The sequence below is a fragment of the Euprymna scolopes genome, chromosome 29 (genome assembly GCF_053919585.1).
Source record: "Euprymna scolopes isolate OS-2025 chromosome 29, ASM5391958v1, whole genome shotgun sequence".
NCBI classification, from domain to species: Eukaryota; Metazoa; Mollusca; class Cephalopoda; order Sepiida; family Sepiolidae; genus Euprymna; species Euprymna scolopes.
The window spans coordinates 18,607,515-18,737,194 of record NC_136510.1 but is presented as its reverse complement, the minus strand read 5'-3'; the positions used below and the strand labels follow the sequence as shown (position 1 = coordinate 18,737,194).

Below are 129,680 nucleotides of genomic sequence, written 5' to 3'. Positions count from 1 at the left end.
TTTCAATCAACAGTTATCTACCCTTAACTGGTTTTTACACAATTTAAGGTCGCATAGACAAACAATTGAAAACGATAGATACACCATAAAATTACTAAGTCATAATGAAATCAATATGAAAAAATTTCTCCCATAATAATAAAAAAAAAACATTTGAAATATATTTTGAGTAATAACCAAATACCAAGAAACTATAATTATCAGATAAATACTGATGTAACACCGTAAGTTAATGTAATTAAATTATAATTAAATATGAATATGTAGACACCGGAGAGTTTTTCAAAATCAATCGAAATATAAAAGCTTTTGAGCTAATTAATTAACTTGAGACTAATTTTAATGCATTAAATATAATTCTATGATTTTAAAATAATTAATAGGATGACTTATATTTGAATAAATTAATTTAGTAATTCAGAGTTAGTCCCCCACCCTCCCGAAATGGTTTTGATTCATTATTCCATCGAAGGGAAATATTATTGTTACAATAATAATTATTACTCGTTAACATTTGTAGAGGACTAAGATATATAAATCCTAATCCTGTTACAAAAGAAAATAATGAAACGAATGGAATGAAGGAAACAAAAACTCAATTGATGGATAAGATAAACGTGTCGTTTATTTACTGTTGAAAGAATGAATGTTTTAGATATAACACGTGTTCATGTCCGCGTTCGGGTGTAACCATCATTTGCTGCGGGACTTGTAGTATAGAAGGAAAAAGGAAATGTATGTTCATCTCACGTTCGGATCACTATCGTTTGTTCGCGCGTGGGAAGAGTGAGTAATGTAGTGGAAATTGGAATGATTGAGCTAATTAATTAACTAGGGACTAATTTTAATGCATTAAGTATAATTCTATGATTTTAAAATAATTAATACGACGACTTATATTTGAATAAATTAAGTTAGTAATTCAGAGTTAGCACCCCCCCCTCCCGAAATGGTTTTAGTTTATTATTTCATCGAAGGGAAATATTATTGTTACAATAATGATTATTACTCGTTAACATCCTAGGATATCAATAAGGATTATATAGTTACCTTATTTTATTTTATATTATATTGTCGTATTTCATTTATTTTAATATACAGAAAAAACAGCATTGCAGTATTAACTAGTTTAACCCTAACCCTAACCGAGTAATACACAAAATACGAAACTTGAATTTTGTGTACTTGTACAGTTTAATCAAGACATTAAAAAATGAAAATATCAAAAAAATGTTATATTGTACATATCCGTTTTGGACTGAAGATCTTCGAAAAAAATTTCACTTATTTTGATCGAGTAGTTTTTTTTTTTTTTTTTTACAGCGGAAAAACACGTTTTTATGACAACACGATTTTGTTTGAATTTTAAAAACACCACGGGAGATAATTCCAGTTAAAGCGTCGACACTCCCTCCCCATCTTTATAACTAGCTTTTCTTCCTAAAAATCGAATCTTTTGCTTGATATCATAACAAATTGTTTTTTTGCCGTAAAACAAAAACTACTCAATCAAATTAAGTGAAAAAAATTTTTTCGGAGAACTTCATTCCATAACGGATACGTACAATTTAAACTTCTTTTTTCGATATTTTCATTTTTTAATGTCTTCATTAAACTGTACAAGTATCGAATTTTGAGTAAACGTTAAATTATAACCAAATTACTTGAGATTAATTAATAAATAAAACACTAAAAATAATAAATTAAAAATAAGAAACCATAAATCTCATTAATTCAGATATTTTGTCCGGTTTCAAAATAGTCCAAATTTAACTATTCTTGCTGTAGAGCAAATATACAAAAATAGGGCCTATATAAATTTCTTCAACACAAATGGTGGACATGTTAAAAACACAATGGAATGAAAATGTGTCAAGATACGTACACACTTTGTATTTTTTTCAAACATATCTGATGAGATGTAACTACGAAAGTTTTTACATAATATAAAATTTAAAATTGTCTGGTTTATGTCGAAACCATATATCATGAAATCACTTTTTTCTTCACCCTATTCCCTCTGCTTCACTTTTTGTTATCAAGTAAGATCTTTGACTTACTTGTAGTTTCATCAAATACTTTTGTATGCAAAATCCGATCCCGCATTTTGCTAAATCCTACCCTCTGATGAAAAGGAAAGTATTTCTTCGAAACTCCACGGATTAAGGGCTATCCACTTATTTAGTGTTTCCTTTTCAAATTAAATATGTTTTTAACTCATTTCAAAGTGTTTTTTTTTAACATGTTTTATTAACTACTTGCTCTTATATATATATATATATATATATATATATATATATATATATATATATATATATATATATATATACACTTGTGCCCGATATTATTCATACCCCTCGGATCTTTGAGATTTCTATAAGAATATTGCTCAAACCAGAAGATAGACAATATTAAAGGGATTTCAAACAATAAATCAAGCATAAGCATTTAATTTAAACTCAACAAATAAATAAATTATGCAAGTTTGAAGCATTATACTAAGAAAAACAATAATGGCACGAGTTCAAAATTATTCATACCTCTCTTACTAATAGTCAATAGCATGCCCTTTATTCTTAATAACTGCCTGTAACCGTTTTGGATATTTATCAACAAGGTTTTTACAAGCATCAACACTGATTTTTGACCATTCTTCAATGCAGTAGTTCTCTTAATCCCTCAAATTTCTAGGTTTCCGCTTTTTAACCTCAGTTTTCAATATGTGCCAGAGGTTTTCGATAGGGTTCAGGTCAGGACTCTGGCTAGGCCATTCCAAAACATTAATGTGATTATCCTCAAACCATTTCTTGACTATTTTGGCAGTATGTTTTGGATCATTATCCTGTTGAAGGACCCAGTTTGGTCCTAAATGGAGCTTCTCCGCATCCTGTCTAATGTTTTTCTGGAGTATCTCCAAATATTGCTCCTTCTTCATGGTTCCATCTATCTTGACCAAACTACCTGGACCACTAGCCGAAAAGGAGCCCCAAAACATTAGGCTACCACCACCATGTTTCACCGTGGGTATGGTGTTCTTTGGGTTGTAAGCTTCTCCTTTCTTCCTCCAAACGTAAGAAGCATCCATATGGCCAAACAATTCAATTTTTGTTTCGTCAGTCCACAAAATACTTGAGAAAACGGACTCTGGAGAATTCATATGGGTCCTAGCAAACTTTAGACGTGCTGCAAGGCGTTTTCCGGTGTGCAATGGAGTCCTTCTTGGTCTTCTTCCTTTCAGACCATTTTCATGCAGAGTCCTTTGCAATGTTTGCCTTGATATTTTTATGCCAGAAGACTCCAGATTTTCTAAAATGTCCTTAGTAGTGGTGGTTGGATTTGCATTAACACTTCTTACAATATTCCTGGTGGCTCTAGCAGACAGTTTCCTTTTCCTTCCTCTACCAATCAAGTTGTTTGTTGTGTGGTGGCTCTGGAATTTTTTGATGATGCTCTGTACTGTTGCTGTAGGGACCTCAAATTTCTTGGAAATTGACTTGTAACCTAAACCATCCTTATGTGAATTCACAATTTTAGTCCTAAGATCATTACTAAGCTCTTTTTTCTTCCCCATTCTAATAATTTTTATTCTTTTTTTGGTTTTCAGTTGATATCATTTTAATTTCTGAAAAATGCAAAAAACGAAATGAAATTAATCAAAGGTTGTATAAAAGCATTCAAAATAAGAATCAAACAGGAAACAAACAGTCAGAAACTCGATTAATACTGGAAAAATAAGGGGGTATGATTATTTTTGAACATTGCAGATTTTATAAATAGCTGTATATTTCTTTTATTACATGTATCCCGAGATTTTAAAATGACGAAAATGATCAGAAGAGGTTTATTAAGAATATGTATCAATATGGACGTAAACAATAAATTCTTACAAAGTTACACCTAATAAACTCAATTTTCAAGAGGGGGTATGAATAATATCGGGCACAAGTGTATATATATATATATATATATATATATATATATATATATATATATAGAGAGAGAGAGAGAGAGAGAGAGAGAGAGAGAGAGAGAAAGAGAGAGAAATAAAAAGAAACAAACCGTATTATGTGTTCATCAACATTTTGTCTTTATTTCGAGATAAAGACGAAACGTTGATGAACACATAATACGGTTTGTTCCTTTTTATTTCTCTATTTTGTCGGAATACTATTTCCATTATTTTCATCATATATATATATATATATATATATATATATATAGGGTGTCCTAAAAGAAGCTGATGGTTAAAAAAATTAATAAATTTCTTAATTTTTTATATTTTTCTTCTATTTTTCCAGATCTAGAGTAACCCTTTCAAGGTCATCATGAGTCGTTACACTACCCAGGAGCGGATATTTATCGTAGAGTCGTATTTTCGGTTAAATGAGTAAATATCAGAAACTCAAAGAGAATTCTAACGAAACTTCAACACAAGAAATTCCCCTACTCCCAATGCATTAAAAGCTATGGTGGCTCGATTTCATGAGCAAGGGTCTGTATGTGACCTCTCTAAATCTTGTAGACCCTGTATGGCAAGAAGTGATGAGAATCGTAAGAGATTAGCAGAGAGTGTGGCTGAGGATCCACCCACATCAGTAAGAAGGAGATCAAATCAAATTGGGGTCTCTCGATCAATGTGGTTCCAATCATCTCTTCACAGAATGCTTCATGAAGAGGGCAAATTTCCATATAAAATTCAATTGGTGCAAGAGCTTCAGCCAATGACAATGGACAATGCCCTGCAGAGAGCACAAGAGTGTGAAAATGAAAATGGTGGACATTTGAGTAACATCATTTTTCATAACTAAAATTAGACCTTGTGAAAAACATACCCTAGATTAAGTTGTGTAAATAAAATTAGAATAAGTATAAGGTTTTCTGTAAAAGTCTGAGGAAGCTACAGACGGCCAAAAAAAACCGCCGAGTAGCTGAAACAATAATGTAACTTAACAGAAAGATATGGTAATAAAAAATCAAACGCATATTTGCTCTACAACAGTATTGAGCACTTTCTTCAGTTTTTATTAATATGATATCTTACTATATCTCAAAAAATCACGCAGAGGCTCATCTACCTACATATGAAAATTGGGAAGCATAACTTAAATATTGAGGAAGTGAATCAAAGTTTAAATCCGTCAGCTTCTTTTGGGACACCCTGTATATGTGTGTGTGTGTGTGTATATATATATATATATACGTTTTATTTTTTATTACCGTATCTTTCTGTTAAGTTACATTATTGTTTCAGCTACCCGGCCGTTTTTTTTGGGGGCCGTTTGTAGCTTCCTCAGACTTTTACAGAAGGTTTTCTGTAAAAGTCTGAGGAAGCTACAGACGGCCAAAAAAAACCGCCGAGTAGCTGAAACAATAATGTAACTTAACAGAAAGATATGGTAATAAAAAATCAAACGCATATTTGCTCTACAACAGTATTGAGCACTTTCTTCAGTTTTTATTAATTACCATTTCTACTAAATTTTTATTAATTACCATTTCTACTAAATATATACATATATATATATATATATATATATATATATATATATATATATATATATATATATATATATATATATATATATATACAGAAGATTAACGCAAGCAAGGACGCCCAGACTGTCTACAGAGTCTTATAATTAAATAGATTTTACAAAAGATACCGAAAAAAAATAAAAGCCAACAAATGCAGCACAAACCGAAAGTGCAACATTTGATCACATGAAAATTCGCACATGATAGATTTTGTCAACGCGTTAGCTTTGCACATGTGTTCTCGCCAGTGAGCAATAAAAAAGAAATTAATAAAACAAAATGTATTTCCATACATACATTACACGTTGTTGCGAGTTGCATTTCAGTGAAAAAAGAAAAGGAACTGGAACAAAGATTTGAAGGAGGACACGAACACGTGTGTGACGGGTATAAAGAGAAGTATATTTTATTATTGGGACAGGAAGAGGAAACGGGGAGTAAAAAAGGGATTATGGGATTACAATGTAAAAGGAAGGTAATCATAAAAAGGTCCATGATAAGAGTTATCGTACTTACTTTCAACACACGGGCGTTTATTCAGTAAAAAAGTTGTTACATGACAACGATCGGGACCCACACGTCGTATGTAGACAGTCATAAGGAAACAAAGACAAGGAAAGAAGTCAACTCACATTTTTTTTTTAGTTGAAACAAAAGACATTTATTTACAGGTACTTCCAGAATAAGGCTTTGTCTCTTGTTTAAAAATGCTTCTCGTAATCCAATATGCTTAACAAGACTCTGCCGTGTCGAACATGTTGCACTCTGTCTTTGTCCGGCCATGTTTAGGACAAGCCTTTCTCTGTCGCTCATGAACCACGTGTGTAACACATCTATTCGCCCATGTATGGAGTATTGCTGTCATATTTGGGCTGGTGCGTCGGCTACTAGTCTCTCGCTCCTTGACAAGGTTCAAAAGAGAATCGCAAATCTGATAGGCCCTGAACTGGCATTTAAGCTTCAGCCTGTGTCCCTTCGATGAAATGTTGCATCCTTCTGCCTGTTCTACAAGTATTTTAATGGTGAATGCTCTGACGAACTGCAAGCACTTGTGCCCCCACGACGTGAACACCCTCAACAGACCTGACAGGCTGCAAAATCCCACCCCCACACTGTAGAGATCCCTAGATGTAAAAGATCTTTCTACTCCAGTAGTTTCTTCCCTAGAACCGCTAGACTTTGGAATTCCATTCCAGGTCACTGCTTCCCCAACTGTACTGACGTGCAGAAGTTCAAGTGTAACGTGAACTGACATCTTGCTGCCCAAATCTCTACATAGTACCCCAGTAGTTGTTGCCCCTGATAGTAGCCCCCTACACCAAAGTTGCAATGTGCTTTGTTTGGGGTGAAAATGTAAAAAAAAAAAAAATTTTTTTTTGCCATCTCATGTCTCGAACACGGCTCGAATACTCATCTTGAATACTTGCGTCTTTTTCATCTCTGCATATTGTGTAGCCAGCTTGGTCATTTGCATGTGGCTGCAGCTGCTAATCTGTTACAATACATGCTAATCTTTCTTTCATAGTGGCTTCTTGTGTGTATCTATTGATATCTTATATGCATATAGAGTGATGTCGTTCTCGGTTGATTAACTGTGTCGGATATATAAGTATAAGTATATATCCGACACAGTATATGAGTCCAAACAATGAAAAGAATATTGTTGTCATAGCCCTATTTATGACTGACCATAATCCTCTCATGGTTGTGTTGGATAGCGGGGTGATGAACAACGTTTTACTTGTGTGTATGTGTGAAACGACACTAACCCTATTTGGGTTTAACCAGCTTCCTCCAGTGGAGGAAGTTTCATGGGAGTATGAAATTCATAAGCAGTCCCCTGTTGCATACGAGGGACGTGCAATAAGTGGAAGCCACTCAGGGATAAGGGTTATTGCAAGTACAATACGTTAGTGTGGAGATTTATTGAAGTGTTTACTTAAGGGGGCGGTTCATTAGGAATTTGTTTATGTTGGACTTGAAGACATCCAGGTTGTAGTCAGGTGGGAAGCAGGCAAACGGAACAGAACTCCACAGGCGTGCAGTTCTAAGAAAGAAGCTTTGTTCATGGAATCTACGTTTTGATTTAGGCACAGATAAAGAGTGAGGAAAGTTTTTGACAGTGGATTCAGCTAGACGGGTGTTTTTTGTGAAAGATTGGCGAGGGGGGACCAGAGATTGGAGCTCAGACGAGCACCTGTCATGGAAATAATGATAAAACAAGGTTAGGCTCGCAACGTCGAGAGAGGTTGCGGGGAAGAGAAAAGGGCATCCCCCACTAAGCCACAAAGTCTATTTTGTACTCTGTCAAGGCAGGATAGGCTGTTTTTAGCTCCTGCCCAGATATGGCAGCAGTATTCCATCCTTGGACGTACTTGACTTTTATATAGATAGAATAGACCTATTTTTAAATTATTGTTTGCGCTAGTTATGAAAACATATTTGTTTTTATTTATATAAAAGTCCTTCTTGTTATTGCTTATAGAATCTAGTCAAGTTAAATTCCTAAAATGTCATTTAACCATATTGGTCCATGAATTGCATTTTTCTCTTTAAAACAAATCTAACTCAATCTATATGATAATAATAATAATCTTCTTGCTCATGTAATTCGGTGAGTGCTAATATGCAACAGTTGTTGATCTTCTGTTTAACTTCAAGGCAAAAAAAAAATACTGATACATGAAAACTACAATGGAGGTATGCTAAGTTTTTAAGGTTTTATTTAAAGAGAAAGTTTGCCTATGAGGGAGAGATCATGTAATTAATTAATTATTTACTTACTTAATTTTCTAAACTTAGTTTTAATGATGGCAACACATGGCCAGAGTCTTTAGGCAACATTCACTTAGATTTCTATATTTTTTTTGCATCCTGTTTACTTAACTTCCAATGAGAGACTGATTAGAAACTCTGACTCTTGCCAGAATGCCTGATGCCATCTTTATGTTCATATCGTTCAACACCCGAATTTCTAGCCTAGGAAGTTAATCTTTGACCCCCGTTTCAATCATGCCACCTGCAGCTGGTTATATTTCTGTTTGCCACCATTGTATTCTGTCATGTACTACATATAACCCTCACCAAAATTCATACTAATTAACATAATCTCTACTTACTGGTGTAGTATCCAAATATCAAACAGATGGGAGGGAGGTGGGAGTTGTGTTTCGTATTTTTTTTTCTATTCTCTTAAACTACTTTCAATCACTACAATGTGTAATCATGCATAACGTTGTTCTTGGGTAATGACGATTTTTATTTGCAAAAAATATATGTACAATTTCAATTTTATCAGTTGAAGGTAGGGAGTTCTAAAAAACCGGTTTAGGGTTAAGGTTAGGGTGATTTACAGTAAAGCAGAATAAAATACTAGGTGGTTAGTAAGATGCTTCCAAATAGATCAGGATAGAAATGGGCGGCTCACCATTTTCCGAGGTTGTTCTACTACCAAAAATAACAGATACTACACTTTGAAAAATGTATTTATTTACGAAAATTATATACAAAAGTCATAAATGAATCAGGCACAAGGCCATTTAAAAGGGTGGAGATGGAGAGAGGGTCTTTGGTCATCCTTGTCCATCTACTTTATGATTGTCTAAGTTATTCCTAGCTAGAGTCTTCAATTAGCATAGTACCATATTCACTTCAGCGGTTGTCTGACTTCAAATTCTCAAATCAAATTTTTTTCTCCAAAAATAAATATGTACATATTTGAAAGGGACAATTTTTAATTTCATTTATTCATTTTATTTTTTTATATGGAAATCGTTCCAGGCAAGGCATGAAGCTACTTGATGTAAGGGACTAAAAGATACTGCTTCAAGGTTAAAAACTAGCTAATGATAAATGCTATATGGACATATTGTAACACAGAAAAACAGCAATTCTTCTCCTTTTGTCAGAAGCATCGTCCATGGAATGTGAGGACTAAAGGATAAAATAAGGGAAGCGAAAGCCATGAGACTGCCAAAAAGTAAAGCCAAGACTTATTTTCAGATTTCCATTCTTAGAAGAATGTGCCAAAATACATTTACTTAAGAATAGGATAGACAGAGGATGCCAACGATCTCCTTCAGTCTCTACACTTTCGATGGCCTTGTGCCTAATTTTACAATTTTGTTAACTTTTCTTTTTCTTTTTTTTTTTTTTTTTTGCCATGAAATATTTCAATGCATAGTATCTTTTTGCCTTGGTCAGAGGATGAGAAATCTTAGAATGGAGGTATTTTTTTGTTCCAATCTACAGTGTTCCTTTTAGGAAAGCTGAGTGTCTTTCATATAAAATTTGGTCTTGCATCTAACTCCGTTATAGTGTTTACTGTTTGGGGTGTTGGTATTTTTCCTTCGTTTTATTTAAAATCGCAAATGTGTTCTTATTTGCGAATAAGGGAGATAAAACCTCAGCAATCTTTTTAAAATGACAAACGTTGGGGGTTATCTCCCTTGAGTTAAATTTCTTAATTGTCTGAAATAAACGAAAAAAATGTTTACAAGAAATAGGCAACAAATAAATGTTACCAAAGGCAATAAAAGTTGCTTTTCTATCTTATATGACTAAGCTTTTGTCTGCGTGTTTTAAAGTATTTTAAAGACTCAGAAGGTATGAAAAAAATCATTAACGATGTAAAGAACTATGCAAACCCTCCCTCCATCTCATTTCATATATATATATATATAATATAAAGCTGAATGTCTGTGTGTGTGTGTGTGTGTGTGTGTGTGTGTGTGTGTGTGTGTGTGTGTGTGTGTGTATCTGGTCACGAATAGGCTCCTATATGGTTGACTATTATAGAAAACTGATCACATATAATGATAGAAGATGTATCGAGACACAGGAATGGGTATGTAAATGGACTGTAATTTATTAAAGTATGATAGGTTATGAAAAGGAAGGGTTGTAAATTTGGGTTGAATTTGGGGGTATCAAACAAAAGCAAAATATGATGAAAGTAAAAATAAAATAGATAAACCTCATAATTTATTATACCATACCTGTTCACACTGAAACACTTATCATAATATTCTGTGGATCTATATTAAAAAACCTTGTTAAACTTTGTGACATATTTCCATTCTATGGAGGTCAGGTGCGAACGAACACCTCATAATTTTATTATACTATATTTCTTCAAACTGAAACATAATTATCAAAGTATACTTACGCAGATAGATATGAAAAGTCTTTATTAAAGTTTGTGCCTATTTCCATTCTATGGAGGCCAGGCACGAACGCAGACCCCCACAATTTTATTATACCATTCCTATTTCAGTTAAAACATTCTTATCAAAGTATTCTTATGTACATCTATATCAAAAACACTTGTAAACGTTTTTTTTTTTTTAATTTTTTATTTCCATACTTTGTGGACCAGGTGCGAATGCAGACCCCACAATTTTAATGAACCACCGTTTTGCCAGATCAAACATACCAATTCCTGTGTCTCGATACATCTTCTATCATTATATGTAATCAGTTTTTTAAAATAGTCAACCATATAGGAGCCTCTTCGTGACCAGACACACACACACACACAGACATTCAGCTTTATATTATATATATATATATATATATATATATATATATATATATATATATATACCACCGCTTTTTGCAATTTTATAAGTTTCAAATCTCAGTGACTATTGATCAGAATTTAACAAATGAAAGCTCGTTGAAGATGGGGTTTGAAAATGGAGTACAATTATGAATATCTCCAGTATCAAATAATCCTTATACACTGTGAAATTTTCTTATGTATGAAAACCAAAAAAGGGAGATATAACATATGAGATATATTCCACTTTACAGCCACAATAGATGTTGCAGTGCACCAGACTAGATTCAGACTGCCATTGTCTTATTAGGCAGAAGGATTCCACCATACTTAAGCTGAACTTGAAGGCCAGATAGTTTGATAGACATTATCCACTGGGTGAATAAACCGAACACCACAGATTAATAATATTGAATGATGTTCCTGTGGTGTTCCGATTAGCAATCTTTTGGCCTAATTAACCTTTATACAACGTGTCCAAAAAGTCGCTGAAGGGTTTTGAGCTTAGATAGATTCTTTATTTTTTATATCTTTCTACAATTTTAATACAATCTGACTAAGACATTGGGAAATTTATAAATAAAAAACACCAAAATTCAAATAATTCTTATTTATGAAAAATAATGTCTTTTAAATTTTGCTCATTTTCAGCTCCGCATATTTGTGCTCTTTCCAAAACATTATTCATGACAGATTGCAGAATCTCTGGATCGCGATTTAACTCCCTTGTTTCGTTCCTGATGTTTTCTTTCAATTCATTCAGGGTGTACACAATGTTTCGAATTGTGTTATAAATTGGGCTATCTCTTACACGAAAATGCAGCTGATAAGTTTTTTGAGTCAAAACAATTTTGGTAAAACAATTCCACAAGTTGCATATGTTGTTCCATGCTATACTTACCAATATTTAATTTCCAAATATTATTTGTAAAATATCTGTGTGGACATGAAAGTGAGACTAACCTTAGCTCTCGATGTAAGAGGGTTCGTTTGTGTCTGACATGCAAGGCAATAATTGATCCGAAGGAAGAAACACTGCCATTACAGTGAGTCAGTCTTATGGGAAACACAATCTCATAGCTGCAAGGATTAGCGAGAGGTGAACTTGGCCGTATGCAAATTGTTTGGCGTTTGTTGGCATAAAGGTGACAGTGGGAAACCACTTAGCAGATGGTGTGTAGCGAACTATGAGGTGGTGTTGTTATTGAGTGTGAAGATCAGAAGAGTTTTGAAGCGATTGTTTCTGTAACGAACTAATGAATTTGTGAAGAGTGAGTTTTCCCTCTTCATTTTTCTTTAGAGAAGCCCGAACTTTTTGAGACTTTTTGTATCTAAACAAAGTGATTCCATCAAACTGTTTAGCACTCAATGTGTTGAAATTGTTTTGAGCAACCTATTTTGGAGCTGAGGAGTCTCTTATCTTTCGAAGGTAAGCGGTGCCGGGCCAACCTATTGTTTGTTCCTGATTTTTCGTACAATCTAAAATAGAAAACAAAAAAATCATTAATAGTAAAATGACAAAGATTTTCAACCCTTCAGTGACTTTTTCGACACCGTATATACATAGTTCTGTATTATAATATTGAATAATGTTAATATTCCTGTGGTGATCCAGTTGGCAATCTTTTTCGCCTAATTAACCTTTATATAAGGTGTCCAAAAAGTCACTGAAGTGCAGGCGATATGAAGAATAAAATTGGTCTTCTACACAGTTATGGCTGACAGAACAAGAACATGCTATACCCGTTGATTGAGTTTGTGTTCAAAATTCCATGCAAATTCCTGGGTTTTATAGATAGATTCCTAGTTTGATAAGATACATCTGATGAAGACAGGAGGTTATATCGGCTGAAACGTTGTGTAACTAACACTCAAGATGAGGGCAGTAGTTTGAATAATCCAAATAATACAAAGTATCAAGATGTCAGACACATTGCTATTTGGACCTGACTTTAGAATTCAGACAGACAATTTTATATATTAGATGGGGGAGGGTAGCATAAACTCCTCGTATTGACCCTGTTAAATGACAAGAAACAAGAATCTTCATTGGATGGATAGATTGCGCCAAAAAAACATACTTTTTTTAATGTTTGCTTTTTCAGCATTCATAAGACTAGATAACGAACCAAGCAGGACAAGCGACCTGAATGAAAAGGAAAGTCAAACAAAAGAAGCTCTCCTCTTCCTCTAAAACTAGTCTATTTATAATTTAATGTTTACCCTAATTTTTTTTTCTGCATAAAAAATAATAACTGAATAAATAAATTTTTCACCTGTATTAGTTGGATTAGTCAGACTACTGTTCTCATCTTGGGTGTTATTTTCTCAACGCTTCCCCCGATATAACCTCCGACCTTCTTCACATGTCAACACAGAACTCTGGCTAAACGAATAAAGTATTGAAGGAGCATAGAAAGTGAATGTTCGGTTTACTTCCGGCAGCTGCACGACTCTTGCTTCCCTCATTTTGTCCTTTACTCCTCACATTCCAGGAGCGATGTTTCTGACAAAGAGGGAAGAATTGCTGTTTTCTAGGTTTAGAATGTATACCATCTAACACTAATCGTTGGCAAGTTTTTGACCTGAAACTTTAAGTATTTTTTTTAGCTTCTTACATCAAATGGCTTCATGCCTTGTCTAGATTAAAAAAAAAGTGATAATCGGTTGTAAGTGACAGTCTTCTAGACAAACTGAACAAGTGACCCGAATAAAAAAGAATCAAACAAAAGAGGTCCTCGTTGTCGTTGTCGTCGTCCTCCTCCTTCTCCTTCTAGAACTGGTTTACTTATGATTCAATGTTTGTTCCAATTTTTTGTCTATTTTATACCAAATTAATGTATAATTTTTTTGGCTCGTGACCCCAATTGTAAAAACCTATGAGGGTGTAGGGGAGGGGGGGGGGCGCCGATTTGCCCGGTGGTAAAATATGCTTAAATATGTAATTAAAAAAAAAGAAAAGTAATTTGATACCATCAGCTAGAATGGAAACTGAAAGTAAAACTAGCTTTCAAAGCTGGTGACGTTACCACTGTACCAACATGACACGCATATGAACTGATTAAAAATATTTTATTTTTTGACCCCTTAAAAACTATTTTAACCGGCTAAAGACCCATAAAAGAACCGTCCATAAAAATCCAAACATTTGAGGCCCCTAGCGCCTCAAATTAGTGCCGTGAGTGTGATGTCAGTTCTGTCTTGCTTCTATCTGGTCTGTTCGGGAGGGGTAGGGGTGGTGGTGTTTCTTTTTTTATTAGGATTTGAAATTTCACACTGGCTTGCTGAAAGAGTTGTTTCAAATGAGCGGGAATCATTTTCAATGTTAGAAAATGTTGAATTCACACAATTATGTAAAATCTCATTTTCTTTATTTCCAAATGAAAAGGAAAGTAAGCTAAATAAATAGAGAAGGAAAGGGAGTAGCTTATACAAGCTAGTAACTTTTTATTGTACAAATTAAAGCATTACCTTAACAAACTTGGTTATAGTTTTAGAACGTTAAAGTAATAATTAAATTTAACTTAAACAAAAAAAAAAAATTGGTAACCCCACCCTAAGAAAATGGCAACGGTCGAGTATCCTAATTCATTTGTGCTCTTAGAGCAAGGGAAAAACGTTAAATTTCCGAATGTGCACTTGCTATATTAAAGAACCTGTGTTTGTTTTAAAACTTCAAGAGATAAACAAGTGAATACAGGGAATTGAAAAAACCTCGAGCACAATGCTCCGGGATTTGCATCAGAGTGGAGTGAGGTGGGAGGGCTCTTAGGTATTATAATCTCTTCCGAGATCAGGGTATCGGTTTATTGCCAGTTGCCTGAAGCGCTCTTATCGGGGAATGCCGACTTGTCTGCTCGCGGTAAATTTTGCAAGGTAATTCCCCCTCCCCCCCCTTTTTTTTTTTTTTTTTTTTTTTTTAAAGTAGTTGAGGTACTGGACTGGACTCCACACTATAAACGAACGCCATGTCTAATCTTGCAACAAATTGGAGACAGGTTAATAAAATAATCTCCCACCAACTCCGGTCTCACAGGTAGGCGTAGAAGAAGAGAAGAAAAAGAAGAAGAAAGAAAGAAAGAGATTCTACAACTACCTGCCATGGTTATTGTGTAGTGAGTGCTTGCGACGCACCTGTTTTTTTGTCGTACAGCTAATATGTCCATTTCAGTTCTGGAAGTGTCTATTTTTTACTTTATAAAACAAAACTAAATACATAAATAATAATAATAATAAGATATAATTCTCAGGTGAAAGTGTTAGGTCAACATCGAAAGCTTTTTTTACTTACAAAACCTATTCGGATTTATATAAAAACAAAAAAACCTGTAGTCTTAATAACCGGTAAGTAGATTTTTTTTATTTTTTTTTTAATTTCATGATTTATTTATTTTTATTGAAACTGAACTTTTTAGTTTTCAAATTTATAGGTGAGAAGTTAAGTTTTCTTTGGATTTTACCAATTGAAATATTCATATTTTTGGTACACGAATGAAAAAGCGAGTTAATAGACACAATTAACTCTGTCAAAAATATTTGTATTTTTATATAGCATAATGAAAACACTACACCAAAGAGAATATACTTGACTTATGGTTAATTTTAGCGTCATATTGAACTTTTTTTGGCCCACTCAACAATTTAAAGACAAAATAATACTGGGCGCAAGTTCATCATTTAACAAAAGTAAAACAAAACAAAAAGACGGAAAAATGATGTACGTACATGTCATGAAACGAAAATGCCATATTCCAAAAATTATGTAAACTGAGCAAGTATTTTTTTTTTTTTTCAAATTAACACACACACACACACACCTATCATATAAACTGCTAGATTAATTTACGTATTTTTTGGAATCTGACATTTTCGTTCCGTGACGGGTACGTACATTATAAAAAAATATTTATTTTAAATTAGGTTGAATTCTGGACTTGTACGTCAAATTGTTACGATACTATTGTTTCAATGACGGTTATCTTAAAGCTGAAAAGTTCCAGACAGTTTTACAGAATCACGCCCGGGCACTCCTGAAACTCAACTTTTTATAGGCGATTACGTGTGAATGAGAGAGAGAAAACAGTTTTAGGTACGGGCAAAATGAATGCCGATGCTCAAAATGTATAACTGTATTACTGTACACATAGATTCGAAAAAGTTGTCAAAAAACAAATATATAACAAATAAATGTTATCAAAGGCAAGATAAGTTACTTTTCTACCTAACTGGATATGTTTTTAGTGTTTTTATTCAATGTAACATGTTTATTCAGCTCGAAAACCATACAGTGTTTACCGATGTATTGGAACATTCAAGATGGCGTCTTATTCTCTCTTTAACACGGTAAGTGTGGGGAAAAGATGTTATAAATACAAAACTGGATAAAATACTGTTAAAAACTCGCTCAATATATGTTACCGTGACATAGATTGACATATATTCGGCGGGTTTTTAATAGTATTTTGTATAGCTTTTTATTTATAACACCTTTTTCCATACTTACGGTGTTAAAGAGGGTGTGAGACGCCATCTTGAATTTTCGAATACATCGGTAAACACTGTATGTTTTTTCGAGCTGAATAAATATGTTACATTGAATAAAAACACAAAAAATATATCCAGTTTGGTAGAAAAGTAACTTATCTTGCCTTTGATAACATTTATTTGTTATATATTTGTTTTTTTGACAACTTTTTCGAATCTGTGTACAGTAATACAACCCCACATTTTGACCCCTTCCTTTACTTAAAAATTCACCAAAAATCAGGAAATTAACCAATTTTAATAAAATTTTCGGTATTTATCAAATAATGGTCGCGGAATATAATGAACTAATTATTTTTATTTAAGTCTTAGTGAAAATGTATTTGTTTAAAAGGTATTTTTTAGATTAGGTCCAGCTCCACAATTTTCTTTTAAATGACAACTTTTAAAGGTTTTCGACTATGTTGAATACGAAAATCGCATTGAAATTTTGCAGTAATAAGTAGTTATCGAGATATAAAATGTTATATTATGCATTGTATTCTTTGGCGGCCATCTTTTTTTACGCGCGTGCGCCATAAACAAATCTAGTCATCTATGACTGACACTGATAGCGCGTAAAAAGATGGCCGCCAAAGAATACAATGCATAATATAACATTTTATATCTCGATAACTTATTACTGCAAAATTTCAATGCGATTTTCGTATTCAGCATAGTCGAAAACCTTCAAAAGTTGTCATTTAAAAGAAAATTGTGGAAGTGGACCTAATCTGAAATTTTACCAAACAAAAAATACCTTTACTAAAGTTATGGTTTTCAGTAGTAAATAAAAAACGCAAGAATTTATTTTTGCTTTTTTATATAAATAAAGCATCGTAATTTGTAACAAAAAAAAAAAATTTTTTTACAGGAACATTACGAAAAAAAGACCCTAAAGTCCGTATTAATGAATTCGATATAACTCAAGAAAAATGAATTCCTCGAACTACCGATATTACCATTGAATTAAGCATTGTTTATTTAATATTTTCACACAAAAATTATAATTGCAAATTTTTTTTTTTTTAATTACAGATTTCGCATAATAATGCAAGATTTTAATTTCCTTGCTCGCAAGAATATGAAACTTTCGACGTAACATAATTTTTTTTATCTCGAACAATAATTAAAAAAAAAAAAATTGAATTAAAAAAAAATGATAAAAATTGATATAAACGTTCAGAATAGGGATGTATGGATGCACGTCTGGGGGTGGGGGAGAAATCTGACACTCCTACCTCCTTTTACTATCATGGCTTCATTTTGAAACAGTGTTTCGATTGGCTGAAATTTTGGGCCTCCTTATAATCGTGTTTACAAATCTTTATTTGTTGCGTTTTAGGCGAACGGTAAATTACTTGCTTTTTGAAGGCGAATTAATTTTTTTTTTTTTTTTTTTTTTTGCACAAGGTATTTTTATTTTTTATTTTTTAAAATTTAATTCAATATCTTATGGCTTTATTAATTATCTTTGAAATAGACCCAGAAAACTAATGTTTATCTTTTTTAAAGGATTTTTACAATGAATTTATTTAACTGCAAAATTTAGCTGAATTGATTAGCTCGCCGTAAAAACATTTTTCGGGTTTGTATTACTGTACACATAGATTCGAAAAAGTTGTCAAAAAACAAATATATAACAAATAAATGTTATCAAAGGCAAGATAAGTTACTTTTCGACCAAACTGGATATAATTTTCGTGTTTTTATTCAATTTAACATGTTTATTCAGCTCGAAAAGCATACAGTGTTTACCGATGTATTGGAACATTCAAGATGGCGTCTTATTCTCTCTTTAACACGGTAAGTGTGGGAAAAGGTTTTATAAATAATAAACTAGACAAAATACTGTTAGAAATTCGCTCAATATATGTTACCGTGACATAACTTGGCATATATTCGGTGGTTTTTTAATAGTATTTTGTCTAGTTTATTATTTATAACACCTTTTCCCAAACTTATCGTGTTAAAGAGAGTCGGGCAGTCGGGCCGGGCACCATTTTGAATTACATCGGTAAACACTGCATGTTTTTCGAGCTGAATAAACATATTACATTGAATAAAAACACAAAAAATATATCCAGTTTGTAGAAAAGTAACTTATCTTACCTTTGATAACATTTATTTGGGTACTGGTCGCGATTAGAGTTCCCTGCCGAACACCCTAAAAAAAACACTGACTTCTCCCCACATTTGTTATATATTTGTTTTTTGACTACTTTTTCGAATCTGTGTGTACAGTAATACAAACCCCATTTTTCATAACTTTTTTTTTTCTTTTCGGGTTTGTATTACTGTACACATAGATTCGAAAAAGTTGTCAAAAAACAAATATAGAACAAATAAATGTTATCAAAGGCAAGATAAGTTACTTTTCTACCTAACTGGATATAATTCACGTGTTTTTATTCAGTGTAACATGTTTATTCAGCTCGAAAAACATGCAATGTTTACCGATGTATTGGAAAATTCAAAATGGCAGCCGACTGTCTCTCGGAGAGGGTACGTTTGGGAAAAGGTATTATAAATAATAAACTAGACAAAATACTGTTAGAAATTCGCTCACTTCGGTTGTTTTCTAACAGTATTTTGTCTAGTTTATTATTTATAATACCTTTTCCCAAACGTACCCTCTCCGAGAGACAGTCGGCTGCCATTTTGAATTTTCCAATACATCGGTAAACATTGCATGTTTTTCGAGCTGAATAAACATGTTACACTGAATAAAAACACGTGAATTATATCCAGTTAGGTAGAAAAGTAACTTATCTTGCCTTTGATAACATTTATTTGTTCTATATTTATTTTTTGACAACTTTTTCGAATCTATGTGTACAGTAATACAAACCCTTTTTTCACGTGTACAAATATTTTTTTTTCCTTTAGGAAATTAACTTTAGTCTCTAATCTTTCAAATACAATCAAAGTAGTCGGAAAACTAAAAAAAAAATTATAAATCGACTTTCAAAACTAAGTCCCCCTATTTTTGCCCACCCATTTTTGCCCGTACCTGTTTTCAAAACCAAAAACCTTCACTCGAAAGTGATTATATGAAAACAGTGGTAATTTTCTTCCATACACTTTAGAATAGTTTAAAGAATTTTAAATCAATTTCGAATTTCGTACGCACAGCCATAGAGAAATCACCACGTCCGTATTGTGTGTGTGTGTGGGGGGGATTTACGAGTAAAAGTCAAGCATTATAGTTCGTTTGTGCGCATAAACTAATATAAACCATCGAGAAACCTGCATTTTTTTTTTATCGTGCCACTATTTAAAAAGTAACTGATTTTTTTTTTTTTTTTTAGTTATTTTCCTTAGAAAAAAGTGTCCCTTAAACAGATTAATGAATTTTGAAACTGACGCATCCGCATCAGATTCAAACATTATTAACATGTCATGTCGAAATTAATATAAATACCAAACAATTATGATAAATGATCCAGTAGATGTGCAAATCATATTTTTAGAAGAAAAAAAAAATCATAGACTAACGGTCGGATATATATATATATATATATATATATATATATATATATATATATATCTATATATATATATATATATATAATGGCGGATTTCAAGAAAAGCAAGTAATGTTTTTCACCTGAACTGTTTGTTTGAAAACCCACTATTTTGCATACGCACCTAAAAAGTAAACTGCAATTTGGGATCGTATTGGAATGATAAAGTTATTATTTAGAAACTCGTTCTTAACGGGGTTGGGGCATTGTTAATTATTTTGTACTTAACGTAAAAATTAAATTCAATTTAAAAATCCTTCCTAAAACAAATAGCACGGTTCAGTTAGTACCGGAAAAAATGTGAGGGGGCCGGAAGAAAAGCTGACGGACCGGATGTCCGCGTTTAAAGGTACCTGTTGATTCGTATTGCTTTTACTAACAAAGCAACAGGGTTAGTAGTATATAACTAAATTCATAATATCAGCTCCGTCTTTTAAAATTAATATTAAAAACTGTGGCGTAACCTAAACAAAAAAGAAAACCGGAGGTGTGGGGGGGGGGGATCTCTAAGCAACCGCATCGGCATCGCATCTGAATTATTGTTTTTACTTATGCATTATTAGATTTTTAATTTTATCACCTGGGTTATAGGTTCAAGTCCTTAAACACCGTCCTCTCCTCACACACCATTACTTTAATTCTATCGGACAGATGATAGAATGAAAGGAACGTTTTTTTTTTGTTTTTTTTTTTACGCGGTGAGAGTGGGGTGGAGTATCCGACCGACCGGAAATCGATTTATTATTTTTTTTTTTTTTAATGTTCTGATCGTCTCTTTAAGCGCAATTGTTTCTCTTGCACTTGGTTTGCTAAATATATCCCCCAAGTAGGTTATGAAATTCTTGGGCATTTTCTAGTATATACAAGAAAATAAAGAATGCCCTCCCTCCTCCAATAAATATATAAAATGTAAGTTTAGTAAACCAATTCAACGCAGATTTTTTTTTTTTTTTTTTTAAATCAACAAAGGTAAAACTTGCCGAGAGCGCTCTGTTTTGGGGTTGTTTTTAAAATGGAACGGAAATTTAAATTTAATTCTGTTTTTTTTAATTTGCGCATGCACCAACAAAATCGAAAACTCACCATTCACAGCCCATATGTCAGCTTTTATGGGCTTTATCGTTTTCGGGTATGCTGACAAGGTTGGGTGTGTTTTTTTATTCCGAAAGCCGTTCTTAATATGGGGAAGTTGGTGTTTATTCCGAAGCCGTTCGTACCATGAGGAGATTGGGGATGTTTATTCCGAAAGCCATTCTTAGTTGTCTTGTTAGCATATCTGAAAACCTATAAAAGTTGACATTTCGAAGGTAAACGGGTGAGTGTAACTTAATGTCCAAAAAAAAAAAAAAATACCAAATTGACTTTTTTTTCGTTTGAAAATTATTTTATTTCGAGTAAATTTTTAGTTTACCGCCCCCTCGGCATTCACCTTTAATTTGTCGACTTGGGCAGGTTTTCGGGTATGCTAAAAATGAATATCGCATTTATTTTTTGTGCAAACAAGTGTTATATAGTTATTATTATTAAGTCTTATTATCCTTGTTATTGTTATTAATGTTGTTATGAAGTCTTATTAAAAGTGAGTCTTAGATGAGTCTTAAGAGAGATGTTGCGTTCTGTGTTCGTGTTATGAAGAGATTCATATATATAAAATGTTCATACTTAGAAGTGTAGTGAGGAGACAGGATTGAGACAGTCTTAGTGTTCACATTGTAAATATGAGATGTCGAGACATTGTGTATGTAAAGACATTTTAAAACACAGGATATATAAGACATATAATGGCAATTTCACTTTACCTTTTGGTAGAATTACAACACAAAGATGACGTTTATAAAAACACATGATGGGTTTATTTCTTCTCTGACCGGTCGTGGTTTTCTTAGTCAAGAATTCAAAGTTTTACATTCTATGTTTCAAAGGTGACCGTCTCGCTTCCAGACGTTCGACTCCCATCTCTGGACTCCAGACTGTCGTCTGTCGTCCTCGGACTCTCTCCCAGACTCTCTCTGCTTAACTCTAAAGTTTCTAACTATATCGAGAACTTCCCATTTTCCATGACGTCATACACATGTTAAAACATGTCTTCTTTCATGTGTTCTGGAAATGCGTGTCTAAAACTTTTTCCTTTGTTTACAAAAGGAATTTTAACCTATATTTCCAGTAACCTATATTTCCAATATGTTAAAAACATGTTTATTAAATTATCTTATAGTTGCATTCTTCAATTGAATTTTCATAACAGAATTGGCAAATGCACATTCTTTTCTTGAAACTATTTTATCTCTAAGCTAAACAATGGCTTGTTTTTACATTCCATTTGCTAATTCACTCTCGTAATCTATTTCTAAACCTAAATTACGAGGTTCAAATTTCGTCTATTCTATTTCATTTTCATTTTAACTAAATCTCTCTATTTTTATACTTACATGAAAAGGGGACAGCCCTTATCATGTAACACAAGTAGTTATCCGTATTTGAAGATGGTCAGTATCCAACATAATCACTAGCGCTATGACAACAAAATATTTTCATTGTTTTGACTCTCGAGTATATATCCGACACAGACAATCAAGAACCATATCACTCTATATAAAAGCATATAAGATATCACCGGATACACACTCGAGTCAAAACAATGAAAATAATATGCTGTTTATTGTCATAGCCCTAGTAATCACTATCGTTTTACTGGCAGCCATCTTGTTTTCTAATAACGAAAAAAGGCCAAATATACAACATGTAACTGGAATTCCCCTCCCCACCATCGGCGTTGGCACAAAAAAGTTGAGGTTTATTGGAGGAGAGAGGGAATTCCAAGAAATCTTGAGCGGAAGGAAAGAACGTAAAGACCAGACCACAAATTAAAACAGTATTTTAAAATTATTTAAAACACACTCGCCCCCCACCCCTCCAAATGTAAACACAGAATTTCTGTGAAATGTTAAACTGTATGCTACTCGGTAAATGTCGGCGCATTACTTACGGAAAAACAGTTAATTAAACTGCAGAAGCACCTGTTAAACTATACAAGTTCTATAATTAACCCCCCCCCCAAAAGAACAAAAAATATGTTTTTGTAAATCGCTCGTGAAAACTTAATTTTTTAGTTCAATTAAAAGCGGTTAATACTATGCAAACGGTAAATTTGCGACTGGTTTGATTATCAGACTCGTTGTCAACGACCTCGAATACCCCTAGAAAACAAAATTAGAGTGGTCGGTGTTCTGTTGTAGCGTAAGGCAATGTTTACTGATGAAATTAACAAAGTGAAAAAAGAGATTGTCTGTTTTGATATCTGGAAGCAGAAAAATATCCGGAGGAGTGGGTGGGGTCATTTTTTGAAAAATGTTTTTGGGCCATGTTTTGTCCCTTTTGGCTCCGTTTAGCTCTTTTTTGCCGTTTTTTTTTCTAAATGGGAAACAAGATGACCGCCAGTAAAAACGATTGTGATTATGTTGGACTGTGAATGTCTTCAAATATGGATAACTACTTGTTTGTGCAAAAAATAAATGTGCTATTCGTTCTCAGCATACCCGAAAACCTCTTAAAATCTGGCATTCAATGGTGAATGCCAAGAAGTCGGTAAACTAAAAAAATACCTTATTTCGTTTCTGTTAATAAATTTTATTTCCATAAAAGAAAAAATCTTTCGTTTTTTTTTTATAAAAAAGTACGATTGTTGAATTTTCTTTTGATTTCTTTAGATTATATTAGCGCATGCGCAATTAAAAAAAAAAAATAAAACAAATATTTATTTGTTTATTAATCAAACTTTTTGTGCTCTTGCATGTAAACGCAACTCCAAAATACTATGCTCACTTGTGTGTACTAAGATGGCCACCAACAATAACATAAGAAATGACATTGCTTGATATCTAGAAAACTACTTATTTGCAGAAAATTTAAATGCAAGATTCGTTTTCAGCATACCCGAAAACCTTTTAAAGTCGTCTTTTAAAAGGAAAATGTTAAGGTGGAGACTTGGTAAAAATTTATTAAATAAATAAAATTTTGGAAAATCGAAAAAAGAAAGTAGGAATACCTAAAATTATTCAAAACTGTGCATTTTGAATAATGGAGTTATCTCCTCCTCCTTTTGGCTAAATTTGCCAAGATGTCTGCAATGCGAATAATTTGACTAAAATTTGATTTAAAGTCCCAAACTAGAAGAACTAGTGGAAAAGTCAGCAAATGAAGGAAATGCAATATTTCTTTCCATCACAAAGACACATTTAAACGCGGGCATTCTAGATGTAGAAATAAGCATACATAACTTCACCATCTTCAGAACAGACAAAGAAAACTGAAGCCATGGTGGCTGTATTTGAGGGAAGATCTCGTTGCAAATGCAGAAAAAACTATTAAGTTTCTCAAATGGCACAGTGGAATTATTGGCAGTGTATGTAAGGAAAACTGACCTCCTGATAACTGTTGTCTATAGACCCCCTAACAGTACAGAAAAAAGCTTTCATGGCCCTCACAACAAAAATATGGTTGCTATCACATAATCTGCCGATTACCACAGAAATCATAATTACAACTTTCTCATGATAGTTTGGTCGTATATGAAAATATTAGGACGAACAAATTCTGAGAAGCCGCAAGCAGAGGAATTGCTGGACATTTCAGACACAGCATACCTAAAGCAGTTCATAACGGTCTCCACAAGAGGAAGCAACACATTAGATCTGCTGTTCTCAACTGTGAGCTGGTCCACTCATATGAAGCTGATAAAACAGTAATGTCAAATCATCTATAATATAAATCTCACCTGTCTGTCTAAATGTATGTATATATGCCTAAAACTTTCGACAGAGGCGATGGATTTTCACAAGATCGGTATATTTGTGAAGCTCGACCCTTCGGACAACAAATATCGAAAAATTGGCTAAAAGCATTAACTCCTTCACTCTTAACTGAGCACTTTTCTATAGGGAGCGGTCACTTTTTTTTTTTTTCGCCGATATTTTCGAAAGTCATCCCCTCTTTTCGATTGACTAGCCTTAATTTAAACCTATGTCACTTCCGGTTTGGTGATGGGTGCAACAGCAAAGACGTCAGGTTTTTTTCCTCCTCGATACGGGTTCAAGCCTGCCTGCCTGCTTGCCTACCACCACTTTTTTCTGTTTTTTTCTGTTTTCTTTTTTCTTTCTTCTTTTTTTGCTCAACACATACCTTCAAACACCTGGGCAATGCCGGGCACCCAGGCTAGTTACTTTATAACTTTATAAAGGTCATAATCCCGAGTGCACCAACACTTCAGAGGAACCTAAAAGACTCTGGACACATCCTGGGAAATCCGTTAAGCATGTTCAATTTCTACAGCAAGGATATAGACTGAGACATTGTAAAATCAGAATTTGGAGACACCGATTGGGTAACTCTCTTCAATGTGAAAAGCTTGGATGAAATACTCAAACCATTCCAAAATAAATGCACAGAGATCTGCAGTAGATACATACCAACGAGGCCTGCCAAAAAAAAAAACAAGAACAAATAAGAGCAATCCCCAGAGACAGGAGAATCTTAATGAAAAAGAGGGCAAAAACTAAAGCCAAACTAAAAAAAAAAAAAGCCTACTTTTACCAACAATAAACACAAACTCGAAAAGGAACTTTAATCAATAGAATTTAAACTTATCAAATCACATGAAAATGAAAGATTAAAAGAGTTAAAAGCCATATCCAACATCAAAACAAACAGCAAATTCTCCTATGCATATGCCATGAGGAAACACAACACCCCAACCATAGGACCACTTAGTACAACTACTAGGGAACTAGAAAGTGACCCAAGCAAAATGGTGGAGATTCTCAAGCAATAATATGAAAGCTTTTTCAGTCCACCTATGGAAAAAATGAGTCAACAACCCCATACAATTCTTCACTGCTGTATTAGAAACAACAGATCAACTCTCAAGTGTAAAGATTACAAAGACTGATATAATCTCAGCCGTTGACAAAATCTCACCTAACTCAGCATTGGGACCTGATGGCTTTCATGTACAACTTCTGAAAAATTGCAGCTATCCCTCCCACTAGAACTGCTCTGGAATAAATCTCTACAAATGTACCTCAAGCTCTGAAGTATGGTATGATTACACTAATACACAAAGGAGTAAGTAGAGGAATAGCAAAAAATTACAGACCGGTAGTGTTGACATCACATCTAATAAAGATTGTAGAAAGAACAGTGCGACATAAGATGGTAGACTTTCTAGAAAACAAAGGAGCCTTCAATAAAGGACAACATGCATTTCGACAAGGCCGCTCCTGCTTGTCACAGCTACTATCTCACTGTGAGAACATTCTACGTGATATTCAAGATGGAGATCATGTAGACATAATCTATATAAATTTCGCAGAAACTTTTCACACAAAGTAGATATCGGCATACTCCTGCATAAAATTCGCTCTCTCAAAATTTGTAGAAAACTTGGAACATGGATACACAGCTTCCCCTCGGAAGAACACAAAAGGTAACCATTCGATCAAGCTTATTAGCAGCATACCACAAGGTTCAGTATCAAGTCCTCTATTGTTTCTTATAATGGTTACTGACTAGTGTTGGGATGATGAATCGGTATCGGAATCAGAAAAAATTGAGCCTATTTTCCGATGCCAAAACTGATTCCATTAATTATCTTTTTTATTTGATTTTAGTTTAAGAAATGTCTTCCGCTGCTTGTAGTAATTATGAGATAATAAATATTTATTGATTTAAACTTCCAGTAATATATCTAGATTATCCCCATCACAAGTGTGTTTTTACGTTTGAGAAAATATATGCACATTTAAGATGCGTTTTGACAGTAATCGGGACAAAATAACACTTTTATAGTAAAATATTTAGAGATTTATAAAGAATCTGAATCGGTAATTGTATCGGAATTGGAAAAAAATATTGGAATCGTCCCATCACTATTACTGACCTAGATAGAAACCTGGAACATGCCGTAGCAACATCTTTCGCTGATGACACACAAATGAAAAAGATCTCTACACCACATGACTCAAGAGTTTTACAAGAAGACCTCAACAAAATTATAAAATGGGCTAACGACAACAACAACAGCAAGAACAACAACAACCTGACTCTAGACAGAGACAAATTTGAACAACTACAATACAGTAATAACGACCTTCTCAAGGAAAAATCTGGTTACTGGTGTGGCCAACAAGAAATAATATCAAAGGAAGTAGTGAAGGGGTTTATATGAGTGAAGATGCCACCTTCACACAACATATTGACTATACTACAGCGGTCGCAAGACAACAAACAGGATGGATACTGAGAACCTTCAGGAGAAGGAACTGAAAGTGTACGCTCACACTATGGAAATCCCTTGTTCTCCCAAGATGAGAACACTGCTGTCAGCTGTGGTCTCCACAAAAAGTAACAGAAATCTGCAAAATAAAAGCACCCCAGAGAACATTCAATAGCAAAGCATGTTAAGTAGACCAAATGAATTATTGGGAGAGGCTGCAGGAGCTGCAACTGTATTCACTACAACGCCGAAGAGAACAATATATGTTGATCTACATATGGAAAATCTTGGAACGAAGGGTCCCAAGCACAACAATAGTAGAGATAACCCATCGGAGTCGAGGGAGGCTCTGCTATATAAAAACCACACTTGCAACTACACAGAGGATAAAGCCCTTCATCCACCACAGCTTCACCTACAGTGGTACAAGAACATTCAACTGTATTCCAACCGCAATAAGAAATATAAGGAGAGTGTCCCCTGACACTTTCAAAAAAAAAACAACTGGGCATTTGGCTGGAAAAGATATGTGACCAGCCACCAACACCAGGCTAGTCTTATCCCAACCTCAATTGTCTAGTGGACTGGACCTCTATAGGAAGTGGACAGCCTGGGTGCAGTGGAGCTCCAGCTCAGCCGTGTCAGTAACTGACGGGATAACACAAACTGCAAACTAAACTACAATTTGTTATGAGAACTTCATCTCATAGCGGCACGTACGTAATAGAGATTTTTCTTCATTTTCGTTTTTTAATATCTTTGCTAAAATGCATAAGCGCTGCTTCTTGTAATAATTACACATAGAATTATTTACAATTGAAAAAAAATAAAAAGCGCTATTGGACTAAATTTTTTAATATATTAGTGGCCTGGCAAGACCACAAGTGAGACAACCAAGGCAACAAAACTGAGCTAGCTTGCAGGATCGATATATATGCATATATATATAGGCAAATTTGGGCATATTTTATTAGTTTGAAAATATACGGTTTTTTTTTTACCAATTGCCATAAAATTTTAACCATAGAATAGTATTATAATCTTCAAAAAGCCTGCAAATTTTCGTATAATTTTGTCTTAAAACTAAATATGAGCATTTCAATATTCAATTTTGCTACCAAATAGATCTCTCTCTCTCTCTCTCTCTATATATATATATATATATATATATATATATATAGATTGTTCATGAACCCACCCGTGTGCCTGACACTGACGGCCAGTATGCAAGTCTCGGACCTTTTTCTCACAACTTGCCCTGAATTATGTTCAGTTTCTGTTCTGTCTCCTCTTGGATCTTTGACCACTCTGTTGTATCAATTAAGATAAAAACGAAATGTAATTAGTCCTCAGACGTAACTCTCCATCGTACAGAATATCGATACAATATGGCTGACTGGGATAGCTTCCGTACATTTATATCAGGTCTACCTCTGCATTCCATGTTTAAAAAGGATGTGTCCTCTATAGTATCAGACCTGACGGAATGGTTAATTGTAGGTATAGACAATTTCATACCCTCAAAAAAGTTCCAGCAAAAACCTAACAGCCAGCCATGGTTCTCTCCAGAATGTGCTGCTGCCATTGCGCACAGAAATCACTTTTTCCATTGCTTCCAACGTAATAGATGTATGGAAACTAAAGCCGCTTTCAGGACTGCCAGCAACCATTGTAAAAAAGTAATAAAGAACGCAAGAGAGTTGTATGCTCAGTCTGTCAAGTCCAAAGTAGTGAGCAGCGGCTTGGTTCCCACCAGTTTTGGCAAATAGCAAACAGAATCCTGAACAGAAGCGTGTGCTCTATCCCAACTATCATCAATGGACCTGAGGTAATCTCGTCAACATCAGACAAAGCCAAACTCTTTGCCGAGAACTTTGCAGCTAATTTTACCCTTTGCAACCAAGGCCGCCAACCCCCCAATATTTCCTCCTGTACCAGAAAACACGCTATGTGATATACAAATATCTGTATATGATGTTGCCAAGCTAATCAAAAACCTTGATTCCAGTAAAGCAACTGGCTCTGATGGTATTCCAATTATAGTACTCAAAAAAAAACTTCAACCAGAACTAGCGCCCATACTTGCAAAACTGTTTAAACGTTGTCTTAAGGAGAATTGCTTCCCGTCACCCTGGAAAATCTCATAAGTATGTCCTGTATTTAAGAATTCAGGTGATCGTTCATCCCCCTCTCAGTACAGGCCAATAAGTCTCCTGTGCGTCATGAGTAAGTTGCCGGAACCTGAATAATAGAGAAGTAATCAACCATCTCAGCAAAAATAACCTTCTTAGTGACACACAGTATGGTTTCCGTTCTGCTAGATCTACAGCAGATGTGCTTAGTTATATCTCATAGGATTAGCGAATCTCTCGACAGAGGCAACCTTTCTAGAGCAATTGCTCTTGATATATCAAAGGCCTTTGATGGGTGTATGGCATAAAGGTTTACTTCACAAGGTCGCCATCTATAGTATAGCTGGAAATGTCTTCTCAAATATTAAATCATTTCTCTCTGATAGGTTCATAAGAGTAGTAGTTGATGGGCAAAAATCAGAAGCTCACAGTATTAATGCTGGAGTCCCTCAGGGGTCCATTCCTGGGCCCAACTCTCTTCCTGATCTACATTAATGATCTTCCAAATCACATCCTTACATCATTTGTAGACATTTATGCTGATGACACTAACATCTATGGTAGCACATCTAAGACCATAAACGACCAAGTTCTCTCTGATTCTCTCTCCTCTGATCTTGAGCACGTGGTACAATGGTAAAGGAGTGACTGGTTACTTTTACTGCATCTAAAACCAAGCTTCTATCTTTACATCATCAACGTTCTGATCTCAATCTGGTTGGTAAGGTAATGACCTGAATTGTGTAGTGGGCTATATGACATTTGCCCTTAAGGTCGCATATTTAGGGGATCATCCATCATCTAGAGCCTATAAAATGTTTTCATCATAGTCATTTGTTTTCCTAGTTTTGCATATGAATTACAAAATATCTGATATTTTCTCAAAACCTGATGGAGAGGAGACTAAAATTTGCTGCTATGGTTTCAAATGATCAGAAATAACAGTAAAAGGAGACTTGATTCGAAATATTTCTCATATGTTATATACCCCCTTGCTGTTATTTCAGATCATTTGAAAATATAACAGGAAGTTTTAGTCTCCCCTCCATAAAGACCAGAGTTTTAGAGGGAAATATATATAAGTGACGGTCAAAATATTAAGACAAGACTCCGAAAGTAAAAGAGTTCCAAATAAGGGGACATCACTTAAGAAGTCAAAGGTTAGGTTGTTTACCTTTAACAAGCGCAACTGAACGAAAGTGAAACCATTTTTTTTTTTTTTTTTAAATAATTACATATGACTTTAAATTTAAATCATTTTGAATTTATTAAAAATTGAAACAATTAGAAATATTTGTATTCAAAATTGATAAAAAAAAATTTTATATTGTTTCATCCGGTGATTCCGTTTCGTGTTTTTGATGCATTAATTTTTCTCATCTTACTTTATCAACACGAAAACGAGGCTATAAACAGGGAGACGAAAGCTCCATGAAAACCTTAAAATATATATTTGGTGATTTCTCCTCTCCCTTCCCCAGAATAGCTAAAAAAAAAAAAAAAAAGTGTAAAAAAATGTTACTCTTCTAAAGTTATCTTAAAATATATATATATATATATATATATATGCCAGGCTTTATTCGTTTGAAATGCATTTTTGAATGCTCCATTTAAGAAACGCATAGTTCATCGATGTATTAATAAAACTATTATTTTTCTTCCTCTTGTTTTTTTTTTTTTTTTTTTTTTTTTTTTTTTTTGCTAGGATGGGGCATTCTGCCGGATGCAAGACATTAACCCACTATTTTAGACTCTTTAACCGAGAGATCTTTTTAAAATTCTAACCGTTACAATTGTTTGCATCTTTCTCGCTCTTAGTTCGCCGGGTATATTCACCAGATATTTATTTATTTATTTTTTTTTTTTGTAAATTCTTTATCATGAGTTCGGTTGCTGTTATAATTACTAGAATGATGAAGATCTTCCTAAGATTCCAGCTTCTTTTCATGTCGTATCTAAAACCATGATATTTCTTTGTCTTCTTCTCAGCTCTCTTGAAGTCAGCATCATCAGAGACATTGATTGCTACCAAGATGGCTACTTTCTCCTTGTCCCATATCACTGTCAGGTTTAACAGTTCCGATTTCCAGATACCTAGCTGTAGGAATAGCATAGTGGATGGTGTATGACTTATTTCCAACTGTTCTTTCTGGTAAACATGTTCCCACGATTTGTTGCTATACTGGATATTCAACTTTTTACAGATGGTCCATTGGAGATATGTACACACTCCATTGTGCCGCATTAAACAGTAGCTGTGCCTCAGCAGAACAATACAACTGTATATCAGGTCGCTTACACAACCTGCACTTGTTAGCAGTGTTGACAGTATTCATCTTAAAAGCATTAGTCATCAAGCTTTGATCTTGGACAGACATAATCGTCTCTTGATCATAGTACAGAGACCATGCATGTATACCTCATCTGCAAATAATTTTGGTAATATATATATATATATATATAGTCTTGGAAGTTTTTAACCTTTAAAACTATACAAAAAATATTTTTTATCATTCGTTAGAAAACCATCTAGTCAGTAAGTCATTTAATCACCTGCAATCACTGCATCAACTCGCTCTCGAATTTACTATAATACCAATAATTTATTTTTCAAGGGATCATCAGTTGTTTACCATGAAACACTGTTTCAGGGATTTAAAAACAAAACAGTATATTACATCATGGCTCCCCAGCAGTGTTGATCAAACACCACCACCCTTAATCTTAGGAAGAAGACATGTTTCAAACATTTGATCCAGTTTTCTATTCTTAATTGCAATTACTAACCTTTTCATACTATAAAAATGAATTTCTTACCTGTACGATTCATCAATTTCCACATTTAAAATGGATACATTTTTTAATTTTTTAATTTATCAGTCGTGTATTTATAATATTAGGATGAATCCATTTAACTACTTATCACCCCCACTATGATTAGTATTTAGTATATTTACATTCTTATTTAAAATTAGATATATAAAAGTTAAAAATATTTTTACATATATACATTTTTTTTTTTTTAATTTTATTATAAATACATTTTATACATTGCTAATATAGTTTTGGATTTCCTTTATTAATATAGTCTGGTTTATCTTAAACAATTCAAAAGCATCAGGATAACGAACAAATGCTTTATTTAACTGTTTTAATATTTTATTTTTATCTCCACCTTGTTTTATCATCCTTATTACTAAACTAGAAACTGGTGGTATAAAGTCTTGTATATATATATATATAAGCGAAAATGTGTGTATATACATATGTATGTTCGCTTTTTGTGTATGTCTGTAAAAGGCTTTTTTCCGAGAAGCGGTCGGTCAGCTCACAACTTAAAACTTTTTATATCACATATAAATCATAATATCTACGAGTTAACAACGAAGGTCGCCTGTCTATTTAATTTGCTCGACTTTGAGAAGATAAATATTCAACATTTTTCGCTCACCGCATGTGGCTTTTTCGTATAATAAAAGCAAAACTAATTCTGGCGGTATTTTTTTCCGGTCGCGATCGCCGGAAATGTCCGAAAGCAATCAGCTTTGATCAATGTGGAAATTTTCCTTATATCAGACAATTGCTATTCAATTTGGACAATCCCCTTGTTATGGGGAGCTGGTCCCCCCCCCCAACATCTTGGAAAATAAAAATAAAAAAAAGCGTTCCCACAGTAACTAAAATACTGTCCCGCAGTCAAAATTGACCTCATCAAGTCATTAAAACGTGCACCTGCCAATTCTTAAATACTTAAATAAATTCAACCGTGTTTCCATTAGTATTTTGCGGTGGCCCAATGGTTAACGTCGTACGTTTTTTTTTTTTTTCACACTTTAATTTCCAACTTTGCCTCAAGGGTTCAGGTTTGATCCTCATACTTACCAAAACTTTTTTTTTTTATTTTACCCCCCCCCCCCGGAGTTTTCTGGAACCTTTGCCCGACAAATATCAAAAAATTGTCCCAAAACATTAATTCCTTAACCCTAAACTAGCCATTTTTGTACAGGCAGGGGTAGCCAAAAACCGTCCTCTCATGACAAGATGGCTCCACGCATGCGCATATGACGTCGGAACATGAATTAGTTGAAATATTAAAAAAAACGACCTAATTTCGCCAATGTTCTCTTAGCTCAGTTCATTAGAGCGCAGCGTCATTATCTAACGGTTGGGAGTTCGAATCATGGTGTGAGATGTCTTTTCTTTTTTTTTTCTCGATAAACAGGGTTATTTAAGCTATTTTTCACGTTCTGTTTTTTTTTGTTTTTATTTTTCAGATTTTTTAAAGAAGTTTTAACGTTCGTTTTTCTGTTTTCTTTTTTTGTTTTTCCGATTTTAAGAAATTTTAACATCGTTCGTTTGCCTTACGTTAGTTTTTTTATTTTTTTTTATTTTTAAGTTTTAACATTTTTTTTATAATATTTAAACAGGCTGATTACTTCACTTATTCTTTTGTTTTGATTTATCCCTCGCCCGAGCACACACACCTCTAAACACCCGGGCAATGCCGGGTACCCCCGCTAGTCTATAATATAAATCTTACCTGTCTGTTTAAATGTATGTATGTTTGTATGTCTGCCTAAAACTTTCGGCAGAGGCGACGGATTTTCACAAGATCAGTATCGTTTTGAAGCTTGACCTTTTAAACGACAAATATCGAAAAATTGGCTAAAAACATTAATTCTTTCACCCTCAACTAGGCACTTTTCTACAGGGAGGGGTTGCTTTTTTCGTTCCTTTGTGTGTGCTGTTTTGGTGGGTGCGTAGATATCTAGTGTCCTGACTTATTTTAAATCTAGGTTAAATGTGAACCGGAAGTTAACTGGACCTTTGTCCTGTAAGTGCCTGCTCATTGGCTGATTAGGAAGGGTGCGGCGGAAACTAGAAAGCTGATTGGCTAACTAAAAACACAATAGAAGGTGCGTATATAAAAACGTGAGACAACCACAAAATCCTCGCATAAGCCTGATGAATCCTAGCATTGATGCTACGCGGAATAATCTGTGTAGCTTAAGTGCCATAAATATTTTATAACATATATATATATATATATATATATATATATACATTACTTGTTATTGAGCATTATCTCATAAGCACTATAGTTTCATAAAACTAATCCCTATGAACTTTTAACCCTATAAACGCTGTCTTTTAAATACGATCATAATGAAATCCAAAAAGAAATAAAATCGCTCGAATGTGGAAGGTATTTTTTGTTTACTTACAATTTAGAAATGGATAGTAACATGTTGAAAATCAAGTAAGTCTCCCTAAAAGCCGGAAAAGAATGTTTAAACACAAATGTGGATCGTTTTGTTTACGGGATCAATATAATCATAAAATAATAATAAAAAAAAAATGTTTAATTTGAGACAACTTTTTTTTTTTTTTTTTTTTTTTGTTTATAAATCAAATCGCTTTAATTACTGTTAATATCGAGGTGGCACTTTCATCGCTAAGAAGCGCTCATATTCAAACTATGCATCTTAAAAATATCCATTCTTATTTCTATCATTTCTTAAAACAGCACCAAAAGGTGCCTCTCAATCGAAGAATTTCAATTCTTGGAATGTTGACATTTTTGTTTTCTATGATAAGAAAATAGTTGTACGTTTTTAAAATGAGGTCAACACGCACGCACGCACGCACGCACGCACACACACACACACACACACACACACACACACACACACACACACACACACACACACACACACACAATTGTTTCTGTAGAATCAGATTGATGTTTAAGAAACAATAGATGCCCCCACCCTGTGAAGGTAGCTGCATGTGTAATTGTGAAGCCAGCATTGCGCAACCCCTAACACCTCCTGTATCGACACTGCTTGATTCCAGTGGCAAGAAGAAATCCAGGATGACAAGAAACAATGCCAAGATAATTTAATGAAAACGATCCTAAGACTCAAGCGAATTCAAAAGGGAGCTAATTTTCCGTTTTGAGTTAAACAAGATGGCAGCAATTTTCCACCTGCTAACATGATTAAAGTTGTTTTGTTTACTAATTCAGTAATATTCAGATAATTTCCACTGCATAATTTGGAAGCTACCATTGTAACTTATTAGAATTCGCAAAAAAAAAAAATCGGTTGAAACCATTTTTTTTTTCTGAAAACTCTATTTATCGACTACAAGATCTCTTCCCAATACTGTAGAAGCACCAACAATCGATATATATATATATTTAATTTAAGAAATTCAATTTTTTTATTATTATTATTATTATTAAAGGTTGAAAGCCACCATTTTTTTTTTTTTTCACTTCTATGGAAGATAATTGAAAGTTTGATTTGTTCTTTTTTTAATGAGGAATGTGGAAAGATTAACTCCTGTTATTTAAAAAAAAAAAAAAAAAACAACAGAAAAACAAAAACAAAAAAAAAGCAAACAACAAACAAAAAAAAAAACATTTATGTTCCACTAATTTCTCACTCGCTCCAAAAGGTAATTATCTAGATTAGCTACTGGTAGTAAATATTTTACTTAAAAATAACTGGAAAATTTTTGCAAATACTTATGATCATATAAATTACCCCCCCCCCCCTCGTTTTTTTCTTTTTTAAAATTTTTTGCTCAGCATACACCTCAAAACGCCCGGGCAACGCCGGGCAACCATGCTAGTGATCATATAAAATTAGTCCCCCCCCTCCTCTCCAAATAAGTACTCTTTGAGAAGAAACAAAAACTGCTGATTGACACAGAAACATAATTTTTCAGAAAATAAAATAGTTGTTGATTGATTCAAGACCACCTGCAAGGATGGTCTATAAAATTTTATTTGCAATGGGGAATACCCGGTTTCTAAAATACTTTAGGGGTGTGGCTACATTGACAGCAAAGGAAAAATCTCAGAATGCAACATCATTTGGAGATGGTGCACCATCTATAATATAAATCTCACCTGTCTGTTTAAATGTATGTATGTATGTTTGTATGTCTACCTAAAACTTTTGACAGGTGACGAATTTTCATGAGATCTGTATAATTTTGAAGCTCGACCCTTCGGATGACAAATATCAAAAAAGGAGTGGTCGATTTTTTGCAAGCCATTTTTGCAAGTCATTGTATCGGTTGGATTTATTTTACCTAATTTTAATGTTCTGAACTTCCAGTCGAGTCATGAAGTACGGGTAAGACGTCAGGTTTACTTTCACTTTCTTTTACACCTTCACGTCACGGGTTCGAGCCTGCCTGCCTACCTACTACCACTTTTTTTTTTTTTTTTGCTCGACACATACCTCCAATACACAGGGTATGCCGGGCACCCAGGCTAGTTAGTCATATAAATCAGCGTGGTGTGGTCATACCAAGGGGATCTTATTTTAACTTCGATTATTTAGTCAGTTTACTTGTAGGGGTACGTATCCCCATGCAAGAGTTCCCTGATAAACCCCTGTACAGAGACCTTAGATACTTGATGATGGTCTAGTAGGCATTCAAATCCCCCCCTCTTTTTTTTTTTTTCTAGCTGAGGATGGAGCATTCTACCGGTTGCCAGATATTCAGGTCCTGGATATGACCTTAAACTATATCCGATGGTGAGGCCCTAGCTTGCGGGCTTTGGGGAGTGTGGAGCCACTCTTTAATTGCCATTGCTCCCAGGTCCACTCTGATTCAGAGTGGTAGTACCTGTTAGCGTCCTAACTATGGGTTAAATAGAAACCGACTTGAAACAACAAAAACATGTATATTAAATTTTTCTTCAACATCACTGGATTCGGCATTAAATAACCTGAAAAGGGTTGATATGCCGTAAAACAAAAGCAACCAACCAACCAGCCAGATATTTACCTACTATCTCATACATTCCAACCGAGAGATCTTTTTAAGATTCTAACTGTCCTTTTAAGTGTAATTATTTGTATCTCTCTTGCACTTGGTTCATCAGGTATATTTGCTAGGTAGTTTTTGAAATTCTTTAACGAGTCTGCTTGCTCTTATAATTACTGGAATGATGGAGATCTTCCTTTTCATGTCGTACAGAAAACGTTGGTATTTCGTTATCTTTCTTGATCAGCTCTGTTTAAGCCAGTATCACTAGGGACTCTGAATAGAAAGTAATTTTACAACGGAACTCGATTACAACTGAGGGTGCTTCTTCATTATATTAGCAAAAATCGAAATACTGAATTTCAAGTGAAACTAATGGTATCTACTTAAGTTTCATGTCACAGTAATGAACATATCCAAAAATTACAATAATGTAGAAAATTAATTATTAATGAAAACAGTTTTCGAAGATAATTAGCAAAAATTGAATTTTGCTTAATTGGCCTAACATTTTCAAAGTTTTTCAGAAAATAATTACTTCCCTTGTTACGATTCAAATTCTCCAGTTTCTTTCTTTTTTTTTTTTTTTTTCTTTTTTTTAACAAAACTCAATTTTGGCGCTTCTACACTATTGGGACGAAATTTCAGAAATCGTAAAATTGAATTTCACATGAAAACAAATGGTATTTATGTATTCCTCATATTTTGAAGATGATTGTATCCAAAAATTATGAAAATCGATAAGGTAGAAAATTATTTATTAAAGAAAATAGAATTTGAAGAACATGATCGTGTTTGCTTATGTAAGACACAGGAGAGTTTACAAGGGAGGTAATTTAGTCCTGATAATTCTTGGAAAATTCAGAAAATTTTTTTTGAATTTTCCAAATGGACCCAAAGAAATTGAATCGATGCGATATTATTTTTGCTCAAATAAAATCCGTATTTATTTCCTGCATGCCCACGGACTTTTGGCAGGTTCATTGTATTTATTTTGTTATTTGGTTTGCGTCAATCACATTAAACATTTAGAGTTACTTCTCTTGTTTATGGTTTCGTTTCAGTAATATTGAGTTAATTCGACTGCACAATTTGGAAGCTACCATTGTAATTTATTAGAATTGACAAAAAATCGGTAGAAACTATTATTTTTTATCTGAAAACTCCATTATTTGACTACTGAATTTTGTCCTAATAGTGTAGAAGCGCCTCAGTTTCCACTAATTGTATTTGAAAACTGTTTTCACGCGATTTCTTTTTTTTTTTTTTTTAAATCATATCTAAAAAAAAAAAAAATGTATCTTAGGGCGTAAATGTATCGTCATATTTAAAAAAAAAAAAAAAAAAAATCGTATTTTAGTGCAATTCATATCTCAAGGTATTACCGTGAATGTGTAAAACAAACCAAATAAAATTTTCAAGTCACTTAAGAGGCTATGGTGTAAATACTGTGAGTCATTAATGTGTCAAGCCAATGTTTCAGATATTTTTATTCTGATGTCAGTAAATTATAATTTTATAGTTTTATTGCTTATTGTAAATATAGAATGATTTTCTAGTGTTTGGAATTGGTGAACGACTTCTTTTATTTGGAAAATTTTTCATGGCTTCAGTTTTTTTTTTTTTTTTTTTTTTTTTTTTTTTTTTTTTTTAATTTTTTTAATCGTGTATATCATCCTCTGTTAAAATATATATAAAGAAACTGTCATCGTGGCATTTATGAGTGATTTTCTGTTTTTTGTTTCATTTTCGAGTTTTGAGCGATTATCGTGATTCCCTAGATGACCGTCTTATGTCAGCCATTTTGTTCTCATTCTGATTTAGCAGCTCGGTACTAACGCTTTAAAATAAGTTAAAACCTAAAAAAAAAAAACTTATCCGGGGAGGTATTTATTTGTGATATATTTGTTTATCATATTTTCAGTTGTCTATAAAAAATGTCTAATTTTCTTTTAATTTGATAAACTTTAATATGTATTATATCCTAGATTATTATAAACTGGTGAGTTTTTTTTTAATTGTGCCAATTGTTACAATCCTAATTTATAATTATGTTGACAAATTTTTCACATTGAAATTTTTTCTTTCTTTATTTTTTTATTTATAAATAGTTTTTTTTTTTCTCTCTTTTAGATATAAAGAAAAACCTATTTATAAATATGCGCTGGTTGAAATATTTATGATTTTTTTTTGTGCTGACAAAATATGACTCCGTGATAGAATATGGAAGACAATATCTGGAAATTTCAATTTTCTCTTGTTTCAAAAAATAACATTTGTTGATGGACAGAATTAGGAATTTAGATTGTTTCTGTTATCTCTGTCAAGTGAGAATTTTTTTGTGTCGTTATTTTTGTCTAGTAAACATTTCTCTTGTAATATAGTTTTTAAAAAATTAATACAGACTTTCTAAATTTGATATGCAGACTTTTCAAAAAATTTTATATGTAGATTTTTTAAAATTTGGTACGTAGACTTTTTAAAATTTGATATAGACGTTTTTAAAAAAAAATTGATAGACTTTTTTTTTGATATGTAGACTTTTTTTTAATTTGATATGTAGACTTTTTCTTAATTTGATATGTAGACTTTTTCTTAATTTGATGTGTAGACTTTTTCTTAATTTGATGTGTAGACTTTTTCTTAATTTGATATGTAGACTTTTTCTTAATTTGATATGTAGACTTTTTCTTAATTTGATATGTAGACTTTTTCTTAATTTGATGTGTAGACTTTTTCTTAATTTGATGTGTAGACTTTTTCTTAATTTGACGTGTAGACTTTTTCTTAATTTGACGTGTAGACTTTTTCTTAATTTGACGTGTAGACTTTTTCTTAATTTGACGTGTAGACTTTTTCTTAATTTGACGTGTAGACTTTTTCTTAATTTGACGTGTAGACTTTTTCTTAATTTGACGTGTAGACTTTTTCTTAATTTGACGTGTAGACTTTTTCTTAATTTGACGTGTAGACTTTTTCTTAATTTGACGTGTAGACTTTTTCTTAATTTGACGTGTAGACTTTTTCTTAATTTGATGTGTAGACTTATTTCTTTTAATTTTAATTCCTCAAATTTAATTTCCTAGGAACGTCTATTTAGGAATTGCTTGAGTATAATTTTCATGAAAACAAGTTTTATTTTAAGCAGAAATTCTTCTCTTGATCTCCTTAACATCAGCTGCGTCGATTAAATATTTTATTACAGATCTTTACAACAAATAGTTTCATGCCTTGTCTGGAGCAATTTCCATTTAAAAAAAAAATACATCCACTACTCTAAATGAATTCAGAACAATTCAGTATTTATCAATGAAAGTAAAAACAAAAAAACGTATAGTGGATCTGAAATGGAAAAGCATAGTTATCAAAATTTTACTATATTTGATTAGAAACATAAAATACGAGGAATGTTCCAAAAGTAATGCCTCCTATTTTTTATATTCCGCCCGAATGGATCAGAGGGGATTGCAAATTGCATTGTCATGATGACTGAACTTTTTGAAAGTTTCATCTCTCTGTTGTAGACATTGAAGGTGTGAGACTTTAAGAAAACAACCCCTGTCATGGACGTGCATCAAAAGCAGAGATAGGTAATTGAATTTCTGGCGAAAGTGCATTGAGAATGGTGGTGACTATGTAGAAAAATAAATTCTAGAACACAAAAGGTCACTTGTTTTAATGGCATACCTATATTACTTACATGTGCATATATTCACACTATGAACATTTTGACTTGTGACTAATCCAGGACCCGTGTACCGACATTGCCCGGTGTAAGTATGACACAAAGCTAGAATAGATACAATAAAGCCCCCCCCCTCCTCGCAAAAAACAATGTAAACTACGATTATTAGTAGGTACCCTGGAAAATAAGACGCACTGGCATTCGTGGCCAAAATGAAATAATCTGGTTTCCATTGTCAGGCCTGGTGTTACCAGATCAGGCTGTCTTAAGATAATGGCTTCCTGAGATAAGGTCCTGGATATGACCTTAAACTATATCCAGTGGTGAGGCCCCAGCTTGTGGGCTTTGGGGAGTGTGGAGCCACCCTTTAATTACCATTGCTCCTAGGTCCACTCTGACCCGGAGTGGTAGTACCTGTTAGGGTCCCAACTATGGGTTGAATAGAAACCGACGTGAAAACAACAACTATATTCTATTAAAAAAAATTTTCTTCAAAATCTTTGGATTCGGCATTGAATAACCCGAAAAGGGTTGATATGCCGTAAAACAAAAACCAACCAACCAATCCTGAGATAAAGTGCACCTAACATTGTATTTTTTTTTCTATTCCCTTTTACAAAACTTAAACAATATCCCACCTTTCCCCCTTTTACTTCTCTCTTTCTCCTTCCTCTACTTCCCGACTGGTTTCCTTACTTAAAATGCATCAAACATTAATACTATAACTCTTTTCTCCCACTCATTGCAAAACTTATGCATGTTCTGTAAGGCAGGGAACAAAAAGCAACAAACTCCACTCCAAGACAACCAAGCCAAACACTACAAACTAGAGATTGAAAATAAAAAAGTGAAGAATAAAAGCCTTCTACAAAACAACCAAACCAAACTGCATAAATAAATATTTGAATAGATAAAGAACTTGAAGCATCAAACTTTTTTCCAAAATTACTGGACTGATACAGGAACATAATTTTCCAAATAACCTGAAAAGGGTTGATATGCTGTAAAACAAAACCACCAAACCAAACGGCATGAATAAATATTTGATTATATAAAGAACTTAAAACATAACTTGTTTTCCAAAATTATTGGATTCGGCATAAAATAACCTGAAAAGGATTGATATGTCATAAAACAATCAAACCATTGTTGAGCAGTTATAGTTAGCAGAAGCCACTGACTGTAATGGTGGTTATTGGCGAATAGTGCTGGTTTGGGTTAATTACTTAAACAAGTGTTGCATCTGTCCGGTCCTTGGTTAGTGATGGAGAAATCCTTCTAGACGGTGGCAGCTTTTAATTTTTATTCTAATCAATAGTATTTAATTGCATATTTTGTCATAAAAACTGTTTGCTTCTCGGTTAGTGAAGAAATGCTTATAGACTACGGAAATTTTGATTCCTCCCCCCAATCAAGAGTGCACTTTATTTTTGGTAGAGAGCTGGATTTTGCTCATACTAAAAGTGAGATTGTGCCTAACTGTGCTCTCGTGGGGAGGCTGTCAAAACTACACTCTTTCCATATTGTAGCCAGTGCATATATTATAGTTATATGAAAAATCGTCAATTGAACGCTGACAAAAAAGAGAGAAAAAAAAATTGAATGAACGTTAATTCAGAAATCCTTTTGTAAGATGGAGGAGGAGTGACAGGCGGATACAACAACAACAACAAAAAAGTCCTTATAAAATTAATGGAATTAGTTTTTAAAAGAAATTATAAAAATATAGATCAGTGTTTTTTGTGTCCCTATATTCTTAGAAGCAGTCAAATGTTTTTGTAAGGGGGACCTAATATCGTTGCATTGTTCTTGAAAATAGTGTCCATCTGTTTAGAAATTTAATTCTATTATGCATTCTAATATTTGTTAATTCCGAGTAATCGTATGCTAACAGCCAATCAGAAGTAACTGTAAACTTAGCAAGGGAGAGGTCGTTATTTCAGTGTTATGAAAAGGACTAATGTGAAATGTATTCGGGGGGGGGGATTGAACACGGACGGTGTTGTATCAGAAGTTGTTTCTAATGCAGAGTAATTCCCAGTTACGTTGAGTAGTTTAAGAAAACACTTAGTGGGTTAAAATTCTGCTCCCACCGTTAAACATGTTATTTAGAATGCGACGCTCCTAGGAATTAATATAGTCATTCGATAACAAAAGAAAGCGAACAATAATTTGTACAAAAACGACAACACATAGTGTCTATTAGTCTGGCTATATTGAGTTTATAGGATTCTTTGAGACGAGTCTTCATTCTTTTGCAGACTGTTATCTTCATAATACGCCATAATCATGTTGACACACCGGTTCCTGCTGGATCACCGAAGTTAAGCAACGTTGAACCTAGTCAGTACTAAATGGGTGACCATTTGGGACTTCCAGGTGCTGTATGTGCTCTCCGCTTATCTCGGCATTGTTTCCAGTCGTCCTGATTTTCTCCTTGCCACTGGACCCAAACAGTGTCAATTCAGGAGAGGTGTGGTTGTGGATTGCGCAACCCTTGCCTCACAATTACATGTGCTACTGCCCCTACAGGGGGTATCCTTTGTCTTTCGAGACTGAACGGAGGCATCAATCGTTATCTTCATAGTTGTTATTTCACCATGTTTCGGACAACTTCTCCTTTAGCCTTCAAGTAATTAACCACAACAGGCCCAGTGGCACAGTGGATGGAGGTGTTGAGTCTATAGTTTCAGGTGAACATTGTCTGAAGATAGTTTTTATCCTACCCAAGCAAGTTAGAAGATTAATTGGCCAAAACATGTTGAGGCAACAACTATGGAAGGCAGTAATTACTGGGGATATAGTTACAAGACTCTGCATCCCTGTCCTATTGCGGTTAATCAAAGAAAGGAGAGGAGGATGAGTTGGCCGAAACACAATGAAACAACAACATGAAGATGAAGATAAGTCCACAAAAGCATGGATACACATGGTATAAAATTATATAATCGTATAATACTTTTATAGATATATAGATTATGTGAGAATGTTTGCATATGTGAGGACATTTCTCAACCTATATACTCAACAAATTTTTGATCCACAGACTTGAAGTTTGGTATATAGGGTATTCAGACATGTGGAAAACTTTTTAATCGGTTTTCATCCGGAGAAAAGAACTGCTAAAAGGTCAAAATTGAAAAATTAGTACGGGGGTGGGGTGATCATCGGATTTTTATCTGTTTGTCAATGTTTCAAAACTGCGCATGCAAATATTAATGTTAATAAGTAGGTTTGAAAACACTTTTTCAAGATCGTCTCAAGCTGGCTTAATGGCTATCGTACTTAACTCACTGTCTTTAGGTTTTGATTTTGGCTCGAGTATTTCTTTTGATTATTTACAAGAAGTGAACTTTAGAAAAAACAATACTTATATCCACAAGTCTCAGTTTCTTTAGTCTATTTTTTTAAATTTAATTTTATTTCTAAAAGGAATTTAATGTTATGTTTAATATCTACGGTATTTCTGCTTAATTATTAAGCTGTTAACAAAATGTATGTTACGATATCACATTTGCACGCATTAAGAATGGCTTTCTAAATAATTTGTGTTCAGTTTTCTTTTCTTTTTTTTTTCTTTTTTTTTTTTTTTTTGCTGTTTCGAAATCGTAAGTATTTGATTTAATATAATAATCAATAGAGAATTTGCATCAATTAAAACATATTTAAGCGTATTTTATGACTGGGCAACGCCGGGTGGCCTGCTAGTATATTATATAATCTAATATTACATAATATACTAGACAATCTATATTACACATTATATACATTATATAATATGAAGTGTATTACATAATATATATTTAATGTCTATTATATACTATATATTATATATGTATATATCTATAAAAGTGAGAATGTGTGAGGACTTCTCAACCTATATACTCAATATTATTGGAATCCTTTGAGATGAGTAATTTGTATATTTATTTATTTGTGGACTCTTCATAGTTGTTGTTTCAGTGTTTCAGCTAGCCACCTGATTAAAGTACGAGGAATTGTTGGCCGAAACGTCGTGAAACAACAAACATAAAGATGAGGATAACAGTCCGCAAAAAAATAAATAGAAATTACTCATCTCAAAGGATTCCAACATTAAAACGATATACCATTTGGCACGGACTCGACGATGGAAGACCAGATAAGAATAAAAAACATGGATTTAGAAGACAAAAAAATCTAACCATGATCATCCTTCCGGGCCCGTGGCACAGTGGATAGAAGCGTTGAATCTCTGAAGTTCCAAGTGAGCAATATGTGGAGATAGCAGTTTCAATCCTACCCAAAGCCGGCCAGAGGATTAGTTGGGCAAAACGTAGTGAGACGACGACAACTAAGGAAGGCAGTGATTACTGAGTATACAGTTAGGATTCAGCAATCCTATCGTGTCGCAGTTTACCACTTGACAAAGGCCAGAGAAATAGTTGGCCGAAACGTTGTGAAACAACTATGGAGATGAGAAGAGTCCGTCAATAAAAATAAATGAATAAAACCATTTTTTATTTTTTTAATATGCTTAGACCTTTCGTTATTTAAAAATATTTTCTTCAAAGCAAAACTTCTTTCTTTTTCCTCATTTCCTCGGGAAGGGTAGGTGGGTGTAAACCTCCTGTTGAGATAGCAAATCTGTGCGATGTCTTGTGCTTTGTGGCATATGCTTGAATAAAGAAACCTCCACATCTTATGAAACTTAATATATCGACGTATATATTTCCCCTTTTTTTTTTCATTTTTCTTAAACTTTTTCTTCTAGGGGATGGGACATCCAACCAGATGTCTGACATTTACCCCTATTTTAGTGAGTCCAACCAAGAGATCTTTTCAGGATTCTAGCCGTCCCTTTCAGTGCAATCGTTTGTATTTCACTTGCACTTGGTTCACCGGGTATGCTTGCTATGTACTTTTTAAAGTTCTTTTTCATAAGCCCAGTTGCTCCTATGATGACTGGTATAATTGAAACGTCTTTTAATTTCCAATTTCGTTTCATATCATACATAAGTCCTTGATACTTCAGTATGTGTATGAATATGAATTCCTATTTAAATATTCATGCATATATGATGCTTCGCACGATGTGAACCTTTCTTATCTATAAAAATAAATCGCGCGCGTGTACGTGTAAATATTTAAATCTTGAACTACTGGTCACATAACATTGAAATTAACAGGCAATATTAATCATTCATCAAGGATGGTTTATAACAAGTAAAATCTTTGTTTGGATGAATAACGCATACAGAAATATGTAGGAAAGTTGAAATGCAAAAGTGTTCATTTCAACTTGCCAACACATGCGCAAATTCATTCATAGCTTAATTTTAATCTTTCTGATCCATCTGGCGATAGTTCAAATGGTAAGGAACGCGGCTATAGCATTAAATATTTTGGTTTCAATTCTAGCTGATGGCACCCAAGTCATTAAAAAAAATTTTTTTAACTTTTGAAATAGCTACTATATATTAGGTACAATATAATATTCAACAAAGAATTGGCTCTGTAATAATAAATATGAAATCTGCATGAAAATATATTTAAGCGTATTTTGTGCAGGGCAAGGCTGGGCGTACCCACGCCTTCTGCCCGCTAGTATATTATATTATTAATATGTACAGTAAAACACAAGTTTTGTTTTACATGTACCGTCTGCCAGTGTTCATCTCAGACAGAAAAAAAAAGTAAAATCTATTGGCAATATTTTTGTTATAACTTAGCAAGAAAAAAGATAAACATGAAACTATGGATACTATTGAGGAAATCAAAAATTGTACATTTCATATTTTTGTAGAAAATTTTGTTACTGTTTAATTTAATGGTTTCAGGAATTATGGTTTTTAGCTAAAGTAGGTGTGATATGGTAGAAACATACGAGTTGATTGATGATGGGAACTAGAATGGGGAAAGTGGTTAAATTCAATGAGTCAACAAAAACTTGGAAAGAAAGAGTAGAAAGTGTATAAAAAAAATTGTTATTGATTCAGAACCTGACCCATAGTTGTCTGCATCTCCCGGCAGTTTACAGTAAGCTGCCAGAAAAGAAGTCTGAAAAAGCCAATGTTAATAGCCATCGACAGACAAAATTGTTTTCATTAATAGAAAAAAAACAAAACTCTTCTGATACTTTCCTTCCGACACGTTTCCCAGACCAGCAAGATCAACATGCCTCACTTCTAGATCTCTTTCTGACAACGGTTCCCAATGACTGTACAAAAATTGCCCTCAGCCCACTCGGGAATGCTGATCACGCTGTGATAATGGTAGAAATCAGCCTAAATTCTCGCCCTAAAACTGAAGACCCACTACTCAAAACAACGAGGTATTACAAAAAGGCTGACTGGGAAGCCATCAGGGAGATCATCAGAGATGCCCCATGGCAAAATATCTTTACTCTTCCAGCAGAACAGTGTGCAAATGAGACCACTGAATGGTTCAAAACTGCTATTGAAGCACATGTTCCCGCACGGAAATTCTATAGCAAGCCCCACTCCCCCCAATGGTTTACTTCTGCTTGTGCAGCTGCCATTTGTCAAAGGCAGCATGCATTCCGCAGATTCAACCAACATAAGTCCAGCTCAAATAAACAGAAGTATATAGAAGCTAGAAATAATTGTAAGAGTGATAGACAGCTAAGACAGATTACTCTGAAACCACCAGAAAACGCATCGAAGCACAGAAATTAGGAACCCAGGATTTTTGGAAAATCTACAACAGCGTAGTAAATAATGGACAGTCAACTATTCCCCCACTATCAAACGATCATGAGGTTGCTTGCACGGCAACTGACAAGGCTAATCTGCTTGCCAGTCGGTTTGCCTCAAACTCCACACTGAACTCGGTACACTACTCACTCCCTGATTTTCCTCTGCGAACAGACGCCTCACTAGACGATTTGAAAATCACCCCTTCTCAGGTACATGCTATTATAAAAAACCTAGACACCTCAAAAGCGTGTGGACCAGATATCATCCCGGCTGTGCTATTAAAAAAATGCTCTGCCGAGGTTGCTCCAGTTCTGTCCAAACTTTATAATAAATGCCTTAACGAATCTTGTTTTCCCGACTGCTGGAAAAACGCCTCTGTGGTACCAGTCTTCAAGAATTCTGGTGAAAGAACTGACCCACTAAATTATTGCCCCATTAGCCTCCTCCCGCTTTTCGCCAAAATATTTGAGTCCTTAGTTAATCAAGCCCTAGTCCAGCACCTAACAGCTGCTAAACTCCTGACTGACAAACAATATGGATTCAGGCAAGCCCGTTCAACAGCAGATATCTTAACTGTAGTTTCTGAACGTATATACCGTTCATTGGATAAAACAGGGGAGGGTAGAGCGGTGGCCCTCGATTTATCTAAGGCTTTTGAGAGGGTATGGCACGATGGTCTTCTAAGGAAAATTAGATCATATGGAATCACTGGAAGAATTCATAATGTAATTAAATCCTTCGTAAGTAATAGAAAAATCAAAGTTGTCCTCGACGGTCGTACATCCAAACAATACGACATAAATGCGGGAGTACCTCAGGGGTCTATCCTTGGACCTCTATTATTCCTGATATTCATAAACGACCTCCCTGATAAAATTGTTTCGGAGATGGGTATATTTGCCGATGACACCACTCTCTATAACAGATATGAGGGGAAAACAAATGAACACATATCCAAGGAAATGGCAGAAACACTAGAGGATGACCTCCAATCCGTAGTGGAATGGGGACAAAAATGGTTGGTCACATTCAATGCTGCTAAGGCTAAGCTTGTTTCCTTCAATAACTACAAGAAACCTTCTCTACTACCAATAGCAATGGCTAAGAACACATTACCTGAAAGTACTTCTTTTAAACTCCTCGGCCTAACGTTTACAGGGAATATGAACTGGAATAGATACATTGAGAGCATTGCCAAGGCTGCTGCAAGGAAGGTTGGCTCCCTCTACCGTGCTAGAAAACTACTTACGCCTGACAGTATCCTATACCTCTATAAGGCAACCATTCGCCCATGTATGGAGTACTGTTGTCACATCTGGGCTGGTGCATCTGCTTCTTGTCTCTCGCTCCTGGACAGGGTTCAAAAGAGAGTCGCCAACCTGATAGGTCCTGAACTGTCATCTAGGCTTCAGCCTCTGTCCCATCGACGAGATGTTGCATCCCTCTGCCTGTTCTACAAATACTTCAATGGTGAGTGCTCTGACGAACTGCAAACACTTGTACCTCCCCGACGTAACTACCCCCGACAAACCCGACAAGCTACTAAGTCTCATCCCTTTACAGTAGAGATCCCTAGGTGCAAGAAAGCCTTTTACTCCAATAGTTTCTTCCCCAGAACTGCGGGTCTTTGGAACTCCCTTCCGGGATTCTGCTTTCCCAACTGCAACGATATGCAGAAGTTCAAGTGTAATGTCAACAAACATCTTTCTACTCATCTCCCTTCATAATGACCCCGCTAATTAAGTCCCTGATAGTAGCCCCCTGCTTCAAAGTGGCACTGTGCCTTGTTTGGGGTGAAAATTGAATAAAAAAAAAAAATAAAAAAAAATGGTTTGGAACAGTGTTGCCATAAAAAGTTGTTTTCGTCATTACAACAAAGGTCTCCAATCTAATAAGTCCAACATTGTCAACTAAGCTCCAATCCCTGTCCCATCACCGCAATGTTGCATCCCTGTAGTTTTACAAGTATTTTAATGGAATGGGCTTTGAACCCGCTTAACAAAATCACACCCCTTCACTGTTGAGGTCCCTGAATGCCGGAAAGCTTTCTATTCTAATAGTTTGTTCACTTAAACAGCTAGACTTTGGAATTCTCTGACTGTACTGATATGCAGAGATTTGAATGTAATGTAAACAAACATCTTGCTCCTCTTCCCTAAACATGATTCCAAATAGTAGCCCCTTACGTCTAAGTGGCGATGTGCCTTGTGTGGGGTAAATGTGAATTAAAAAAAAAACAAAAAAAAAAACAACAACAACAAAAAAACACATTTTATTAATATTTTCCATAAAAAAATTTTGATTTTCGTTCATAATTTACTCCATTTTTTTTCCTCTTAAAAATACCAGAAAAAATGTTTCCTTAAAACATCTGCTGCAAAAAAAAAAAAATAAATAAAATAAATAAAAAAAAAAAATTCCGTGTAATTAAACTCTGATTGAGTCTTGTGTTGAAGTTTTGTTTTACATGTACCGTCTGCCAGTGTTCATGTCGGTTTTTTCCAACGACTTTTCCGGCTACTTACCAACGACGTGGCCTTAGGTCAGATTCTAGATCAACACAGAATTTTCTCCAAACTTTCAAAATTGACAGGCAAAGCTGTGTTATCTTGCTAGTTTACTAAAAGAAAAAAAAAACTCTAGTAAAAAAAATAAATAAATAAAACAACATATTTGCTTATAGTCATGGTGGCTAAATCGCTTGTCACAGTCAGACATGTTGATTGGTCGTCTTTCATTACAGTTGTTCATCGTTGTACATCGGATTCCCATGAAAGTTAAAATGCTGCATTTTCCCCACTTTCAAATGGCATTTGTGATAGGGTCTAACCCCCAACCCCTTTACCAACCTCCGACAAGGGGACAAATTAATACCATAACCATGCGGATGGTGTGAAACTCGTGTCAAGGTCTTTTCTCTATCTGCAATAGATTGCTACCATGGTGCCGGTGTTGGTGGGTTTGAAATAAACCTTCTGCAAAAAAAAAAAAAAAAAAATGGTTTCAAATTCTCTGCACTCAGCCCCATCATTCTATCATTGTCATTTGGTGTAATGACAGGAAAATACACTTGGACATAAACACATACTCATGTATTCACACATGCTTTCAAACGCACACATGCACGTACACGCATATTCATATATGCACATACATATGGATTCATATATGTTAGAGGTCTCCGAACCATGGCTTGCAGACATGCCAGATCCGGCCAGCCAAAGTCTTTAATCTGGCCTGCGGAGTGGGCCAGATTAAAGACTTTAGATTAAAGACAAGATTTCCAAAATTATTATTTACTGGAGATGATCGAATCCATTCAGATCATTGAGTATTTGAATGAAAACATCATTTTCTTTTTTTTATTTCTGCCTTCCCCTACATAAACTCTCACATATAGCCGTCCACCATTTCGTGAGGTGTTCCACACTGTTTATGCTGCATTTTGTACAGCCTAACCCAACAAATATCTAGACAAGTCTTGCAAAAGTAGGTCATGGACGCTCTGTGAATGGTTAGCATTTTTTCATTATTTCCAAATTCTGTTTGAAACTTATGCACAACGCACAGAGAAAGACTTTCAAAATACATCTAAAAATAAAAATAAATAATTGAATAAGTTTTTTTTTTCGTCATTACAAGACCCCCCCCCTCCCCTGCAAGAAAATTATTTTTAAAGAAGTCCAGCTGTTCTCTTTGATAAGCAAAAATCTCAGCAAATTGCTTATTCAGGGATTTTTGGACTCCCCCTCCCTTATTTTAAAAATTATTCATTTTGAGAAATTAATTCTTAATCTTTGCCATTTTTTATGAAGTGTTTGTGGAAGAAAAGTATTTTAGAATTTAGGAAACTTAGGAAATTTCATGGTGGAAAGAAGTTTTATGAAAGAAATTTGTTTAAAAAAAAATGATTGAAATTCCACAAATCATTATCAAGGGAGATAACTGTCCATTTTAAGAGTTATGCATGTTCACTAATAAGACACTGAAATAAAACAATAACAAAAACACAAGTTAAATTAAAACTAAAATAGAAAATAAAGAATTATAGTAAATGAATAAAAAAATAGTGTTGGGGATTTGGTCGATATTCAGCAACGCTTGATTTCACAGCCATGGCGTGAGCATAGGTAAATGTTTCCCAACCCCTAACAAAGAATTAAAATAAATGGTGTCAGAATCAGCATAATGGTGAAAACGAAAAAGCAGTACATGATGGGCCATGATCACCTACTAAGCGAACTTTGTATAAAATTTAATACAATGTGTGTGTGTATGGGGGGGGGCATTAATTATAAATAAATAGCATGCCATCTGACACTGCCCAGTTATAAAAAATGCATAAATATATTTTAATTCATACAGATTTCATATTTATTACTATATAGCCAATTCTCTATTGATTTTTATATTGTATTCATTATATAGTAATGGCTCCAAAAGTTAAAAAAAAAAAAAAAAAGACTTAGGTGCCATCAGCTAGAATCAAAACCAAAACAGATCGTCAGCTTTATCCATATACAGAATTTGAGCAAGGACCAATGTAAAACACTTCTGGATTATTTACTAGGTCAATCTTTCTTGTATAAGGGAAAGTCATACACAGTACTAGTACTGTTTGCTAAAACAAAAATTTTGCAGCCCTTGTGCATATACTGCTTCATCGCTGATGCTCTTTTAAATATTGGTATTTTCTGAAATTCTTGATGTAAATAATTTACAAGCATTCTTATTTTTCCGATTTGATTATTTTTGTTTATTGTTGAGTTGTCCATTAAATGCAAATTAGACATTATGTCCTCTTGTCTTTGCCGTGTCATCGTTGAAGAAATGTTTATTACTGAAGGAATATTGTGAACAGTGCATCCTAGTATCTGATATCTTTGTGATAGGACGCCATTTTGGTTAGAACTCTCTAGTTTTTTTTCCTTTTTAATCACCCATATGCGAGTGGGGGCAACAAGAAATCTTATAAGCAGGTATCGAAGGAGATAACTGTCCATTGTCCAGAACTTTGCCCATCTATCCTAGTTAATAAATTCATCTTTACATATTTCGCCTGTGTTTTTCTAATTTTTTGCTACCATACATAATACTATAACATTTATAAAGGAGTTTTCAATACTAAAATCTCCATACAGTTTCTTGATAAAAATATTCATAAATTATTAGTACTGTAAAAATAAGTTATTTTTCACCCGCATGATGAGGAGGCCTATACAGTACTTCTTCAGCTAACTAGCTCAGTGCCCAGCTGGACTTTATAGTCCTGTTTTAGAAATCTAATAATAAATATAAGTATTAAAATAGTTACCTCCCCTTGGTTAGCACCCATAATGGCCTTAATGTGTACACATTCAAAGTTAGGTAAGTAATGTATGAACGCACGCACACTCGCGGCTGCACAACAGCTGCCTGAAGCATGTGCAACCAGCTGTGTTGTATGAAATGACGCCACAACACATAATACTATTGCACCATGGGTTCTCCTCTTAATTCTTGCTAATTTAACATGCATGCTTGCTTTATAGATGGTTTCTGATTCAATACAATTTGCTATCAAAACATTCATGATTTTCGATACATGCATAGATTGGAACAAATACAGTGAGGATTACCAAGGCTGCTGCAAAGATGGACTCCTCTACCATGCTAGGAAATTACTCCCACCTGAGATTTGAGAATTTTTTTTGTACAAACATCAGTCATGGTGAAAGTAAATTTTTTCACTTGTAAAGGGGGATCCCACTTGCTTGGCTTGTTTTTACCTGCCTTTTAAGTCAACCTCATAGTACTGAACTGAATTTTTTTTTTTTTTTTTTTTTTTTTTTGGTGCAATTATCCCAAAATATGTCAAGAAGGCAATTGAGAAATCACAATTGTACCTTGCGGAAAAAGTAAATAGTTATTAGGTAGGTGCATCCTCCCTCAAATTGTAATCATTGGTGAATAGTACTACGACCAGCATGGTGTGTACGTATTGGGTGGTCGTACTCTTTTCATTCTATTTCAGTTATGTCATCTAAATATTTTGGAAGCCTAACTGATGAGCTAAAAGGGATCCCACTACCACCATGATGATTGTGATGATAGTAATGATGAACTTGTTTCTCGAACATCCAACTCAAGCTCCTACTCATCCTAGCTATCACCATTATTTTACAGCTTTATGAAATTGACTTCCAAACTAACCTATCTCTGGCCAGGTATTTTATTTCTACCTGTTTTTCCCTTGTCCATTTTTATCACTTCCCACGCTTTCCTTGCAGAAAAAGTAAGTTATTAAGTAGGTGCATCCTCCCTCAAAAATGTAATTATTTTCAGTTGGTGATCCTGGTGCTGCCAGATCAGGCTGTCTGAAGAGTTTGGCTTCCTGAGAGGAAATGCTCCTAAACATTGATGCTTTTTGTTTTTCTACTTCCTTTTGCAAAACTTAATTATGTTCTGCAAAACTAAAAAAAAACAAAAACAAAAAAAAAAAAAACCCCTCCCACCCTTCTCTTTTCCTTCTCCCCATTTCTCTTTCTACCCCCCCCCCAACTTCCTGACTGGTTAAATAAAACAACCAAATGAAACTCTACAAATAAATGTTGAAGATATAAAGAAGTTGAAGCATAAAAACTCCCATCTCTCCCACAAAAAAAAAACAAAAAAAAACAACCAAACCAAATCACTTAGTGATCAGCACAGTTGGGGATGGTCGTACTCTTTTTTGCCCTATTTCAGTTATGTCAAAAAGAATCCCTGATCCACTATCATCATCATCATAGTATCCGTTTTACATGCTGGTATGCATTGGAAGGCATTCAGAAATTTACTTTCAAACTAACCTATCTCTGGCTAGGTCTTTATTTATCCCTCTTTCTATCAATCTGGTGCTATCAGATCAGCCAGTCTGAAGATACTGGCTTTCTGACCTAAAAATGCACCAAATGATTAATGTTCAAAAGTGCAAACACCATGAATAGATATTTAAAGATGTCAAGAACTTGGAATAAATAACTGGATTCAACATTAAATAACCCCAAAAAGGGGTGATATGCCATAAAACAACAAGACCATCTTTCTCTTCATTTTTATCATTTTCTCATGTTTTGCTTGATCTCCCCCTGTGAACTGGACCTGTTTAACATCTACTACTACATCTACTGACACAAGAACTCTCGATTCTCTCAATTTGGTCATAACCATCGAAGTTTATTCTTCTGCACACATCTCCCTATACTATTCATGGTGTTTGCACTTTTGATCATTAATGGTTGGTGCAGTTTAGGTCAGAAAGCCAGTATCTTCAGACAGGCTGCTCTGATAGCACCAGATTGATAGAAAGAGGGGCAAATAAAGACCTAGCCAGAGATAGGTTAGTTTGAAAGTCCTACCAAACTAATATTCCTGGTGAACCAAGCGCAGAAGAAATCCAGACAATTGCACTTAAGGGAACAGCGAGGATACTAAAAAGAGCTCTCGGTTGGTTTCAATAAAAAAGCAGGGGAATGTTGGCAACTGGTTTGGCTGGCCATACCTAGCATTACAATCTTCAAAGAAAGAAAATTAAAAAGAAAAAATTCAAATTTAATCTTCCTCTGAAATCATTAGAACTAAACTGGTCATTACATAGCCATCAAATTATTCTTTATATCATTTCCCTCCATGCAACACATGTCCTCAAACCTCAGTGGCCGGGTTTCACTTTCATATATCATCATACTGCGTTCACTTTATATATACACACTCGTATTCACTCCAAATAAGACAAATTGTCACTGAGGTGTAAAGGGCGACTGTGAATTAGGGACCATTCCTATTGGGGTACTTCAAGTAGGGAATTGAGCAGCTAGATGTCTGTTCACATTACACTTAAGTTGCTGCATGTTACTAGTTGGGGAAGCAGGAAATGGAGAGAGAGTTCCAAAATTTAACAGTCCGAGGAAAGAAACTTTCAGAGTAGAGGCTCTCTATTATCAGGAATCCTTACAGTGAAGGTGTGGGAATTTGCTTGTCGGTTTAGTCAGGAGTATTTATGTCAAGAGGGTACAAGTGCTATGGGTTTGTCAGAACACATTCCATTAAAGTACTTGTAAAGCAAGCACAGGAATTTTTTTGCCCCCACCCCCCACCCCCGGACAAAAGGAAGGTGGACCTGTAAATTCACTCTTATCCGTTCGTCCGTTCCTCAATAACTACGCCTTGGATTTTAAAAAAATTTTGCACAAACGTTAAACATGATATGAGTAAAAAAAAAAAGTAACAGAACGGATTTTTCAGGAAAACTCTGGTTGCCCCTCTGGGGGTGCCTTTCGGGTTAAAATTGACACTTTTGTGCTTATTAAATAAAATTGATGGCTTGGATTTTTATAAAACTTTCTGAAAAGTTGTAACTAACTGATTTCTATATAATTTTGTTTGTCTATACTTTGTGATAACTCTTGGGTGTGCCCCAGGGGCTCTTTTAGGGCTAATAAAAACACTCCATTTTTGGGACTATTTTACCATATTTGTCCAAAATTTTCTGTGTATGTCTATGTAGCAGTTTTGCATGGTGCTGAACTCAAATTTAAATATGTTAAGACCTTGGGGACTTTTGGGGCTAAGGGGGGGGGGGCAAATGATGGATTTAGTCATTTCTTTTTTTGCATTGTGCAGAACTCAAATTTACATACGTTAAGGCCTAAGACTGGACCGTTTGTTCATTTTCACCAGGATTTGATGCCCCCCTGGGGACTTTTAGGGCTAAATGGGATGGGGGGGGGGGGTAAATGCTGAACTTAGTCATTTTTTTATGCCTCGTTCACTGTTCACTCACAGGAGAACCATGCATGCTTCATTTGTTTTTTTTTTCTTTTCAAAGGAGGCACCACTTAATGAGGTCCATAGGCCACTCGAGGATAAGGGTTATTGAGTATATGGTGATCTGAGACAATAGCATAGTAGTTGTTAATGGTGGAAAATGGGTAGAACTTGATTATTTAAGGGGATGGCTTAACAAGAACTTGTTTACATTTGAACGAATGGTCCCCACCCCTCGCCTAACTGAAACCACTATCAATAATTTCACAGACTCTTTATCTGTATCTAAACCTAGATTCCATGAACACAGCTTCTTTCTTAGAACTGCACGCCTGTGGAACTCTCTTCCGTTTTCCTGCTTTCCAACCGACTACAATATGATCGTCTTCAAGTCCAACATAATAAAATTCAAGAGAATATAAAAACAAACTAAGAATACAAATTTTTTTTTTTTTTTTTACAAAGAAGTCACCACTTATGAAGGCTCCGGAAGCCACTCGAGGATAAGGATTAATGAGTGTATGGTAGCCAATGGGACAATATCATAATAACCGTTAGTAGTGGAGATTTAGTAAATTTGATTACTTAAGAGAACGGCTCATCAAGAATTTGTTTACATTGGACTTGAAGACGACCATATTGTAGTCAGCTGGAAAGCAAGCAAACGGAAGAGAGTTCCACAGGTATGCAGTTCTAAGAAAGAAGTTTTGTTCATGGAATCTACGTTTAGATTTAGGCACAGATAAAAGGTGGAGGAAATTATTGATAGTGGTTTCAGCTAGACGAGTGTTTTTTGTGAAAGTTTGGCGAGGGGGGGGGCGATAGATTGGAGCTCAGGAATATTATTTGGATTACTCCGAATATTTCAGTCGATGTAGCCTTCAATCTTCAGGTGTATCTTGTTGAACGCTGAAATCTCCAGAGAATTTTGAATAGAGAGTAGCTTGCGCTTGTTCCCATCAACCCTGACCTGGTAGAAATAAAGTAATTTGTAATTGTATTCTTTGTATTGCCTGAACTGAGGTTTGAACCTTCAACCTCAAGAAGACTGTCACTTAGCAATTATGTTTGAAAATATTTTTTTCCACAGACAATTCTAGTATGAATTTTAGGAGCTTTAAACCTATTCTTTTAAGTTTTTTTTTTTTTTTTTTTTTTTTCTTTTATAAAGCCGTTACCATTTATCAAGGCCTGGAAGTCACTCAAGGATAGGGGTTAATGAGTGCATGGTTCTTTCTTAGAACTGAACGCCTGTGGAACTCTCTTCCGTTTTCCTGCTTTCCAACTAACTACAATTTGGTCGTCTTCAAGTCCAATGTAAACAAGCTCTGAATGAGCGGTCCTCTTAAGCAATCGAAGTATTCTCCGTCCGTTTTTTTATATTCTCTTGGATTTTATTCAAACGTCCATATTATGCACGTATTTGTTTAAACAATTTAACAACTGATGCGGCTGCTAGTGTACCGTCCTTACATGGGGTCTGCGTGGAATTTTCTTGATTATTCCAGAATGGTTCGAAAACGTTCTAAATAGAATATTTTAATGTTCTATTAATTTTTATAAGAAAAATGCCCTCTCATATGAGAATTATCATCCATTTAACATGTCTGCGACTTCTGATTGGAATAATCGTCTGATTACTTTCAAAGTCAAACTGTAAGTCACTATGGAAATTTATATCTACCTCTTTTATATATATATATAACAATCTTTTATATATATATAGCAATCTTACTGTTTATGACAATTTATGACTCTATATATATTTAAAAAACAAAAATGTCGCCTGCAAACAATTGTTAGACAGGCGTCATGCTGGATCTGGCGCAATTCAAAGATATTTGCAAAGAGAGCATAATATTGTCCACTTCTTCCGTTCTCGGGCTGCTCTGGAAAAAAAAAGAGAGGGAGGAAAGAAAAAGAAGGAAGGGGGGAAAGGAAGGAAAAAAGGGAAATTAAAGAGAAAAATTAATAAATAAAATTTTAATTAAAGTTAAAAATAAAAATGAAAAAGTTAAAAACAGCGTTTTTCCTCTGCTTGAATATGCCAGGTAATTTTTTTTTTTTTTTTTTTTTTTTTTATATCCTATTTATTGCTTTGCCCAGCAGCAATAGCTGCTGGTGGCGCCAGGGGTGGCAGTCCCGCTTTAGCCACCGAAACTGTGTCATCACCTCTGGTTAGCGGCTGATGAGGGCAAAGTAAAAGCACATGTGGTCACATGTTGTATGTAGAATTATAACAATTTTACTGTTTATGACAACTTATCAAGCAAGATGCATTTTATTTCTCATATGACGTTGGTTCTGCAAAATCGCTTCTGAAATATGTTCCTCATTTTTTACTCCTGTTAGGATCCTTAAAACCTACCTGATCCCAAAGCATCAAACATATACTTTTCTTTCTCCATGGGACGACTCCTTGGGGTTAATACCACAAACAAAATGAAAAAAAAACATACATATAAACCAGTAAAAAGGTGTCTTACACCGACAGTATCGGAAAAAAAAAAAAAACTGATTTTAATCATTTAAAAAAAAAAAAAAAATTTATAACATTATCTGGTTTTCAAAAATTTTCAAATTAACTTAACAGAATGTTTTAAAAGATTACAATTTTTTTTTCCAGCTTTCTTATTTGGTTAAATTATTTATCAACATTGAAAACCAGGTTCATTCTGTAGTTAAGAATTGTTGACCTCAGTTTTTTTTTTTTTTTTTTTTTTTTCAATTGCACTTTATTTCAAATAAAGTGTAACTTAATTTCTAACGTATATCAATAAGACTAGCAGGCTGCCCGTCGTTGCCCGGTCATAAAATATTATGCTTTGATGTTCAGTCTCGAAAGATAAAGGATACCCCCGCCCTTTCTGTAGGGAGCAGTAGCGCGTGTAATTGTGAGCCAAACTTTGCCTAATCCCCAACTGCACCTCTCCTGAAGTGGCACTGCTTGAGTCCCGTGGCAAGTAGTCCAGGACTGGAAACAATGCCGAGATAAGCGGAGAGTACATACGAAGTCCCAAATGGTCACCCATTTAGTACTGACTAGGTTCAATGTTGCTTAACTTTGGTGATCCAATGGGAACCGAGGTGTCAATATGATAATGCTTAAATATGATGATTTATGCAGATTTCATATTTATTATTATGGTCAATACTCTATTAATTATTATACCGTACTCAATATAATAGTAGTGATTTCAACAATAAAATATAACTTGGGTGTCATTAACTAGAATCGAAACCCAAACCTCCATCCTTATTTTTTTTTTATCTAAGCCTAAAAGGCTTCCTTCAGTCTTTGTCAGACTATGGATACCCACTGTAGGGGTGCCTGCGCGTGAAATTTTTGTGATAGGTGTGCAATCTCCAACCACACCTCTCCTGAGTCGACATTGTTAAATACCAGTGGCACATGAAGTGTATGTATAGGGCGACTGGGAGCAAATGCCGAGATAAGCGGAGAGCACGTACAGTACCTAGAATTCCCAAATGGTCACCCATCTGGTACTAAACAGGCTTAATGTTGCTTAACTTTGGTGATCTGACGAGAACCGGTGTGTCACTGCGATTGTGCATATAAAAACTTAAAAATATAATATTGTTAAAAATATGAACACATTTGCGTATGCATAAAAATAACGTTTAGTCGGCTTATGTCTGGTAAGTTCCAATTTAAAATTTTGACTTTTACCAGCTAAAAACTAAATGAGATCAGTTCCATATGTCCAAATCTCATATCAAATTTCAAGTCTGTAGACTAAAAATTGATAGTAGTTTGGTGGAGACTATTCAAGTCACTTATCTATACTATGTTTGTTTTTTTGTGTATTGATATTCATAGTAAAACCCTTTTTTTTTCCTATTTATTTAAAAAGAAAATACAACTTTGTTATATATGGGTCGTGGAATTGCTTTAATCTGCAAAAAATCTAGCTAATTTGCATATTCCTTTAAACATTCATTTTAATTAATTCCCTATGAGTTCTTTCGGTTTTCTTATGGGATGATCATCAGTTTTTGGTCTACAGATATAAAACTTAATATATAGGGTATTTGAACACATGCAAAACTTTATATTTGAGTTTTAGCTGGGAGAAAATCGATGCAAAAGTGTGAAAATACAAAAAAATGGAATTTCCCAGGTGAAGGTCGAACGACGGCATTACAAATATGCATGTGTAACGTAATAGCTATTGGTTAATGTTTTAATTTTTAGCATTGCAACAAACGTGTCTTCATAGCTCAGGTATTAATGTCAAAGGAAAAAGTAAATCATAAGCTGAATGTTTTAGTTTTGATTCTCGGTGGTGGCCCACAAGTTATTTTTTATTTAAAAAAAATTTTTTTTAACTTTTTAAATCGTTACTATATATTGGGTTTAATATAAAAAATACAAAATCTGCATTAATCACATCATATTTAAGCATATTTTACGACTGGGCAATGCCGGGCGGTCTGCTAGTATGTGTGTGTGTGTGTGTGTATATATATATATATATATATATAATAAATGAGCCAAGAAAGAATATTATCTCTATATCTATAAAAGTGTGTGTGAGAGGCAATTCTCAACCTATATACTCAACGAAATTTTGATTTACAGGCTTGAAATTTGGTATATAGGGTATTCAGACATGTGGAAAACTTTTTAATCAGTTTTCATTCGGTGGTGGTGGGGGTCATCAGACTTTTATCTTTTTTTGAATAGTTCACATATGTGAATATTAAAAAAAAAATTTTATTTGTTGCTTTGTTCAATAATTGTAATTTGAAGTTTTTTTTTTAAATATATTTATTTTAATTTATTTTTCCATTTATTTTTGTAATTTCAGTTTTAAAGTTCAGAAGAAAAAACCCATCATGAGTAAAAAAGGAATCAAAATTTTTCTCTTCATCGTCAACGTTCTTTTTTTCGTAAGTATATCTTTTAATAAATTACACGCATTGGAACACTCTGTAGCAATTACCTGACACTAAATGTGTCTGCTATGAAATTATTTACCTCTCTCCAATGATGAGAAGATGTGATACAAGGCTTCGAAAGTGGAACTGAAGAGTAGGAACCCTAGCGGAAGAGCAATCTGTTCTGTCAAAAGATTTTTGAGCAGCTCCCCTCGCAGTCCTCAGTAGAGGCTCCTCATGCGATCAGCAATAAAGTGACCTCTTCTCAAAGGGAGAAGGTAAAGCCTGGAAGAGTGGACCTCCTAGAATGGCACAAGACCAGCAACATACCACAGTCCACAGAGAAAAGGCCATTTGAAAAATGGCACATAGTTTGTTGACTTTGCTGCTGAGAAGAAAAAAAGAATCTATATGGATGTTAACAGGCGTCTCCTTTTTAACTGCAAAGTTTTGAGGTAGAGTGAACTTTGTTCCATGTCTTTGAAGCATGTAGTTCCTAACATTTACTTGTCACTGGAATTTTTGAAATGGCTTTCATAGCAGACACATTTAGTGTCAGGTAAGGTGAGAGCATTGCCAGGACCGCTGCGAAAAAGGTGGGTTCTCTCTACCATGCTAGAAAGCTACTAACGTCCGAAAGTATCCTGTACCTCTATAAGGCCACCATTCTCTCATGTATGGAGTATTGTTGTCCTATTTGGGCTGGTGTATCTGCTACTAGTCTCTCACTCCTAGATAAGGTTCAAAAGAGAATCGCCAACCTAATAGGTCCTGAACTGTCATCTAAGCTTCAGCCTCTGTCCCATCGACGAAATGTAGCATCCCTCTGTCTGTTCTACAAATACTTTAACAGTGAATGCTCTGACGAACTGCAAGCACTTGTACCCCCTCGACGTAATTCCTCCGACAAACAGCAAAATCCCACCCCTTCACAGTTGAGATCCCTAGATGTAAGAGAGCCTTCTACTCCAGTAGTTTCTTCCCCAGAATCGCTAGACTTTGGAATTCTCTTCCAGGTTCCTGCTTTCCCAACTGTACTGACATGCAGAAGTTCAAGTGTAATGTGAACCAATATCTTGCTGCCCAACTCCCCACATAGTACCCCTGTAGCTTATGTCCCTGCTAGTAGCCCCCTACATCAAAGTAGCAATGCGCCTTGTTTGGGGTGAAAATGTAATAAAAAAAAATTTTTTTTAAATTACTGCTCTGATACTTAGAGTGCACAAAACGAGCACAACCTTAAGTCTGTGTGACAATACCTTTAACACAGCTGTGCTGTGGTTTGAGTTCTTCTCATAGGTGCTTTGGTGAATGGCTGGTATATTGCTCCTCTCAGTGCAGTCTAGGCTGGTTGTGGGGTCGGTGCTGTAAATAACTGTTTTTTGATCAAAGCAATTCAATAATAACTCGGAAATCATTTTCTTATAAACGAGAATTATTATTCACAAGATATTTCAGGGTACATTTTGTGTATAGGAAAGTTAATTCTTTGGGTTCTTCATGGTTTCAAGATGCAGAATGTTTTCACTTAGATTCATTCAGACAGCTTCTCAGAAGAGGAAGAGCTTTACAACTTAGCTCTTTTAGGGAAGTTATCTAGCCTTGGGTGAGAGAGCAAAGCTGAGGTGTGTACTCCTCAATAGCCAGCAGGCAAGTTCTCTTCATTTGCCAAACACAATGTTTTTTTTATGGAACCTTTCTTCCGACCACCATCTTTTGAGATTAGCATTTCCTCCTCTATCATTTGGAGATTACCCTTTTCCGTCTATTGTCTTTCTCTTTTGAATCTCTTTTCTTTCTTTCTCTCTCTCTCTTAACCCCCTTTTTCTCTTTCTCTCTCTCTTCATTTGCTCCAAAGAAACTTTATTATCAAAGGTCTTTCTATCTTTCAAGTTAATTCTTATCACCTACAAGATGGTCTAGTGCCGATATCTTCATGGATGTGAAGCCAGACTCAGTGGTGCCAATGTCGACTTTACTTTGCTGAGACATGGCTTTTTTACCTATCATATCAGCAATAAAAACATTCATTCTTTTCTCAACAATTTGCGCTTTCTTACCCTCCCCCCCCCCGTGTCAGACACCCTACCTAACCCTTAGCCTGTAAGCAAGATGAATTGGTATTGCCCATCGCATGCAACAGCGTTACAGTTCTACAACAGTTTCTGATTCTGTTAGTCATCTGCATAGTCATTTTCATTCTTCCAAAAATGGTAATTATATTTTTCCAGAAATTTATTTGTTTCAAAATTTAAAAGAATAAAATATGTTTTCATCAAGGTTTAAACACAATTTTTTTTTTTTTTTTTTTTTTTGTCCCCCAATAAGGAGGGTGGATCTGTAAATTCACCCTTGTCCATTCGTCCGTTCGTCCGTTCGTCCGTTTGCATTTTTCTCAATAAGTACACCTTAGAATTTTTTACAATTTTGCACAAACATTAAACATATGAGTAAAAATAAAAAAATAAAAAAAATAAAAAGTAACAGAACGGATTTTCTGGGAAAACTCTGGTTGCCCCCCTAGGGGTGCCTTTCGGATTAAAATGGCTAAATTGACACTTTGTGCTTATTATAAAAAATTGATGCCTTGGATTTTTATAAAACTTTCTGATTTCTATATAATTTTGTTTGCTTATACTTCATGATAACTCTAGAGTGTGCTCAAGGCAGATGTGGCAGCAGTACTCCATCCCTGGACGTACTTGTCTTTTAGATAGAGAATTACATCAACAGTGAGATATCTTCTGGAGCGGTAGAAGAATCCTACCATGTTTCCAGTGACCTTGGCAACACCTTTCTTTCTCCCTCATCCCTATCTTCTTTTCCGTCTCTCTAGAGTACACCCCCCCCCCTTCAATCACTTTGGCCCTTTTATCACTTTCTCCTCTTTTCTGGGGGCATCTTTCTTTCTGTTTCTCTCTATCTCTTTGAAGTCCTTGCATTTTTCTCCCCCCCCCAAAGACATCCCTGCCTTATTCTCCCTCAATACCAGCAATATCGCCCTCTTTCCATCCCCCTCTAGGGCATCCATGCTCTCTTTTGTTTTTTTCTTTTCTCTCTATCTTTCTTCCTTGCCCAGTATTTCTCTTTCTCTCTTACCCTAACCCGAACACCTATCCCCATCAACACCCACACACTCTTTTTAACAACCCCCCTCTTTCTCTTCCCTATCTCTTTAGTTGTCATTAAGATGACACACATTTGTTTCTGCTAGTAACATCTGGAATGCGTATATTTTTCTTTCTAGAACAAAACCCTATTTTTTTTTTGTATGCAATATGGGTCTTGAATCTGAACAAGGCCATAAGTTGTACTGAATGCAAGCTCCCCCCCCCTCCCTAGTTTGACTCTTGGTAACCAAACCTGGTGGTAGTTCATGATAAATGATAGTTTTTTTTTTTTTTTTTTTTTTTTTAATGAAAAATTCTGTATTGTTTAAATACTGGCATAATAAAATATCAGTCATGACTAGGGCTGTGACAACAGCATATTCTTTTCATTCTTTCAACTCTCGACACAGTTAACCAGCCGAGAACCACATCACTCTATATAAAAGCATATAAGATATCAACGGATACACACTCGAGAGTCAAAACAATGAAAAGAATATGCTGTTGTCACAGCCCTAGTCATGACTTTTTTATATGAAACATAACCGGTATTTTTTAAAGATCCGTTCTGCATGTTTAGCGATGCAAATTGTTTTGGAGCGTGAGTGTGACAGACTCATCAGCAAATGATACATTTGCTGATGAGGCTGCTCTATTCCGGTTATACTGGCAAATTAAATGCGCACGTATCCAAAGCAATTTCTGAACCCTTAGAAAATTATCTGCAGTCTTTACTAAAATGGTCCCAAAAATGAATGCCCGCATTTAATGCTACTGAGGCAAAGTTCCTTTCCTTTAACAATTACTAGCAGGGAGATCTGATCTGACGTTGTCTGGGAGTAAATGGGATCAATGAATGTGTAACTAGACAAGAAGGTATTTGCAATCTGGCCTTACGGGACCAATTAGTATAGCAAAGTCAACTCCAGTCCCTAAATGCAGGGGCTAACCCCAAGTCACTGTGGCTTCACTCTTATCTTTGTGTAGTGATGGACCATTCAAAATGTAACCAGACACTTATTGGAACTGCCACTCTGATGCTCAGAGCACACAAAATGCGCATTACCCTAAGTTTGTGTGGCAGTACATTTCACTCGTGGGTTGGCCATTCATTGTCAAATGCTGTGGTTGAGTTCTCCTTGTAGGTGCTCAGGTGACTGGCTGATATATCACATTTCTCAATGCAGTCTGGGCTGTAAATAACTGTTTTTAAATCAAAGCAATTCAATAATCAAATGATAACTCAGATCATTTTGTAAACGAGAATAATAATTCATAAGATATTTCAGAGTAAAGTTAATTATTCGGGTTATTAACGGTTTCAAGATGCAGGATCTTTTCATCTTTGATTTGTTCAGACGGTTTCTCAGTCAAAGCATGAAGAGCTTTTCAATTTATCTCTTTGGTGCAGATATCCAACTTTTGGGATAAAGCCTTAAAATTGATGCGTTTGGTCCAATGACCTGTGGGCAAGTCCTTTATTTTCCCAAAATCAAACGGTTTTATCAATTTATGGTTTCCCCTTCTCTCTAGACAGTATTACCATTTCTCTCTTTATTCTCTTAATCCATATTTCTCTTCTTTTCCCCTTTTTTTTTCTTTTCTCCAAAATCCTTTTCTCTCTCTTTCTCTTAATCTTTTGTTCTATAGTGTTACAAATTAACTTTGTAACAGCTAATATCGACGTACGTAAAACCTTTGCCTTTGACTTGGCCTAACGAGGGATAAAAAAAAGCAATTAAAAAAAAAAAAAATAATTACAATTTTATTGAAGGAAAAAAAAGAAAATAAAAGGAAAAAGATTGGAATTTAAAGTTCAAGTTCACTTGGTAACATAGACTGTTCATGTGAGCTTAAGACGCACATAAAATTTGCTGCAAAATATAGTCCTATCTTGCTAGCCCAAAGGCAGGATTAACTTTGTCGGAAGAGTATAAGTCAGAATAGAAAAAAATAGAGAATAAAAGAACTTACTTAAAAAAGATATTTTGATAGTTTAAAGAACAGAGAGAAATTATATAAATGTTCTTTTTCTTTTTACTGCTGAATTGTCTCCCTTGGACCGTATTTTTATTTATTTATTTTTTTAATTAATTTTTTTTTATTGGCTCCTCGTTAGGGGTTGTCTTTTTTTTCTTTTTTTTTTTTTTTTTTTTTTTTTGTTGCAAACAGGGACTCGGGACCGCTTCCAGACTCCTTGGTGTGCTTCTCATATAGAAGAACAGTAACAGTATTCTGTTTTCTTAGAATACTAAGCTTGTAGAAAACGCCTAATTCTAGTTCGTTGACTTAACAGCTTTTCATTCCGAACGTTAGAAGTTTTTTCCTTGTGTTTAAACTTCTCACAATACTCTCTTGATTTGTAGACTTTTCTTTCTCTGTGCACATTTATCCTTTAAGGACTCACACGGTCCTCTTTTCTCGTTTTCACTTGATTTTTAGGACATCAGTCCGAGTTCAGCTCAACAGCATAGGTCTGAACCCCTCGAAATCTCAGCTGCAACTAAATTAATTTGGTTTGATTTGCAACCTTTTTTGGCAGAAAAATCCCTCATCCAATGGATGCACAGAAAAACAGTCGCGTGTCAACAGCAGCGCTTCCAACATCATAGAAGAAAGGGTCTGGGAAGAAGGAAAGAAAAGAAGAAAGAAATAGTCTAAATTAAATTCTGACAATAGAAATTTTATTTATGGGAGATGATTCTCTGGCTGGATACAAGCCACATGGTGTATCATAACATCCCTAAACATATCAAGCCAGACTCCAAAATGCCAAATATCCACTTTGCTTCATTGGGAAGTTACTTTTTTTTTTTTCCTTCATTATCATAATAAAAACATATCCTATCATCCCTCTGGATATAAGAGTCATCTTTGGCCAAGTGGATGGCAACGTTCAATGCTGCCAAGACTAAGCTCATTTCCTTTAATAATTACAAGAAACCTTCTTGCTATTGCTAAAGATACATTACCTGAAAGTACTTCTTTCAAACTCCTTGGCTTAACGTTCACAGGGAACATGAGCTGAAACAGATACATCTAGGGCAATCCCGCAGCTGCTGCAAGGAAGGCAGGCTCTCTTTACCGTGCTAGAAAGTTACTTATGCCTGAAAGTATCCTATACCTCTGTACCGCCACCATTCGTCCATTCTGGAGTATTACTATCACATTTGGACTGGTGCATCTGCTACTAGTCTCTCACTCCTGGACAGGGTGTAAAAAAAGGTCGCCATCCTGATAGATCCTGAACTGTCGTCTAAGCTTCAATCTCTGTCCCATCAACGAAATGTTGCATCCCTCTGCCTGTTCTAAAAGTATTTTAATGGTGGATGCTCCGATGAACCACAAGCCCTTATACTCCCTTTGACTTAAATACCCCCATCAAACCTGACAAGCAGCAAAGTCCCAACTCTACACAGTAGAGATCCCTAGATGTAGTAAAGCCTTCTACTCCAATAGATTCTTTTCCCCAGAACTGCTAGACTTTAGAATTTCCTTCCGGGTTCCGGCCAAACTGCAGAGAATCTACTGTTGCTTTTATAAAATTATCTGTAAATAATGGCTTCACTTAAAATTTATAATACAAAAGTTAAGCATCATGGTTTAATTGTGCTCTAAACAACATTCTTTTCGATTGCACCTCTATCTTATCAAAGATTGATGAAATTATTTTTAAATTGATTGATGAAATTATTTTTACATAATCACTTGAAATAAAATTAAACGTACAAAAGTCAAGTTTCACGGTTCAATTGAGGTCTAAAAGAAACATTTATTTCGAACACACCCCGATCTTATAAAAGAATTTACAGTTGCATTTACAGATTTTATAGGCTGGGCATTTCTGCTTGTGCAGTGATAAAACTTCTCAAATGCACTCATGATGTTAGGCTGTATAAAAGTCTTCACTTTGGTTAAAATCGGACTTGCACTTTTAATCGCCCCCCCCCCCCCACCAATATAACATCTACATAACACTCCAAAACATATGAAGTATTTTGTGCAAAATTTAGAAAAAAAAAAAAATCAGTCCAATTGTTTTGGAGTCTATGGTGAACGAATACAGACACACACACACACACACACACACACACACACATACAGACACACAAAGTTCTTTCTTTGTAATAACTAGCGGGGGGGGGGGCGCATTTCTTGGTCGTAAAAAAAAAAAAAAAAAAAAAAAAACGGGACTTAGGTGCCATCAGCCAGAAGCAAAACCAAAATTTTGTAAACAAAAAAGAAATAACGCATGCTGGGCACTAACTCTCGTAACAGAAGTTAGAAGGGGCACAAATGCAAGGAGTTCATCAGAGCACATTCATTAAAATACTTGTAAAAAGAGGCACATGAATGGAACATTCATTATTATGTATTATTATTATTAGTGTTATTATTAATCGAAATTGAAAATCATAAAACATCGGAAGTTTTTAAAGTATTGGAATCAGAAAAAACTTGTTTGTTTTCCAATGCCAAAAACGATTCTTTTTTATTTTATTTGTTTGCTTTTGTTTAGAACTTAAATTTTCACAGCTCGTATTTAACGCTGAAATGATAAACCATGACAAACATGCCTACGTTAAAGGTACTAAGGTATTAAAAGATTTTTTTACTTTTTTTTCAGACTGTTGGCCTTGTTATTTTTGGAGTTGGTGTGTGGACTGCATCAGATAAGATCTTTCTCTCCGACATCATCGGTTCAAATCTTTACGAAGCTGCTTCTTATATGCTAATTATATGTGGCGTGATAATAATCGGGGTGGCCATTTTTGGTTGCGTTACTTCTTGGAAAGAGATGCGGTATGGAATTCTTTTGGTAAGTCAAATTCTTCAACTTCTCTTTTCAGATTGTTACTAATCGAATTGTCTTGCATCTTTACATGTATCTGCATGTAAACTTATACGTATGAAACGCCTTAAATAAGTTTCCACACTTTTATCGTATGGCCACTTTTATTGATAGTACACACATGAAACTCTAGTCCCCTTCAAAGTAATCTCCTCTGGCTGCAATGCACTTGTTGTACTGTTTCAACAACTTCTGGAATGCCTCATGAAAATCCTTATGTGTGAGCGTCTTTTCTGTCTTCAATTCTCTCATAACGACAGCCTCTAAGGTTTTCTTTGAGTTTAGGGAATAACTAAAAGTCACAGGGAGCAAGGTCTGAACCAAAGAGAGGGTGAGGAACTATCTTGATGCCCATCTTTATTTCTGATCTTCTCTGAGCACACTTAGAGCAAACTTTGCACAAATCTTTTATATCTTCAGTTCCTCATGAATAATTGTGTGTAGTTCCCACACTGACATCAAATTGTGCATTTATTGTCTCTTAAGACATACGACGATCCTTATCCAATAAACTCTGGTGTTCTTACTTCCTTACTCCTCATACACCTCTCATCATCCCTCACAAACTGCCTGCCTTCCTTTACTCTCTTATGCCACTCAAAAACTGATGCTCGATTCAAGCAAGATGGTCCAAAAGCAGTCTGAAGCATTCCATAAGTTTCTGAGGCATTTTTTCCAAGTTTAAAACAGAATTTTATTGCATTTCGTTTTTCTAAAGTATCCTCACATCCAGATCGCATTTTTGAAATTCACCAGCTGTGACAAATCAGGCTTTAGTAGGCTATATTCCAATGCCTGCTTTAGCTGTTCATTTGAACTTGAAATCATAAAAATTAGTCAGAAACCTCATAAGATGTTTAGCAATAACATACAAAGTTTTTAAGAGTCAATGTCAACTTTTAATGCCTGCACAAAAAAAGTCTGAAAACTTATGGAAGGTACCACATCATCTGAGTTCGGTGCTTGATTATTATGGGTTTTAAAATGGGTGTCTATGCAATAACCAAGTAAAAATGATGCAACAACAGTTCTGAATTTTTTTAATGAGGGCTTGTTTTGATCGGACTTTTGTTCTCATCTTGAGTGTTATTTGGGCAACGTTTCAGCCGATGTAGTCTTTGACCTTCACTAGGCATGTTGGTCATTATCTTGGAAAAGAAAGGAGAAAAGTTACTGGCTCTATTGATAGTTTCATATTCTTGTAGTTGTTTTTTGGCCGAATGTATGAAAAAAATTTGGTTGACAAAGGGAAGGTAATTCTAATAGTTTGACAGAGGATTATCTCCCTTTTATCATTGAAATTTTAAGTTGTACAAATTTTTGTTTTTCCTACAGTTAGAGGTTCCCATATGCTGCTAATTTCTATGCTTGGTCAGCTTAGTATTTTTTTTTTTTTTTTTTTTAGCATATGCACTCCTTCTTTGAGTCATCTGACTTTCCATCTTGCATCCCTGTCAATTATTTTACCTCATTCCACAAAGGGAAGTGTCTTTCTTTTTCTTTTCATATATGATCAGCTAGTCCCGACTTTTTGACCTCCCCTCATATCATGGCTTTACAGTGTTCTCCTAGCCTTACCTTTAGGGGGCGACTAGTCTCACCTTTGCGTAGTTTCTGCATTTGCATGAAATCTCGTTTAGTTTTTGTCATGAGACTTTCGGTCGGGGCTTGACTCATGCTATGTGTGTTTTTTGAGAGTCAAGTCACTCATGAATATTGTTCTGATGTCATATGGACTGCACATTTTTTAAATATTTTCAGACAAGCCCTTTATGTATGCTGTGCAAACTGCAGTAAGTTTTCGGGTATTATCCTTTGGTGTTTGCTCTAAATTTTCCAGAGCCGATGTAACTCTCTCTGAGTAGTTATTTCAGTGGAGGGTTATTTTTAGGCTGTCCATCTCCACATATAAAACCACGATCAAAAAAACAAAACCGACTCCAAGAATATGAAATCATCTACGGAGCCAATAGTCCGATTAAAACAAGTAATGTAAACAATGTTTATTATTTTGGACAAATGGCAGTTGCTTAACCAAAGTTGCTTAACCAAAGTTGAATGGTGAACCTACAAATCTTTGCTCAATCAGACTGACACACACAAGATCCATTTACAGAGTACTTTGGCCAACAGTCCTTAAGGGAGCCACTCAGCCTAGAAAGACTCACTGGCTTAACTTCCCAGTAGCTTTCATCAAAACCAATTGCTTGCTCTCCAACGTTCAACTATAACTCTCAACCTCTACTCTTGCTTCTCCTTTTCCTTGGCCATTATTTTGGAAAAGAAAGGAGAAAAGTTACTGGCTCCGTAGATGGTTTCATATTCTTGGAGTTTTTTTTTCTTTTTGCCGTGGTTTCATATGTGTGACGATAAAATTTGGTTGACAAATTTTAGGAACTCCCCCACCCCGATAAAAGGGAGATAATCCCCTGTCAAATGTTATTAGTTAGCCCCACTTTGCCAACCAAATTTTTTTTTTCACACATACGAAACCATGGCAAAAAAAATAAAAAAACAAAAACACAATCATCTCCAAGAATATGAAACCATCTACGGAGCCAATAACTTTTCTCCTTTCTTTTTCAAGATAACGACCAACATGCTTGATGAGTATCAAAGGCTACACCGACCGAAACCTTGTACAAGATAAGAACAATAATCTGATTTAAACAAGTTTTACAGATTTATTTAATATAGTATGATGCAAATTACGATACTTTAGCCAATGGATGTGCAGTGATAGTATCTTGATGTGTGTCTCTCAGGCTGTCATTGGTGGACTACTCTTACCTCTCTAAACCCTTATTCTGTCCAAGGGAAATAACTCTTTAGGTTGACATCATCTCCCTATTTAAGTAGTTAACTGTAATGAGAGCATTTAGAGTGAACTTGGAGGTGCTTTACTCTAGTGCGACTTTGCTTTAGCCAAGTCCCATAGGGTGTTTTATCATCCTAATTTACATTTGTTCGCATGGAGATGGCAGTTCAAATGTGTCCATTAACAAGTCGAATGGAATGGTTGAGATATTGTTAACTGGGTTACTAGAGTAATATTATGTGTGTTAAAATGGGTGTCTGCAATTTTCCACGTAAAAATGATGCGACAATCTGGAATGTTTTTACAGATTTATTGGATGTGCAATGACAGGTTGAAGCCATGTGTCTCTCAGGGTGTCATGGCGGACTCCCCTTTTCCGCTGAAACCAATGGTGATCAGTTCTGAATTTTTGAGATGAGGTATGAATGTTTGTATTGTTTTGATTGTTTGGACAATTTTTCTCAGCTTGGGTTTTATTGGCACAATGTTTCGGTCGTTGAAACCTACGACCTTCGTCTGGTGTAAACTTTTTTTTTTTTTTCTCTCCAAACTAAGAAAAATGGGTTAGCTCTATTTTGTAAGAAATCAGACCGTGAGCTTCAGGGTGTGTCTGTAAATTATAAAAAAAATTGAAATTGACCCTTTTTTAATAATTTACGAACACAATTTATAATTTACATTTTGATAATAGTTATGAGGAATAAAAATATTTCCCATTTATTAGCTTTCAAGTGAAAATTAATTATTAATGTATCACATGATCATTAAATCAGTTATTGGACTAGTTATTAAACTCTAACGAAATGCTGTTTAAAATATCTAAATTATTGTGGTACTTATACGGAATATGTAGTACCGTGCAATTACAAAAAAATTTTTTTTTATAGGAATTTAAATTTAATTTTTTTACAGCATCTTTTGTTTATTAAATTGTTAAGTGAAAGTATAGAAAAGTGTTTTGGCACACCTCACCATATTAAGAATGGATTTCTAAATGTTATTATTTCATCATGGTCCTTATTCTGCATAAGTACCATGACTGTACGTAAATAGCTTTTGGAAAAGCTTAGTTACTAAGAATTTTAAAACCAGAAATGACTTTCAGGCATTTTCGAATATAGCCAACAAAATGGAAAAATGATCAATAAACAAATATATAACAAATAAATGTTACCAAAGGCAAGATAGGTTACTCTTATACGTTGCCACATCTGGGCTGGTGCATCATCTGCCACTGCTCTCTCACTCTTAGACAAGGTCGAAAAAAGAGAGATTCCAATCCAATAGGTCACGCAATATTAACATGGATTTCCCTTTTCTCCTCAAACTATCTGGTAATGTGGAGCAGGCAAAACAATATCTCTGACGTCACTTCCTAGGATTTGCTGGAGAGCGGGGTGAGAATGCGACCCCATTTTGCAACAACTTTTTTGCTGCTTCTCTTAAAATAACTCCATAATGATTTCACTATTTTTTTTTTACTTGAGTCACCACTTATGAAGGCCTGAAGGCTATTTGAGGATAAGGGTTAATGAGTGTAAGGTGTAAATTGGTTAGAATTTGATTATTTATGAAGGCGGCTCAACAAGAACTCGTTTACATTAGATTTGAAGGCTACCATGTTGTATTTAGCTAGGAAGAAGACCAGCGGGACAGTGTTCCACAGGTGGACAGTTCTGGGAAAGAAGCTTTGTTCATGGAATCTGCGGAATAAATATATTTAAGGGGAAACTTTGTGCAGCAAAGAGATTAGCATGAGAAATCAACGTAGAATGGTTTTCACAATGAGATGAGTCCAAGTGGCTAACAGTGAATGATCATGATGTATAGATTGATGAGTTATCTCAATGAAGTCTTAGCTCGTATCTCGATGAAGTCTTGACTTGAGAGATTAGGAAGCTTAATTCAGTAACACTAATGACTGGACTCTACTGAGAGTGATGCTGCTGACTGGGCTCAAATGACATGAACACCAGTATTCAACAAGTTCAGTTTATGTAATATCCATGTTTGTTGTTTTATTGCATGTTGAAATTGTAAACTAATACTTTATGCTCAATGATCGTCTTATGCTACAATCGACACAGACAAGGTGGAAAAGAAAAACCATGGTAAGTGTGTTTTGGGGGTTGGTGGAGGTGCAAACATAGATATGCACAAATAGAAGTGTCAATTGTGGTATTAAATGTCTATTTTGATCGATGGAAAATTCGTGGTTTAGTTACATATGTATAAGTGTGAGGTTAATAATAGTAATAATAATCTAATTTATAAAAATCGCTATATCTGTCTCCATTTTTTTCAAACTGCATCTCCACCAAAACAGAAAGGCTGCAGAGCAGCGCGAGGCAGGTCAAATGATTGGGTTTCTTTTGTAGAAAAATAGTTGCTAAGGGATTAAAATTGAAAAAAAACAATTTAACTTGGCATGCGTAAGTCAACTTAAAGTACTCTTAGGTGCATGTGCCAATATACATTTATACATTAAAGTCTGTTCATTTTTAAATATTTCTCAAATGATAATAACTACATGTTTTGGTTTTGATTCCAGCTGATCGCATCCAAGGCATATATTTTTTTAAGTTTTAAAATCACTACCATATATTAGGTACAATATAATAATCAATAGAGAATTGGCTTTATAATAATATAACAAATCTGCATAAATTAAAATATCATACTTGAACATATTTTATGACTGAGCAATACTAGACACGCGACTAGTTGGTTGGTTGTTTTTGTTTTACGGCATATCAACCTTTTTCAGGTTATTTAATGCCGAATCTAGTTATTTTGAGGAACGATTTTTAATGGAGTATACTTGTTTTTTTAAGTCGGATTCTATTTAACCCATAGTTGGGACCCTAACAGGTACTACCACTCCAGGTCAGAGTGGACCTGGGAGCAATGGCAATTAAAGGGTGGCTCCACACTCCCCAAGGCCCGCAAGGTGGGGCCTCACCATCGGATATAGTTTTAGGTCATATTCAGGACCCACGTAACTAGTAGTCGTAATAATAATAATAATAATAATAATAATCAGTGCTAGTTTTTTATTTTTTAGTTATTCATATATGAAAAAACAATAAAAGGAAAATTATCTTTACAATGTAATCTGATATATAAACGGCTGTCTGTATGTCTCCATATTTTCAAACTCTATCTCCTCCGAAACTAAAAGTCGCAGAGCGCTGCTAGGGGCCTCAGATGATTGGATTTTTTTTACAGGTCGTTCTTTTATGGGTCTTTGGCCGGTTAAAATTGTTTTAAGGGCTCAAAAATGGGTCTAAATCGATAAAAAAAATCATTAAACATTTTGTAAATTCATCTTAGTTTATTTTTAAATTTTAATCGGTTTATATCGTGTCACGTTGGTACAGTGGTAACGTCACCAGCTTTGAATGCTACAGTTTCGATTCTAACTGATGGCACCTAAATACTTTTTTTCTTACTTTTGAAATCACGACTCTAATAATATATACAAGATCTGTACAAATTAAAATATTATATTTAACCGTATTTTGCACCCCAACCCACCCCGCTAGTATTATATATATATATATATATATATATATATATATATATATATATATATATATATATAACTAGTAAAACATAACTTGAAATAAAATAAAAAAAACATTAGAAAATAATAAAAATATAGAAAATAATTTATGTACAAAAAATTATAAATATGTATATTACATTAAAAAAAGCATAAACATTTTTAAAAGCATCGATTTATTACAAAAAAAAAAAAAAAATACAGTAAACCTTAAAATAAAGTTAACATTAAGTTGTATTGAATTAATGTGTTAATCTATGTATTGTTTTTAGTTTGTCTATCTCTTCCACTTTTTTCTTGGAAAATACCAAACCAATCTGGCTGAAATTTTGTATGGACCTTTGTCGTAACAAGGTGCAGCGAACTTAGTATTATGGTATCCGTTTGATGCACAGTAAGGTATTAATAGGGATTAGTAATGCAAAAATGAGCACAAATTTAACCATATTAAACCATCAAATTTGGCATAATGCACTCATCAATAGGTTATAACTTTTTCCCGTTTTTAACAAATCTGCTAGTAAATCATAATTAAGGTAAAATCGGATAGCTTGAGAAAGACTGTCAAGTCAGCAAGGCTATAGAAATCGGTATTATGCCTTTATTATTATTCATTTGTGCCCTAAATCAAAGGAGGACCTGATTTGCTGGTTACTGGTGGAGGGCTAAGAATGAAACTGTTAGTGATGCTTATTTGTGGATGCCAAAACAGGGATGTAGTTTTATAAAGCTGACAGCTCTCGGAGGACACAGAATGCCTCTGTGAAGACCTACCTGCAGAGGATGGTGCAAAATAGTGTGAAGATTCAAGAAGTCAGCTAGATGATAATGAAGTTACCGTGTTCATTGTTACAATGTGCAATGAGAAAAATGTGCAGTGCATATCCAGAGTTCAACCTAATAAGGGGGGGAAAAAAAAATCGAAAAAAAATCTGTATGATGTACATACCCATGACAAAATGAATGTCATATTCCAAAAATCACAGAAATTGATCGAGCAGTTTTTTTATATACAGAAAATCGGGTTTGTATTACTGTACACATAGATTCGAAAAAGTTGTCAAAAAACAAATATATAACAAATAAATGTTATCAAAGGCAAGATAAGTTACTTTTCTACCAAACTGGATATAATTTTCGTGTTTTTATTCAATTTAACATGTTTATTCAGCTCAAAAAACATACAGTGTTTACCGATGTATCGGAAAATTCAAGATGGCGGCCGATTCTCTCTTTAACACGGTAAGTTCGGGAAAAGGTGTTATAAATAATAAACTAGACAAAATACTATTAAAAGCCACCGCATATATGTCAAGTTATGTCACGGTAACATATATTGAGCGAATTTCTAACAGTATTTTGTCTAGTTTATTATTTATTACACCTTTTTCCAAACTTACCGTGTTAAAGAGAGAATCGGCCGCCATCTTGAATTTTCCAATACATCGCTAAACACTGTATGCTTTTCGAGCTGAATAAACATGTTAAATTGAATAAAAACACGAAAATTATATCCAGTTTGGTAGAAAAGTAACTTATCTTTCCTTTGATAACATTTATTTGTTATATATTTGTTTTTTGACAACTTTTTCGAATCTATGTGTACAGTAATACAAACCCAGAAAATCATTTTTTAATGAATTTAATAGTAAATTGTAGCCATTACAAGGCTGATTTTGATCTTGGTAGTGCAAATTTAGTTGTCTCCATCTATTTATTAAATATGGCGGATCAAAGCATGCTGCTCTTATTTCTCCATAAAATTTAATTTTCTTAGTTTAAAAGAAATGCTACTGGTACGCAAATTTTTCTCAGTTTTTATTTTAAAATTAGGTTGAACTTTATATTTACCCCGAATGTACCCCTAAAAATCAAAGAAAACCTTAAACAATTTTTCAAATTTTGTTTATTTTTAATCAATGTTTCTTTTCATATTTTATTTTAATTTAATTTTATTTTTTTTTCAGTATTTTGTGATTTTGTCTCTGATCTTCGTTTTCTTAATCATTGCTTCAATCCTGGCTGTCGTTTTTCGAGGAGAGGTAAGAAAACTTATTCATCCCCCCTCCTTTTTTTATTAGGTTGTACCTTTGTTTATGTGAATAAATACTTAAAATTATTAATAGATGCTAGTTCATAACCCCCCCCCCCCATGAAAACGGAAACAACAAAAATAAAGTAAAATCTATGATGTACGTAACCCACGACGAAAAGAAAATATCATGCACCAAAAATCATGTAAATTGATCGAGTAGTTTTATTTTTATAAAAAAAATAATTTTTAAACGATTAATGGAAATTCGTAATCTTCTCCTTTCAATGTTAAGAATGGCTTTCTAAAATCTCACAAAATTTGGATAATTTAATTATTTAAGAGGACGGTTCAACAAAAACTTTTTATGTTGAACTTGAAGATAACAATATTGTAGTCAGCTGGGAAACAGACCAGCGGAACAGTTTCACAGGCAGGCAGTTCTAGGAAAGAAGCTTTGTTCATGGAATCGATAGGCACCAATAGAGAGTGAGGAAAATTATTGATGGTGGTTTTAGTTGACTTGATGTTCTTTGTAAAAGTTTGACAAGGAGGGATCATAGATTGGAGCTCAGATGAACACGTACCATGAAAATAACGATAACGTCTCTCCTGTGGGTAAGAGGTTGCAGAGAAGATAAAAAGGCCATCACCTACTAGATTACGAAGTCGGTTTTGAACTTTTTCAAGGTAGGAAAGAGTGCTTCTAGCAGCTCCTGCCCAGATGTGGCAACAGTACTTCATCTTTGGACGTACTTGGCTCTCATACAGGTAGAGAATCGCATTTGGCGTGAGATATCTACTGGAGCAGTAGAATGATCCAACCATTTTTCCAGCGACCTTGTCAACAGCTTCTCAACACATGGAGCATCCCCAAGACAAGAGCTTTTCATTTCAATTGGGACCAGATGGGGATCATTGCGTTGATGGAGAGAAGCTTGGTTTTAGATGCATTCAAATTAACCAGCCACCTTTTCCCCATTGCACCATGTACTCAAGATCAGAAGAGAGAATTAGAAATCTTGGTCGTTGTCAGCCTTTGACGTGTTGTCATAGATGATAGTATCGTCTGCATAAATGTCTATGAATAATCTAAGAATGTGATTTGGAAGATCATTGGTGGAGATTATGAAGAGAGTTGGACCCAGGATGGAACCTTGAGGGATGCCAACGTTAATACTGTAAGCTTCTGATTTCTGCTCCTCAAACACTACTCTTATAAACCTATCAATGTTCATTGACTAGAAAAAGTTATTGCCAGAATAAACAGAAATAAACTATTCTATAGAAAGCTTAGAAAGAAGAAAACTGCAACTTATATCCAATCTCGAAAAATTAGAAGTACCCGACTGTTGATGCAATCCTATAAGATACTTTGTCATAAATTTTTAGAGATAGCAAAGCTTTGATATGTATTTTGTTTGTTTGTCAGTTGGAAGATGTCATGTCAAAAGCCATGGGAGAAACAATCCTCAAACAATATGGAACCAACCTGGAAAACAGTCCGGAAAACCAAGCCGTTACAAAATCTTGGGATGAAACGCAACAAAAGGTAAGATATTTTTGTATTCTTTGGACTACTGTTCTCATCTTGTGTTTATCTTTTAAAAAATTTTTTTTTTTTTTTTTGGCTTGGTGTCACTGGAAATGTAAAGTCTGTGTGTTCTTCAATGGCAATATTTTAAGTAGTTTGCATGAACTGAACTGGTGAACGACAAAGGAGGGATTGAACCTAGTAATTCACTTCAGTCTATCTGTTCATTTGTTCACACTTTTCTCAATAACCACGCCTTGGATTTTTGTGGGAAATTTTGCACAAACATTAGTCATGGTGAAAGTAAATTTTTGACAGAATGGATTTTCCAAGATAACTCTGGTTGCCCCCCCCCCGGGGTAAAATTGCCCCCAAATCGTTCGTTTTTTTGAAATTTTGCACAAATATTAGTCATGGTGAAAGTAAAATTTTTTTATTCAGAACCTTTCAAATCCAATTTTTTATGTGAATCAAAGACATAACTTAGTTCACTGCAGTCAACACTCCCAACATACAGCTTCATCATGATCGACATGCTCAATGTCAAAGTCATCATTTCCTTCACTGACAAACTTACAGCATTGGGTCAAAGGATTCCATCTGTGCATGGCAAGTTTTCTCTTTGTCGATTCATCACAATCGTAACATAAATTACTTCTTGCAACCTTCAGCATACCATGGCAATGCGCACCAGGGAAAACCGTCTCTTCACATAACATGCATCGCACAAGGTATGTTTCCCCTTCACAACATTCACCTTCCTTGACATAGCAGTCCTCTTTTATATCTTGGTCACTCTTGAAATTCTCTTTCCAGACTTATTAACTTGTGGAGGGGGACCCGTATGATCTGCTTGTTTTCTCCTCAATTTAAACTTACGGATTTTAATTTGAACTGGAACATTCCTATTTTGAAAATAAATAATTGTAATAATTCTTTTTCTATCTTTTGCAAATAATTCAAATTTTAGTATGTTATTATGGATGATAACGACTACCAGTTGTCAGAATTTCAGCTTTTCACAATTATTATTTCTAACAGATATTAGGTTTTAAAATTTTGTCCCTTAGTTTTGGACGCTACTATATATTTTGAGATTCATTGTCGTCTGGTGTATGATTGTATGAAAGTGTATATCTATACGCCTATAATTTTTTTTTGTGTATTGATATTCATATTAAAAACCCTTTTTTTCCGTTTATTTAAAAAGAAAATGCAACTTTATCTTGGAATTGTGTTCATCTGCAAAAGATCTAGCTAATTTGTATATTTTTTAAACATTCATTTTAATTAATTCCCTATTAGATTTTTTTTTGTTTTCTTATGGGATGATTATCCATAGTTAACTATTATGTTATTATGCAGATATTCTACATGATTTATATTTGCGTAAAAAAGGTTATAGTAAACCCAAACCTCTTTCTATATATATTTATGTATGCATATATATATTTGTTAAAAGAATTTTGCCTATCAAACTCCTCTGTCAATTTTTGGTTTACAGACATGAAACTTAATATATAGGATATTTGAACCATGCAAAACTTTATATATGGGTTTTAGCCGAGGAAAATTGGTGCAAAGGTGTAAAAATTAAAGAAATGGAACTTGCCATGTGAAGGTCGAATGATGGCATTACGAATATGCATGCATAATGTAATAGCTATTGGTTCATGTTTATAGCAAACATGTCTTCATAGGTCAGGTATTAACGTCAAAGGAAAAGGTAAATCGTAAGCTAAATGTTTTGGTTTCGATTCTCGGTGGTGGCACAGAAGTAATTTTTTTTAACTTTTAAAATCAATTATATATATAGAGTCCAATATAATAATAAATACGAAATCTGCATTAATCAAAATATCATAGTTAAGTGTATTTTAGGACCGGGCAATGCTGGGTGGCCTGATAGTATATATACAGGGTGACACCCCCCAAAAATAGGACATTCAATTGTTTTTCTGAGCATTTTACAGTCAACGGAGAAAAAAAAGCCAAAGACCCTAGTGTTTTGATGTGATGTTTTGAATATAATAAACTAGTTATGACTAAAGTTTCATTTCTTTCAGACAAAACACTAAGAAATGGAGCCTAATTAGAGTCAGGGCCCTTTTTTTTGGGGGGGGGTCACCCTGTATAATTATAATTCATAGTCATCTATCTCGTGTATATATGCGTGTTCATCTATGATCGTCTAGAGTTTATTGTATGTGTGTATGTACATTTAAATACAGTTCATGACGGAACAATAATATACATAGATACCTTTACAGCACAAAGTATGAATAACATTTATTTGGGATTTCAACATCTGGCCAATCGGACACCTACCTGGTCCATCTTTGGTCTTATTTGACGGGAAACTGCAAACAAGATTCATCTTAAGAACGACAATTTTATTTTCAGCAACTTTTTATTCCAGAGTGTTTTTTTTTTTTTTTCACTTTTTGGAAAACTACAACGCTCATCCTAAATTCTTACATTTGATGGGTGTTGAACCCCTAGCTTCCCTGTGTGCTCTAAGCCATTATGACTGGTCGGCTCCTTAACCCTCTATCTCCTTCAAACTCTTAACCCTAACAAATTTCCGTGTATCTCAAAAAGACAATGCCCCTCACTAAATGACGTCATTAGTATACATCACTAAGATAATCACCTGATGTTTTTACATGTCATTATTTTTAAGTTGTCAATTAAATTATTATGAAAACATTTTTAAGTTCACATTCTTAGTAACTATTAAATGTAAATAAATATCTAAATATTTTGATTATTCTAAAACATATTTTGCTGACAAAACTTTTTAATTGAATAATCATAATAATCGTCGACTTTTCGGCGTTGCCTGGTCAATATCTAACCACCCTCTTGTAACTGGTTTTCTCTTGATAAAATCTTATCTTTACAATCACTGTTTGTCTTTCATCCATCCCCATAACTAAATAGGTATCAACTTTTGTTCAAAGGAATACTGGAGCATAACGAGAATTGTTTGATAGATTAGAAAATGATGTGCCCCCCCCTTTTTTTTGCTCGTTAGTCTTTTTTGTTTTCTTTCCTTTTCACTTTTTTTTTCTTGTTTTTTTGTTTTCTTTCACTTCTTTTATCATTGGATTTTTAAATTTAGATGCGATTTGGATGAATGCTTAAAAGCAAATAGCTTTAATTGCTACCATTTTTCCTTACCCCACTTCAATAAAATTCACTTTCTTTGTCATTCTCAAAAGAAGCAAGAAGTTTTCACAGAAATATGTGAACTGAAAATATTTTCCAACTAATAAAAATAGTTCCAAACTCTAAAATTCAGAATTCCATCTAGTGTATTAATCTTTCTTCTGTGTAAATCTATCAAAATACCCACACAGTTAACTGTCCAGGTTCAAACCATGACTCAATCTAACACATAATACTGCACGTACATTTAAGCAAAATATTTTCATGTAATTGCTACAAATAATTTTCTCTAAATGAAATGTTATTATTTTTACAATTGCTGCTTGTTTTCCATCCGTTTGATCATTTGTATTTTATTCTAATTTTGTTTCATGTTTCTGACTTGATTGTACATCTAAAAACAAGAATAAGTTTAAGATTCCCAAAAATTAATAGTCAGAATTGTCCACAAAGACCTGTGAGGTAACACATAACATACTTGGTAAAATTCAGTTCTAAGTGAAACTCTTCTGGAGGGTGAAAGTCCAATCCTCAGTACGGACAATACTAAGAATACAATAGTGAACTAATTAAGACCTCTACCTGGTCATGTCTAATGGAACGAGAGCATGTACGAAATTACAATTATCTCTAATATGATGGATGGATGGATCCATCCATCCATGGATTAAATAAAGAGTTCTGTTTAAAATTCAGTGCAAGTTCCCAAGTTGGCAGAAAGGTTAGTGAGTTTGGCAGGATACACTTGGAGGTTACATCCACTAAAACAGTGTGAAAATCTGAATGATATAAATTATCAATTTTCATAAATTAAGAAACACAGATTTTTAAGTTAATTATTTTTCAGAACATTGCCCCTTTTCTTGAACTGGAAAATTTTAGCTAAATGGTAAATAAAAGTATCAGTGAGATCTGAACTTTTGAGTGTCTGATTTTATAAATCTGAAGAAGGTCGGAAGTTACATTGTGTGAGACATCGTGAAAAGAAGACTAAAGATGAGTAGTCTGAAGAATAAAAAAAATCTAATTTTATTGTCGTGTATTTTCACCATTTGCCATGATATTTTGCTGTCTTAAGTTAAAACCTAGAATTCCTTTCACAAAGTCTTATTTCTTTGTCTTTTTACTTGTTTTTATATTTTTATTTGAAATCTAGTTTCTTTTTTAAACTTCCTTTTATTTAACAAAAAATTCTTTAGAGGTGGTGAACTTTAAATCAACTCTGTTTTCTTTGATTGCTGAATTAGCAACTATCGGTTATTTTGAGTTTACTTTGTCAATTCATCATAAAGAGACTGACGTCTGAGCAGTGTTTGAAAATAATACAATCAATTTAATGAGAGAAACATTTGATGAATGAATAATTTCATAGAATGGACCTGTCAACTGATCATCTCATTCATGTTATTTAATCCCATTAGATTATTTTTTGGAGGGGGTATGTAAAGTCCCATATTTATGCTGATAAACCAGACACAATATACCACTTGGAAGACAACAGTCGACACATTATTGCTGAAATATAGCCTAATTTAATATGTAGAATTGTGAAAATTTGGCTGTTACATTAGACCAAATACGCAGAGGTGGGGGTGGGGGTCCATATGCCCGAAATTGTATTTAAATTATGAATGCCAAAAATTAATTTTTGGAATAGACCACATATTTGTATGATAAAAATATTTTTTGTAATTTATTTTAATTCGAAGTTCATCATTATTAAAAAAAAAAAAAATTTCATTTTATTTCTTTTTTTCCAGCTTGAATGTTGTGGTGTTGATAATGAAGGCTGGGAGATTTATCAAGAATCTATGTGGTATCGCAATCAAAAAGGTTAGTAAGTACCAGAAGATGGTTTTCATAAAATTGATGTTTTGATAACAAATGTACAAGCCTCACCACCCGACACCTTGCTTACTCACAGTGTAACAAGGTTTTTTTTTTCCATAAGTTGTTTTGAATTAAGCAAACCAAAATCAAATATCGAATTTCATCCTAATTACAGTGCAGCTCAATGTGGCGAACATGCCAAAATGTAAACTGCATGGTATCCAATTTTATCAATTGCTACAAAATTTGGTGCTTGTCCAGAACTCCCCCTATATAAAAAAACAAAAATAAAGAAAACTTTTTATGTATATACCCATGACAGAAAGAAAATATATTAAAAAAAAAAAAAAACCCACTTAATTTGATCAAGTGGTTTTTGAAGTAAAACAAAATTAAATTTTATGGCCAACTAAGAAGCGACTGGCTCATGACACTATTTTGAAAATGGTCTGAAGAAACAAGGGAGATCATTTCGACATAATTAAAACTTACAAGATTTGTGCTGCTCTCTTAAAAATTATTTTTTTTATAAAAATAACACTACTTGATCAATTAGCATAATTTTGGGACACAATATTTTCGTTCTGTCAAAGATATGTACATCATACAGATTTTTCTTTATTTTTTTAATATCTTTTTAAATTATCTTTAGTGTACAATTATTTATATTTGTTTGAAACTGTCTAAATTGCACTTAAAATGTTGCTCATGGCTGTTTGGTACAAGAGAAACAGCCTACTGAAGGTGGCCCACAACCATGAATTTGGAATAGCGATGTGTGAGCAAGAAAGTTCAATATCACCTGATTTTCTATATCATAATACATCATTTACATTGGCTTTGATATGCCATTACTTGAGATAATATTTAAGTCCTCTTTGATTATTCTTTATCTCTGTTATCTTCAACTTTGTTCATACCATTGTCCATTGACTGATGTGATATGAATGTTGTTTCCCAATTTCTCTGTCCCATTATCATTATAATATTTTGTTTAATATCCATTTTATATGCTGGAATTTGTTGGATGGCTTTTAGAAAGTGACTTCCAAACTAACATATCTCTGACCGGGTCTTTATTTATCCCTCTTTTTCTCTGGTTCATTATTACTTCCCCTGTTTTCTCCTTGGTATTTCTTTGCCAACTGGCCCTCCTACCTCAACTATTTGTACATTCACTAACCCAAGCAATATCATCCACTTTTTTTTCTGATGTGACCATACCAACAAAGTTGCCTGTTCTGCACACATTTCCCTATACTGTCCAGAGTTACTTCCTCTGAGGTCATCAGACCTAAACTTGTTTTTAAGACGTGCATTATACATCCATAATATTATTCCTATATCAATCCTCTCCATGCAACCAATGTCCACAATCCTCATTGGCCTGGTATCACTTCCATGTCATCATGCTTGGTACACACATTTGGTAGACTCTTCCATTGGTCGACACTGGTAATGCACTGGATTTCAAATAATCTTAGTTTTTATTATTATTTCCCCTTGCATGGTTTTAAGTCGGGATGCCCACGTCCATTCCCTTATCACATTACATGTGTTGGTACTTTTAATTTCTGTTGTATGAATCTGTATCCATTGCAGGAGATGATCGAGCTTATGTTCCTGCATCTTGTTGCAAAAACGTTCATGTGAATAAATTAGTGAGGTTAAAACAGTGCCAGAAGTCAAGGATGGGACCCCCTGGAACCCCTTCAGGGGCCAAAAATGATTATCTCTTTTACCAAGTAAGTTGACATTATGTATCTCTTTCTGATTAAATGTTTATTAGACATGTTTTTTTTAAAAACCTCAGCTGAGTTATTATACATATTTGTTTACTTTCTGAAGATGAGGTTTACCTCGAAAATTCAAAGAACATAACTCCACCGATAGCATCCTGGTTCGATGCATTATGTTAGTAAATAAATAATTCATGATTGGAAATTATTGAAATCTTTTATTATTGTTATTTGGTCTTTTTTAGCTTGTCTCATATTCAACTGTTTTTCTACAAGACTGCATTGCCATAACCTTCAAACACGGCTCTTACATACTGCACAATGTTTTAAGCAAACTACAACATCCTCTTCTCTTTTGTTATTTTCTTGATCTTCCAGACAAAATACAGGAAATTGGTGAGGCGAGTGTGTGTAATGAATAAATCTATATATCTATAAAAGTGTGTGTGTGAGGACACTTCTCAACCTATGTACTCAACAAATCTTTGATCTACTGACTTGAAACTTAGTATGTAGGATATTCAGACATGTAGAAAACTTTTTAATCGGTTTTTATCCGGAAGAAAAGGCTGGGTCAAAATTGAAAAATTGATACGTAGTGGGTGATCAAATTTTTATCTGTTTGCTGTTTCATAGATGCGTATGCATGAATGGTTCACATGACAGATTTCTTATGTTAAGAATAAGTAGGTTTGAAAACACTTTTTAAAGATTGTTTCAAGCTGGCCTAATAGTTCTTGTACTTGACTCGCTGTCTATAGATTTTTGGTTTCGATCTCAACTTTAGTATTTTTTTTTACTTACAAGAAGTGAACTGTTTATAAAAACAATAAATATAATATTTATGCATATCAAGTAGGACTTATTGTACTTGACCCGCTGTTTTTAGGTTTTGGTTTCGATCTCCGCTTAAGTATGTTTTACTTACAAGAAGTGAACTGTTTAGAAAAAACATACTCATTTGCACGTGTTTCAATTTCTGTATGAATTAAAATATAATATGCATATTTTACAACTGGATAACGCTGGGTGGCCTGCTAGTATAATGATAAATGATAAATGAAATAATGATAAATAAAACAGATGCATGCATGCATTTATGAAAATATTTAACCGATAAACTCTTAAACTACATAACACTGAAATTAACAAGAAAAAAATTAATCGTATATCAAGGATGATAATGAGTTAAATCTTTGTTTGAATGAATAACACATTCAGAAATATTTCAGCAAGTTGAAGAAATACAAAATGTTCATTTCAACTTGCCAACATATCTGTATTAGTTTTTTTCATATGCAAATTCATTCAAAGATTTAATTAAAAAAAAATTTTTTATCTGTAAATAGCTCAAACGGTAGCGAATGAAGTTGGAGCACTAAATGTTTTGGTTTTGATTCTAACAGATGCCACCCAAGTAATTTTTTTTTTTTACTTTTAAAATTGTACTATGTATTATATACAATAGAGAATTGGTTCTGTAATAATGAATACTAAATCTGTATTAATTAAAATATATTTAAGGTAAAGTTGTGCACCTCCTAGTTTGGAATATATATGCAAATAATATCCATAGATTTTAGAATGAGCCTAGAAAGTAAAATTAACATTTTAAAATAGGACTTCAGAGCGCTTTGCCACATGCTTGAGAACAAAATTCAGCCATCTGAGTTTGGGAACTGATCATCAATTGTTTCGAGTCATCATATTTGTGGATTAGCAGAAATATTTGCTAAAGACATCTTCACATATGATAAGCATAAGACTGGCTAAAACCTGCATTTTCTTGTGATCAAAATTGATCTCCCACATCAACAGTACTTAATCTAATATGTTGAAACTTGATGTAGTAGAAAAACGGCATAGAAGGTAGTCATGTTTTTATGGGAACTGCTCTAGACAAGGCATGAAGCCACTTGGTGTTCTGTACTTTTTAGTAAAATAGAACCCCGGGATACGGTGGCCCTAGAATGTTTTTTTCAGATAACTATGTGGAATACAATGTTTTTCCGGCCCCTGATTACAGTATTTCCCGACCTTACGGTGTTATTTTTAATGTTATTTGATTATATGCATGTGTATTATATACGGTACTGTATTTTGTTGCTAATTTTTAATGCTGTTCTATTGTACTACTTTAAGAAAACAAAAAATAAAAAAAAAACAGCCAATGACAAAAATTTGTTGAATAGATTCTGACCTAGAAAACTGCAATTCTTCTACCTTTGTCAGAAAGGACAAAATAAAGACAACGCGAGTTACCAAGCTACTGAAAATAAACCCAAGGTCCACTTTCTCCTCTTTTCCATAATTTAGTCTTTCTTTGTGTTGCAATATTTTTAATGTAACTAACAAGACATGGTTACAAAAAATTGGAAGGTTCTATTTATAGACAGGGGTGATAAGAGCTGACCAATCAAATGGAAAGATGCTTTGCTATCGACCAATCAGAAACTGGAATCACTCCATAAAACATTGAATATTTTAGAATTCTGCACATACATTTTCGTTCTTCACACAAGAAGAAACTCTATTCTTAGTTCAGAACTTGAAACAGATGTGCTACCACAGGTTTGCTCTATTCTTTGTCTCAGAACTTGTATGGACTGGCTACCCCTCTCCCTGAAACTTTTCTAGAACTAAAAATGGCTGACAACTGAAAACTTTGTTTGTCTCCTTTGTTTTAAATTAAAAAAATGTTTACTTGAAAACAATATACTAAGAAATTGTAAATAATACTTGAATTCTAGTCTAGATCTATAGTTAAAAAAAAAAAGAATTGTGCAAAATTGACATTCATGAGATTGTAGTAAAAAGTTTGCAGGTAAGGGAGATTACTCTTTTAGACTAGACTTCAAAGGATTTATTGAACAACTAATTCTCAACATCTATGTTCTATTGATTGTCTAAAACTTGACTGCCTGTTCTCTCCAATTTGTCCTTCTAATAGCCGCTATTCCCCTCAAATGCAAATTAATTCCACTCCTCTACAAAATTAAGTTGGTCTTTTCTTTTTCTTTCCCTGATCCTGCCACTTTAGAAGCCAAACAGAGGTGCAGTTACTTGCGTGAGAATTACCTTTATGGGGAGGAGGTCATTAGTTTTTAGGGATGTGTTCATGCCAGTTTTAGAGGTTTTACTTGAGGGTGTTTTGTAAGGAGAAAGATATTTTTGGGATAAGCTGGATTCGTATAAAATTTTCAGGTATTATAATCAAATATGAGAAGAGCGAGAGACATTGTCATACAGTAAACAAAATAATGAGTTAAGAAAATGCTTGCAGCAAAATGTAGTAGGCAAAAATCAGGAACAAAGATAGGAAATAGTCAGTTTCGCCCTGCACCGGCCACCTCTAGAAGAGAGGGATTTCTTGGCTGTAATGACCGTAAAGAAAGAAGAAAAAAAAAAAATAGGCAGAAGAAAACTCGCTTCTCGCAAATTTGTGGTTCATCACAAAGAACAATCCAACTGCCAGAACCACCTACACACAATCTGCAGGACACTCCCTGACTGCTTCCCAGCGTCTTGCCTTTATAGCGGCAGGGAATTATATATTTATATAATTGTGCAAGAGCACAAGCTATTCTGCGAGAATTGCATGGGGTCAACACCAATAAAAACCCATGAACACCATCTTGAACTCTCTTTCCCCTCTTCCCGCAACACAACAGACGTATCCGAGGTTATTGCCAATTCTGCTACATGCATGTATTCACAAGAAATAATTTATATATGTTTAAAATGGAAGTGTTCGTGATTATTTTTTGAGTTTTTGTGAAAACCAGGTTCTTTAGCCGAGACAGAAGATTGGAGCCATTACTTAAGAGCTGGGAGTTTCAGGGGTCAGGAAAATCATATTCAAAACTTCTCTGCTCATTTTTATAAATTATAATTCATTGAAAGTTGTTTATAAGAGTTAATGTCCATTTGTTATTGTATTAGTAAAATATTTCAGTGAGATGGATGAGAAATATTTCAATAAAGTTTATATAGATTGACAGGTGATACTGTGATGAGTTGTGTGCGACTGTGTGTTCGTTAATGTTTGTATGCGTGAGTGGGAGGAAATGTTGCAGAGATGAGCATCTATAGTGGGTGTCCAGCGACATCGGTCTGTAGAGCAGGGTCAAATAGGTCCACTGGTTTATTGAAGAAAGATCTGGCTTTTAAAGAATGTAGGCAGCTCCCAGAAATTCAAAAAGGTTTTGATGGGTCCAAAATATAATTGTTTTCATTTAGGATAGTGTATGCACAGATGGTATCCATACTTGCGTTTATCCATTTTGACTTTGTACATCGATGTTTTCACACCTTCTATATCTCTATCTATACCCCTCCCCATCTCTATCACACAAATGGCAGTGCCTTTAACGGATACTTCTGTATAAAATCGTAAGGGTAGCTTCCTTGTTTCTGCCCTTCTCACTAGCACAACTGCCATCACCACCTGATGATTTCATCATTGTCTTATCTGGTTCTGAAGGCAGCATTTCTGAATTTATCTTAAGAGGCAATAGTAGGTTATCCTTTTTTTTCATCATCGTCTGAGGTGGAAGAGGCGCAGTGATGAGTGGTGGACATCCGGCCAATGATAAATGTTTGATGGATAGATTCTAACCCAGAAAATGACAAGTCTAACCCAGAAAATGACAATTCTTCCTTGTTTATTTGAAACATCACTCATTGAATGTGAGGACTAAAGGACAAAAAGGAAGCGTGTTCAGTTTCTACTCTCTTTATTAAAAAAAAAAGTGTACATCCGGTTGTCGGTTTCAGATTTATGTCTAATATTGCCTTAACATAATATTTACTTCTTCCTGTAATAGTTTAGTTCTTTCCTTTTTTTTTTTTTTTTTTTTACTTGAAAAACATGTACTGACAAATTGCAAGAAATATTAAGCTGAATTCAACCAAAAAGTGTCTGCATTTATAATTTGAAAAAAATAAAATTAAATTAAAAAAAAATATAATAATGTGAAATAGACCTTGCATTTTAAGATTGTAGTAAATATCGAAACACAATGTAAAGAATTTGTAAGGGAGATAACTCTTTTTAGAATAGACTCAAAAGGATTAAAAATGTTAAACATCCAAACTTCTTTGATGTTGTAAAACTTTCTAATTCTGTTTACCTCCAGGCTTTAACCAGAACACATGTGACTATGACACCACGTGTGAGGAAGAGTAGATTTTCTCTTATGATATATAAGCCCAAACAAAACTATATTGGAGACAGACAAGATGCATCTCTAAGCGACCATACCCGTCAGATGGTGAAATGTGTATTATGTCCAAACTGACCATCTCAAATCATGCTCGGAATTCCTGTAAATCAATCATATTAACAACAGAGCTCAGGATCATCATCATATCATATGAATACAAAGATTCTATTATTGGCATTGGTTTCCCCGATATTGGCATTTGTTTCTCTGATGTTTTCTAGTCATAATTCTTTCTAGAAAGATATCAGGTACTTATGAGAGTGACCATGAGAAGGTTGCCAACATTGTAAGTGAAAGTAATTTTTGCAAAACAAACTGGATTCGAACTTGGAACACCCACATCGTCAGTCTGTGTTGTTAATCATTTGACCACTGTTACCTCCCAGTTGTTAAAAACTGGAATACCAGCCGTTTCATTAAAGTCAGTTCATAAACATACTTTACACAATGGTGGAAATTTGTGTTTGATTAATTTTGAATTGATTTGCAATTAATTTTTGTAGCAGCTTTGAATTTTTTTTTATTAATAAATTTGAAATTAATCATGAATTTACAGAATGTTTGGTTACTTCACGAATAATATAATTCAATAATTGCAGTTGTACAAAAAAAATGTATTTATAAGATATTTTAAGGATTGGCAACTCTTCCTGATTGCTTATTTGAAAATAGGTCACCATATTTAAGAGGTTGGAAACCACTGGTTTAGGCCATTATTAAAATATCTTGTTCCCTGTTGATTGAGGAATAGTCTTGGTCCTGTGCAGTTCTGAGGTCCATCCTCCCAGGCTTTGCTTTCTCCATTTAAGAAATGGATTAAGTTATTGCAAATCATCTGAGGTGCTTCTATTGTGGAATTCTGATGTGACTTCCCAGTAATCTTGGCAGGCCAAGGTATTCTTCCTCTAGGGCACTGGCTTTTCAAATCCAATCATCTTGCCTCGGGAGGGAGTTAAATAATTCTATTCCACATGATGCAATAGAAAATTAAATACTCAGCACAGTAAATCCTAACTACCCATGTGGGGGTATAGAAATACCCAGCTTTGAAACCAAGTGTGGGGCTAACCCTCTCTGTGTTGATGGATCTGTAGATCTTGTCAGGTCATCCATTTAGAAAAAGGAAAACTCTGATTGTGCCACTGACCTCATACGTCTTGGCACCAAACAGGGGAGGGATGCCTCATCAGTCCTGGTCGACAACCTCCCTAGAGCTGATGACTCAATCAAATCACTGGCTTGTAAACCTAAACTGCTCAAGGAGTAGGTAGACTCTGCCCATTTGCCCAGCCTTCATACTCCTTCTTTGCCTATTAGCCAGAAGCAGAGGTGCGATCATAGGGACATTAGAGATGCTCAGTGCTTGGCCTTGTTAATGAACGCCATCCGCCACACCTGCCTCATTTCATTGCTCTAAAACTGGGCATCTAGAGGGTGCTTGTTTACTATGTATGCTAACATGATTCGACTGGGCAACTCTTGTCTGATAGGTTTGAGGGTATTGGTTTGACAGTTTGTCTGGCTGCTGTATTCTGACTGACATTACAAGAGCCTTAACTCTTTGGTAGTGCTTAGAGCACAGTTGTGTCATCAGTTGTATAATATTGAGATGTTTGTAGTGCCATGTTGTGCATGGAAATGAACGCTGCACTCATCTTCGGTGAATGAGGAGTTGGCCGATGGTCTACTTGTGTTGCATGATGGTGGCAATGCACATCCACTTTGCCAAGCAACTTAAACTATAAAAATGGCAGCTCGATCCAAAATAATAATCAAACCAGACACACACTTGAACAATGCTTCGACTCCTCTCTTGAGGCTTGCATTTACAAATATCCATAGACTTAGAACTAACTTGGACATGGGAAAATCATTTCTCTTAGTAAACTCCCTGGACATCTTAGCATTAAGTGAAATTAACTTGCATTCCTTCATCCCTTCTAATCACTTTAAAATGTCTGTTATCTTCCACTTTGTCACAAGGACTCTGACAGACCTGCACGGACTTGGAGTTTATATTTGTAATACCCTCCCTATAACTATGGAATCTAAACTAGAATCAGATGATCAGGCCTTCATGTGCGTTAAACTAATTTTACAACATAGCATTAGCTACTTACATTTTCGTTATCACTCTCCCTCAACCTAAGACTGTACTCTAATCAATCACGTCTCTGATAGCATAGATGTAGCACTCTTAGACACTAGTGCCCAAATACACGTATTTGTTGACTTTAATGTCCACCACAGTAGTTGGCTTGGCTTCTCTAATTACACTAACACAACTGGTAGCATCACACATAACTTTTCTATATCCTATTTCTTGACATAAATAGTAACATTCCTGACCCATCTCCTAGATCATCAGGACCAACAAGCCCCACTTCTGGACCTATTTCTGACTACAGTTCCTGAGGATTGTGTAACAAATGCCCATTGCCCTCTCGGGAATGCTGATCATGCTATGATAATGACAAACATCACCCTAAACTCTCAACTCGAAGTTAAAGTTAAGTTAAAGAGCCACTGCTCAAAACAACAGGGTTCTACAATAAGGCTGACTGGGATACCATCAGGGATGCTACATAGGGAAATATATTTTCTCTTCCTGCTTAACACAAATGAGACCATTGAATGGTTCAAAGTGTCAATTGAAGCATATGTTCCTGACATGTAAGTTTTATAGAAAACCTCACTCTCCCCAATGATTTATTTCTACTTGTGCAGCTGTCATTGCTCAAAGGCAGCATGCATACTGCAGATTTATCCGACATAAATCCAGTACAAATAGACAAAAGTTTATAGAAACTAGAAGTAATTGTATACCAAACCCACCAGAAAACGCATTGAAGTACAGAAATTAGGAATTCATAACTTCTGGAAAATCTATAAAAGAGTAGTAAATAATGGGCAATCAACAATTCTCCTAGTATCCAGCAATCTTGAAGTAATTTGCATGTCAACCATGAAGGCTAATCTGCTTGCCTGCAACTCTACTTTGGACTCAGAAAATCACTCCAGAGTTTCCTTTGTGGACAAAAACCACATTAGATGATTTGAAAATCACCCCCTTAAGTACATGATATCATAAAAGACCTAGACACCTCAAAAACCTCTCAACTATTAAAAAATTGCTCCACTGAGATTGCTCCAGTTCTCCAAACTTTTCAACAAATGCCTTAATGAATCTTACTTTCCTGACTGCTGGAAAACGGTTTCTGTGGTATTAGTTTTCAAGAATTCTAACAAAAGAACTGACCCATTAAATTATTGCCTCATTAGCCTTCTCCCTCTTTTGCCAAAATATTTGATTCCATAATTAATCAAATCACTACCTCGCAGCTGCTAAACTTCTGTTTGATCAACAGTATGGGTTTAGACAAGCCTGTTCTACTGCAAACATCCTAACTGTAATCTCTGAACGTCTATACCATGCACTGGATAAAGCAGGGGAGACTAGGGCAGTAGCCCTAGATATATTTAAGACCTTTGACAGGGTATAGCATGATGGTTTTATGAAAATCAAACCCTATGGTATTACTGGACGAATACTTAACATAATTAAATCCTTAAGTGAGAGAAGAATCCAGGATATCCTCGATGGTTGCCCATCAAAACAATATGATATAAATGTGGCAGTACCTCAGAGATCGATCCGTGGATCTTTATTATTCCTGATGTTCATAAATGACCTCCCTAATAAAATTGGCTTTCAGATGGGTATATTTGCTGATGACGCCATGCTCTATAACAGACACTGGGGGGGAAACTAATCAACACATATCCAAAGCAATGGCGGAAACTCTAGAAAAAGACCTGGGGACAAAAATGGATAGTTACATTCAATGCTGCCAAGACTAAGCTCCTTTTCTTTAATAGCTACAAGAAACCTTCTCAACCACTAATGGCCATGGCTAATGATACATTACCTGAAAGTACTTCGGTAAAACTCCTCAATTTACGTTTACAAGGTCAACATTCGCCCATGCATGGAGTATTGTTGCCACATTTGGACTGGTGCATCTACTACTAGTCTCTCCCTCTTAGACAAGGTTCAAAAAAGAGTCACCAACCTAATATGTCCCGCACTATCAGCTAGGCTTTAACTGGTGTAAATACCCCCGACAAGCAGCAAAATTCCACCTCTACACAGTAGAAACTTCAAGATATAAGAAAGCCTTCTACTCTAATAGACTTCATCAGGCGACCTGAAACCTCAACGCCAAAAAGAAAAATGAAAAATCTGAAACAGATGGCTATTTGTAGCGACCATATGTAACTGTTTACCCCAAATAATAAAAAAAAAAATATTTTGCTCTTTTTATTCAGCACTATTTAACAACCTCGTTGTTTTCAGTAGTTCTGACTTTTGAACACCTCATATATATATATATATATATATATATATATATATAAAAAGCATAATTGTATATCGAATAAATCAATATACTTTAAGTTTAACTCAATTAGAATCTAGGAAAGAAATCTTTATCAACATAACTTGTTAATCAATCCAACCACACTGAGTTGTAGAAATTTCCAAGCTGGAATCTGGAGGCGGATTTAACTCACAGGGAGAGATCCACCCCTGAATCAAGACGGAATGCATCAGGTAAATACTGTCTTTACTTGTCTTCTCAAGATTACCATGGCTCTACAATTTGGAGAGCCGTGGTCACCGATGCTGTTAAAATAGAAGGGCCACTGCATGTATGGATTTTTGGAGGAGGATGTATTCTAGTATATATATATATATATATATATATATATATAATAAAAAATACGAGCAAACAGTTAATAAAACATGTTAAACACTTTGAAAAAGAGTTAAAAACATATTTAATCTGAAAAGGAAACACTAGATAAGTGGATAGTCCTTAATCCACGGAGTTTCGAAGAAATACTTTCCATCTCATCAGAGGGTAGGAATAATATATATATATATATATATATATATATATATATATATATAAATGAGATAAGTCACAGATTAGAAATCAAGTGAATTTTTCTGTCAGATATTACATTAAAGTAATACTGTCAGGCCGATCCTAGCCAAAAAGGTAAAGCTCAGTATATAAAAATAGAGCAATATATAAGTTTAATGATTAAAGTTAAATTCTATAGATTAAAATATATACAAATATATTTAAGTTGAGAATTTGTTTGAAACCAGGAATATATGAAGAAAAATTATATTTATTTCCTTAATCCATAGATTTTCATTTCATTTCCTCTGATGATATGATGCATTATTGAAACATTAGTGTGTGTGTGTATATATATATATATATATATATATATATATATATACACTGTTTCCTTCCTGTCAGATAATAATCTCTTACTTAAATTGAAGTGTGGCTAACCAACTATTGGAGCTTCTTTCTTGCATATTTCTTTTACTCTGCACCTCTCTCCCTTTCTCTCTTTCTCTTTCACTCTTGTTTCTCTTCCCATATTTTGCAGAATTAATTTCATATTAATGTATTTTTGAAATTTTGGTGTAAACATTGTGTAGCAGTGCGTTTGATCTGTTCCCATTTTTGTAAACAAACATGGATACACCATCGGTTCATGTGTACTGAAAATAGTAACTACTTCCGTTTGTTCAATCACAAACGAAAAAAAACTTTTTGCTACTAAACAAAAGCAACAGATTAATGTTGAAACGAAATTATTATAAACACAGTCACTAAAAATAAAAGACATTTTTGACTATAAGAAATCCGGTTGAGAACTAATTATAGACATTGAATGCTATTTATGCTGTTGCATGACTCTACCAAAAATAATAGTCAAATTGATACGAAATAGGGGATAAAAGAGGAAACAGAAGCAGACCAAGAAAAATAAGACCAAGATGCACCAATATGTAGGAGCAGGAAGAAGATCTTGGGTTTACTTTCGGTAGCTTCATAACACTTGCCTCCCTTATTTTATTCTTTAGTCTCCTCATTTGATTCTGACAAAGGAGGAAGAATTGATGTTTTCTGAGTCATCTAACACGTTTTTTGACCTTGAAATAGTATTTTTTAGCTTTTTTTTTATACATCAAGCGACTTTATGCCTTGTCTGATGTGATTTCTATAAAAAAAATTATCAAGATTTTAGACAATATATTTTGCTTACATTTCTGATTGCACACCTTCCTCTAAGTGTTAGGAATTTAAAAAAAAAAAAAAAAGGAAGAAAATATAACAAAAAAAAAAGAGGAAATAGGTTTATCAGCAAAACAATGGAGAGGAAGTTATTCACCAAGGTACACAAAAGCTGACATAGGATTGTTAATCAAGATGTGGCTGACAAGACTGAACATAAAGGTAGATATATCTAGAGTTTACAGGCATTTTGGGGAGTGGCAATGAGTTTTACCATGGGGATAGTTTATGAACCGTCATGGGTTTTGCAGTACATCGCAAGTGAAAGCTAGTTGTGGCTCTGAGTAAAGTGAGATGAGGTGACAGCAACTGATGAACATGGTCTTTATAGAAGACGTAAATGTGAACTCAGAGTGCAACTATTTTTTGCAGAAAGTGTTGGAGTTTGTGTTTTTTGTGTTTTATTTTATTTTTACATCATGAACAACTGAATGCTGCCCTTGGCAGTCACCAATGCGAGAGAAGACCACAGAGAAACAATGTTAAGCCAGCATTTGTTGTCGAGCCACGGGGCACATGTAATCTTGTACAAGTGAAGTTGTTTTCTAAATTAAAACCAAACTTAATTTCATTCCCCCTTTTTCTTTCTATTAGGGTTGTTACGAGGCTGGCTATAAATTCGTCATGGATCAAGCTGGACTCATCTTGGCTATCGGTTTTTCTTTCTCCATTATTTTGGTAAGTTTCAAGTTTTTTTGTTTTTTTTTTTAATTATAATTTCAAAAAATTGTATCTTCCTTCTATTTCCATAGTTATAAATTGTACTTTCATTTTTTTTTTTTTTTTTTTTCCAAAATTTTTCTGATTTCAATTCTAGTTGATGGCACCCATATCATATTTTTTATAACTCTTGAAATCATTACTATATAGTGGATAAAAATCGATAGAGAATTGGCTCTATAATAATAAATAAGCGATCTGCATAAATTGAAATATCTATGCATATTTTATGACCGGGCAACGTCGAGCGGCCTGCTAGTAAGTTATATTTTCAAATTAAAACTTTTTTTTTTGTATCTTCTATCTCCATAGTTATTAATTAGATTCATAATGAAAAAAAAAAAAAAAATGAATGCACATTAGTCAATTTTTTTTTGTTTTTTTTACATGTCTTTTTCACATCGGATGTGGGTTGCAACTGTGTTTCTAATCGAAACTGAAGAGAACTGAATTCCATCATTAAAGAACCCTTTTTATCATGCTCTCTCTTTCTCTGCCTCACTCAGTCTCTCTCTCTCTCTCTCTCTACCTTTCACTTGGCCTCTCTGTCACAACTGAGAAAATTTGCTGATGCATTCATTACTCCACATTTCAATTATACTAGTCATCATAGGAGCAACTGGGCTTATGAAAAAGAACTTTAAAAAGTACATAGCAAGCATACCCGGTGAACCAAGTGCAAGTGAAATACAAACGATTGCACTGAAAGGGACGGCTAGAATCCAGAAAAGATCTCTTGGTTGGACTCACTAAAATAGGGGTAAATGTCAGACATCTGGTTGGATGTCCCATCCCCTAGAAGAAAAAGTTTAAGAAAAATGAAAAAAAAAAGAGAGAAACAGAATATCTCTCTTTCTTGGGCTTCTCCTTGCTACTGGACTCAGACAGTGCCAATTCAGGAGAGATGTGGTTGGTAATTGTGCAACCATTGCCTCACAATTACATGCACAGCTACTCTTACAGGGTTATCCATTATCTCTTGAGACTGAATGGAGGCATCGCATATAGTGGCATTACCACTCCTTAACAATACTACATAACATGTACCTGCAATACTGTAGAAGAATATATTAACTTTGTGGAGGTGTTTGGGGCAGTTTTTGACTTTTGGTTGGACACAAATGCACGCACGGACAGCTTTTTTTTTTTTATATGAGGGATGTTCCAAAAGTAAGGCATCAAATTTTCTTCAGCCTGAATAGATCATAGGGATAGAAAATTGCATTGTTATGATGAATGAACTTATGCATTCACAACCTGAAAGTTTCATCTCTCTTTCGCAGATATTGACAGCGCGAGACTCCAAGAAACAATTTCTGTGATGAATGTGCATCAAAAGCAGAGATGCCTCATTGAATTTTTGGCAAAAGTGCATTGAGAATGGTGTTGACTATGTAGAAAAATAAATTCTGGAAACAAATGGTTGCTTGTTTTAATGGTATACTTATATTACTTATCTTTGTAGATTTTCAACGTTTTGAGTTATTAAAAAAAAAGAGGCTTTACTTTTGGGACGACCTTCATATAATACATAATATACAGTGTCCTTTAAACTAGAGGAACTACTAGGTCGTTTGCATCTCAACAGAGGTGTTTGGTGGTCGAAATTTTGCGGTGTGAGTTAATTACGCAGTAAGGGCTTGCTTAGTGCTGAGTACTCCCTAAAATAACCTTCAGAACTGGTGCTCGGCTCGCATGAGAGATTATTTTTGATTGGATAAGTTAAAATCAAAATTGAATTCTTGCTCCAATCTTAAACATCAATCAACATATTTCAAACATCAGTTTTGAAATCGGAAAAATTGATGCATTTTTTTCCGATGCCAAAAACGATTCTTTTGTGTGTGTGCGTTTTTTTAAAAAACTTAATTTTCCATTGTTGGTACTAATAATGCGATTGATTTTAAACTATTAGTAAAACTATAATCTATATATACCCCACCTCACCCCACCAGTGTATTACATTTGCAAAGATATATGGAACATAGGTTTTAGCAGTAATCCTAAAAAAACAAAAAGAACGTTATAACTAAATATACTGGGTACAATATAATAATCAATAGAGAATTGGCTCTATAATAATAAATAGGAAATCTCAATATATTAAAATATATTTTATGGCTGGGCATTGCCAAGCGGCTTGCTAGTTGTGTAACCTTTTTACTTTAATTAAAAGTAAAACGTAAAAAAAAAATGGTTTCAAGTTAGGAAAAAAAAATAGAAAATAATTAAAAAAATATAACATGGTTACACTAGACAGCAACTTTTTTTACTTTTTGAATGTGGTCTTGATTTCTACATGTGATTTTTTTAAATGTTGTCTTAATTTCTACACGTGATTTTTTTGACTGTGGTCTTGATTTCTACATGTGATTTTTTTAAATGTTGTCTTAATTTCTACACGTGATTTTTTTGAATGTGGTCTTGATTTCTACATGTGATTTTTTTAAATGTTGTCTTAATTTCTACATGTGATTTTTTTAAATGTTGTCTTAATTTCTACATGTGATTTTTTGAATGTTGTCTTAATTTCTACATGTGATTTTTTGAATGTTGTCTTAATTTCTACATGTGATTTTTTGAATGTTGTCTTAATTTCTACATGTGATTTTTTGAATGTTGTCTTAATTTCTACATGTGATTTTTTGAATGTTGTCTTAATTTCTACATGTGATTTTTTGAATGTTGTCTTAATTTCTACACGTGATTTTTTGAATGTTGTCTTAATTTCTACACGTGATTTTTTGAATGTTGTCTTAATTTCTACATGTGATTTTTTTGAATGTGGTCTTAATTTCTATATGTGATTTAGATTGTATTTTGCTGAATCAGGAAATGGCACTTGTTTCTTTCCATCAGGGCAGGAAAAAAACAGATCTTGTGACAAAATCGATTACATTTTTTTCTGGCTGATTGTTGTCAATACATACAGGGTGACCCAAAAAAAAACAAAAGCTAAATGGAGGCCATCTAGAACATATGCTGTAGAACGGAGAAAAAAAAAGGCCAAAGACCCTTGTGTTTTGATGTGATGGTTTGAATATAATAAACTAGTTATGACCAAAGTTTCATTTCATTCAGACAAAACACTAAGAAACTGGATCCAATTAGAGTTGGGGCCCGTATTTTTGGGTCACCCTGTATTCTAAATATATTTTTAGAAAAAAAATATTTTGCCAACAACATTTATTGATAGAAATACCGATTACTGTAAACTGAATGGTTGGCATTGATAAACGTATAAGTATAGATAAATTGCTGTTTAATCATTGTCCAAACTCCTGGAATGCTCAGCAACAGGGAGGTCTCTCTTCAATTTCCAATAGTAGTCGGCCATCATGACTGCATCCCTGTAACCCTGATACCTGATCTCCATATCATTCAGATAAAATGGAATCTCTTCCCCCTGCTAATCACTCATTGATCCCTATGTCAAAATAGCGCATCTTGATGCTCATATTGCAGCCCAGGTTTCTGAAAGCAGTCAGCATGTTGACAAGTTCTGTGTAGTTTCTGGCCTTATTATTGCCAAAAAAAGTTCTTTGGCCTTATTATTGCCAAAAAGAGTTCTTTGGCCTTATTGCCAAAAAAAGTTCTTTGGCCTTATTATTGCCAAAAAAAGTTCTTCGCTACCAGAACAAAATCCTTCCACGCTTCGTTCCAGAGTTCAAAACCTCTGGATCTCTGAGCTGCTGAATCTGAGAACTGTCAAAGATGCCAACTTTCAACTTCTCCATGGTCAATCCGGGAAAAACCTGGCACAAGTAAGTGAAGCAGTCACTATCCAGAGCCTTCGTGAACTGCTTGATTAAGCTGACCTTAATGTGTAGTGGTGGGAAGAGTATTCTATCTCTGTCCACCAGAGGGACATTGATGACGTTCTTTTCTTTGCAAGACACCAATTCTTTTCACATAGGCCAGCCCTTCTTCATGTATGCTGAGAACCAATTTTTTTTTATGATTTTGAGGTTTTGTAACTTCAAACTGATCCCTTTTCGACAAAATCACCCATAACTATCGGACCTGAATACTTCTTGTCATTAAAATAATAATTTTCAATCAAAACATAGCATTTTACCCAACCAACTTCTAAAAGGCCCCGCACATACATACAAAACCAGAAAAAAAAAAAAACGACATTTGAACATAGCTCAAAAACTTGACTTGATATTTTATTTTTTATAAAGGAACCACCACTTATCAAGGCCCAGAGGCCATTCAAAGATAAGGATTAAAGAGTGTACAGTTTCAAAGCGACAATATCATAGCAATCGCTAGAAGTGCAAATTTAACAAATTGGACCACCTAAGGATAACGGCTCATCAAGAGCCTGCTTACATTGGGCCTGAAGATTTGAGGAAAACCAATATGATTGTTTTTGATTCAGGGCATCAGATTCGTCTTGAATTAGCTGAAAAAATGCAGACAACAGATTAGTTGTTGACCGATGTTATCTACAAGATAGAAAATTTGAAATAATTTATGGTACAGATCTAAATTTTCATATGCAATATGTGAACCACTTAATCAAATATGGTGTCAATTGAAGCAAACTAACTGATAGTATCAAAATAATCTGGTAAATAGGGAGACAATACATAGATTTTTTTTTTTTTTTTACATGGGGGTCACCACTTATCAAGGCCCAAAGGCCACTCAGGGATAAGGATTATTGCGTGTACAGTAATCAATGAGATAGTATTGTAGTAATCATTAGTATTGGGGGTTTTGATAGTGTCTTAAGGGGGCGGTTTGTCAGGAGTTTGTTTATGTTGGACTTGAAGACGTCCAAGTTGTAGTCAGGTGGGAAACAGGCAAGCGGCAGAGAGTTCCACTGGCATGCAGTTCTAAGAAAGAAGCTTTGCTCATGGAATCTACGTTTGGATTTAGGCACAGATAAAGAGTGGGGAAAATTATTGACAGTAGTTTCAGCCAGACGGGTGTTTCTCGTGAAAGATTGGCGAGGCGAGACGAGGGATTGTAGCTCAGACGAGCACCTGCCACGGAAATAACGATAAAACAAAGACAGGCTCGCAACGTCTCTTCTGTGGGAGAGAGGTTGCAGGGAAGAGAAAAGGGCACCCCCCACTAAACCACGAAGTCTATTTTGTACTCTGTCAAGGCAGGATATGCTGTTTTTAGCAGCTCCTACCCAGATGTGGCAGCAGTACTCAATCCTTGGACGTACTTGGCTTTTATACAGATAGAGAATTGCATCAGTAGTGAGATATCTTCTGGAGCGGTAGAAGGATCCCACCATTTTCTCAGCGTCCCTGGCAACAGATTTGATGTACGTGTTCCATTTTAGATCAGGAGTAAAGGTCAAACCCAGAAGCTTGTCAAAACATGGAGCCTCTCCAAGACGAAAGCCATCCATTTCAGAGCGTTGATGGTGTAAAGAGAGAAGCTTGGTTTTAGATGCATTAAAAGTGACCAGCCACCTCTTCCCCCATTGTACCACAATGAAACAAACATTTCTCACTTTTTTTTTTTTCTATTTTCAGATTGCTGGTCTTGTGTTGTCGATGTGTCTTTATCGTTTTATACAACGTCCAACAACGGCAGAAGTAGATGATAAAAGTGCTCCTCTCTAGGGAGAGAAATTCCATCTCTTACGAATACATCCTTTATCCTGCTGACAGAAGCGTTGATTGGTTTTATATGGCATAGCAGATAATGTCTTTGGAGTTAAAAAAACAAACAAAAAAAAAACTCCAGCGGCAAAAAAAAAAAAAAAAAAAAAGATGCATCTGTGCAAGAGAGAAGAAAAAAGAAGGCATTTTACTGTGAAGATCTTTCCTCATCTCGACCATCAAATGGCTTGACGTAAAACAAAATTCTTTGAAAATGTCAAGGCTGTATATTTGGACTTGATAAATAGGGGAAGCTTCACTTGCATCTAAACATTACTAATTGTTATGCGAGTGTCCATAAGTTTTTTCTTTTTTTTCTTTTTTTTTAAATTTTTTAATCATCATGCCATACAATCTCTCCTTTCGACACCATAGCATTTATTTTCATATCAAAATTTCAGATATATATCTTTTTTATAGAAACTTAGGCATTTGTCCAGAACTCCACCCCCATGAAAAAAACCCCACCCCAAAATAAAGAAAAATCTTTATGGTCTACATAGCCGTAATGAAAAGAAAATCATGTAAATTGATCAAGTACTTTTATTTTTATAATGAAAATCATTTTTAAGTAAATTTGAGTTTTTATCAATGCCCTCTCCACATGTTAAGAATGGCTTTCTAAAATCTCTCAAAAGTTTGAATTATTTGTAGTTATCTCTCTTGTTCCTTCAAACCGATTTCATGATAGCATCACTTGTTGTTTAGCCATAAAATTTTATTTCCTTACTATTTGATCAATTTACATGATTTTTGGGGTATGATATTTTCTTTACATCATGGTTACGTACATCATATAGATTTCTCTCTCTTTTTTTTCATAAGGGAGAGAGTTCTGAACAAGTACCGAGAATTATTGGTAAAATTGCAGAATGACATTCTGTGTACATATATAAAAATGAAGATCACGATTTAATAAAGGAAAATCATTTTCGTATTGCCATCTTGAACTTAAGTTAGTGTTGGGGGTCAATGAAGGGTATGTTTTAAGTTTTAATAATAATAAAATTATAAATAACAGCAAATACTTTCTAGTATTCTTTAAATCTTGCTTCCAATTCTATACTTTTTTATGCTGAAATGTAAATGCAGAATCTTTTAAAGAAACCAAATGAAAGAAATCCGAACACTAATCCTTAACAATACAAAACAGAAATGAGGTGGAAATACCAGACAAAATTTTAAAGTATACTATTACTCAAAAAGAAATCTTTTTTTAATAAACTAATGTTAAAATAAAATTAAATATACTAGTGCTAAAAAGTTGTTTTTTTACATATGCTAATGCTAAGTTTTTTTTTTTTACATATGCTAATGCTAAGTTTTTTTTTTTTAGATATGCTAGTGCTAAGTTTTTTTTTTACATATGCTAGTGCTAAGTTTTTTTTTACATATGCTAGTGCTAAGTTTTTTTTACATATGCTAGTGCTAAGTTTTTTTTACATATGCTAGTGCTAAGTTTTTTTTTTACATATGCTAGTGCTAAGTTTTTTTTTACATATGCTAGTGCTAAGTTTTTTTTTACATATGCTAGTGCTAAGTTTTTTTTTTACATATGCTAGTGCTAAGTTTTTTTTTACATATGCTAGTGCTAAGTTTTTTTACATATGCTAGTGCTAAGTTTTTTTTACATATGCTAGTGCTAAGTTTTTTTTTACATATGCTAGTGCTAAGTTTTTTTTTTACATATGCTAGTGCTAAGTTTTTTTTTTACATATGCTAGTGCTAAGTTTTTTTTTTTACATATGCTAGTGCTAAATTTTTTTTTTACATATGCTAGTGCTAAGTTTTTTTTTTTTACATATGCTAGTGCTAAGTTTTTTTTTTTACATATGCTAGTGCTAAGATTTTTTTTTTACATATGCTAGTGCTAAGTTTTTTTTTACATATGCTTGTACTGAAAAGTTTTTTTTTTTTTACATATGCCAGTACTAAAAATTATTAAAGTGCATTCTTTTATCGCTTTGATTTTTATTTTTAATATGCATGTTCAATGGGATGCTATTCTGCACATTTACCAAATTATTTACCCTCTCAAAAAACAAAACAAAAACAAATCACACACACACATGCCCACTCTTGATATTTTTCCATTGTCATCTTTTTTATTTGATATGTGGATGGGAACAATCGGGGAGAAGCATAAATTATGTATTGTAACGCAACAATTCTAAAAAAAAATAAATATTGAATTTAAAATAAAATTATTATTATTATTATTATTAAATATTTGATTTAAAAAAAATAAAAAATGACTTGTTTAATTTTTATGAGCTGGTGGAATTTTAGTTAATCAATTATCAATAGCCGATTTAAACGATATTTTCTTTGAATATAATTGTAAGTCTGGTTGTATGCAAAGTTTGAATTTAATGTTAGACTTTGGGTTAGGAGTGTTTTCTGTAAAAAATAAGACTTTTCTTTTTAATTTTGGTTGAAACAGTCACACAGTGTGTACACAACCCGGTTGTGATACAGCTGATTTATAAACGTAGAAACTGAATCCTTTTCATGCCATTTAAACAATATTTGAATTATAAAGAAAACCGAAACAGATGTTAGAATTTAAAATATATTCACATGTATACAGAATGAGTCAAAAGTAAGTATACATTTATTAAAAGTAAGGTTTCGCTTTAAAAGTAGATTTGTTGTTCTCATGTAGGCATTTTATAAAGTTCAAGAATGCTAGTTATGTCTTAGACAGAAACTGCCTCAAAATGTTCTCTGCTAATATTGCAACATTCTTCCCGCCTGTCTAAAACAATATCGACCGGAATTTCAATTTTCATCAATTTCTTTGAATGCGTCATGAATGTAATCTCTTAATATTTTTTTGTTTCGCTATTCATCTCATACACTTTGTTCCTTACAACACCTCAAAAATAAAAAAAATAAAAAGAAATCCGTTGGCGTCAGATCAGATGAGCATGGTGTCCGTTTAATTCTACCTCTTTATCCGAACCAACACTGTGGAAAGACTTACTGTGGAGGTGTTCCATTTTGCTGAAAGAAAAGTTCATCAAAGTTATGTTTGGTTTGGAGTTGTGGCCTTCTACTTCACAAAGCATTTCCAAATAGTTTAATAGCTGTACACCTATTTTTGGCCCACCCTCTATATTTTGAATTCCAACATCTATATTTTGTGAAAAAAAAAAAAAAAAATTTCTTTCACATCATAGACGCACCCCATCTTTTCAAATATCAACTTTCATGTTTTTCTTCAAATCAGCCATCTTCAAAAACTCTTTCAAAAAAAAAAAAAAAAAAAAGATGAGATGTTGATGAATATGCAAACCATTTTCAGCTTTTCGTTTTTTTAAATTTTTATTCTATAACCCTATCTGATTTTTACAATAAAATATGCTTTTTCAATTATTTCACCCTTTGTGCCTACCAATCCTGTTAGTTTAGAAGCTCAATGTTAATTAAATATGACAAAGCATATATAACAGTATAGCTACATTCCAAGTTCCAAATATTCATTCTTCTTACCGAACAATCCTTTCAGCATTCAAAACTTTGGTACATTTTTTTTTTTTTTTACAGATCTGTTTTGTTATGCAGAAACAATTATTATTATGTCAATATTGACTCTTTTCATGCATATACTCATCAGAAAAAGACATTTTTTGCTTAGAAAGAAATAAGCATGGCGATGTAATGTTGAAAAAAAAAAGAAGAAATTCCATAAAAGACCCAGCATTGCAGATTTATTTAAGTAGCCATCTTAGTATTCCATGTAGCTATAGTGTTATATATATATGAGAGAGAGAAAGAGTAAGGATATTTATACAAACATTTTCAGCTACACATTTACAGATACGTTTCAGTTCTAGCTATGTCATCATTGTGATCTCCCTTTTCAAATTAATCTCCCTATCTTTTTGAAAACAAAATGTATTCTTTGGATGTTTGGATCTCTTCTTGTATTACTTAAAATACTTTTGACAACAAAGATTTTCTTGGCCTTTTGACTAGAAGCAAGTGTAGTATCTGTTCTGATATACTTCATCTTTTCTATCCTGAATCAGTGGATGAGAAATCCTTCTAGACTGAGACAACTTTTATTTTTGTTCCTATCCAAATTGCCCCTTTTTGAGGAGCTGGCTTTTCTCCACATTAAAAATCGACCTTTTGTCTAACTCGGCTCTTGTGAGGAAACAAGTAAATACGAGCAAAGATGGGAATTCTCATTTTAAATTAGCTTGAACTCCATTGAACTCCACATCAAGTTAAAATTTTTTTTTTTAACCTTCTGCCTGGCAGAATAGATCAAGTTTGTCATATGATGAGTGACTCTCTGCCCAACCTTTAAGATAGAAATAAACTAATTCAATTGTGAAGACCAAACATGCAACAAAGCATTTCCAAATAGTTTAATAGCTGTACACCTAAACGTAGATTCCATGATCAAAGCTTCTTTCTTAGAACTGCACGCCTATGGAATTGTCTTCCGTTTTCCTGCTTTCCAGCTGACTACAATATGATTATCTTCAAGTCTAACGTAAACAAGTTTTTGATAAGCTGTTCCATATAAGTTAATAAATTTACCAAATTTCCGTTACTAACGATTACTATATTGTCCAATTTCTACTGAACACTCTTTAACCCTTATCCTCGAGTGGCCTCTTGGTTTTGATAAGTGGTGATGCCCATTTAAAAAAAAAAAAAAAAAAATTCTTGCTTTTCATTTGAATCTTTAAAAAATTCTATCAATGGAATTATTAATAAAATTCGTCTTTTTTGCAATCCATATTTAATGCACAATTAAACTTCAGTCTATACAAGACTTGTATGTGCATTAGTGTTGGGACCATTAACTGGAATCGGAAAAATTGGAAATTTTGTGGTATTGGAATCGGAAAAGTTTGTGCCTATTTTCCAATGTCAAAAACGATTCCTTTAATTCTTTATTTGATTTAGGAAAAATCTTCCACTGCTGGTAGTAATAAATATTTATTGATTTTAAACTTCCAGCAAGACTAAAATCTATAGATTAAACCCTCACAAGTGTGTTTTTATGATTGAGAATATATGATATGACATTTAGTATTTAATGACATTTAAGATGTGTTTTTACAGTAATCGGGACAAAATAACACTTTTATAGTTAAATATTAAGAGATTTATAAAGAATCAGAATTGGGGAAAAATATTGGAATTGTCTCATCACTAAAATATATATATATATGTGTGTGTGTGTGTATAATTTCAATGTATTTCATCGATGACATATTCTTTCCATCCTGATTTAATTGCATATATTGTGTACCTTTTCTTAGTGTGTATAGTAGAACACAGTGCTGCAGATTTTTTTTGGTTTATTCATCTTCATCCCTCCTATAGGGTGACCTTAAACTTGCCACTCTTTGACTCACAATCTTTTCTGCAATCCAACCATATTTGGTACGAATAAACCTTACTCTATACATGACTTGTCCAAGTTTCAGTCATGAATATCCAACAGTCTGTTTCATAGCCATTCAGTAATAATCACACCTAGCTATGACACACATAATTTTCAATAACTTTGATACATTCTTCCTCTTGGCAGTGTTCTGATATTGTCTACGATAGACCTCTTCAGTTTAGGAATTGTCTCCAAATCGTTTTGATAGACATCATCTTCAAGACAACCCCACAGATAGAAATGTAGTGATAAGTGGGTGTTAAGATCCAGTGAATGTAAAGCCCATTTTGAATCGCATCTACTGTTGGAAAAAAAATCATCAAAATTCAATTCAAGTGGTGTCATGCCTGGTACAGCTATGGCTCTCTCTCTCTCCCTCGAGGTATTCATGAATTCATTGTTGCTCAATCAGTTCAGGTGTTCAGACTGTCAACATATGCTTCTCGCTATCATCCTCTGCTTCCCTATCGAGCAAAGTGTTCAGATTCAGAACCACATTCACACTGCTTTTCGAATAAAGAGTTTGATGTATTGTCATAGCTTTCTTTGCAGTTATTCAGAGAGTGCGTTGCAGTTTCTTTCTGTTTGAGCAGTACCTACACTGGGTAATTGTCCTGACCATTGTACTCAGAGGTATCTTCTGCTCAGCACAACGAAATATGAAACCATGAACAGAGGTATTCCTGTTTGCTACCATATTACATCAATCACCTGTTTTCCATGACCTTATGTTACCCTGATTGGGAGGCTAAAGTGGGTTTCTTCACTTTTCCCAAGGGTCTCCCACAGACTAGTGGAGGTAAGGAGGTACTTTACTTTTCCTTTTACAGTAGTGCAGTCCCATTATCCGAATCATCAAAATATCTTTGCATATAATTGAATGGTGATGAAATGAAGACTGCTGGACATTCATGAACTAAACTTGGTGGACAAGTCGGACATAGACTGGAGTTTATTCTCCAAATTTATATGTCTATAAAAGTGAGAATGTGTGTGTGAGAGAGAGGGGGGACACTTCTCACACTATATACTAAATGGATTTTTGATCTACAGATTTAAAATTTGGTATATAGGATATTCAGACACGTAGAAAACTTTTTCATTCTTTTTCATCTGAAAAAATGATCTGTTGAAGGGTCAAAATTTAAAAATTGGTACGAGGGGGGTCGTTGGATTTTTATCAGTTTGTCAACTGTTTCACAAATGCGCATGCGTGAATCGTTCACATGACAGCTTCGTTATGTTAAAAATAAGTAGATTTGAAAACATTCTTTAAAGATCGTGTGAAGCCTGCCTAATGGTTATTGTACTTGACTCGTTGTCTATAGGTTTTGGTTTCGATCTTAGCCCGAGTATTTAAAAAAATTTTTTTTTTTTTTTTTTTTTTTTTTTTTTTTACTTACAAGAAATGAACTGTTTAGAAAAAAACAATACTTGCATGTATATGTTTCAGTTTCTGTATGAATTAAAATATAATTTTTATGTGTATTTTACGACCGGGTAATGCCGGGCGGCCTACTAGTATATATAAATGCTTTGAATCTCAGTTTATTGCAGTAACAGATCGTTGCCCGTGATTGAATGAGGATCAACAAATGTTTAACATTTCCAATACTTTTATTATCAAAATCAATGAAATCATCCATTTTTTTCCAATCAAATTGATTGATTACTTTCTTGTTGGGGATCCACCACTAGTGTATAGTGGGAGGAAGCTTCACATGCCTCTCGCAGTAACTAAGTTCACAATATATTGTTGCCTATATTGCACTGTAGAGAATCTACTGTTGATCTTATAAAATAATCTTTATGCAAGGGCTTGAATTAAAGTTTAAAATGCAAAAGTCAAGTATCATGGTTCAATTGTGCTTTAAACAGAAACATTCATTTCAAACATGCCCGTCTTATCAAAGAATCTACTGTTGATTTTATGTCACACCCTTCTGCTTGTTTGGTAATAAAACTTCTCAAATGTACTTGTGATTTTACGTTCTATAAGGGTGGTCAAAATCGAACTGTTACTTCTTTAAATGGATTTTTCTTATCGATTATCGATTTTTGATACTTATTAGGGGCATTCCAATACAAAACATATCTAAAGAACACTCCTAGACACATCAAGTACATTTGTGTGACAATATTTTTAAAAAATTGGCTGATTTGTTTCGGAGTCCATGAGGAATGCACTTACACATGCATAGATCATTCGATATATAAGTAGAGATTTTTTTTTTCTACTTTTATGGTTACTCTTTAACTTTTGTAAAAATATTGACTAAATAGAAATTTAGTTTTTATAAGCCATACAGTTGATAAATAATATTTGACAATTAAAGCAACTTAAATAGTTGTTGATTTGAAGAATTGGCAATTTCCATATATAATATTTTGATTGCAGAAATTCCCTTCTGGACCAAAGTACTGTAGGTTTGCGACAACAGATGCCACATACAAATTTATCATGTCTAGACTATTAGCCACTATCTTATGTAATGTTGGAACGACATTTTAGGCATTTAGTCGTTATAATAACATCCTTTCTCTGAAGCTTAAAAAAAAATATTGCGCTGGTAAACGCAATGTAGTTCCATAATGGGCTTCTGCTGCAGAGCACTCCATATCCCTCTTTACTGCGGTGCACAGCCCTAACATTATTAGTGGGACGTGTTCTAAGCACTTTGCATTTTTAGTAAGCTGTGCCCGTAAGGAGGTTTTTAAGCTGCGATGTAATCACTCAACCATACCATTTGCCTGGGGATGATAAGCCATAGCATGGATGCACCATGGATGCACCGGGGCACCGAAAACAAGCGGGTAGATCCCTAGTAGGGATTGGGGTAGATTCTTATCAGGTATTGGGAAAAAAATAAAGCATCAAAAAACAGAAAAGGGGGGGAATGGGGATGTGGGAGAAGGTGACCTCCGAGTAAGGGGTGACAAAACAAAAGGGGGGGGTAATGGTAGGGTAGCCTCAGAAGGTTCTCTAGTGCCAAAACAAACAATCGGGGGACCGGATCTCATTTGTACCACCAGTCAAGAGTCTCTTTAATTTTCTATTGCTAACCTAGCGGGGATGGGTTCCGTAGGACCCAGTACCACGTGTGCCATGTTTATGGTGGTAACACGAATTCAAACTTGGTGCCTCATCGGATGCACAAGCTAGTGTCATGCACCCACCTCCTGTCAAAGCCCACTCGAGGCAACCTCCTCCAGTCGCATCTGATCTTTACTTTAAGCAGATGGTTAAAGCAGATGATCAGATCCCGATCCGGAACAGATATTCCTTCGCGGACTCGCTTGAGGCGTGTGATCCATATGACCATTCTCGCTACTGCTAGGATCGCCAGAAAACCCATTCTTTTCTCCTTAGGCAGCGGTGGATCAATGTTCTCCACAAAGTATGACCCGTCGAGTTCAAGCAGGCATGTGGCATCGATGCGAGCCGTTACCTCGTTGATGTACCCTAGGAGGGTCTTAAGCTTGCTGCAGCGGAAAAAAGCGTGACCGACCATTTCCTTCATGCCTTCGTTGAAGCGCAGTCAATAGACCCGGGTCTCTTTTTTGTGCAAGTGGAGTTTGTCAAAGCGGGGCAGTGCGTTCCAGACAAGTCGCCAGGTAAGGGAAAATTCTGAGTTGGTAAGAAAGTCCTGTCCCGGCGCCCAACTCCACTGGGAGCGGACCTCTTCTAATGACATCTCCATCCACTTCACTAGCGGCTCCTTTTTGCTACGCTCCACTAGCTACCGATAAAGTCACTTCCTAGACTGTTCGAGGACACTGGTCCCTGGCAACGCTCCAAGTGCGGACCGACATTCGGCATAGAATTTTTGTTCTCCCCTCGGTCGAAGCTCGGCAGAGACTGAGGGGTAAGATGAGAGATTGGAAAATGAGCTTCCAACCACAGTGACCCAGTAAATGTCTACGTACAGTGAACAGTTCAGGAAGGCCACCCTCTCTGCGTGCTTGTGACGCAGAAGATCAGGCAGTCCCAAATCTCCCTCACTCGGATTTCGAACACAGACCTCTCTGCAAACATAATGCTTACCCTCGTTCCACAAGTGTGAGTCGAAGTGCTCCTGTAAGCTGATTCGTTTTTCTGCAGGGAGGGGAAGTACACACAGATGGTAAAGGATGAGTGGAAAAACATGTAGCACACGCCTCTGCCTGACACTTCAAGGACAATTTCCTTTGAATCCAGGTCTTCACAGAAGATTTGACCTTGGTCTCCACTTCCGACCAGTTTTTCTCCAGCTGGAGACCTGGTCCGAACCACACACCGAGGATCCAGACCAGGCCATCGGTCCAACTGAAGACACCCGGAAGCGAATTTACTCTGGTTCAGGCACCCCACCGCAGACCCACTGACTTACTGCGATTGAAGACAGCGCCCATAACTTCATATTGAGCGAGCGCCTCGGTGACCGCTTGAATGTCCGTGGGGCAAGATACGAACACGCTAACATCATCGGCGAACGCGGAAACCCTGGCTCGTGTACCTCCAGGGAGAGCAATCCCGCGCAAGACTGGTGTAGTCACCTCGTCCCTTAACTTGCGAAGGAGAGGTTCCAACGCCAGGATGTATAAGAGAGGCGACAGCGGACAACCCTGTCGCACCGACTGGGAGAAGGGGAATGACTCCGACAGCTTACCGTTGATCTGCACCGCTACCGTCGGCCTGTCATACAGTACAAAGATCCACTTGCGGAAGTCCGGATTAAAACCGGCGGCCTTCAGCACAGATCCTAGGAACCTATGGTCAACCCTATCGAAAGCCTTGGACTGATCCAAACTGATCAGCACGGCCTCTGCCTTGTCTTCTGTCCCCTCTATGATCGTGCGTATCAGATTAAGATTGTCCTGAATCGATCTCCCCTTCATAGCATAGCTCTGGTCTGGTTCGATCAAGTCAGTGATGACAACCTGCAACTGATTCGCAAGAACCTTGGCCAAAATCTTTAACTCTGAGTTTAGCAGAGTCAAGGACCTGAAACCGTCAAAGTCTTCCTCCCCACCATTCCGTTGACCTTTCCTCAGCAATGTGATCACTCCCTTGGTCACCTGTCCAGGGATGGAACCCTGAACAAACTAATGATTGAACATATCCTTCAGAATAAGGACCAACATGGGCAACAGCCTCAAGTAGAATTCGTAGGGTAGGCCATCAACCCCGGGGACTTGTTGCAGTCGACCTGCTTCAACGCAGTAATGATCTCATGCTCCGTGACCATCACAGCTAGCTGCTCAAGCCGCCATGAGGTGGGGTGAGTCGGCTAAATAGCTGCCAAACTCTTAACAACAGACCTTTGATCTTAACCAAAAAGGCCAAGCACAAAAGTGTTACGGACAGACCGACCGACGGAGTGACTTATAGAATCGCTTGCACGTGACTAAAAATAGGTCATGACTGGAAAAGAAAAAGATTGAAAAGAAAAAAGAAATTGCAGAAAGTGTTTTCAATAAATCTTAATAGTAAATAAATCGTGCCAGTTATGCAGAGGTGAGGAAAAAAAAAAAAAAAAATTAGAAGGGACTATTCTGCATCCTCACTGCTTCCAGAAACAGGCTTGTGGAAAATCTCGGCGGATTTCACTTGACTATAACCAAAATATGAAACAATGTTAACATTCTCTAAAACAGATGAGTTCTCTCCCTTTAGTTGCTTAAGGGTGTATTGATTTTTTTTCTCTTTTTTATGTACAGAGAAATAATTTCTTGTATTTGAACATTCTAAATATAAAAAAAATCATTTCACTGATTTCATTTTCTTACAAATCGTAATTAGTTTCATTTATATTGTAATTGAATTTATATATGCGCACGTGTGTGTGTGGGGGGGAGGGTAGGTAAATATATATATATATATATATATACATATATGAGGGTGTTCCAACATATCTCATATTTTTTATTCTGCCCGAATGGAACAGAATGGAATTGCATTGTTATGACTGTTCTTATGCATTCGTGACCTGATCTATCATGTTGCAGATATTGACGATGTGAAGCAGCCCCCTGTCATGGACGTGTGTCAGAAGCTGAGATGCATAATTGAATTCCTGGCAAAAGTGCATTGAAAATGGTGCTGACTTTGCACGAAGCACAAAAAGTCACTCATTTTAATAGTACTACTCCCGTCTTTGTAGCTCTTTCACTTTTAAAATTTAAAAAAAAAAAAAATAGATGGCTTTACTTAAAAATTACCCTTGTACATATTCATATGCATGTATATACAAATATGTGCGCGTATGTATAGATGATGGATGAAAAGTTGTTCGGAAATCCACACAAATGATTTGTTTTATAGTGATGAAGACCGTGTACAAACAACCACATTTTTTGATACAACTGCTAATCTCAGTCAGTGCAATGGCTGCCAAAAGACAGAGGAGACAGTAAACCTCATGTTTTTAAATCAGTTTTCCTTCTAGATGCAGGTCTTAACAAAAACTGAAGGCAAACTTCGCTCAGTGGATTAAATGCGCCTCCAGATAATAATCTGGAAATTTCTATAACCTGACACAGCATATACAGTGCCTAATATTCCTGAATGGCCATCCACCTAACACTAGCCAGGCTAATCGTTGCTCAACTTCAATAATCTGGCGAGAGCCGGTGTGTCTTTTTAATCTTTAATATATATATATATATATATATATATATATATATGATGATTGCAACGTCTTGTCAGACGAGTGCCACTCCCTCAGACACTTAAAGTCCATAAGCCCAAAAATGACTTCCATCGCCACAGGACCATTTTAATAGACAAATGTCTGAGGGAGTATCTATACACAGATGATGTTATAGAGTCTTAGCTTTGTACGACAGTCTCTCTCTCTCTCTCTCGGTTCAAAATGTTGATCAAGCAAGAGCAAGATAGCAAGCAACAAGTTAAACTGCAGACCAGCTTAATGTGGGTACTGGCCTCCCGCTGTATGGTTTTTTAAATCAGAGATTTGCTTCTCCTAGAAAGGTTGTCTTCACCACGGCTTACAGGAGCCATCTCCACCCCAACACACGCATACATACACACAAACACACACTGTGCTAGTTGGCCGTTCACCCTGAAAAGGGATTCATTCGCCCTTTGGAAGGTCTTATTTTTAATCCTTCAGAGAGACTAGCCACCCTCCTCACCAAACAAGTCTGGTGGGGGAACCAGTTTAGTCGCCGGTGACCCGACCATGCGGCAGGTAGTGCTGGGTTACATTGTACCAGTAGCATATGACATGACCCTGACATATATCTCAAGTTAAGCAACGTTGAACCTGGTTAGTACTAGATGGGTAACCATTTGGGAATTCTAGGTGCTGTATCTCTGCTTATCTTGGCATTTGTTTCCAGTCGTTCTGTACAGACACTTCACTTGCCCCTGGTATTTAACAATGGCGACGATGGGAAAGTGTGGTTGGAGATTGTGCACCTCCTGCCACAAAAATTTCACTTGCAGGCACCCCTTTGTGGGTAACCATGCCCTGTTAAAGACTGAAGGAAGCCCCTTTTTAATATATATGAATAGATGAAAAACGAACAAACTAAATTATGTTCATCAACGTTTTGTTTTTATTTGAAGACTGATGAGGGATGATTAATTTGAAGAAAATAAAATACCAGCATAATACATGAGGATGTATTTGCTGTGTATGTCATGCGAAAAGGATGTTCTATTTCAGAAGTTGAAATAGAACAAAGTCATCCTTTTCACGTGTGTGTGTGTGTGTGCGCGCGCGTGTGCGTGCGTACAGGGTGGAACAATAAAGACAAAGAAATCAACACTACTAAAACTTTTGTTAAAATAATCATTTCAGGTAACTTGATTATGTAGTATAGCTGACATCGATTCAATGTAACCACCTTCAACCTCGATACGATCGGAACTGAGAGCATGCCTTCTCCACAAGTACTGGCAGGATCCTGCGAATACTTGGTGGATGGTGGCGATCAGGCTAGCTTTGGTGTTGTGGGAGGTCGTGTTGGTGATGTTCTCAATGTATGATCAAACGAAGTAGTCCAGCAGGTTTAGAACGGGGAATATGGGAAGCCAGTGAGAGAAGGGTACAAAGTCGTAGTACTCCTGAAGCCAAGCCTGGATTTGTGACTAGGCACTGAGTCCTGCTGACACACCCAGGATCTGCCAGTGGCCAGCTGATTGTACCAGGGGTCACTACACTCTTCAGCACATCCAGGTACATTTTGGTGTTTACTTTCAAGCTGACTTTGAAGATGTGAGGTGGCATGATGTGACCCTCACTTGAAACAACACCAAAAACCATAACCGTGGCTGGAAAATTTGTTTTCATCACCCTGGGCATTCGTGGCAATCCAGCGATGCATGATGAGAATGCTAGCAATGGTCCTGTTGTCATTTGGATCAGTAGGGAGCATGAGTTGTACAGCAGCAGATATCCGATCTCGCTCATTTCAAGACTCGTACGGTTTTGTGTCACTTTCAGACATGATAGGAGGCTCCTATTGCTGTTGGGGTTTTTACACAACTGACCGACTAGTAGATGGTCTGCAATAAAAAAAAAATAAAAACAAAGAAAACCGGTTTTCATCAAATGGAAATGGATTCATGTCGTCTTTTCTAGGGTGACAATTTTATCGTTCCACCTTGTATGTCTGTATTTGATAAAACATTAAAGAACAGATTTTGGTAAATGTTTGCTAGGCTTGGCCAGAAACTGACACAAACCACCGGAATATGCTAAGCGGTGATCAAGTTGATTAGCCAATCAGAAAATGACAACAATTGCGATTAGCCAATACAAAACCAAGCAGATGACTTATTGAATTGGAAGAAAAAAAATATATATGGTGGCGCTCGAGATTGCAATAATTCTTTTTTGGTTGAAAGAAAAAAACTTTTCATAATGTGTTGAAAAAAAAGACATGTGACTTTTATGAATTTTTGATTGAAAAAATATTGAGTAACTTTTATAATTCATTTGAAAAAAAAATATATAACTTTTATAATTCATTTGAAAAAAAAATATATAACTTTTATAATTCATTTGAAAAAAAAATATATAACTTTTATAATTCATTTGAAAAAAATATATATAACTTTTATAATGAGTTGAAAAATTCAAAACAGGAAACTTTTATAATTTTGTGAATAACTTTGTGAGAAAAAAAAAAAAAAAAAAATTCGAGTAACTTTTAAAATTGTGTTAAAAAAAGAGACTATATGACTTTTATAATCTTGAAAAAAAAAAAAAAAAGGGAATAACGAGATTTGACAATCTTGAACTTTTGAACTTTCAGAACCCAGAAGGGGAATAGCTCGAGTGACGAGCTGATGTGGAGACCCATCACTTGTGGGTAGTTGTTGTTGAACTCGAGTTAGAAAATAGCACATATAGTTCGAACAGATGAACCAATACGGGGAAAAAAAAACGGCCGATTGAACCAGCTGGTATTGAGTGCGGGGAGAGGTTGTCGGAACAGAGACAATGTGTGGGGATGAATTAGACTCCTCCGTTTCCTCTAAGGGGAGCAGAATGTGACGTGACCGTCCCGGAGGGGGGGCGGGGGATTGGATTCTCTACGGGGGGGGGCAAGACTCCCGAAATTCTGAGGAAGCCAGGCAAATATGATTTCCTTATTCTTTAATTATCGAGGGACAGCAACAGACCTTGCTGAGAGAAAGATTGGATTTGTAAATTTCATTGTCTATAAAAAGAGGTAACGAAAACATAATTTTGTTTTCGATGCCAACGAATGATGAGTCAAGGTTAGAGGAGAAATGTTTAGCCTTTGAGTGCAATTACTCCGAACTGAGGTTACGGGCTTAACCTTTCGGTCGTGAGAATGGCGCCTGTAATCTACAGGTGCAACCGGGGAAGATAGAGCCTCCCTGGACTACGAAACAGTTTGGTCAATTTTTAAAAAAACTTTCTCACAAATGTACTTTATGTGCCTGGTAGTGTTCTTAGATAGATTTTGTATCGGAATGCTACCAATAAGCACCATAAATCGATAACCGAATATATCTGGTTAAAGAAGGATGGTCTCATTTTGACCAAAGTTTTCATCCGTATACAACCTGACATCACAAATTCATTTGAAAAATCTTATCACTGACCAAGCAGAAGAACCCGGCATTTAAAATCAAGTAGGTCCTTTGATAAGACAAGGGCGTGTTCAAAATGAATGCTTTGGTTTTTAAACAATTAAAACATGATACTTAACATTTGTATTTTAAACTTTAATTCAAGCCATTATATATATATATATATATATATATATTAAAAAAAAAACTATTGGAGTTGGGGGCGCCCAGCTTTGCCTGGGCGTAAAATATGCTTAAATTTTTTTAATTCGTCCAAATTTTGTGTATATTATTATAGAGTCGTGGTTTTAAAAGTAAAAAAAAAAGTATTTAGGTGCCATCAGCAAGACTCGAAACCGAAACTGCAGCATTCAAAGCTGGTGATGTTACCACTATATAAACATAACACATATATAATCCAATTAAAAATAAATTAAGATGAATGTACAAAATGTATAACGATGATTTTTTCAATTTTGACCCCTTAAAAACAATTTTAACCAGTTAAAGACCCATTAAAGACCCATAAAAGAAGGGTCTGTAAAATATCTAATCATTTGAAACCCCTAGCACCACTCAACAACTTTTGGCTTTCAAGGAGATAGTCTGAAAATATAGAGACAGACAGACAGACATATAGCCGTTTATATATTAGATTATAAACTCAACAGTAGATTCTTTGCAGTGCAATTCATTGTAAACTACAATGTATTGTGGACTAAATCACTACAGGAAAGCATATGAAGCTTCCTCCCACTGCACCATGATGAGTCCCTGACTAGAGCAGTAAATCAACTGATTTGATTGAAAAATGGGCGATTTCATCTATTTTGATGAAAATAGAAGTATTGTGGAACATTCGTTGATCCTCATTCAACCTCGAGTAACGTCGTCTCCCTGCTAGTTATAATTAATCATCTTGTTTTTATATAGCTTTGTTTATTTTTACATCGTCTTCATGTAACATTTTCAGAAACAGAACGTTAAATGATAAAGTAGAAAATTAATCTCCATATATAATATTTTGATTGCAGAAATTCTCCTCTGGACCAAAGTAGCGTAGGTTTGCAACAACAGATGCCACATACAAATTTATTATGTCTAGACTATTAGCCACTATCTTATGTAACTTTAGAACGATATTTTAGACACATTTATTAGTTATAATAAAATCCTACATTCTATCCTAGGAGCAACACCATCACAATCGCAACCATCTTTAGAGGAAGTATTTCCTATTTTTCCCTCTAAATATCAAGTCCTCCTACTGTCCCCAGTCATTACCGGAGGAATTCTGCACTTTCGACAAATATGTAAATTATATGTACTAGAAGTTCCGCCCGGCTTTGCTCAGGCCCTATGTACTGTTCATAACTTTATGTGCATATGTATATATTAAAAAGTGTGAGTATGTACAGTAATGCCTTTCTATATAATAGGCTTCCTGGACTAACATAGAGAAAAGTTGATAGAGACCACAGACGTCAAATTTAAAAAAAATTTGACCCCGATTTTGACCCCTTAACATTTAGTGTTTTGAGCTTAAATTAAATTAAAATGTTTGACCCATGTCCAAGTAACCTACATCTAAAATTTCAAGTGTTTAGACCCAAAATTAGCGGAGGCATTTGATAGAGCCTAAAAGGTCAACTCTGTAAACTTTGACCTCTTGGCAACCAAATTTTCGCCCAAAAACTGATTAAAAATTTTGCTGCATGTCTAAATACACTTTATGTAAAATTTCAAATGTTTAGACCCCAAATTGGCTCAATAGTTTGCTAGAGACCGCAAAGGGCAAACTTTTTGAACTTTGACCCCTTGAAAGCAAAATTTTCAGCAAAAAAAAAAAAACGATTAAAAAGCTTACCCTATGTCTGAATACACTTTATGTAAAATTCTAAATTGGCCGAGTAATTTGGTAGAGACCGCAGAGATCAATTTTTTAAAACTTTGACCCCAATTATCACCCCCTTAAAATTTATCATTTTGCGCTCAAATCAAATTATAAAGTTAGATCCATGTCCAAGTAACCTATATCTAAAATTTCAAGTGTTTTGATAGATTGGACACAATATATAGTAATGTTTTAAAAAGTTAAAAAAAAAATGATTCGTGCACCACCATCGAAAATCGAAACCAAAACGTTCAGTTCACGATTTATTTTTGCTTCTTCCATCAATAACTGGGCTATGAAGACATGTTTACTAAAATATGAACCAATATGAACTACGTTATGCATTCGTCATGCCGGCGGTCGACCTTCACCTGGCAAATTTCATTTTTTTTTTTAATTTTCAAAATTTTGCGCTGATTTTTTCCAGGCTAAAACCCAAATATAAAGTTTCGTATGGATTCAAATACCTTATATATGAAGTTTCATGTCTGTAGACCAAAAACTATAGCACTTATATATAGAACTAGTATTATTTAGATGCATAGTTATTCGCCAGGACAACATTGTCGTTGTATGCTCGTCTAGCTGAAACCACTGTCATTAATTTCCCCCACTCTTTGTCTGTGCCTGAATCAAAGCATAGATTCCATGAGCAAAGCTTCTTTCTTAGATGGGCACGACTGTGGAACTCTCTTCCGTTTGCCTGTTTCCAATCTGACTACAACTTGGATGTCTTCAAGTCCAACATAAACAAATTTCTGATGAACCGCGCCCTTAAGACACTTTATCAAATCTCCAATACTAACGATTACTACGATAGTATCCCACTGATTACCGTACATGCAATAACCCTTATCCCCGAGTGGCTTCCGGGCCTTGATATACATTGGTTTGTCCCAACATTTTTATTTCCGGTGGTGAGTTGTTTCTAACCACAAGGTTTTGTGTTCTAAATAATACTAGTGCTATATATAAACATTTGATAAAAGAACATAACTGTCTCCACTCCAATCTTATAAAAATTATACAACATGAAATTAATATTAAAAAATTAAAAATTCTTGAAGCGTCATATATTAGAACCCTTCAGCCCACTATAAATGATTAGTTACAGGGTCTGTGGAAACTATCATTCATGACCATTTGCATATGCATAAGGTGTCTGCCAGATGGATTTCCAGGCTGCTCACACCATTCCAGAAGCGAGAATGTGTCGAATGCTCGAGGATGAATTTGGAGATGTGCCAAGAAGATGAGTCAAAGTTTTTCAAAAGACTGATTACACAGGTTGAAGCCTGGGTCCATCACTATGATCCAGAGACCAAAGCCCAGTCAATGCAGTCGAAGCACTTGGACTCACCACCTCCAAAGAAGGCAAGGGTGCAGCCCTCCGCTGGCAAGGTCATGCTCACAGTCTTCTGGGATCAGGACGGAGTAGTGATGACAGATTTCCTGGCAAAGGGTACCACAATTACAGGAGCCTATTATGCTTCACTTTTCAAATTAAGGGAAGCTATCAAAATCAAGAGGCGGGGCAAGATAAACAAAGATACCCTCCTCTTGCAGGACAACACTCCGGTCCACAACTCGCATGTCGCCAGATCAGAAGCACGGGCGGGTGGTTATGAAATCCTCCCATATCCTCCCTACTTTCCTGGCCTTGCACTCTCTGACTTTCACATCTTCCCAGCCATGAAGTTGTTTTTGAAAGGAAAGCGTTTCCCAGATGATGCAGACTTAATTTCTGAAGTCGCGTCGTGGTTGGAGGACCAACCCGGAGTGTTCTACAAAAACGGTCTCCAGAGCTGCATCCAACGATGGGAGAAATGCATAACTCTGGGTGGTTCCTATGTAGAAAAAGACTAATAACTGTTCTAAGTTTCGTTGCTCTACTGCTATAGGAAGTGGGTCAGGGGCATTACTTATTACACGCCCCTCGTGTGTGTGCGTATATATATATATATATATATATATATATGTGTGTGTGTGTTTATATATATAATTTGGAACATTTCAGGGTATCGGAATCGGTATCGAGAAAATTTGTGTCTATTTTCCGATGCCGAAACAATTTTTTTAATTGTCTGTTTTTTTTTTAATCTGATTTTGTTTAAAAAAAAAATTCTTCCACTATTGGTAGTATTGATAAAATAATAGATATTCATTGATTTTAAACTAACAGTAAAACTAAATTCTATAGATTATCCCACACAAGTGTATTTTTACGTTTAAGAAAATATCTGCACATTTAACATTTGTTTCAAGATAATAAGGGGAAATAACAGTTAAATATTTAAGGATTTATAAGAATCGGAATCCACATCAGTAAATGTATTGGAATCGGGAATTTAGTACGGATTCAGTCATTGTATCGAAATCGGGAAAATATTGTGTGTGTGTGTGTGTGTGCTTTATGGACACTAATATATATTTCACTACTATATATGGACACACACGCACACACACACACACACACACGCGCGCGTGCGTGTGTGTGTTTTGATCTCGCTACTATATATTAGGTTCAATATTATAATCGATAAAGAATTGTCTTTATAATAATAACTATTTAATCTGCAGAAGTTAAAGTATCATGTTTGAGCGTATCTTACGACTGGGCAACGCCAGGCGGCCTGGTAGAGTACTTTAAGAATCGCTGAGTAATATGGATGAAACATAATAATGAAAAGGGGAATGCTTCCCGTTTTATTTTACTTTATTTATTTATTTATTTTTGTTTATATATACGTAATTATGACCTTGTACTGAGATAAGACATTCGCCAACCAAAAACTATTAACGATTTACAAGCAAATTTGGAAGGAGAACACGAATTAAATGAAAACACGTCAAATCAACCCACTTCACACAAACACACACGCGCACACCTACATATATATATACAACACGGAAAGATAATTAAAACGGGAATATGTGCAAGAAGATCTGTTGTTCCGATTCCCTTGGTTCTTGGCCTTCGGGCCGGGATCAAAGTGTAGTATCTACACAAATGAATTATTGTATCATCATTATTGTTATCTTTTTTTGTTTTTACACGTAAATAAAAAATCTTTTAAACAATTGGATTCTAAGTAGGACGTCCCCCAGTACGAAAGGGTGAATGCGGTATTGTGGTGAAAGAAGATACTAGCTAAAAGGAATTTTTTGTTTGGTTCTGGAGTGACAAGGATGACCAACGACCCTCATTTTCCCCCATTTTGAGTTAGCCTTGTGCCTAAGTTTTTTTGTTTTGTTCAGTTGAAACTTGCATTGTAATTTTAGCTTGAATAAAGAATTTAATATCTCAAAGTGTAGTATCTGTTCCGGCAGATACTACAATCAATGGCCATATGTTGGGGAAACTCCACATATAAGGCCATTGGTCTTGTGGTAATCAGTTATTGGTCAATATAGGGGAAACCCTTCATACCAATTGTCACTATCCAGCTCCCCTACTCCCCAGGGAGCTGGTCCCCATTTCCCCAATCTCTCTACATTAAAAAACGGCCTTGTGCCTAATTTGCTCACTGGGGAAGCAAATAAATACACTGTTGTTCCGATCCTCATAAGTTGATTTTTGTGTGTGTAATATATATATATATGATGAGGTATATACAGTTGTGCCCGATATTATTCATACCCCCCCTTGAAAATTGAGTTTATTAGGTGTAACTTTGTTAGAATTTATTGTTTACGTCCATATTGATACATATTCTTAATAAACCTCTTCTGATCATTTTCGTCATTTTAAAATCTCGGGATACTTGTAATAAAAGAAATATACAGCTATTTATAAAATCTGCAATGTTCAAAAATAATCATACCCCCTTATTTTTTCAGTATTAATCGAGTTTCTGACTGTTTGTTTCCTGTTTGATTCTTATTTTGAATGCTTTTATACAACCTTTGATTAATTTCATTTCGTTTTTTGCATTTTTCAGAAATTAAAATGATATCAACTGAAAACCAATAAAAGAATAAAAATTATTAGAATGGGGAAGAAAAAAGAGCTTAGTAATGATCTTAGGACGAACACTGCGAATTCACATAAGGATGGTTTAGGTTAAAAGTCAATTTCCAAGAAATTTGAGGTCCCTACAGCAACAGTACAGAGCATCATCAAAAAATTCCAGAGCCACCACACAACAAACAACTTGATTGGTAGAGGAAGGAAAAGGAAACTGTCTGCTAGAGCCACCAGGAATATTGTAAGAAGTGTTAATGCAAATCCAACCACCACTACTAAGGACATTTTAGAAAATCTGGAGTCTTCTGGCATAAAAATATCAAGGCAAACATTGCAAAGGACTCTGCATGAAAATGGTCTGAAAGGAAGAAGACCAAGAAGGACTCCATTGCACACCGGAAAACACCTTGCAGCACGTCTAAGTTTACTAGGACCCATGTGAATTCTCCAGAGTCCGTTTTCTCAAGTATTTTGTGGACTCACGAAACAAAAATTGAATTGTTTGGCCATATGGATGCTTCTTACGTTTGGAGGAAGAAAGGAGAAGCTTACAACCCAAAGAACACCATACCCACGGTGAAACATGGTGGTGGTAGCCTAATGTTTTCGGGCTCCTTTTCGGCTAGTGGTCCAGGTAGTTTGGTCAAGATAGATGGAACCATGAAGAAGGAGCAATATTTGGAGATGCTCCAGAAAAACATAAGACAGGATGCGGAGAAGCTCCATTTAGGACAAAACTGGGTCCTTCAACAGGATAATGATCCAAAACATACTGCCAAAATAGTCAAGAAATGGTTTGAGGATAATCAAATTAATGTTTTGGAATGGCCTAGCAAGAGTCCCGACCTGAACCCTATCGAAAACCTCTGGCACATATTGAAAACTGAGGTTAAAAAGCGGAAACCTAGAAATTTGAGGGATTTGGAGAACTACTGCATTGAAGAATGGTCAAAAATCAGTGTTGATGCTTGTAAAAACCTTGTTGATAAATATCCAAAACGGTTACAGGCAGTTATTAAGAATAAAGGGCATGCTATTGACTATTAGTAAGAGAGGTATGAATAATTTTGAACTAGTGCCATTATTGTTTTTCTTTGTATAATGTTTCAAACTTGCATAATTTATTTATTTGTTGAGTTTAAATTAAATGCTTATGCTTGATTTATTGTTTGAAATCCCTTTAATATTGTCTACCTTCTGGTTTGAGCAATAATCTTATAGAAATCTCAAAGATCCGAGGGGTATGAATAATATCGGGCACAAGTGTATATATATATATATATATATATATATATATATATATATATATATATATATATGATGAGGTAGGTACGTTTTATTTTATAGAGGTCTTGCCAGTAGACCTAATTTTCTGTTCTAATTTAATGTTTTATTTTCCAGTCCTTCTTCTTTCAAAATATGATGTAAGAAGTGCAATTATTATTTTATATCTGAATGCATATCTGAAAACTGTTAAATCTCCTTTTATTTTAACTATTTAATCTATTATAAAACTTAAATCGTCTTGCTTGGTCGTTGAAACCGTCTATCCGGTTTGCAGCTTCAGCTTTAAAAAAAAAATTATGCGCATGCGTAAATAAATAAAAACAAAACCATGAAAACTATTTTTTCATCGACAATAATTTTCGTGTTTAAAATATGAAAATAAAAATTCCTTTGGATCTTTTTTTTACGAATTTTATTTTTATTTTTCCTTGCAAGTAGAAATCGTTTTCAAACAAAAACCAAACAAAGATATTTACGGTTTAAAGCCTTTTATATATTCTGTAATTGACAGTTTAAAGACGTTAAAATTACTTAATGAATCTTGCTTTCCGGGTTGTTGGAAAACTGTTTCTGTGGTACCAGTATTCAAGAATTCTGACCAAAGAACGGACCCATTAAATTATCGCCCCATTAGCCTCCTCCCACTTTTTTCCAAAATATTTGAGACCTTAATTAACCATGCTCTAGTCCATCACCTTACAGATGCTAAACTTTTGAATGAACAAAAATATGGATTTAGAAAAGCTCGTTCCACAGCAGACATCCTAACTGTAATCTCTGAACGTATATACCATTCATTGGACAAAATTGGGGAGAGCAGAGCGGTAGCTCTAGATATATCTAAGGCTTTTGACAGGGTATGACATGAGGGTCTCCTCAGGAAAATTAGATCATACGGTATCACTGGTAGAATACTAAACATAATTAAATCCTTCTTAGATAAGAGAAAAATACAAGTTGTCCTCGACGGTCGTACACAATATGATATAAATGTGGGAGTGCCCCAAGGGTCTATCCTTGGACCTCTGTTGTTCCTAATATTCATAAATGACCTCCCCCGACAAAATTGCCTCTGAGATGGATATATATGCTGATGAGACCACACTCTATAACAGAAACGATAGGAAAACAAATGAACACGTATCTAAAGAAATGACAGAAACACTAGAGGATGACCTCCAATCTGTAGTAGAATGGGGACAAAAATGGATGATCACATTCAATGCTGCCAAGACTAAACGAGTTCCCTTCAATAATTACAAGAAACCTTCTCTACCACTAATAGCAATGGCCAACGACTCTTTATCCGAGAGTACATCTTTCAAACTCCTTGGCCTAACGTTCACAGGAAACAGGAGTTGGAACAATTACATTGAAAGCATTGCCAGGGCTGCTGCAAAAAAAGGTAGGCTCTCTTTACCGTGCTAGAAAACTACTGACACCTGAAAGTATCCTGTATCTCTATAAGGCCACCATTCGCCCATGTATGGAGTATTGTTGTCACATTTGGGCTGGTGCATCTGCTACTAGTCTCTCGCTCCTAGACAAGGTTCAAAAGAGAGTCGCCAATATAGGCCCTGAACTGGCATCTAAGCTTCAGCCTCTGTCCCATCGACGAAATGTTGCATCCCTCTGCCTGTTCTACAAGTATTTTAATGGTGAATGCTCTGACGAACTGCAGACACTCGTGCCCTCACGACGTAGACACCCTCGACAAACCCGACAGGCAGCTAAATCCCACCCCCCACACAGTAGAGATCCCTAGATGTAAAAGATCTTTCTACCCCAGTAGTTTCTTCCCTAGAACCGCTAGACTTTGGAATTCCATTCCAGGCCCCTGCTTCCCCAACTGTACTGATATGCAGAAGTTCAAGTGTAACGTGAACCGACATCTTGCTACCCAAATCCATACATAGTACCCCAGTAGTTGTTTCCCCTGATAGTAGCCCCCTACACCAAAGTGGTAATGTGCCTTGTTTGGGGTGAAAATGTAATAAAAATAAATAAATAAATAACTTAGCTCAGCTTGCTCAGGCGTTGAAACCTTTAATCTATCTATACTCCTATAAATTCGTTTTTCTTTTGTGTGTATTGATATTCATATTAAAAACCCTCTTTTCTATTTATTTAAAAAGAAAATACAATTTTCTTATATATGGGTTGTGGAAATGCATTCACTAGCAAAAGATGTAGCTAATTTGCATATTCTTTTAAACATTCATTTTAATTGATTCCCTATTAGTTTTTTTGGTTTTCTTATGGGATGATCATCTTTAGTTAACTATTACGTATAATTATATTCATGCAGATAGTCTACATGATTTATACTTGCATAATATTTGTGTAAAAAGTTTACAGCAAACACAAAATTGTTTCCATATATATTTATGTATACGTATATATTTTTGTTTAATATATCTATCTATATCTATATATCTATAAAAGTGAACGTATCTGTGTGTCTGTGTGTGTGTTTGTGTGTGTGTACATTTCCCTACGCAATAACTGTCAATTTTAAGTCTACAGACTCGAAATTTGATATACAGGGAACTGAGATTTGGGAAAATCTTTGTGATTGATTTTCGACCAGAAATTTGGCTGTTAAGGGGTCAAAGTTCAACGATTTGACCTTTGAGAACTCTACCAAACTCCTCCGCCAATTTTGGATCTAAACACTTTAAATTTTAGATATATGTTCCTTGGACATGGATCTAACTTAACTTCATTTGAGCCCCAAACAATAAATGTTACGTGGTCACAATAGGGTCAAAGTTTAAAAACATTGATTTCTTCGGTCTCTACGAAATTACTCTGACGATTTCTGGTTTAAATTTTTGAAATTTTACATGAAGGGTATTCAGAGATAGGGCAAACTTTTTAATCAGTTTGGGTCGAAAATTTGTAGTTACCAATATATAAATATATGTATGTATGTTTACATGTCTGCCTAAAACTTTCGACGGATTTTACCACGATCAGTATCGTTTTGAAGTTTGACAAATTTCGAAAAATTGGCTAAAAACATTAATATCTTCACCTTCAACTGGGCACTTTTCAACAGGGGGGGGGGGTGCTTTTTTCGCCGATATATTTTTAAAGTCATCCTCTCCTTTCGATTGTTTAGCCTTAATTTAAACCTACGTCACTTCTGGTTTGGCGGTGGTCGTAACAGCAAAAACGTCAGGTTTTTCCCTGTTCTTTTCTTCCTTCGCAGTGCAGGTTCGAGTCTACCTTCCTACTACCACTTTTTTTTTTGCTCAACAGACAC

General features: G+C 34.8%; 1 protein-coding gene across 2 annotated transcripts; it reads left to right on the top strand.

The window, feature by feature from the left end:
- The first annotated feature begins 15,142 nt into the window (after nt 1–15,142).
- On the top strand, nt 15,143–104,740 carry LOC145252526 (CD151 antigen-like). Of its 2 annotated transcripts, none has more exons than XM_080112074.1 (9): nt 15,143–15,439; nt 61,338–61,419; nt 69,145–69,336; nt 77,720–77,794; nt 79,217–79,336; nt 84,250–84,322; nt 85,922–86,064; nt 98,039–98,122; nt 103,669–104,740. In XM_080112074.1, the coding sequence occupies exons 2-9, from the start codon at nt 61,366–61,368 to the stop codon at nt 103,756–103,758; spliced, it is 831 nt and encodes a 276-aa protein (XP_079968200.1). In that variant the 5' UTR covers nt 15,143–15,439; nt 61,338–61,365; the 3' UTR covers nt 103,759–104,740. The 2 variants fall into 2 exon arrangements, with proteins under 2 accessions (XP_079968200.1, XP_079968199.1); XM_080112073.1 differs by lacking the exon at nt 15,143–15,439 and adding an exon at nt 36,431–36,695.
- The last annotated feature ends 24,940 nt before the right edge of the window (nt 104,741–129,680 follow it).

Bases quoted from the DNA above. Each gene is read 5' to 3' on its own strand.
- LOC145252526 (XM_080112073.1), top strand. The intron at 77,795-79,216 runs GTAAGAAAACTT...TTTGTTTGTCAG, and splicing joins CTGTCGTTTTTCGAGGAGAG to TTGGAAGATGTCATGTCAAA. The intron at 86,065-98,038 runs GTAAGTTGACAT...TCTTTCTATTAG, and splicing joins ATGATTATCTCTTTTACCAA to GGTTGTTACGAGGCTGGCTA.